Source organism: Phoenix dactylifera, chromosome 1, assembly GCF_051530095.1.
Source record: "Phoenix dactylifera cultivar Ajwa chromosome 1, Ajwa_hap1_PhDact_Kaust_v1.1, whole genome shotgun sequence".
Lineage (NCBI taxonomy): Eukaryota > Viridiplantae > Streptophyta > Magnoliopsida > Arecales > Arecaceae > Phoenix > Phoenix dactylifera.
The window spans coordinates 455,407-577,302 of record NC_143190.1 but is presented as its reverse complement, the minus strand read 5'-3'; the positions used below and the strand labels follow the sequence as shown (position 1 = coordinate 577,302).

The 121,896-nt window shown below is 38.8% G+C and overlaps 9 protein-coding genes and 1 pseudogene across 33 annotated transcripts; 4 read left to right on the top strand and 6 right to left on the bottom strand.

Annotated features, from left to right (window-relative positions):
• Positions 1-582: 582 nt before the first annotated feature.
• Positions 583-10,268, top strand: LOC103723038 (glutamate dehydrogenase 1, mitochondrial). 19 transcript variants are annotated; one of them, XM_088715756.1, is made up of 12 exons: positions 583-662; positions 2,766-2,836; positions 2,983-3,117; positions 3,807-3,920; positions 5,731-5,934; positions 6,134-6,355; positions 6,472-6,546; positions 6,807-6,923; positions 8,024-8,274; positions 8,589-8,664; positions 8,741-8,827; positions 9,957-10,268. In XM_088715756.1, exons 5-12 carry the CDS (start codon positions 5,887-5,889, stop codon positions 10,140-10,142), a joined length of 1,062 nt encoding a protein of 353 aa, XP_088571882.1. In that variant the 5' UTR covers positions 583-662; positions 2,766-2,836; positions 2,983-3,117; positions 3,807-3,920; positions 5,731-5,886; the 3' UTR covers positions 10,143-10,268. The 19 variants fall into 19 exon arrangements, with proteins under 19 accessions (XP_088571882.1, XP_088571874.1, XP_017702136.1 ...); XM_088715748.1 differs by having other exon boundaries at positions 2,961-3,112; XM_088715750.1 differs by having other exon boundaries at positions 612-890.
• Positions 10,269-16,196: 5,928 nt separating this feature from the next.
• On the top strand, positions 16,197-24,005 carry LOC103723040 (uncharacterized). The gene is made up of 3 exons (XM_026799950.4): positions 16,197-17,158; positions 17,289-17,340; positions 23,569-24,005. The coding sequence occupies exons 1-3, from the start codon at positions 16,851-16,853 to the stop codon at positions 23,569-23,571; spliced, it is 363 nt and encodes a 120-aa protein (XP_026655751.1). The 5' UTR covers positions 16,197-16,850; the 3' UTR covers positions 23,572-24,005.
• Positions 24,006-32,644: 8,639 nt separating this feature from the next.
• LOC103723042 (putative galactose-1-phosphate uridyltransferase) lies at positions 32,645-45,313 on the top strand. The gene is made up of 3 exons (XM_008813834.6): positions 32,645-33,309; positions 33,672-33,962; positions 44,715-45,313. Exons 1-3 carry the CDS (start codon positions 32,803-32,805, stop codon positions 44,973-44,975), a joined length of 1,059 nt encoding a protein of 352 aa, XP_008812056.2. The 5' UTR covers positions 32,645-32,802; the 3' UTR covers positions 44,976-45,313.
• Positions 45,314-49,790: 4,477 nt separating this feature from the next.
• LOC103723048 (pumilio homolog 12-like) lies at positions 49,791-58,379 on the bottom strand. Of its 3 annotated transcripts, XM_088715681.2 has the most exons (7): positions 58,159-58,379; positions 57,054-57,236; positions 55,363-56,960; positions 55,112-55,274; positions 50,676-50,839; positions 50,333-50,591; positions 49,791-50,249 (listed from the first exon to the last, which is right to left on the bottom strand). In XM_088715681.2, exons 2-7 carry the CDS (start codon positions 57,144-57,146, stop codon positions 50,148-50,150), a joined length of 2,379 nt encoding a protein of 792 aa, XP_088571807.1. In that variant the 5' UTR covers positions 57,147-57,236; positions 58,159-58,379; the 3' UTR covers positions 49,791-50,147. The 3 variants fall into 3 exon arrangements, with proteins under 3 accessions (XP_088571807.1, XP_088571812.1, XP_008812064.2); XM_088715686.2 differs by lacking the exon at positions 57,054-57,236; XM_008813842.6 differs by having other exon boundaries at positions 55,363-57,236; positions 58,159-58,378.
• An 8,673-nt stretch (positions 58,380-67,052) lies between these two features.
• Positions 67,053-68,992, bottom strand: LOC103723043 (GATA transcription factor 9-like). The gene is made up of 2 exons (XM_008813836.6): positions 68,733-68,992; positions 67,053-67,986 (listed from the first exon to the last, which is right to left on the bottom strand). The coding sequence occupies exons 1-2, from the start codon at positions 68,814-68,816 to the stop codon at positions 67,375-67,377; spliced, it is 696 nt and encodes a 231-aa protein (XP_008812058.1). The 5' UTR covers positions 68,817-68,992; the 3' UTR covers positions 67,053-67,374.
• Positions 68,993-75,402: 6,410 nt separating this feature from the next.
• On the bottom strand, positions 75,403-76,824 carry LOC103723044 (NADPH-dependent aldehyde reductase-like protein, chloroplastic). The gene has a single exon (XM_008813837.6). The coding sequence runs from the start codon at positions 76,445-76,447 to the stop codon at positions 75,650-75,652; it is 798 nt and encodes a 265-aa protein (XP_008812059.4). The 5' UTR covers positions 76,448-76,824; the 3' UTR covers positions 75,403-75,649.
• A 7,580-nt stretch (positions 76,825-84,404) lies between these two features.
• On the bottom strand, positions 84,405-90,956 carry LOC103723045 (glucan endo-1,3-beta-glucosidase 8). Its single transcript, XM_008813839.6, has 2 exons — positions 89,503-90,956; positions 84,405-85,653 (listed from the first exon to the last, which is right to left on the bottom strand). The coding sequence occupies exons 1-2, from the start codon at positions 89,829-89,831 to the stop codon at positions 84,549-84,551; spliced, it is 1,434 nt and encodes a 477-aa protein (XP_008812061.4). The 5' UTR covers positions 89,832-90,956; the 3' UTR covers positions 84,405-84,548.
• LOC103723046 (F-box/FBD/LRR-repeat protein At1g13570-like) lies at positions 90,614-104,387 on the bottom strand. 4 transcript variants are annotated; one of them, XM_088715645.2, is made up of 4 exons: positions 103,313-104,381; positions 103,075-103,224; positions 102,525-102,845; positions 90,614-91,810 (listed from the first exon to the last, which is right to left on the bottom strand). In XM_088715645.2, the coding sequence occupies exons 1-4, from the start codon at positions 104,288-104,290 to the stop codon at positions 91,730-91,732; spliced, it is 1,530 nt and encodes a 509-aa protein (XP_088571771.2). In that variant the 5' UTR covers positions 104,291-104,381; the 3' UTR covers positions 90,614-91,729. The 4 variants fall into 4 exon arrangements, with proteins under 4 accessions (XP_088571771.2, XP_008812062.4, XP_088571768.2 ...); XM_008813840.6 differs by lacking the exon at positions 90,614-91,810 and adding an exon at positions 92,938-93,244 and having other exon boundaries at positions 103,313-104,382; XM_088715642.2 differs by lacking the exon at positions 90,614-91,810 and adding an exon at positions 92,938-93,265.
• Positions 104,388-111,312: 6,925 nt separating this feature from the next.
• LOC103723047 (cation/calcium exchanger 1-like) lies at positions 111,313-113,736 on the bottom strand. 2 transcript variants are annotated; one of them, XM_088715636.2, is made up of 2 exons: positions 112,256-113,642; positions 112,007-112,170 (listed from the first exon to the last, which is right to left on the bottom strand). In XM_088715636.2, the coding sequence occupies exons 1-2, from the start codon at positions 113,327-113,329 to the stop codon at positions 112,159-112,161; spliced, it is 1,086 nt and encodes a 361-aa protein (XP_088571762.1). In that variant the 5' UTR covers positions 113,330-113,642; the 3' UTR covers positions 112,007-112,158. The 2 variants fall into 2 exon arrangements, with proteins under 2 accessions (XP_038970530.2, XP_088571762.1); XM_039114602.3 differs by having other exon boundaries at positions 111,313-113,736.
• Positions 113,737-118,708: 4,972 nt separating this feature from the next.
• On the top strand, positions 118,709-119,431 carry LOC120104099 (secreted RxLR effector protein 161 pseudogene; annotated as a pseudogene).
• The last annotated feature ends 2,465 nt before the right edge of the window (positions 119,432-121,896 follow it).

Sequence of the window (121,896 nt, the reverse complement as noted above, 5' to 3'; positions counted from 1 at the left end):
TCTAGGGTATAGGGTACGCATACAGATATTAGATGGATGCTTAAATTTATATATCTATTTAGATAAATTCAAATACAAATATGAATATGGATGAGTGTTATCCAATCCACTTATACCCCTAGCTCTACTTTAAGAGGCAGAGATTCTATGTTTAAAATTTGGATGGTCGAGGGGCAAAGAGAAACATAGGAATAAAGAAAGATACGCCATGTGCGTATATTCGATGTTGTTTAGTTGTCAAAATTTGTAGCATTGGAATAATAATTTAATTTTTTTTGAAAACGGCAAAACTACTTTGAGCTGTTATAGTATATTTTATACGATAATATTAATATTTTTCAATATAATATTAATCTTAATATATATTATATATTATATATAATATATCCTTCTATCATAATGATATTTGAAGAATATAATATAAATAGGATTCTTATATAGGGATATTTCGTATGATAATATTAACGTTTTAAATATAAATATAGACATTATAATATTCTTGTCTTAAAAAATAATATTATACAATTGTATTGGAATAATATATTAGTTTATTATATTAATAGGTGTACATGATGCTATAGATAGTATGCTCTTGTCCGCTCGCTACTTCTACCCGCCGGGGTCGTTTGCCGGGGAACTCCGTTACTTCACGGATTAGCAAGGTGCCCTTTTTCGACTGTCTAAAAAGTTGGCTACTATTCCTGTGGCAAAAGGAAACCCTAACCCTAGTTTCGGTTACCCACTTTCCCATCCACCTATCTCGGAGGGTGCTTTCCTCCTCGCCCGTCATGGCGGCCCGACGGAAAAGAAAGTGGAGACCACCTCACCTTGGTGGGGAGCAAATGGTGCGCGGCCCAGTTGGAATCGATCCATCCATCGTGGATTCGGAGGTCGTCTTTCTTATCCGCGTCTGCCCACTCATTATTCGCCTTTTCTCTCGGATTCGGAATGGCTTCCTCCTCTCTTTCGTCCTCATTCTATCTTTCTATATGTATACCCCTTTCTTCGTTAAACACTATCTCCGGGTGGATCGATTTCGCTGAAGGTGTCAGAGGTTTCTTTTCTTTGATTTTGATTTCTCTTTGATTTTGATTTCCAACTTCTTCTTCTTTCTTCTTTTATTTAGGGAAAGATTTCTTTCTGTCGGGGTATCCAGGTATAGGTGGGATGGGTGAAATCAAATCAGAAATCTAAACGTAAGGTTTCCTTTAGATGAGAGATGAAATTAGGCATGACAAAAATGGATTTTTCTTGTTGTTATTGTTGTTGTTGTTACTTGAAACATAAGATGTACGCCTTTTACATGTATGGGAGCAGGATGTTGTGATTCACATGGCTTTGGCTTTGGCCTTGCTAGACGTGTGGATCGGCGCATTGTGCGCGGGGTGCATAACACGTGCATGGGCATTCGTACATAGGAGAGTCGTGTCAGCCCTGCTTATGAGATACCATCCATACCTGCCATGTTGCAGGGTTTATGTGTAAAATCATAAGTTTGGAGTCCAGCAAATAGTTTTTTTTCTTAAAAAAAAAAGTAAAAAAATTGGTCAAAGTAAATGAAGAATTGCATTGCTTCTTGGATTTTATGGCGATGGCATCCAGGGTATCATGCTGTGCTTTTCTATTTACCAAGGGCTCATCCCAAGTGTTGGCTGGTAGAAAGGAGCCATTTCCTGCAAATGTGATGTTAGAGTCCATGTCATAAATTTAGCATTTATCTGAGGTAGGCTTGAAGTGGCCCAAGTATAGAAAGGAAGAGAGGGGGAGGTTCATATGGATGAGGTCTTCATTGTAGTCATGTTTTATGTGGTGGAGGTCTTAACTTCAATTTGACAGACTGAGACAAATAAAGACTGGCTAAAGAAGGATAATTCTTTAGTTGAAGTATGATTCAACCCTTTCCCAGGGAGATAGGGAGCAATTGCAGAATATATTGCCTTTTTGAGGTGATTTATATATTGCAATAAATATAGGGGCATGTGCAAATGCATTTTAAGAAATTGAAAAGAAAGAAAAATAATCAGAATGACCCTGTGAGATAAAGGTTGGAAGCAGACAAGGACCTTGAAATAAATTATCAGAGAGGTACTTAATTTCAAGTTTTCTCTTGATACATCATTAGAATATCTTTCTTTAAATAAAATTTATTTAAGTAATATATTCCAAATAGGAACATTATAAGCCTAAAAGCTCAACTTTGCAAAACAAAACTATGAAGGTGGTGGATTGGAGATCCGTTCGGGATAGTCTTCCATGAAAATGGTTCAAGGATTTCTCATTTACTTTTGAAGGATTTCTCAAATAAGCGTGACAAAATAAATCATATTTTATGCTTCAGGAGTCATGACATGTTTTTCACATGTTCTTATTAGATTTAGACCCATCTGTAGGTGCATGTGGACTGATGTGGCACTATCCTATCAGATTAGATGATTTATCTAATTTAGTTGATGATAATAAATAGGTTTTCCTGTCCCTGGAAAAAATTAGATACATGCAGCCAGCCCTATTTTTTGCAATTTAATTAATAGCAATAAACATGCAAAAAATTAAGTAAGTTTTAATCTTATCTCCTCTTTATAGCCTGAGAGTGTTTCCTTTTGTTCTATATAAATTATTAGTAGGCCTTCCATGATGAGTCTCTATTATCTGTTGTACGTACCTTTCCGAGATCAACAGGTGGTGGCATTTAACAATAGTCTTGTGCATGCAAATTGTGCCTGAAACTGAATCTGTCTTTTTTTTCATTTCCTTTCTTCACTTAGGCGGTGCAGGGTGAGTCATTAACATAAGCGGGAATTCCAGCTTCCAGGTGGCCTTGCCTGCTGTGGTTCCGGTGAGGACGCAATTAAAGTTTACCTTTGGACCACCCTGTTAAAAGACAGGCTTATCTCCTTGGGCTTTATTTACCTCCGTTGGGCTCTGGTGTTCTAATAATCTCTGGTTTCCGTGTTTCGGAGTCTCCTCCTTTTCGTGTTTCAGAGGAACGAGTTCTTGAGACACAATGAATGCTTTGGCTGCAACTAGTAGGAATTTCAAGCAGGCTGCTAAGCTGCTGGGTTTGGATTCTAAGCTCGAAAAGAGTTTGCTCATCCCGTTCCGAGAAATCAAGGCAAGGTGCTTAAAACCTTTGTTCTTTTTGTTTTTTATTGTAATTTCTTTGACTATGGTTTCTTGATTCTTTTGAAGATCCTGCTTCTGAATTTTATATATATATATATATATATATATATATATATATATATATATATGTATATGTCCGTTTTTGTTGTTTTGATTTAGGACCTGACCAGATTTACCAAGCTAAGACCGAATGGTTGCTGACTTTTTCCCCCTCAAAGAAAAAAAAAGGAATACTGAGGAGATTTCTGAAATAATGGGTTTTATAGCATTTTGAGAATTGTTCATGTTCAAAATGTTCGTAATTTGGAATGCTTTTTCTTCCACATCATTTAACATACTGGTGTACACTGGATCAGTTTCAACATCCCATGAAGATGGTTGTTAAGATTTTCCTTTTTATATTTACTTTTTATTTTTGTAAAATGACTTTTGTAATCCTATTTGATAAACTTCTATTTTGTTTTTCCTTGCAATCTTTGAACCAGACTATTTGATGGACCAAATTTAGTGTCCGAAAAGTTTATTAATTGGCTTCTTGATTGATTTTTCAGTAATTAATCAGGCCAGTCGGTCTGTACCCTTCCACTACAGGGGTTGCTTTGTTGATATGCAATTCTGTTACTGTTGTGTTCAATATGCAAGACAGTAATACAACTGTAATAGCATCTGAATTTTAATTGCAGGTTGAATGCACGATCCCAAAAGATGATGGCACTATGGCATCTTTTGTGGGATTTAGGGTGCAACATGATAATGCCAGAGGCCCAATGAAGGGTGGAATCAGATACCACCATGAGGTGGGTTAAATTTGATTCTTTTCCCTTTTTTTATCGGTTGAAGTATCTTTATTATCGGACAAACTGTTCTTTGTCTGCCTTTCTTCTGCACGGTCTCAGTGGATATTATCATGCAGCACAATGAAATATTTTTTAGTAGTTACGCTAGATGCAATTTTGGTTATTTGTGAAGTCATTGACATTATATCAATAACAATTCTGATTGTTCAGGAAAAATTGAGATCAGGTGCTTTTACTTCTCATGTATTTACTTATCTCAGAAATAATAATAAAGAAGCCGAAAGGATGGACTTTCTTCCAAATAACTCGTATACGACAAACTTATTTCCTCATTGTAATCTCAGCTGACAAGCATTTAGTAGTCAAGATTTGTTCTGTTTAGTTCCAAGGCATATTTCATCGTGCTTTGTTTTGCGAATTAATTACTGGCTTCTTTCATTTGTTGCACGAAGAGATAAAACAATTCATTGACTGTCTTTTTAACTCTTATGATGGGTAGCCCAAATAATGATAACACTTTACAAATTCAAGATAATATGCATTTTACTTAAATGAAGAAGTTCATCAATTGAGTATTAGTGGATATTGCATTAATTATGCTTCCAATATATTCTTTTCCTATTACATGCTTGTAAACTTTGTAGCATTATTTTATTGTCACTTGCAATATTTACTATTGACAAGACAGTAACATAACCTTTTCTCTCCGTTTACATATAACTGAGAAACCTTACCCTATCAGCTTTCAAGACATAATTTGTCCATTCCCTTATAATTAAGGCCATTTCATCCATCATATCAACTGTACTCAATCATTTTACAGCTTCTTCAAATTCCTTTTGCTCTTTCCTTTCTCTTGTCAACCCCCCCCCCCCCCCCCCCCCGTGCCGCGTTCTCTCTCTCATTATGGTAGGACTGCCATCAATCTCGTCAAACACCACCTGAGGTTCTAAAGCAGGATCTTGTCCCATAGGAACAAGGTGCAACCATCGGGCTGTAGCTGCCTTTGAACTGTGCTCTCATAGATCAAATCTGCCTCCCTACTAGGGCTCAAAACGGATTAGATATGGATCGAATATAAGCATAGTGGCATTTCTATCATTTTATATAGTGAATTTGAATGCAGATACTGATAGAAGTTGGATGCTAAGATTTATATTCACATTTGTTATAAACAGATGCAGATATGAATTAAATATCAAGAATATGGATATAAATGCAGATATAAATAGGAAAAATTAACCCTTGTGAGTAGCGTATCATTCCACTTTTGTTTTAAATTAAGCACACGTGTTTTAACTTTCTTTTCTTTTGTTCCCGTAAGGCAAACAAATGATTGGCATCTAGTCATTTACTTAATCACATGTTTATTTTAGTGGTTCCAGATAACTCTGTTATGTTGCTCACTTTTGCGCTAAATAACTGATTGTTAGGGAAGCAATCCACCCTAGTTAATATATCACTGTATAGAGTGAAAAACATGTTGATGCTGTCACTTATTCTTTTTGGACATATGAGAGTAAACAGGGTTTATAAACAGATTTGGTACAAATCAAATATTTATGTTACCATATTTATGTTGGCCTTTCTTAGATGGGTGCAAATACAAATACGGATACTAGTCAGATGCTGAAATTTGCATCAAAATCCAGATAAATTCAGTTATGGAAGCCAATCCAGACATAAATCCTCCAATCTGTTTCTACCCTTACTTCCTACCAAGGCCTTCTGAGCCTTGCATAGCTAGCAACAAACCCATAATTTATTAGTTTTTCACATTATTTTTCTTACATTATCTCTTTTCTTGCAGGTTTCAACAACATTACTCATTTCTTGACATAAGTTTTCTCACTTCATGGAAAATGTATTCTGACATCCTCATATCCACATATTATGTTCATGTCACCAAACATGAAAATCTACATAAATTTTCATGTAAATTTTTGCTGGCATGTGACAAGCAGAGATGACTGCAACATTATGCCCTGACCTATGTACTATTTTCTTATTGAAGGTATATATGGAGCTGATTACTGGAAATAAATGCTATGCTAATTTCTTTTATAGAACAAATGGTCATCTTTACAAGTCTTCATGATTGTTCTGTCTAAAAAAGTACAAAAGGCAGAGGGCTTACACAGATGGTTACATAGATTTAATACATCTAAAAGCCACTCAAATAGTTCTCATGCTCATATCTGTGGATGATGCAGGTTGACCCAGATGAAGTCAATGCCTTAGCTCAATTAATGACTTGGAAGACAGCGGTAGCCAATATTCCATATGGCGGAGCAAAAGGTGGAATAGGATGTAGTCCAGGAGAACTGAGTATTTCTGAGCTTGAGAGACTTACCAGGGAGTTCACTCAAAAGTTACATGATTGTATTGGCATCCACACTGATGTTCCAGCTCCTGATATGGGGACTAACTCACAGGTTTTTTTTTTTTTGGCTTTTCTGTTTGGTTTTTGTTCTGTATACAATAGGAGTTTGCCTTTTCAGATACTGCATTTATCAGCAGTCTAATCAGTGCTTTCTGAGATTTGTAACAGACTATGGCATGGATACTTGATGAGTACTCAAAGTTTCATGGTTATTCACCTGCAGTTGTGACCGGAAAACCTGTTGTAAGTACAATATGTAATGGAATTTTACCTGCACTATGTGAGACTGGCCCACTATAACATTTTTGTACCGCAATTATGTTGTACTCTATTGCCATTTTTGGCAACAATAAGAGTGGACGAATTGATTTCTCTGTCTCCTTTATATATTGTCATCCTGGGTGCCAATTTATATCTGGATAGTAGCCTTAGTGTATTACACTGGGTTTTCAAATGGTTTGACTAGTTCATTTCTTTTTCTTTTTTTATTTTTTACCTTGAAGGATCTTGGTGGATCTCTTGGTAGAGATGCAGCAACTGGAAAAGGAGTCCTATTTGCAGCACAGGCCCTGCTTGCAGAGTATGGGAAAAGCATTTCAGACCAGCGCTTTGTAATACAGGTGAACAAACTCTGAGCTACCTAGTTCGTTCTATTTGTCATAAAAAGGTCTTTCCACTTACCTGTTAAAGACCAAAAAAATGAAAAAAAGCCACCGCAGTCATCTACATAGTAAAGATAGGAAAATTAGTAAACTACTGGAAAGAGAAATCATGTTGACCATTTTCTAGAAAGTAAACAATTATGATCAAAACCTGGAAAGATCATGAACTCCAAAGAATTTGATTGTATTGGTGAATACAAAATATGAAGAGAAATGATTACCAGAAGCGCAGAAGAGTTCATGTAGAATTTTGAATATGAAAGGAGATACTTTATAAACAGATGATAACTGGTTTGCTGTCCATATACTAATTCAAAAGCCTCTCCCAAAGCAACAATCTTAGAAATATTTTTCACTGAATTAACTAACCTCAATTGTTTTTCGTCCCATGAGACAAACTCCATATTCTTCTTTATGTGGTCCACGATATGCCAAGTGAGAAGTTTTTGATAACTCAGCAATCTACTTATGCTAATAAAAACCTCATCCATTAATTGCCACAGGGGTATTGGTGAAGAAGACCACCAACATAATTAATTCTGATCATCCCCAATTATGCATCTGAATGGTGTCAGTAAGGTACCATTTACTTTTGACATGGATTGGTGGAAGTGAAGTACATTCTTCATTTCTTTTGCATATGAATAAAATGATTATAGACTGTGGGACAAAGTTGGCCATCTATTTAATGCAACATGGGCAAAGTGAAGGCCACCATAATTCTAAATCACCCATGATTAATGAACGGTTAAATATCTGTTTTCTGTATATCATATCAAATCCCCTCATAATTCTAATTCATTTCTCTGAGTTTTTATCATCTCTATTTAGGACCAAAGACCTGTTTAATGTTTTTTATTTGACATTCCTGTAATCTTAGCATGAAATAGTTTCTGCTGCTGATACATGTTAACTGAGCTACTTGAAACCACCAACAAGGGAACTGGCAGTCTTGCAAAAAGTGTGATAGTAGATAAATGACATATACCGTTCTTCCTACATATTTTTGTTCAAGGTGGAACGATTGATGAACTAACTTGTTCCTTTCGAAATTGCAGGGTTTTGGTAACGTGGGTTCTTGGGCAGCTCAACTGATCAGTGAAGCTGGTGGAAAAGTTATTGCCGTCAGTGATGTTACAGGAGCAGTTAAGAACAGCAACGGTCTCGACATTCTCAAACTACTTAAACACTCCAAGGAGAGTCATGGGGTCAAGGGTTTCGGTGGTGGAGATGCTCTTGATCCAAATTTGTTGCTAATGGAGGACTGTGATGTTCTGATACCAGCAGCACTGGGTGGTGTAATCAACAGGTACATTTCCTTGTATGATGCTTTTGTCCTTTTAAGTAACAATAACAAATTATTTGTCAGAATAGATTATGCTGATTAGTACTTAAAATGTTCAGATATGCCAATTGCCAGAATAATCAACAAAATTGTTCTTTTGCTTCCTATAAATATATGAATTCTCTTTCCTCAAAAAGAAAATATGAATTCTCCACTCAGAAATTGCCTTATATACTGCTACAATAGATGCTGATTCTTCCTCTAATTGAGCATGTAAAGTTTTGACTGAGAAAGGAGCTTTTTATCATTTGGCTCAATTTTTTATGCCGTTGTTCCAGGGGAAATGCAAATGACATAAGGGCCAAATTCATTATTGAGGCAGCAAATCACCCAACTGATCCTGAGGCTGATGAGGTGAATCATTAATTATTAAGTTCAAATTTTTATGTTGGTCAAGGATATGAATAACTCTTTTTTTTCTTTCATCCAGATCTTATCAAAGAAAGGTGTTCTTATTCTGCCAGACATATTTGCAAACTCGGGTGGGGTTACTGTGAGTTATTTCGAATGGGTTCAGGTTAGTGCTACTTCTGTATTTTCTGTCTATGCCATTCTCCACATTCTGCTGTGCTCCACTGACAACAATCAGGCAGTGTAATATCCTGCATCACAATAATTCAGTTTCAACATTGATGGGAATCATGGAAGACATGCTGGTTATACCATGAATCCATCCATCCATCATTAACTTTTGATGGCATCGAGGCTCAAATTGACAATGTCAACTAAATTGCACCTTGATAGAGGTTATGAGCAAGGTTCACAATCTCGGTACTAGACTTTATACTAGTACCGTGCTAGTACAGTGATGGCATGCCCAACATGACAATTGGTGTACCGAGAATTGGTATGCCCTCACAATCTCGGTACTAGACTTTATACTAGTACCGTGCTAGTATAGTGATGGCATGCCCAACATGACAATTGGTGTACCGAGAATTGGTATGCCCTCCATACTGAGTCTCGGTTTGGTACCAATAGGGTACGATATTTTTCAATATAGGACAGTATGCACCGCTACGGCGAACCTTGATTCTGAGTCTGCAAAATCTCACAATTTGTTAATGTTGTTCCTCCAAGTTTGAGGGATAGTATTTGGGGAAAAAATTGTGTTTTTTTGGTCTATAGTTGGAGTATGTACACAAGGTGATTGTTAGCGTAACATGTATATGTATCAGTGGCATACTTTATGCTGCTTGATGGGTATATGGGCTGTATGAAAGTAACTTAATCAGCCTCTAAACCCTTCACTGTGTGCCCACAATAGTTATTCAAGGAAAAGAGTGCTTTATAAAAAGTGACCATAATGGGAGAGTAATATCATCCTGTCCAAGGATGATAGCAGCAGGATTATTATGGCTACTAAAAAGAGCTCTAGGCTGCAACCAAAAACAGGCCAGTGACATGTTTCAAATGTCTTGAGACAATGCAGGTGGTTATCATGGGACCGCCCATAGCTTCTCTTTTCCACCACTCATCTTTTTTTAGGACCAGAGGACCAGTGTCAAGTGGTCTTTTCCGCCGTGCAAGTAAACCTAGAAAAGGAAACTAGAAAGCTGTTAATCAATATATATTGCATGGCAAAATGCTTAGTTTATAATTTATAGTTGTATTCTTATTATTTATTGATGCAATCCTTTGCACAGAATATCCAAGGGTTCATGTGGGATGAAGAGAAGGTGAACTGTGAGCTGAAGACATACATGACCAGAGGTTTTAAGCATGTGAAGGAGATGTGCAGGACCCACAACTGCGACCTTCGCATGGGAGCCTTCACCCTTGGAGTCAACCGGGTTGCCCGAGCGACTGTCCTGCGAGGATGGGGAGCATGAGGGCAAGGTTTTGCTCTTTCTTGGTCCACAAACTATAATAATTTCCTGATTATCTGAGTTTAATCTATAACAACAAAGATGTCTCACACATCCTTTCTAGAAATATCATGGGAAATTTCGAACCAATTATATGTCTATATATGGTTACCTGCTCCCGACTCCTACTACACTTTCATGCTACTTGAAACTGGCTGTTTAGAAGGTTTTGGCTCGAGTGGGGAACACGGCCTGCTGCTTGGTGAACATGGAAGAATATTGGCCATGAACACTGAACAGCACAAGTATATCTAATGTCTGATGGTTGCTTGGGCTGTCACTTCTTGCATGAAGATTTCTTATTTAGTTAGTTTGGACGGATCATGGTAGCTCGAAGTGTTATCGGAGTTGTTTCCAAGGTCTATTGTCAAATGATTTCTTAGTAAGCTTGTCGCTTATAATGGTACTGTAGGCAAACGAATTTGGCCTAACACAGCTGACGACCTGATCATCTCTAAATCTGCAAGACAAGGGCATTTTGCTGCTCCCCTGAATCAATTTATCACTGTTCTATTTTGGTCCTGAGACTTTTGGTAAGGACAAATTCGTTCGGTAAGACTTTTGGTAAGACCGTTCTATTTCTTAGTGTGAATGGAGACACCTTTTGCTTGGATGGTGTCCAGACTTGTTAGAGGAATGGATGATTATGATTCTCCTTGCCAGTGTTGCAGAGAAACAGAAGGGGTGGACCAGCCTCTTTTAGCCATATTGTTCCCCTTTACTGGCTTTCCCTGAATTGCCCGAGCCATGCAGAGACGGGGACGTTGGATTTGAAGCCCATATTTTTTACTCACTTAAACGCCTGTTATAGTTTTCAGTTTTTTTTGGGGGGGCTATAGCGGTTACGAATATATTTAAAGAAATCAAATGATAATAAATCTCAGAGAGCACCAGATAGTCTCAATTTTCAAAGTAACTCTACTCCTATGTAGTTATTTAGTTTGATCATTTGGTTCCCTTGACCAAAAGATGCTTAGTTTACCAGTTTTTGTTAAATCTGTTGACAGTTTCATTTTTTTTTTCCACGAAAAGGTACTTTGCACTTATATATATATATATATATATATATATATATATATATATATATATATATATGATATACTTTGGTGGAGTTGGATAGCTGTTCATTCTATTTATTTTCTTTATAATCGTAGTCTTTGTTTCTTACAACTACTCTTCTTATAAATTAACAAGTGTGCTGATATTCGTGTTATGGATGCAACCTAAGGTGTAGAAAGTATATGGTTGTCTCTTAGGGATAATAATTTTTCCAAAATCTACTTGTATATTGAGGAAATAAATATCTTTAAGAAAGTGTATTTAGGGCTCGTTTGGTTCGCAGGAAAAGGAGGGGGGAAAGTGTGGTCAACGGGAAAGTAATGAAATGCCTCTTGTTTGGTTGGAGTTTTCAAAGGAGAGAGATGGGAAAGTTGTATTCCCATGGGAATATGATTCCCACATTTCATGGGAAAGTCTTTCCCATGAGAAACATGGGAAAGTTACTTTCCCATGAGGTGGGAATCACTTCTTTTTTATTTTTTCCCAAAAAGACCCTTCAGCATTAAAGAAGCATTAAAGAGGCATTAAAGACCTAATTTTTATTAAGGGCATAATAGGAATTATACACAACTTTCCTAGGAAAATGGATGGTTAACCAAACATAAGCACTTTGGAAATTTGTCACTTTCCCATGGTTAACCAAACATGCCAAAAGTACTTTCCTAGGTATCCTCTTCCTAGGAATCTGATTCCCAGGAATCATATTCCTAGGAGGGAAAATACTTCCCGCGAACCAAACGAGCCCTTAGTGGTACACCTAGCCCAGCTATTTGTTTATATGTGGCAGGTTTTTCTTGAATTTGGTAGATGAAGTCCTCCAACAACACCAGGGTACTATTAACCCTGACTAATGGGGATATTTTTGGTATCACTTAGACTGTCATTTCTTTTTCGAGTCATAGAACGGTCAGTCATATGCACGTCATCGCAACCTACAGGAGAAGGCATATTCGGGATATATAACCTATTTGCAACCTTCCAATTGCAATAATAGACTTATCAAATCAATTATAAGATTTTTTGCTTAAAACAAGATTATAATCAATTTCAACAAGTTTGGGTGTAGACATCATATTTCTTTGAATATTTGGTGTGTTCAAAGTATCTCCAAGACTAGCCTCTGATTATTAAGATTCAAGACCACATCTCCTAAGTTTGGTACTAGAACCCTCCATTCCATCTCGAGGTACATTTCATCGAGCTCCTTTAGAATCCTTGCAAATAGTTATAGACATGTAGCATGGATCCAGAATCCGTAATCCAAGAGTAAGGAGGTCTGATTAAGTTATTCACTAAAATAAACAGCTCTTGAACACCAAAAATAATAGCTAACTGAATCAGGATTTTCAATTCAACAGTATGGCTCTATTAAAATCCAGTACTATCCCTTCAATATACCAAATCAATGATAGAACCTATTGAGTTCTCCATCCTATGTTTTACCCACTCTCGTGTGTGCATTGCGGGCGGGACCAATTTAATGGAGCAGATAGCAACTATCCTTCCATCCTGTGGTGAATACTGATATTGTAAATATTAGTATCAACACCATCATTTTCAAGTTAGGATGCTCAACCTTTTGTGTTGGTGCTAATAGAATACAAGTCCTGATACTATAGGGCTACCGTTACACTCAGAAGTGGCCCAATGTATTTAGGGACCTAAGACCATTTTATCTTTGAGGCCTTCTCTGCAGTGGGCCAGTCTAAGACGAACTCATAGTGAGGCCTTTTTTTCTTTCCGTTTTGTTCCTGCGGTGGGCCTTCTTTGGGCCGAGGCCTTAGGCGACCGCCTCAGTCGCCTAAGGGTTGGGCCGGCCCTGAATTTGCACTCATCAGTCAAGTGTGACCAACTGTCTTAGTTAGGAGTCAAAAGCATATGATAAATTCTATGTGAGCATGTACTTACATTCAATATGCTCATTTCCAATTTATGCACCACTATGAATGTACTAACAAAAGTACATATGGTCTCTAAATGGGCATATGGCTATCTAGCACCTTATGGAGTCGACAGTGAGGGCCATGGTGACTTAATATATAAGCCCCCATACACACATAACATTTAGGTATTGTTTGAGGCAACAACAGGCTTCGCCCTTTTAGTAATTGGTGTGTGTGTGTATCAATACATATACCAATATATATAATATCAAGCATGCAATGCATTTGTAGTAGGAAACAAACATATCTAGTATTTAAATAAATCAAACAGCATGTTCCAGTCCCTATGAATACGATGGCATCAGAAATTTATATCAAATCCATTTTGGTGTGCAGCCTAAATCCTTGCATTATGTGGCTTCACCCTTGAGCTACCGCTCTTCCGATGAGCCTCCACGAGATGTTATTTGTAATGATAAATGCATAAAAATGGTGGCCACTAGGCTGCAAAACAAGTCTTTAAGTTACATAATAACCATATTAATATACTAGTTGTATACAAAATATTATTCTAGGTCCTTGGTATAATTATTTTAATCAACCATAACCGCCATTACATAACCATAAAATCATATTATAAATTGAAACATAGGATCCACCATCTCACAGGGTTTAAACACAGCTTGCTCAATGTTTACAGAGAATCTCATGCACGTCATACAAAACAAGTGCCCACAATTGATACTAAAAAATTATTCAAAAAAATATCATGAATAGGGTATTGTGGAATCAAGACCCTTCCACTAAATCTAGGTTTTCATCCAAGCAAATAATCATATTAATTACTTAGAGAATTCTTATGCATGAATATTAATCAATAAGGCTGCATAATCTAGGAAATCGGTGGCCATAATGGATAAATCTAGGCGACAAGGCGTGATGGCCACAAATCATAACGGATAAATGTATGTTGGAAATGATTTAAAGGAAAGAACAGGGGTCTGGAGGAGACACAAATGGGGTTCTACCCTTTCTACTGACAAAGCAATTCGATTAGGGAAGCGGCTCCAAGACTTCTCTTGGGGTCATCAACCACCCAACTGTTTTGATATGCAATTATATCTTTCTCGCTTATGTGGAGGCTGGTTGTGGGAGAATCATGCAGCTATTATCCAACCATCAAGATGGTGCATATATAAATCATAATGAAACACATTCTGTGCATCCATTAAACAATGCTTTAATTAATTTAATTGCATGCACTAGCTGAATGAGAAGTGTGCAATGAATTAGACACCATAGCATGTGCAAAATCCATGGGTGACGAGAATGTCCATGGCTACTGCATTAAATTATTTCATATTGCCTTGAGAATAATATCTCTTGGGTAATATATCTCATTACTATAGGTTCATTGACAAGGTCGAGGTCGTGCATCAGTGAAATTTCAAATTGGGTGCATCATGCATGCAAGGTATAGAATGCCCTTGCACTTATTCGGTGCACAGTTTTGCTGAGCTTCTAGTGAGAAGATGAGTGGGGGTGTTTGCAATGCTAAATAAGTGTAATACAACTGATAGAAGGCATGCCCTATAATCATGTAATATGAAATGTTGACAAGGTGTGCACTGAAAGATTCATGTGGATAAAAGGTGTGCACTTCGCTAGCAGAAAAAGTGCATTAGCATACACGAATCCTAAAACAAATGGTAGCTTGGAGAAGTGAGGGTGGGGGATGAAGATTAGGCGCCGCTAGATAGCCACAATGGCGATCTCCATCTCAGTCGTCCTGAGGTTGCAACATGGATGGGGCTAGGGTGGCGAGGCATTCTTTTTAGAATTCCTAGGTTGGTGTGAGATATTAGCATATCTCTCTTGCAAATTGAGATGCGTCTTCTTTTAAGGTCGATCAATTATATCCTTAACTCGGCACATTATGGGCTAGAACCTTGCCTCCAGATGATTACCGTATATGCCCTTACGTACTTTAGTGCCTTAGCATTGAAATGGTTGATGAATTATCGAAGCAACTCATCTTTCTTCTCCTCGATTATCATCAAATTCACTGAGGACTTTTTGCACCTCACCCTACTAATGAAATGACTAACAAACTGTCGACTGCATTATTTGCTCTTTTGTAGACATGAAAAATCTCAATAGAACGCAATGCACGCATCATTCGCCAACGATCATGTAGAAGAGGATGAAAACTAATTTCATCAGGAGGTAAATTTGAAAGCTATCTAATAACTATCATGTAATCTTCCTCTAAACAAATGAGTTGCTCTCAGTGCGTGCCTGAGTTGCATAATTTGGTTCTTTCTATGCGACACGTAGTTCCGCTATTATAATATTTGTATCAAAATTCTGATATCATTGCAGCACCGCTAACACTTCTAACAGTAAAATCCGCTTCACCGAAAGCACCACTATTATATATACTATCATCAAAGTTAATTTTGAGAGAATAGAGAGATAGCAGCGCCTAACAAAATAAAATATATATAAGGAACCAAAACTATTGTGGAAGACAGGGACTATGTAGTGATTTATGACATGGAAGGGATTCACAAGGAGATTTCAGCACAAAAGGCCACCACACTGATTTGACGCTTGAACGCATCTAACTTGCAGCCCTACCTAACTCAGGTCTCCTCCTCGCGGACTCCTGAGAGACCTGTCAGTTTGAAACGGGAGAGGACACAACAGGTCGTCACCGGACTTGGACAAGTTCCCAACTTTCTTATCCAAGTACTTAATAAAAAAATTACATGACGTTGTCGCAAAAAATAAAATGGGATGGTGCTTTGGTCCTCTGACTCTCTCTTTTTTTTTTTTTTTTTTTTTTGCATTACGCGAATCACATTTATTGTAGCATACGCGAATCAGAATATACAATGTTCCAAAAAATCCTCTTGACTTCTTTGTTGGAAAGATAACCATATCATGAGTTGTGGGTATATGTTCTGGTTCTTCGCGCGATGTCTATAAAATCTAGGGGGGATTTGGGCATTTCCTTCCACTTTGTGAGATTGGCGGCAAGGTAAGAAAGTTCCTGTCTTTATTGTTACCAAAAAAAAAAAGGATATTCCAGTCTTTATTATTGCCGGATTCCTTTTTCTCCCCTTATCCTTTTATTTAAAAACCTTCCTTTTTTCCTTCCACCTTGTCTCCTTGTTGTTCGATATTGGGTGGCTCAAAGCTGTCCCGTTGATGCAAGACTACAGTCTTTTTAGTTTTTTCTGCGGAATTTTGGAATTCTGGGTTCGCTTTTCTGAATCAAAAATTGGGTTCTTCTTTCAGTTCATCCATGGGATTTTGCGTGGCGAAAATCTAATCTTTTTTGTCTTTTTCGGGAAATTCGGAGCTCTAGTTTTTTTGTCTAGAGGAAAGATCGCCCCTTTTTGCTCATCTCAACCGGTATCCTGTTTTTCCGAATTTTGGCTTGTGGATTTCGTTTTCTGATGGAAAGCTTGCTCCTTTCGGTGAATGCACTGGGTTTCACCTACTTCTGATAAGCTTTTTTTCCCATCCCTCCCCTCAGCTCTTTCGGGGTGTTTCCATTGAGGGGTTGATGAGAGTCTTCATCAGAGGTGGAAAGGGTTGAATCCAGGAAATTTTCTTCTTTCTATTTCGAGGGGGGAGGAGATTCTTTCTTATATGTCGCTTTTTTCTGGGTAATGACGTGGAATTTTAGTGACCGTGATCTGTTAATCCTCGGGAAATTTTGATGAGGGTTTCCTCCTGCAACTGCCACTGCCCGTTGATGTGCTGCTCCAAGCCCTCGCTGCCTCGCCATTGCCCGCCGCATGCTTCCTCGGTCCCCGCTCCGGTTTCTGTGGTTTCGGAGGAGAAGCCATCCGATGAGAAGGATGCGGATGAGCAGGCTGCAGTGGATGAGGGTAAGGTTGAGGTCTTTCTGAAGAGCAGTCTAAAGAAGCCAGAGAGCTCTGATTTGAAAGAAGATGAAAAGGGGAATGTGAAGTGGATGGATCTCTTGGGGAAAGAACTTGTCGAGATTAAGGAATTCGAACCCAGGTATATTTCTCTCCCTCTTACCATTCTTTTAGCAGATCTTTGATTGCAATGCTGATTGTTTGTTTGCTGTCGTTTTTTAGATTTCTTTTAGTCTGGGTTTGTTCTTCATTTTTTTTTTCTTTTAATGTAGAGTAAATAATTACTCTTTACCATCTTTGCTGGTGCACATTGATTTTATGTTGGTAAGCCACGTTTCCCCCTTCCCCTTTTTTTCTTTAATTTTTATATTATATCAGCACATTAATATAAGCAGAGAGGAGGGTGCTTGATAAAAAAAAAATTCTGATAACCTTTGGAGTTCAGTAATAACCTTTGGAGTTCAGTATGTTGGCATGTTCTAGATATGGTTCTGTATGTTATGCGTTGCCAGCTTTCCATTAACAAAATGCTCAGACAAATTGAAGTTACTCCTTTGTCACTTTTCTTCAGGTACACTACTCAAATCGTTGTGAAGGAGACAGTCTAGGTTGTTCTATTACTTAGTATGTTCTTTTAGTATGTAATAGACCTTTTATGTCTATATGAATAACATACTCCAGACACTAAAAATTAGTTGATTTCTAAAAGAACAACTAAGTAATAGATTAACAAGTTACAGCAGAATGAATCCCAATAAGATATGGACTGACCTGACACCAATTTGGCTGACCAAAAACTCCAAAAATCCCTAGAAAAGTAACCCAAAAAATTAATAAGAAAATTGTATCTAAAAAGGCCTAAGTCTTGAAATAAATACAATCATCTTGAGTGCTTGAATTCTGATTGCATCACAAAATAATGGATAAGCATTTTGAGATGGTAAGTGTGTTTACAATTGGACTATTGGAGATCTAATAGACCATGTTCAGGAGAGTTGTTTGAATCTATGTTAAATGGTTTCTAAAGAGGAGGGTAAGACATAAGTGAACACTTCTGCATTGTTGATAAAAAAACAAGTAGAATTAACCAAATTAGAATAAGTGAATAATTATAGACATATTAGTTTAACAGAAACATTATAATTTGACAATCTAAGTTAAAATTATGTAACATTTTTGGATATTTGTGTGGCAGACTCACTTAGAAACGGGTAAAAACATGTCTCTCCCTTCCATTTTGAATACGCTTTTTCGGAGTAAATGCACCTACATATTTTTACTCTTTAATTCAAGAGTATGAAAGATCAGAGAAATACATAAATGTTTCAAAGGAGAATATATTAATGGATGTACTTCAAGAACCATAATTGACAAAATCATCTACACATTTAGTCCTTATATGTTTTATTTATGGCAGAAAGCATGGATGGCAGAACCCTCTCGAACCGTGTGGTTCGGAGCATACCGAGCCGTACTATCGGTGGATTGGGACGGTTCTGACAAGCAAAATGAGAACCGGCGATGGAGGGGGTGAGGGAGAAGGAAAAAGAGCAAAAGAGAGAGAGGGGGGAGGGAGGGGGAGAGAGAGGGAGAAGGAGGGGGAGAGAGAGAGTGGGGGCTTGGAAGCCCTCCTCTCCCCCTCGAGTCGTCCTCGCATCAGCGGAGCCCTATTTCGTTCAAAACAGGGATCGACCCCCTTTTTTTTTGTTTTTTTTTTGTTTCTTTAAGTGAAGTCGATACATGGTTTGCTGACTTTACTTAAAGAAGCAAAAAAATAAAAAAAAAAGGGGCTCGACCGATGTGCGGATGACCGGAGGAGGAGAGGAGGGCTTTTGAGCTCCCTCCCTCCCCTCCTGGCATCTCCCTCCCTCCCTCCCTCCCTCCCTCCCCTCTCTTTTTCCATGTCTTTCCTTCTCCCTCTCTCCTCTGGTTTTCCTTTCTCATTATGCACCAGGATGGGACGACCTGGTACCTTATCGTATTGTACTGTTGGCCTACTAGCACGAGTGCTGGTTCTGGTACTGTTGACCTTGGTAGAAAGGGTTTTCCACTTATTTTCAAGATCATAACTTATCTAATTATCTAACCCAGGGTTATGGAAGCAAACAAGACATAAACCTTATATTTTTGAAAAAATATAAGCTATGAATAGATCAAATGAAACTATTTCACTAGATATAGCTCAATTAATATATAGTTATCACATAAAATCAAGTACAAATATATAATCTTGGATACAACAGTGCATTTCAGAAAAAAAACTAAATTCTAAAACTATGAATAAGGCATTAGTTAATGTAAACTTAAAAGAATATGAATTTACAATCGATAGGAACTACAAACATATGAAATTTTGTTCACCAGTATATGAATGATTACTAAACAGAACCCACATCATATGTCTAAAAAATGTCCCCACAAACATTAAAATAATTTAGAGATTTAATACTAGAAATGGAGAAATTGGGTTTACAAGAGATGCAACCAGGACCAATTTGTTCTTGCACAGACTCACGTTCTCTGCATGACAACAAGCATTTTCAAGGCTTTGACTATTCACAGGCTAACTAATGTGATCCAAATAATCAAGGAGAATTATAGGCAATAAAGAAGTTTGAGAAAGTGAGAGAAGAATGGTAACAAAGTCAGGGCTGGGTTGTCCTGAGGTTGTGAGAAAAAGATGTTTCAAATACATAGATTCCACATGCTTTACTTGTATCTTTTTGTTTCTTCGAAAAAAGGCTTAAGGAAAGTCTATCGTTTAATATGACATAGTCTTTTAAAGAGCTAGAGTCTGGATGTTAACCAGCTTTGGTGGTTTATTAGATGAAAGCCACATCCTAACATGGCTATAAGATTGTGCATTGCTAGGAAGTAGTGGGAGAGTGGGAGCATGTGACTTTTTAGTCTTAAGTTGTTAGGAATTGGGGAGTTTAGTCAGCTAGCGGTATATATGGTCAGGATTCTTCTTTTTCCTTTTTACTTTTTTTTCTTGGTTCTAGGGATTTGTTGTTTGGGGGGGGGGGGGGGGGAGCAACCTAATATTCAAAGAATATTATCAAAATTAGGATCTGTTTGGTTATTCCTATATGATTGGGCTGAAAATCCTGTAAAATTCATGGATTGGGTTGTCTATTTAAGCATGACCCCATATCAACCAAACTCCACCCAGCCCAAATCCTATGATAATAAAGAAAAGACCTATGGAGGTCTTTTTTTTTTTCCTTCCTGCAGCCCAAAAGCTAGGATCTATACTAGGTTGGATAGGTTCCTAAAAAATGCAAGCTGGAAGGGTGAACATGCCCGATTTCCTACAGAATTTTTAGCCCTATCCTGTTGGAATATCCAAACAGACCCTTGGTGGACTATTGGCTTGCAGTGGCTATATTATAGGTCTATCTCTATTTGAGTAGGCATGGCCTAAGCAAACACCTATAACAGCAGCACTTTTCTTTATGGAATAAGTTTTGACCAAGCTGAGCAGTTATAAGTAATGAGGTAAACATCCTATAATTATTTAGCAATCCTATTTATTTATTTAGCAATCACGTACATAGGATTGATTGCTAAATAACAATAAGATGCTAACTAATTTTGAAAATTCATTTACATACCACTGCTAGCTGTTTTTTATAAAGCATGTCCAATTGCTCAATAACTTGGCATTCCACAGTTATTTAACAAACATATACAAAAGATGCCAACTTATTTCTTATAAAACAAACTTATAAATTTGAAACCCAGTTTTAAATAACTTACACAGCTCACTTTGATGAGGTATTTAATCACAAATTGATGAATAGACTTATGCTACTTTCTAGATAAATAACTTTTGAGACATGTATAATATTAGCATATTCTGTAACCAATTGTAATTTTATAAAACAATTTTGTTTGTAGAGGGGGGAAAGCCAGGGACCAGGTTACCCCATTAAACTAATTGTTCCATAATTGAGTATGTGCTTAAAGCACCAAACATTGTGCCTTTTCTTTGTTCAGGCATCTATGTAGATATACCATATGGACCACATTCCCGCTGAGTTTAGAATGAAATGGTGACTATGATAACACTAGCAGCACATGAATGGATTCTCTAGTTAAAACACTAGCACAGATGAATGGATTTTTAATTATATCTTCTTGTCAAATTTCAACTACCATGTATCATGTAGTATGCCCTGGCCAGGTAGTATGAAACAATATCATAGTTCTCATACTAATGATATGATTATGTCTAAAGAATAAAAAATTCATGACAGTGTTCTATTCTTCCGCATGAGAAAAATCCAGGCACCAGTCACACATACCATATAGACTACATTTTTCTATGAAATATTATTTATCTGCGGCAGGCCAAAAGTTAACTGCCAGAAGACTAGCCGCTATGAATGTATCATTTGTTTATGTCCTCATAAACAAGTATCATGTATCAAGTATCATGCCTCATTTATCTGGAATATTATATGCATATTATACCAGTACTTGGCATAAATCAACATATAGGATGATATGCAGCTCTACCAAAGAATGCTTGAAAAATGCATAATACTTGCAGAAAATAATGCCATGCATGGTAATCAGTGGATATCTTTTCTAGTTTTAGCAATGTAGAAAAGTAGTGGCAACTTAACACCTGTATGCATAAGATGCCTGCTTGAGACACGTGAATGCATATGTACATGCATGTGCTCTTGTATAACATTGCATCATCTATGTATGTGTGCAGACATTGCTACTTGTTTTTTTGGGTCAATTTCATATTCTTTTGCTGGAGGTTGCAGATAGAATCCATGTGACATGCTGAATGGGGAACGCTTTAACTACACAGTAAATTTAGAAGCCTGCTTAAACACATGCAAAAATAATAGCAATATTTTGCATAAACCGTCCATAAGTTTATAAAAATTCTCAGAGGGAACCATAGGAACAGAGTGCCATAAGAGTCTGAAAGCAGGTACTTGTCACTCTAATAACCACTGCCCAGAATGGTGTCTTCATGTGCGAAGACATATGGAACAAGTCTCATTTTAAAATGTGTCTTCTTAGACATAAATAGTGGTCATCTGATATTGCGTTTTTTGTTTCCATTAACACAATCTATTAAAGAATTTCATGTAGATCCCATATGGCATAAATCAGTTTGAGTGTTCGTGTGAATAAATCTTCTACTTTCTTGTTAGGAATCTCTTTTGGGCTGAAGAACAACGTAGCAAGCTCAAATACATTTTAGGACATTGAACTTCACAAACATTTATCAGGCAAGAACAAACTTAGCAAAGGAAGTGAAGCTTCAAATGATCTGTAAAAGTTGCTGTTGCTTTCCAGAATAAACGTACCTTTATTGTTACATCAATTCAGAACCAAATACTCTGGTCTATTTGGGATGTTATTTTATTGAACTAAATTTAATTAGGAGATATAGGTAGGGGGATAGTTTAGGAATCTTAGCTTTTCCATAGAGTTTATTGAAGGATTAGGAATATAAATAAGTTTACGGTAAAGTAGAGGTCATGTGTTTTTCCTTAGAATTACTGAATACTCCAAGAATTCCTACATAGGATAGATCTTCCATAAGGTTAAAGTTGTTAGGCCCTGAAAAGTTCAACTGTTTTTGCCAAAGCCTTGTTCATGGAGAGGATGATTCAGGGCTAGCCACAAAAAATAATTGAATAGAAAAAAACTTCAAGCATATGTTATTTGGTTTAGCATATTGTTGCACATCACTATTTATTTTGTCATCAAAATTTCAAGTTGAAACCTCTGTTAATGATAGATTGTATAATATGGTTGAAGCTTCATGTCTTCTGTACCAACTTCATTCAGCAGGTTGATCAGAAATTTTAAGTTCATACGAGATTGCGGCAAAATGAGTGACCTGGTTTGTATGACCTGATAAAATTTTGGAATTTAGGACTAGTATGCCATCTGATGGCTGCTGTTTCACAACCTTCATTTAGATTGCACTACTACATTGATGATGTTGGCCTTGCCTTAAAATGTCCCAAATGCCTCCGCTCAACATGTTCTCATGTTCATTGATGTAGAACTTGTTACCTTCTAGTAAGGCTTTAAAAATTGGATGATGATATATTGTGTGTTTCCCCAAAATTAGATGGAGTGTAGGTGTATTGCCATTATATTTCATGGTGAAAAGAAAAGACGAAGATAATTTTATATCCAGACAGTACTCTACTGTAGTTTCTCAAGGAGGTATTATTTAGTGCACCTCCATAGTGACTGAAATCCTATTACTTGGCTCAGCAATCCACTGAATTTGCCTGGTTTTGTTTATATCATTCTTCTGGGATGAAAAATAAATATTGATTGGTTGCTGGTGTCAAACCTCCTTTTTAGTTTTTCAGCTGTGAGTATTGTCATTTTTTAGGAAAGTGCACTACAGTTTATTTCACAAATGAACCTTGAACTCATCTAAACATTCTTGTTGATCTAATAATTGATGTTTATGAGCTTTAAAAAAAATTAAATTCTTATCTTAAAGATAGAACCTTATTTCTTTGGATGATTTTTTACGAGTTATCATTTGATATTCAGTGAATCAGGGGAAGAGGACAGTGCTGATGGCATACCAGCTTGTGTGTGTGTTATTCAATGAGCCCATGATTTGTGAATTATTTGTGGAAAAGGCCAAGCAGCCATTTCTAGTTCAGCTATTGGGAAAAGAGGCCTAAAAAGCTTTTCCTGATGTTTTAGTAAACTCTGTACAGCTCCACCAGGAACTTGTTAAGCTATCAAGCATCATGTGCATTTTGTGCTGTGAAATATGATGTCTATCTTCAAGTAAATACAACAGTTCATTCAAGCAGGTGATATTGACGCTTGGATATCCAGCTCTAGTTGGGATCGTATGAATTTCATTTGTGAGATATAGACTGTTTAGTTGGGACCTCTATCTGATGTTCGCATTAGTGATTCTTGTCCTGTTGGTTGATAGTGCCATAAGGTTTATTTAATTTTATAGCATTTTCTTATCCCTTTCTCATTGCTTTATCCAATTTAATACATGGAATCTTTGTCCAAACCATCTAATCTGATTAGCAGTTGCAGAATTCATAAGAGAAAGTCCACTCGTCGATCACTTATTCTACTGGTTCTGGGTAAATCATGATTCATAAGTTAATATTGCTTAGAATCAGCTGGTAACTAGAGATGCATTATTTATTAAGTTGGAAATGATTGGTAAGTAGGAACAGCTAATAAGCCAGTTTGTGGATTCGTTGAAGGATTTTTTTCTCATGTTCCCAGAGATATCTTTTTAAGCATATATGCTTAATTTAAGTAATTACATACAGTTTATCATTTTCCTATTGGGACAATCATGCTTGTGGTGAAAATGGTCATGTTGATCTGCTCTGATTTGTATTGTTGCTATCAAATATATGTAATTGTCATGGCTAAATCAGAATCGACCAATGAATAATCATCATGTGACTACTACATCTATACATCTATTCATTGCCATTAGACTTGTCATCTCTCTTCGTCTGCCAACAAGTTCTTTGGCATGCTCAGAGAGCCCTTGCTGCAATGGCAAACAAGGTGTGATTACATTAAAAAGAAAATAGAAGTAGATATTTAGGGTGCCTATGTTTCTTAATTAATGTATGTTTGGTTTATATTTATGTTTTCTCTACTAGCATTAACATATGCAATGTGAGTAATGAAATTGAAAATGAAAGAATAATTAATAGATGGTCATGGTTCTATTAACTAAACTTACTTAGATTAGATAAAGTGTTTTCTCTTTGTAGAAATTAGATGAAATGTTTAACAGATGGTTGTTATTAGAAGGAACAATCATATGCAATGATTTATCAATCTATTGGATATACACAAAGAAACATATCTTTCTTTATTAATTGTATAAAAAGACAAAAGGACTACATAGGGTGACAAAAAATTTGACCACAAATTTGAAAACAATATGTAGGTCATGATTTCCTTGAGAATGGATAGTTAGTATTCAATTGAGGGTTTTGCCTTCATATTATGGATAGTCTCATTCATCAAATATAACTTCTAACCCTCTTCAACTATTTAAGTCTGCTTCCCCCTTTCCTCCTCCTTTGACAGACACATAAGAAAAAAAGAAAAGAAAGCAAATAAAGAACAATATAGATATAGTGCCTAGTGATCACTTTTCTATCCTACTGTAGCTGATTTGAAATAATTAGCCACCACTTATTTTAAGTGAAGTTGGTTTTTACAATATCTAGTATTTTGCTATATATTGTGTTTAGTAGGGTTTGAACTAGATCATGATTGACCCTTAATACCAATCTACATTAATCAATTCCTAAAAGCTAGCATGATGTAATGAATCATTATATTTGTAGATACACTCTCTCACTAACAGTATTTAGGCACCTCCACTTGTCTAGATCACATGAAGATTTTATATCCTTTTCTCTAATTTAGAATTAATTGTTGTAGTTTGATTGAAAAGTAATGAATTAGCCTGTTCTAGAAAAGCCAAATAATCCAATTGCAGTCTCATTGAAACAATCAACCATTTTCGCGTAAAACTATCATGTATAACTTGAATAGATGATACAACCATTCATGTCATTCAACTAATTGCCCAGTAGTACAGTTTGTGCTATAAATCCATGCCTTCTCAATGGCTAGCTAATTTTCACATGACATTATAGTCTAAACTAGCCAAAATTACATTCAAAAAAATGGAGATATGCTTTCCTTTTATTCTTGAATATTTCTAGCTATGCCTAACAACACTTGAAATGGGAATTCAATGATGGCCATGACTTCAAATCTAGGATAAGAAAACATGCAACAAATAGGCAAATTTTCACACTATGATGGTTAATAATGTATAATGGTGATGTGAGACTCATGAAAAAGTATGTACTACCATTTTTTTCCCTTGTAGGGAAAGCTCTCGAAGTGCCTTTTCAATGGACCGGTTTACCTTAGGTGCTATAATTAGCTGAAGATTATTTCAAGGCTTATACTATTGCCCTTGTCAAATGGACAACTACAATTTTTTAACCATTTAATCAATTTAGTTGAAATAAATAAAAATTAATAAATGATTTGCTAACATGGTTTATCATGTTTATTAATATATCTTTTCTTAATGCAAATGTATTCTTCACATGCTTAGCTCATGTTCATATCCCTCTAGAGATTTTTTTTTTTTTCAAGAGAAATAAAAGATTCTAGACCATATGTCCTATTTGCTTTTCGTTCTTAAGGTTCCATTATCCCCCATACTGCCTAGGTAGACCTTGAATGACATGGTGGAAATAGAGAAATTATCGGTTGGACTAAGTCCATCAGCTTAGACGGATTACTCTGGCTACAAACCAACATACATACAAAGAAAAAAGGAAAGAGAAAAAACGAAGCAATTCAGGCATGCATGTTAGTTTATGGTTGGACTAGTCCATCGTTAAGCTGGTGGATCTGGTCCAATCAATAAACATTCGTGCCCAAGGCAATGCGTTTTGTTTTTGAGTTGCCGATTACCGATGGAGAGGAGGCTATGCACATAGAATAGCCAGACGCCCAGTCATTCCGAAGAACACTTGCCCCCCCCCCCCACCTCCCCCGTCTTACCGCGGCTGCTGGCACGAAGTTAGCCGGGGCTTCTTCCTCGAGAGTTGATGGTTGACCGCCGCCCCCCTTGTCCTGTCCTGGGGGCTCTCCAGCCGGGGAGGGCCAGCAGCAGAGCAGTTCTTCGGGTCCGGGGTGTAAAACGGGGTTCGGGAGTGCCCCCTGAAACTTGTTGCTTCTCCTCAGTTTCTCCTCAGTTTTAGAGAGAAAGAGCTAGGAGTTACCCAGGCGGCTGAGCCATCTAAGCATGAGCAATATAAGCGGATGTTGCTTCCACATGAAGAAGGTTCTTTCTGATCAATCAAAGTGCTAGCCGCCTCTCTAAGTCCTGGTTGCTGCATCTCTTTTGGAGAGACAGTTGAGTTTCCGGGTGACTTACATTTATTTATATGACATGAGACAAATTTAAACCTAACAGGCTCTCTTATAAAACTTTTAGTAGAGCACCTGCCATCTATGTTGTTCATGCTGAATGACGTCACCAGCCTCTGTCATCATCATTTTCTCCCACACCTTTTTTTTTCTGGAGTTGGAGCAAATGATACTACACTTGCACAATCACACTTATGTTATTGGATCCCTCTTTACCTCTAGCTCTAGAGTCCGTGGTCTTCTTTTTGATTCCTTCGGTGGTTCTCTTTCTTCTGGCTGAAAATATGAGTGCTCTCTGCTGAATTAGACGGCATCCATTTTACGCACCCCAATCATTTTTAATAATTTTAGGGGTTTTGTTTGTTGTAGTAAAGTGCTTCTTGAAATGTGTAGAGTAATTTTTTAAATTTCTCCCTACCATCCACCAAGGATGTGCAGGGGTTGAATCGGATTAGTTTGGAGCTAAATCCAAAACTGAAACCGAACTTATCATCTACAAAAATAGTTTGAAATCAATCCTAAAATTTCTGTTCGGTTCCACTGAAGGACCAAGGCGAATATGACTGCTAGTTTTACCTTGATGAATAATAAGATGAAGGGATGTCCCATACATTTAAAGTAGAAGATCGTTCAACTTATCGAGATCATCTTCTAATTGGCGATGCCTTCAACACAAACATCAGAAATCTCTATTGCAAAGCTATCTTCCATGTTTGGATACGAAGATCCACCATCTAGCAAGGAGGATGAGTATCCTATAGGTACTCAAAATTCCTCTCTTCGGCTCTTCAAAGTTGAAGCTGGAATTGAGATCCTTGTATACGATGCGACCATCGATGCAGAAAAGCGCTAAATGACTAGCTAAACCACTTAGAGACCTACTTTATTATTTAAGGATATATTAGAGTCCAAAAGGTAAATTTTGCCCCCTCAAACTTTCTAACCATGTTTTTTTTAGTAAAATTCATACATAAGGAACAGCAATATCTATAATCTGACTTAGAACAAAATTAAGGGTTTAATTAAGAAGCAATTATATCTAATCAGTCGCAAGAAGGATCGGTGGATCAAGTGGCAGTATTTGCAGTCGAAGTATAATCAATCTATCCAAAATTACACCACCAAGTTCCACAAGCAAGCTATCTCACTCGAAATCTTCATCAATGGTCATGCAATCTTCATGAAGTACGTTGGAGGTCTTCAAGAGAATATCAAAAATGAGCTAAAACTCTTCAAAGTTGAAGATATCAATGAAGCTAGTGTGAAGGCAATGGGGATTGAGAAGAAGAATCAATCTAGAAAAGGCAAGAAGGGTGGCAAGTTCAAGAAAAATGGCAAAAAACTAGGTTAGAAAGGGGAGCAAAGCAGGAAGCACGTTAACATGACTCAAGAACATTATTGCAACCATTGTAATATTTGTGGACGCACCAAGAAGTGTTGGAAGTTTCATCTCGAGTTGCAGCCAAAAAGAAAGAATTGAAAGGATGAGAATTATAAGAAGAAAGGGAGGCAGTCCTCAATGTTATAGAGGTTGAGGAGCTACCTAAGCTTGAGCAAGTAGACTTAAAACTGAGCTTGATGGCAAGAAAATCAGAGACTATAGTTGAGGTAGATCTAGAGGTGCGAGAGGAGATCTTTTACTTAAATATCTGGATGACATTGATATCATCGAAGCTATTGTAGATTCTAGAAGCCAAAAGAATTTCATCTCTGAAAATTTAGTTTTGAAACTAGGGTTGCAAACCAAGGCTCATCCATGTTCTTACCCTCTTCGTTGGATTCAAAAAGATATCAAGTTGAAGATCACCAAGCAGTGTACTTTCAAATTCACCATAACTGAGAGATAAATTAATGAGATGACATACGAAGTAGTACTTTTAGATGTCTGTATATCATCCTTGGGAGCCCGTACCTTTGGGATTAAGATGCAGTCTTCTACAGGCGAAAGAGGAAGTATTGTCTTAAAAAGAATGGAAAGGAATTTATGATCAATGCCTCCAAAATATAAGAAAATATAGATCTTGCAATCGCAGCCTAGGCAAACGACTTGTTATTGTCTGCAACAAGTGTGCAATGATAATACAAGAAGCCAATACCACTCATGTGAGACTACACTCTCAGTCTTTGGTTCCATCGATTGATCAACTAAGATCAAGATCGAGGGAAAGTTAATGTCATCATCTTTAATGAGAAAAGGTGGAAAGAAGAGTCCTGACCACAAAGTCCAGGTGCAGCAGTGGGACAAGTTGTTTGTTGAGATTCGGGAGCAGAGAAGAGAAAGGCCATAAGCATCTTTGAGCAAAACTAAGTGGTTTAGCCATAAGATAAGGAAGCAAGCATTTTTTCATCTTTAGTTCTAATTTAGCAGGAGATATATTTACAAAAATTCGGAGAGTTCTAATCTAGAAGGATCACTAGACTCCATGTGGACTATTTTCCACTACGAGTAGAGTCGGATAGGATCTAGGTGTGAGATCCACTATAAAGCCAAGTCGCGAATCTAGGGTGGCCTATCCGACGATGAGCAGGTGGAGCTTAGAGCCATGCTGACCAGACATCACTCCCTTGAAACAGTAGAAGGTCTTCTGGAGACAGAAGCCCCGCATTTAGTGGATTCGGAAAGGTGACTGGAACACAAGGTTCCTCCATCAGTCAACTATCATCCAGAGGCAGAGGAACAAGGTTGGCAGAATCAAGGATAGCGGTGGTCAAGTGACTGAGGACTCCGATACCATTAGACAAATTTTGGAGCAGTTCTTCAGGTTGAGGTGGACTGATTCGGGGGTGTTTCAGGTTGGGGAGCAATCCCAGAGCTAGAGGCTCGAGTCTCCGAGGCTAAGAATTCGGAATTGTTCAGTCCGGTGTCGGCGGAGGAGGTTCATGATCCACTCTAGTCCTTAGCTGAGGACAAAGCCCCAGGCCTGGATGGCTTTTTCCTAGTGTTCTTCAGGAGGTATTGGCACATTATTGGGCAGGAGGTTTTGGCAGGATATAGCAATTTTTCCTGTCAACGACAATGCTGGAGGATTGGAAGAGAACTTTTATCACATTGATTCCAAAGAGGTAGGATCCTACGGAGCCCGATCACTTTCGGCCGATTAGTCTATTATTACCCTCTACAAGGTAGTGGCGAAGATTTTGATTCGGAGGATGAGGGAGATCTTGCCTATGTTAGTATGTCCGGAGCGGGGGCTTTCGTTGGGGGCCGATCTATTTTCGATAATGTGCTCATCACACAGGAGTTTATGTCTGACCTCCAACGAGCACTAGGATAGACGAGCCTGATGGGAGTCGTGTTAGATATGGAGAGAGTTTACGATAGGATGAGGTGGAATTTCGTGGCTCAGTCACTGGAGTGCTTCGGATTTCACACGCTGTGGATTAGGTGGATCTAAGGGTGCATTCACGCCTCGTCTTTTGCTCTTTTGATGAATGGATCCCCTTCACAGTTCTTCTTCTCATCAGTGGGGTTGAGACAGGGATGCCCCCTATCTCCGCTCTTGTTCATTATCTATGCAGACCACCTATCCCAAGCACTCCGGATGGCATCGGCCAGATAGGAGGCGAAGGCCTACAGTCCAGCACTGGGTATGACTCCAATTTCTGATCAGCTGCTATTTGCGGACGACTGCTTAATGTTGACTTGGGCAATGAGGGGAGCAGCCAAGCACTCCAGAGGGTGCTAGAGGAGTACTATGTGGTGTCAGGCCAGCGGGTCAACCGGGCCAAATCTGCCATATGTTTCAGCCCGAAGACCCAGGTTGAAGTGAAGACAGCTATTATGAAGATCTTGAAGATAGGGGAGAAGGAGGGCACTTTGAGATACCTTAGGGTCCCAATCACAGGTCAGCGTCTTCGCGAAGAAGAGTGCACAACTCTGGAGCAGAGCATCAGGAGGAGGATAGAGGGTTGGTAGGCGAGCACCTTGTTTATGATTGGCAGGATCATCCTAGTACGGTCAGTCTTGAGCTCAGTCCTTATATACCTGTTATCCAATACCTTGGTGCCTATTGCAGTACTACGGGATCTGGAGCGATCATTCAGGGACTTCATCTGGAGGAGGCACGAAAGCAGCAGGGGTGTCCACCTCTTGGCTTGGGATTCGATTTGCCAGCCGACTAGCTGTGGTGGTTTGGGGATCCATTCCCTGATTGAACGACGGGAGGTCATCGCTATGAGGATGACAGTTAGGTTTATTCTGGAACCCGTGAGCCTCTGGGGTGCCTTGATGAGAGTTAAGTATGAGGACTTGGTGGACCCCTCGGTCTTTCATGCAGGCCGACGTAGCTCTTTTTTATGGAGAGAGCGAGCGAGAGAGATGCTCTCGAGTTCCTTTGTTGGTTCCGGAGATCAGATGAGAAATTGGCGACGGACGAGCTGTGGATGCCTTGGAGGACTATTGGCTTACCGAACTACCGTTGAGCAGATGGCCTACTTTCATCGACCCCGACGAGCTAGAGGGATGCAGGGTCCATGATTTGTTTGTTTCTGGAAAGCAAGGATGGGATGTGGATCTTGTACGGGGGGCATTTGGTGAGTAATTGGCAAAGAGGGTGTTGGCAATATCAATCCCGATAGGTGAGGCGGAGGACAAGAGGGTGTGGGGCAGTACTGGTAGATTAGAGGTGCAGACTCAAGATCTTGTCAGGCTGGTTAGGAGGCTTGCAGCACGGCAGATCGAGGGAAGATGAATTTGGAGGTTGCATACTCACCATCGAGTGGCTCTGTTTGTCTGGAAGGTTGCCTGAGAATGTTTGCCCACTAGAAGGGTGTTATCTCGGTGGGGGGTGAACATCTTTGTGGGCTGCTGGGCCTATCAGGAGGCGGAGAAGACGATCTACCATACTCTCTTTGGGTGCCAGCGACCGTCTGGATCTAGAAGTGTGAGCCTGCCTCCGCTGGTCAGTATCGGGATGGTCATCGATGGAGGACTTCCTGACCTTCTTAGCAGAGTCATCTCAGCAACATGGACTTTTGGAGCAGGGGACTTGGGCAGCTTACTTGGCGTACCATTATTGGCTAGATAGGAACTCCCAAGTATTTGAGGATAGAGGAGCACCCCCGAGAGTGGTGGCGGATAGAGCCCTACTTCTTGCAATGGAGGTCCTTGGTACTACTGCATCATCGTCTTTTGGGTGGGCTAGAAAAATCTGGAGCTCCCACTACGCTCTAGTAGGGCCCAGGCTTATGCTTATATCTTAGGAGCCCCCATCTCTTGATTTCCTCAAGATGTATTTCAACGGGAGTGTCAAGAAGGAGGGTCGTTGCGGCATTGGTTTCGTCATCAAGGATCAGCGGGCCAGACTAGCAGCTACCAGAGGTCGGTGCATCTTCGATCAGTCCGTCGCGGATGCCGAGGTTCATGCTGCCTGGGAGGGTATCTTCTATACCAGACGGGTGCTAGGGATAGACTGCATCATGATTGAGGGGGACTCTGCTATGATAATTGAGGGGATTTTGAGGCTCGGGAGTGCCATCAAGGAGACGTGGTTGCTTCATGATATTCGCCGTTTGTTAGGCAAATATGTTGTATTTTGGGCCATCCATGTCTTCAGAGAGGCTAATAGCGCTATAGATTGAATGGCATTCTATGCGACTCATCTGATTTTATGTAGGAGGCCCATGATTCTATTTTATCCAACTTGTATTTTTTTTTTTAATTGTGTGATTCTTTAGGCTGTGTTCGCACCAGCTGTGAGTGGGCTGCGGATGTACAAAAAAAAAAAAAAAAAAAAAAAAAAAAAAACCATCTAATTGTCGAGCCATACTCGTCCTATTATCGAACGGACGGCTCTTAAACTGCGGGGACAGCAGGTAACGATGTCGTCGTCGTCGTCTTCTCCTTCTCGAAGCTCGGAGATCAGACGAGATGCCGTTTTCGACCGTTGGGTCGTCTTCTCTCCGGCCAGGGCTCGCCGCCCCTCCGACTTCAAATCCCAGGCCCCGGCTTCCAACCCTAACCCTAAGCCCAATCCTAATCCAACGCCTTCTTGCCCCTTCTGCATCGGCCGCGAGAGCGAGTGCGCGCCCGAAATCTTCCGCCTGCCTCCCGGCGGCGGTGCCGCGTGGAAGATCCGGGTCATCGAGAACCTCTACCCCGCCCTCCGCCGGGACGCGGAGCCCCCGGTCCCCGGCGATACCGCCGACGCGGCCGGACCGGTGAGGCTCTCGCTGCCCGGGTTCGGGTTCCATGACGTGGTGATTGAGACCCCCTACCACTCCGTCCACCTTCCTGACCTCTCGCCGCAGGAGGTCGGCGAGGTCTTGCTCACCCACAAGGAGCGGATTCTCCAGCTCAAGCGCCATGGATCCATCAAGTACGTGCAGGTGAATCGTCGTCGAAACCTAAACCCTAGTCCCAAGATTACGTATTATTATTTTTTTTTCCAAAATTTATATTGCATTCTTCTAATATGTTAAAAGATTGTAGGAAGCTTCTTGCAGAAAAGTCCTTAAAAATGATTTTTTTATTTCAGTTTTCTGGTTGCTAAAAAGAAGGATTTTTAAAAAAAAATATTTGGTATGTATATAATTATCCGTTTTCGTAATGATTGGGCTAGTTGGTTAGGAGATTCACTTCTCTATATCATCTCTCTGGTTCATAGATCTAATGTTTCATATAGCGTTTTTAATCTTGGAAATGGTTAATTGTCTGATGTGATAGTTTTCTTTGTTCTTGCATTCAAAAGGTGTTTAAAAATCACGGGGCATCTGCTGGAGCATCAATGAGTCATTCACACAGTCAAATCATGGGCCTGCCCTTGATACCTCCAACAGTTGCTGCCCGGCTTAATAGCACGAAGGAGTGGTTTGAGAGGACTGGGAAGTGTAGCCTCTGCGAGGTCTGGTCTGAGGAGATTTTGATCAATGAAACGGTGCATTTTTCTGCAATTGTTCCATTCGCAGCCTCATATCCCTTTGAAATGTGGATTGTACCTCGGGATCACTCCTCTCATTTTCATGATATAGATGGTGAGAAGGTAAAAGCATTTTCTTCTTCTCTATATTCTTTCTCTTCATGCATATGATGGGTGAATTGACTTTTTGTTGGTTGACAATTTTATATTGTTTCTTTAGACTTACTTAAGAATGCATTTTATATAATTCATTGGATCCATTCAACAAATTTACCTTTTATAAATCAAGAAACTGAACATATATGAAGATCCATTCTACAAATTTACCATTTATAAAATCTGATTTTAGATCAAGTAAGAAGAGATTACATGGAATCCGCCTTATTTGTGGAGGAAAAAGAAAATAAAGGAAGCATAGTACTGAAGGTTGTAAAAATTGTGGATGGGGTTGTCCCAGTTTTTCTATGGAGTGGGATGCCCCACATACTGATGCTGGGGATGGTGGATGTCCCATCATGTCCTGGTCCATTCGCTAACTCGTCCTGTCCCGATAGTTGTGATGATGCCTTGTTCTAATACTCAACATAGTGGAATACCATGTTATCTCACTGATATTTAAACTTTATGCTAGCACTACTACTAAATATTCACATATGATCATTGCAACAAATGATAGCCTTTTAAAAGCACTGTGGCCAGAACAAGCATCTTAGTAAGCTCATCACTTTCATATATTAATATATTTAGGGATAAATCTAGGGGCTTCTAAGTTCTAACGTAAGCCTAGAGCAATTACTTGACTCCTTTAAATTTCCTAAAAAGAAAACCCAGAAGGTAATCATGGAGATACATAATAAATAAATTAAGAAGTAGCCAAATCCTCATTTGTTATCCGACAAACCTCACTATGTTTGCTACACTTGTATGTATATTGTCCTTCACCTTAAGGTGGGCTCTCATTTTATCACCACCCCTCTGTTCTGGAGTTTGCAGAATGGATCATGATGCTACTGATATATAGTGAGAAATTGAGCAACAGGTAATTACAATCCTGAAGCTTTATGTAGAAAAACACACTAATGACTAACTATGCAGGCTTTCAACAAGTTTCAGGATATTAATCAGTGAGACTGTGACATATGTATCTTGATTAAACAAATTGTAGTGGCACTGGTGTGCCTTTAAGTTATTTGTTTAGCTTAGTCAAGCTAAACAAATGATAGTGGCACTGGTGCGCCTTTAAGTTATTTAGCTTAGTGGCACTGATGTGCCTTTAAGTTATTTAGCTTAGTCAAGATGGGGTTATTGGCTATATATCATGAAAATTTAGAAACAAAGGAGAATTTGCTTGTTTACAAATATAAAATAACTTGAGATTGCTAATTAATTTGAGTTTAACCATTTTAATAAATAAAAAATGTAATAAATGAAATCGGTGGTTTTGGACATTAAAGTTTGAAACTTATTGATAACAATGCAATAACTTGTTTTCCTAATGTGGAGGTTTGTTGACTTAAAACTCTTCTAGTTTAACAATGCAATATTTAGAATTTGATTTTTGATTATCTTTTTTTGTCAAATCTGGTGGGTAAATGATTTTGCCAACACGAATCTTGAACCTAGTCAATAGTTGACCGGCATATTTACAAACTCGGTGTCCAACACTCAAACTATTGATGGCTATATGTTGATTCATATCAACCATCATTTGATCCACTTACAGAAATTCTGATGGAAGACCATCTTTTAACCATATTATTCCTTGTAGGGGGAACTAAATTACTATTACTTTTAAGATTTTCAATTTTTACAATGCCTTCAAGCACTTTTATTCTTTTTTTTCATCAATATGAATGATACTATTAGCATGATCCATACTATGGTCTGCCGTACCGATCCGTATGGACCGGTCGGGCCTGGGACCGGTACCGGATTACCGGATCAGCGTGGAACCCGGTATCGGTAGCTTATCGTTGGAGAACCGGTATGGGACTGGTATGGACCGGTATTGGACTGGTATAGGACCAGTACGTACTGGTTCGGGCCGCCACTGGTACGCCGACCGGTACCGGTACGGCGGACCTTGATCCATACTAACAAAATTTACAATTTGTGATATTGAAAATTAATGTAAAACATTTGTTGCATGATTAGCTGTTCTTTTTTGCAATATTTATAACATTCTAAATGGCATCTAGCATATTCATCTAATAGTATGATGTTGAGTTCACTTATCAACTTTTCATCAAATTTCCTAATTGTTGCTTGTATTCAATCTTTATAATTATTAACATTGTTATTTATTTGACTACAATATTGAACAACTGATTTGCCCATCATATAAGATCAACATCATCCCCGATTTGGACCCTACACTTTATGGTTTAAACTAATTTGCCTTTACCCGTTAAAACTAATATATTTAATGCTCGTAAAGTGTGCCCCTCATGTAATGTGAAATCCACGACATTGCCTACTACTTGCCTTACACTTGGATTGCCCTATACTAGTCAGTAACACTTGCACATTGAGAAATCCAATTTTAGTTGATGGGGCACACACATCAAATTACTAAATTATAGAAACATTTCATACGTGTAAATTTGATCTTGTGATCTTCTAATTCTTTGGTTGTTGAAGACAATTCTAGTGATAGCTTGAAAACGTATTTCTATCCTCCCAAGTTTTTTCTCTATAACCCTTTAGTGAAAACTAAAATTTTCTTGGGGTTGTGGTCTTTTAATTACCATTGTTATGTTATTCGTCGCTTGTCTAGTTTGTTAATGCTGAACTCCTTACTTCCTTGTTACCTTAGCATTTGCACTTTACTCAAGCTCCTATTCTTTATGACTTAGGTTTAACATATAAGCAAGATGATATAGAAAACATTGGACATGCATTTGTTTGTATAAGTGTTAGAGCTGCTTTTGCTTAACCTTGTCAATTTATCATGCTTGAAAATGCTTGCACCATTCTTCTTGCTTAAATGATTACAATACTCTCTTGAGATGAAAGACTACCTTCTTTTCTTGGTTGATAAAAGAATTTTGTGTACTTACATTGATATCTCTAATTCTTAATAGTCCTTACTTAATAGATTGATAAAAGAATTTTAATAATCCTTATTAAAAGAATTAGTAAGGATAACCCTTACTTAATAGTAAGGATAATTCTAAAGTAATTGAAGTTTCATTTCGTATAGAATAACCATAGTTAGGATTATGCTTAGTAAATCTTAATAATTTGAAAGCTTTCCTTTCCCATAGTCATATTCCTTTGTTGCTGACCTTGTCTTATTGATTTTTAGTTCATTATTTACCTTATTCCTTTAATACACAATTAGTTGATGAATTTTTTTCCTTTGAATAGTTCAACAAATACTAAGTCCACTCTTTTATTTTTTTTGGAGAAAGAGTTAGGCGAAGAAATCCATCGCACTTTCATTAATAAATTGCAAGATATATAAGAGGAGCCCTAGGAGGGGGTAGCACATCTAAAACAAAGAAGGAACACTTGATTAGGTGACAATTACATTTAATAGGTTTAATCATGGTATGCAGCACCTTATCAAACTGTTTGGTTTGGTCGGTGTTGTACTGTACTTGCATGAACCGAAACGGTTATTTGTCTTGGTATGGGATTGTGTTCAAACCGGTGTGAATTGATCCTTACTGAGTCAAAGCAAATCGAGAAGTTCGGCCTAGTAAGGGCCTCATGCTGGTTTTGGGCCTCAATTAATAGGGAGAAAGGGCCTCATGCTTGTTTCTCCCTCTATTTCAAGTTAAGAGAGGAGGAGAGTAGAAAGGGAGAGAGTGCAAGGATGGGTTGTTCCTCTGATCTTGGTAAGGAGAGGAGAAAGAGAGAAGGTGGAAGGATGAATTATTCCTCCAATCCTGGTATTTCCTTTTCTATTGTATTTTCTCTGTTACATCCCATAAACAGGTAGAAATTGAAAAAGTAAGTGGAAATCATGCCAACATTTTGTATTTTTACATGATTTGATATATTCTAAATCTTAGTCAGATCTACTCAAATATATATATATATATATATATATATATATATATATTGATTTATTATATATATAGTCACATCATCATTCAGGCATGCAATAAAAAAAATAAAATGTATTATATTTGAGCATCAAAAATCAACTCACAAGATCCTATTTTTCACTCAAAACTAAATAAAATGTCGGACTATGTATTGGTAGGAGATAGGTAGACCAAATCATACTGATATACCAAAAGAAAAATAGCTAACTAATTTTTTTTCTAAAGCCACCAATATCCAGTCTTTAATACGAAACTTGACGGAATCAAAAATTTATCTTGTAGTTTAATGTTTATTAGAAAAGAGCTCTATAATTCTTCTCCAACCACATACACCAAGTAATAGTTACCACGGTTTCCTGGCCTTCTTAACTAATCTATCAATAGAAGTTCTTCGAGAGGTTCCCAATTCAAAGGGAGGTACGTAAGGTAGGAAGGTTTAAGGCTGCTAAGAGATATTGCCATATGATCTTAGAGAAGGGGTAAGTAAACAACAAATTATCTATGATTTGCAAAGCAGAATTATAATAGGGATAGGATGCTGGTGCATTCTAGTCTCTTTTTTGAATATTTTCGTTTGTCAGGATCTTATTATTGATGGCCAAGTAGGTAAAGACATTAATCTTTTTCAAGATTAAAGTTTTGCATTTATGTTTGCAAAAGGAGAGATAATTCCAATGTGGCTAAGAAAACTAGAATAGAATTTCGCAAAAAGAACACGATTGTTGTTCCATCTCCACCATGGTTGATTGCTGTCTTGCTCGAGATGGATACTTTGGATGATACAATCCTTTTGGAAAAGTGTAGCTTGCAAGTTTTTAGTATCACAAAGTCTAGGGGAACCATTTTTACCATGAAGCATTTGATAGACCATAAGATTTTGATGAGCAGAACATGCCTATAAAGTATGGAACATTTGCAGTAGAGGTCATCTCCTAACCACTAATCTTCTCATAACATAACTTGATGGCCATTGTCAAAACCAAAATTATTACATAAGAAGAAAAAGGATGTTGTCTTGATAACATCTTCCTGGAATTAAGAAACTTTTTTTTTTATCATGTTCCAGAATCATCCCTTCATGGTGGTTCCTCTCCTAGATTGCTGTACCACCCCGTGCCGCCCAATATGAGGCGTACCGTACTGTATTGGGTGGGAACCAGTATGAAACTTAAGTTTGGGTCAATACGGGTTCCATACTGAGGTGTCCCAAGGTGTGTACGAGAGATGTACTAACTCATTGAGAAGTATCGAGATAAAAAGTGAAATAAACAGCTGGAGGGTTGTTTCGATACGAAGTGCATATCGTATCGTACTGACCATACTGTGGTGAACTAGAAAGGTATTGATACAGTATCCGGTACCGAGGTTGCAGACTTTGGTTCTTTATTGTAGTAGGTAGGGGAAAGTAGAGTTCATCTAGCAAAGGAAAGAAGTGTCTCCACCACAATTTACAAAGTGAAACAAAATTGAAGGTGCTTGTGGAGGAGGAACTTCAACCAGAATCGAGAAAGTCCTTGAATGGTTCAAGGACATCATGCCAAAGATGTTGTGCAATAAACTTATGGAGCCTTGATTGCGGAGCCGTTGTTGGGCCTTGATTCCCTTCCAAAATAAAGTGATGGCAACCTTCATCGTTGCATTGATTATCAGACATTTAGCAAGGTGACCATTGAGAACAAGTGCCTCATCTTGTCGTGGCCAATTTCTCTGATCAAATAGGCAATGCACAACTTTTTCACCATACTTGACTTGCGTTCAGGAAACTATCAAGTGCAGGACAAGGAAGGGGACAAGCTCAAACCTACTTGTGTAACAAGGTACAGCTTATATGAGTTTCTTGTCATGCCTTTTGGATTGACGAATTCCATTGAGTTCAAACAATTCAAGCCTGCAACACCAATAGATTTAAACGTTTTGGCATCTGGCACAGCTTAGTTTCTTGAAGACAAGCTATTTTACATTTTGAGCCTCTTATACAATCCTTAAACTTCTAAGACCTCTTACATTTGAAATTAAAATTGACATTGCAGTTGATTGCTAGGAGGAAGTCCAAAACAGTTGCAGTGGGCACATACCACAAAACAAAATACACCAAATAACCAATTGACATGATATGCATATAAATATTAGAGATATGACCTCCATATATTTCCAGCTTACACAATTCCCTCCAGAAGACTGGAAAAAGGGGACACTACCCATCTAGCAAAAGATTCAACGCAATCAAGTCAAAAGAAGGGATAGATAAATGATGAACCTCCTAAACTGGAAGACTTTAAAACACTTCCCCAAATAGAAAACTAAAAGTATCATTTTAACTTTGAATCTTATATGCTAGCATAGGAGAAGAACCAGATCTTTCTTGCTAGCCTTCGCTAGGCCATCAGCATGCTCGATTCCATCTCTTGGATCAATCTGGAAGCACACAAATTCTGGGATTCTACTAGCACCAAAGCACACTTCTTCCTTAGCTCGATAAGGTTAGTTGGGGTAATGGAATTCAACATTAGAACCGCCTAGGCACCTAAAGAAAAGGCCAAAGCACCCCTTACCCTTACTTGCATTGATATGTACACCTATTTTAATTAAAGATGGTAACCAGCTTTCCTTTTGCTTCAAGTGTTGGCGGTCATCTTGGAGGCGATAGCTAGGACCACAAAAGGAAGGACTAATCTGGCTGAGATCCAAGAAGATCAAACAAAGGCATTTTACAACATTTTTTGAGGTGGCATCAGGTACCATCTTGGCAACAAAAGACTTGCAACATTCTTAGGAACAACAACTAGAATAGAAGGAACAATATTTGTTGGCTTAGTATTACATTTGGGAGATTAAAATTAAACTTGGCTGAGATAAGAGCCCCTCTTGTATTAAAAATCAAAACCAGCTCCAAACCTACTTAAATGCTATTAGAGTAGTAGAGGTTAAACTTGAGGGAATCTCAAGCCCAGTAACTATTAATGTGCAGAGATTCAAAATTTGGAATAGGTTTCACGTTCAACCAATGTTTTTAAAATTGGACTGGATCGGCCAGTTCGACCTGTTTAACCGAGAACTGGTCTTTTAAAAGTTGGAATAGGTTTTCGGTTCTCACGGGTTTGGTTTGTTTTTTCGAAATCTGTACTCAAAATTCTTTAAGTTTGGGTCAGGTCTTTTGACCCAAATCAATTTTAAATGTTGAGCCCAACAGAAAAAGTCCACCTCAAGAACGAGAAGCCCAACAACATTTTAAATAAGAAAAAAGGTAGGCTAAAAAATTGTATTTTTTATGGATTGGTTAGGAGTTGTTATATTGAGCCATATTCATATTATTTTGATTTATTTGCATGACTTTGTTGTACATTAATTGAAAAATAGGCTAAAAATTGTATTTTTTTATCTTCACTCATTTTTTTTCTATTTTTTGGGAATTTTTCTCTTTTTTATTTTCCCTATTTTTTATTTTTAAAGAAATAAACATATAATTATGATATCATAATGATGTCTAGCTGATGTCACTTGTTGGACTGGCCAGTTTGATCGATCAACTCAGGAACTGGACAGCTTGCTGGTTCGCTGTCTGGACCGATTTTAAAGGCATTGGGTTCAACCCCAAATCCTAAGACATACAACAGTTGGATGGGATCTTGACCAATTGTAAAGAGATCCTATAACTATCTTGCCCAAGGAGAGAATGTTCACCAACACAAATCATGATTAACAACCCTTTGGTCCTACCTAAACCAATGAAGAAGATGGAGATCCAAGAATTTTTACATCACCAAAGTTAGTACGAGTAACTCTAAGATTCAAAATTTTAAATAGGTTTCAGGTTCAACCCCAAACCATAAGATATACAATCAGAAGGTAGAACGGGATCTTGACTAGAGGTTTAGTCAATAGATAGGTCATTATCAAACAACTCTCCAGCCCAAAGAGAGAATGTTGACGAACACTAGTTCATGATTGACAACCCTTTGCTCCTACCTGAACCAATGAAGAAGATGGAGATCCCAGTATTTTTACATCAACACTTAGTGACTACCCTTACTAGCTGTTAAATTTTAGTACTAGACAACAAAGAGCTTGCACTTATGGGCTCAAAACCTTTACCCATGTGTAAGGCGCCACTACCTATAGTAGAACTACTAGCCGAACCTTGATGCAAGAAGCAACCCATGTGCTCGTGCCCAAGAGTCCAATCATCATTAGGATGGCGATTAGTGGGATCAGAAGGTATCTCGGGGACCTAGTGATTTATCATTTATAACGATATGTACCAAAACGTAAATCATCAAACTTTGGTAGCTTATAAGGATCTCTGTAGTATAATATAGTTTCAAAGTTTTATAGTCAAATCACATAGAGCTTTCAAGACTAGGATTAATTAGCAGCCAAACATTGAAACCACGGGAGATATTGTGATTTTACCAATGAAAGGAAAATCCTTAAAACAAATCCCAAACATGCTACATCAGAAAGTGGTGCACCCTTTTCTAAGGTTGAGGACATAACCAAAGTAAAATCATCCTTCTTAAAAGGACCAACAAAAACAACAAATTCATAGCGCTCATGGTTAGGTCAAACCATCAGAAAGGTTCTCTCGACAATTTCCCTTATTATCTAGTCATTCTGCTCTTTAATAAGTTAGTCGTGGGGGTGACAACCAGAGCTTTGTTAAGACTTTCTCCCAACACCTGCACAATCACATGTGCTGATGGAAGTGGTAGAAGTATAATATGTTTTCCGAGATGGAAAGGATGTAGAGGGACTTGTCTAGCCTAACAACCTTATTAGCTAATGTCATCTTTTGTTGGAGAAGAATGCTTTGTTTCATGAACTGGAATGGCCAATGCCTCCACACACACAGTTAACTCCCTTCCTACAGGAAGATTTGTAGTGGCCTTTCTCCTTGCATTAATGCCACTCTTATTGGGAACAACTTAGGAGTAAATGCCTTATAGTTTAATGGGCCACCATTAATAGGGGATAAATAGAAGACTAGGGGTATATAGGAGACGACTTTAGACAAATCAAAAGGAAAGGGTATATAATTACTCTGGAATAATACCAAGAAAGGTTGGGCGAATGGTATTTAAATGGAGAAGAATTGATAACCACATCCCCTAAAACTAATGCTTTGTAACCTTTTTAAGTCTAGTATGTGATGAATAGGATGAAAAATGTTCCCCAGGAGTTATAGATAGAAGAATGTGAGACTTGTTCTAGCAAAACCTAATAGCTTCTTTTATAGTTAGAAACAAATCAACAATTATCATTAACCACCACCTCATTTATTGAGTTACACCACCATGAATGAAGAAGAGGAGAGCACAGTGATAGTCGGTGAGACCTTCACAGAGAATGGCGAAGGTGGGTCTAACGGTGTGAGGATCCGTGCGGGCGTGTGTTTAGTCCCACATCGGTTATTCGTTGGGTAGATTTTGGGTACTTATACAGGATCAAAGAACCCAAACAATACCTTTCGGCTAGCCATTTTGGGTGAGGTCCTGGGTTGTTACAAATGGTATCAGAGCGGACCCGGCCCATAACTTATGTAGACTAGGGGACACTATAGCACGGATCCATTGGGTTAACCACGGACCCATCGTGGTGTTTGTGATTAAATTTGAATGGATTTGAACCCTTAGCCTGACGAGGACGTCAGGGCTTGAACGGGGGGAGTATGTGAGGATCCGTGCGGGCGTGTGTTTAGTCCCACATCGGTTATTCGTTGGGTAGATCTTGGGTACTTATACAGGATCAAGGAATCCAAACAATACCTTTCGGCTAACCATTTTGGTTGAGGTCCTGGGTTGTTACAAACGGTCACAAAGATGTAAGGCTCGTTGTACCCCTCTTGCTCCCCACCCTCTCTCTCACTCTCCCTCTCCATTCTCCCTGTTACTTTGCAAACTTCCCAAAGCTAAATCCTACATTTATGTCTTTTGAAGAGACTTTGATCTTGTACTTTATGGCCCTTAGTTGATGCAACTATCACTTTTTAAATACTTAGTTATAATTTTTTTTTTTTTTTTGCAGTTTTATATCATCTCTAACTTGAACTCCATGGTGCATGTAATACTTTTATCTTTCCTTAATAGTAATATAAGATTTTTTTTGTAGCCTTAACCCAACATCCTTACATTGTCGTACCTCGTGTGAATTATATCATGTTGACTAGACCGGAATAGTTGCCACGAATCTTTAATGAGCATCTTCTAGAGATCGAGACTATATGCTATCAACAAAACATCAACGCGACTCTTGTAAATCACAATGTAAATTGTTCTCGTATATTTTAGACAACTGAAATGTACAGTAGATAATAGACTTTGAAGGCATACTGACAAACTTTGAAATGGAAACAATGAAGAAGATGATTTAATAAGTTAGAATATATTTATCGATATAGGTGTATGCACTCTTTTTTTCATTCCTGTTTGCAAACTACCATATAAACTACCAAGTTCATAACAAGAAATTCCACTTAGGCTTCTCATATGGTTTCTTGCTACTTGGTTTAACTCTGCTTGATTTTGAAATAACATCAGAAATAGCTCTAAACAGGAATGCTTTTGGTTGTAGTAAATGTCTCTGCTTGACTTACGTTCTTCCTTTGGTCAAACATATCTCTGCCATGGTTTGTATCTTTAGTAACTTGCCCATATATGCATGCATGAGTCTTATGGTTGCCAAGTTTAACATTGTTTTCATACCTTTGTAGAATAGCCATTAAACAAAATTCTCGAACTCAAACCACCATCATCTTTATGCAGTTTAATTTCATGTGTAATTTCATGAGCAAGCATTTTTCCTAACTGATGGATACTGCGAACAGGCTGCGGATCTTGGCAGTTTGCTAAAACTAATGCTTCGCAAGTTGTCCAAGCAGCTGAATGACCCACCCTACAACTTCATGATTCACACTGCACCACTTGAGCTTCCACCATCTTGCTCACCGTATATGCACTGGTTTCTTCAGATCGTGCCTCAGTTGAATAGGCTAGCTGGGTTTGAAATGGCAAGTGGATGTTTTATCAATCCTATCTTCCCAGAGGATGCCGCAAAGGTCCTGAAAGAAGTTGATTGCTCAATATAGTTAACTGGTAGTGTCTTCTGTTACGGTATGGCCCATATGATGGGAGTTAGTATATGGCCCTTTGAGTAGAGAGGAAGGTTATTCTAATCTAATTGTGAGATAAATGGAATAGCACAGGATGAGTGCCAGATATTGTGCTGGCATCTTTAAAGTATCATGCGATAGCGACATCTCCCTTGACCAATCTTCAGAGTCTGAGGAACTCCTAAGTTACATATTTCATATGTATTATTCTATACAAGTAGCTTTCTAGGCTTGCTTGTGGACATGCTTACTGAATAATCTTGCTTTTAGATATCATGAATAAAATTGCTTCCTGCGTCTTCTTGGTTATAAAAGAACTGCTCTATGATTCACTAGGTCGCATTACTGTCAGCATAAAAAGGTTCTACTTGCTGACCAAATCTCATCCCTTGAAATTCAAAACCACCCATCAATCTGGATTAACAAATTTTGCCAGACTCGGTGCATGGACTTGTCATTTAACAAATTCAACTTTATTGAGGCAAACTTCTAGATTAGATGAGCTTCAAATTTTTCTGTACCAAATGCATAATATTGTAGTGGTGAGGTGTTTTTGTCCTCACAGTTGTGACTTGACTATGGCCTCTTGGAAGGTCAAAAGCTTTTATTTTTTGATAATTTTAATTTATTTGGTACAAATTTGGAACATCTTTTTGGCTCTTCCAGTGGCTAAAAAAGTCTATTAGAGAAAAAGTTCCAATTTGGAGCTTTTGGATAAAAGCTCCATTTGAAATATGTTTGAGAAGGTTTTTTTTTTTTTTTTTGGTGGGGGGTGTGTAAAGCTCATCCAAGTGACCTAGGTTTGAGTCACAGTAATGAATTCTTTAAAAAATTAAATTAAAATATTTTTTATTATCATAATTTTTTAAGTTGGTGTTTTTTATTGTTGTTGTAATGATGTAATTAAGAATTTTGAGTTTCATTTTTATGATGATGATGGGGGTCCATTTCCTGTTGATTGTTTAGAGGTTGATGAATTACAGGGAAAAAAAGTATGGAATAAAATCAAATATTGAATAGCTGTGAGATGGATGTTTTGCATGATGGTAGTGTAACTCTTCTTATAAATCATTGACTTATTTTTTGTATGATATTGTACTTAATATGGGTATTGAGAAATATTAGATAATATTTATGTCTCTATTATGATTATGGATGTACGAACAATTTTGTCGTCATTTTGTACCTAGATAGATAAAGAAACACTCAAATTGCTATGGCAATCAAAAACTATACAGTTTGATATTATGATAGTCTTTGTTTCTTGGTAATCGCCCATAAAAATTAATTATATTATTTAGATTAAAAATAATTTATAAATTTATAACATTTTGTAATAATAGTTTTTGATAATGGAGTATAATAAAAATATAATTTAGTAAAATATAATTCTAATTGTTATATTATATCATATTATATTGTATTGTACTATATTATATTACATTATTAATTTATTATTATATTATTATGATCATCATTATTATATAATAAAAATATTATAATATCATTGTATTATAATAATATATTATTATGATAAAATATTGTTCTAAAATATTATTATATTTTTGTAATAATATAATATTTATCATTTATTATATTATTCAGATTGAAATATTAAAATAAATAATGTATAAATTGAGAATATTTTATAATAATAATTTTGATAGCACAACTGATTAGATAATTGAAAATATTATGCGATATCATTTATTATTATTTTCTGATACTAAAAGCACTTTTCAGTCTAATTATCAAAGGTATGTTAAAGTTTCACATAACTTTATAAATTTATTACCAAATATCAAACAACTTTTTATTAAAAACTCTGCTGCAAAAGCTCTAGACTCAAATCTCTAGTATCTACAACTATATCAAATAAGGTATACATCTGCAAGCTTACTCTTGGCAGTGTTGTGACTCTCTCTCTATATATATAAATATTGCTTGTGTTCTTGGGGAATTTGCGAGCTACTTGAACATTTAACAGCTTCATTCCATTACTTTAGCTCATGTGCTTTAGCTTGCTACTGAGACTGACCCTTCTATCTGACCATTGAGCACATCAAGATGTCGAAAGTGTCTAGCAAGTTAACCTAACCTTTGCTCCCATGACAATGAGGTTAATGTTGGCTATCAAGTGCACATATGGTCCTTGCACCTAGTCAGATAAGTTTTAATTGATCTCTGAAAGCTTTTGTCCACTATCAGCATATTTTGTTATGATTCTTAGAAAATGCGTTGAGTGTGCTGAATCGGATTTCTGAAAAAATGGCCAGCACAAAGCAGCAAATCATTTCCTCTGAAACTCTCCTAAGTAGCAATATTTGATGTAGTAAAACAGAATAAGTAAAAGAAAAAGGCAGCCTTAACTATACATTCAGCCTCTTCGCCTTTAGATACACATGCAGATCCAATGAGAGTTTGTGGCTCAGAAACAACAATGGTATGACTCCATTGCTATCTGTTGGCCTTGGCAATATGCTGCAAAATTTCCTAGCATACGGACCCGAGGCAAAAGATTGTCGTTGACTATGCTGAAAAATGATTTGATGGGATTGATGGCATTCTCATTGATGGAGGAGTAATCATGGTTCTTAATGGTCGGCAACAGTTAGCATATACAAATATGATACTCCAATATAGTTGCATTATAAGAACTAGCCTGTGATGTAGCTGTGATGGTCGCTACAACTGTAATTAATTTTGACATCAAGAAACAATGCAAACTGAAATCTTCTATAACAGGAGTATTCTTACCCTAAAATCTTCATATCCTGCCTGCATGGCATCTTCTAGAGCAGAAAGACTTGCTTGTAACCTGCTTGGCAGGTCATTTAAATGACATACATGGAGGTTTCTGTTTTTAACTTTATAAATGCCTTGAGACAAGTACCTGATTAAGCTTGGAATAACAGCATGCTATGTTGTAACTTGCAACTGAAGCTTCATCTAGTTCTGGTTTCGATCCCCATGCTGATTCAAAATTTTCCAAAACTTTTTCATACTGCAGAAGAATTTCTCTCTGTTTTTTTTTTTCTTTGTGAGAAAAATCATTGTCGAAGAGAATATGTCAACAATAATCTCAGTCAATTTTACCAACTTAAGAAAATGCAGGTCAATATTTGATGCCAGAATATAAGTCTTCATGTCTTTCCACCTATAAATTACTGAGCTCAAGTACATAGAGTACTGTGATTTCAGTACTTCAGCTCGATGACGAGAGTATAAAGCTATGTCCTTCTGCAGTTATGATTGATTGGTAACCTATCAAGGGTGTCAATCTACATATTGTTGGAATTTCAAATTCAATGAAATTCCCCTATTGGTAACTAACAGAGAAGTATAGAATACGACATTCAACAAGAAGAAGATAAATACATCTTCATCATCTGGAGTTCCCTCTTAGACTAAACTTGGCTACGCTTCCTTATTGCACTTTTCTCACCTCTCTCTGGCTCGCCCTTCTCATGGACTTTATTTTATTTCCTGTACTTTCCTCTCCCTCCAATAAGTCTTTGAAAGCAGTCCTCAAGCCATTTGTAGATCACCTACTCAGGATCTACAATACGGCAATGTAAAAGATTTTAGAACGGCCTCACTTACAAGAACAAATGTCATATGATAAAGGAAAGGCCAGTATTATGTGGAAGAACCTTGAGGAACTAAGCCATACATACAGAACAATGAAACTTTTGGCAAGCTGCAAATCCGGTTGCAAGCAGGCACATAGGCTAGTCATAAGCCGAATGTAATTGCTACTGCGGGGGATTCTATCGATCAACGTGGAAATGGTAATAGGCCCGAGGTGGAAGTTGTGGTTTAGCAACAGAAACCATTACCTGGAATAAGTACGGTTTTAAATCCTGAACTTGCCTTGGTGAATCCATTACCCCCAAATTCTGTTCATACTTGGCAAGTGTTAAGAACCTACTTTCATGCTCAATTTTATAGAACCGAACCAATGATGTTGATGGCTGATTTGGTCGTACTGATGCAACAATACTCTATGTTGATAAAGAACCAACCATGGTGGCAGAAGATGGTGAAAAACCGATGGATCTTATTAAGAAGAGATGTGCAGCAACCACGGAATTCCAAAAACCAACAGAGAAAATAGGTAGACATATGTTTGGAAAGCAAATTCAATATATACTAGTTGATAATAGTGCGGTAGTTAATATTATGCCAGCCATGAGGAAGTTAGAGAAGAAAGAAGATGGCCTAGGCTCTGCAGATTTGATGGTGACTAAATTTATAGGTGGATCTTGAAAGCCAAAATGAGTTTTGCTGGTACATCTACAGGTTGGTTCCCGTACATCCACCACTGCAATTTTTATTTTTGAGGCTATACCACGTAAAATGCTTTACTCGGCCGAGATTGGCATGCAGATTTCTGGGTACCTTCTTCACTTCGCTAACAACTTGTTTTGTAGAACTTGGATGCAAAGGAGGATGAAGATGAGGTAGAAATAGTAATGGCCAATAATAAAGCTTTTGCGGTGAACGCTGATGTAATGGAGGCCAGACTTTACAAAGAAGATGTAGGCATGGTAAAGTTTATGGGACAAAATAAATAATGGAAAGCCTACTAGGTTTACTATTTCAAATATGGTGGAGGCTAATAATGGCGATCTCTAATTTATACTTAAAATACCTCGGTCGATTGGGATTGAAGGGCCAAGTGATTTGTCCATGTTGCCATGATCATAACAGAGGAACAAATAAAGGTTGTAGCTGAAATCCTAACTAGGAAAAGCCCAAACAAAACAAAAGAGAAGGAAAAACAGAAAAGAAAGTTAATGACACCATGGCCAAGATATAGATACCATAATTAACAACACTGTTCACCCAACACACTTCGTATCATTCTATGCTCCTCTTCTTCCTACACAGGTATACAATTTATTGACCATTGAGATAAAAAAACTACCTAGCAAAAGATTGTCTGACATGGTACTTGCCAAAACTTTTCCCAAGGATGACATGCATACAAGTTTTTGGTTCATTCTTTTTGATCTGACAGACACTTCTCGAAGCACTTACAGCTGCAACCCTGTATAAGAAGTGGTTCTGATCCTAGGATGCACTGTGAAAGAAAAATGGTGATGCCTGAATGATTCAGATGCAGAAGTATGGCACATATTACTTTTATAGACCAGCACTAGACAAAACTCTCCTCCCATAAGGGTTATTCCTGAGTGTTGTAACATGGGGCTTGATAGCCCCCACAAGAGCAGCATGAAGAACCCCCTGCTTCGCCAAACGAGTTATATGTGAAATGGAAAATACAAAAAAAACTGGTGGCTTAGTGGTCTAAAAGGAAAAGCTATTACCTTGCATCCGCTAAGAGCTGATTGAATCACATAATTTCCATATGGATCTTGTAAGGTTTGGAGCAGTAGAGGATTGTTCATCAGTTCATGAATAATTTTAGCATGCTGCTCCTCTCCAGCTACTTTCAGGCATTTTTCTACCACATTGCTGCTGTATTTCTGCATGGATAGGCAACTGTACTTACCTGCTAGTTGGTCCAGTATTAGATCAGTGACCCATGGAACCTTCTCATCAAGGATATATTGCACCACGTAATTCCTGTGCAATATGACTTATTTATTACCCATTTGGCTGTTTCTAGGAAACCTAGATAAACAACAAACTAGTGAAGTCAAAGCATACCCATATGGATCCTGAGAAAGGATAAATGAACTTGATGAAATTGCATACATCAGCCTGTGCTTCTGTTCACCATTGCAATGGCTAAGACACTTTTGAAGTACACAACAGCCTTGACGATCTTTTGCAAGCTCAACACAATGAGCAGTTGCAGCATCAAAAATGAACTGTAAGATGATAAAGTCTTTCTCAAAGAAAAGTTAAAAAGATGATATGTTCCATCACAAGTTTTACATATATTCTGAGAGTTGGAGCATTATATGAAGTACTTCTTTGACAATAACTAAACAGAAAATTAGTATTTTAGCTCAATTTTATCATTTTGGGCAAATAATTTCTACCAAGATCGGGTAAAATTTGGTACAAGGCCCTCAGCAAGCAGGCACTCATACAGGTGGAAGCCTCATTTGTTAAAGAGAAGGGCCAATATTCAAACAACTGGACAAAAAACATCATGGTAAACCATAGCCACCAAAAATTAACAATGATCACTGTTTCTACTAGTTCTAAATTTCAGAATTTGATAGAGGACCATGCAAACAACTTGTCTAGTAAAATGTACAACCAAGGACTGAATTACTGCATGCAGATGGCATGCTGGACCTGCACTGGCATGGTACCTACAGTGCCGTGCCAAGCCGTCTGGCTCTGATCAAGAAAAGCCCTCACCTCTATCATCATTTAAACCAAGAAACTTCTCTCTCTCTCTCTCTCTCTCTCTCTCTCTCTCTCTCTCTCCCCCTCCCCCCACCCCCACCCCCACCCCCACCCCCACCCCCCCGCGCACGATCTCCCATTCTAATGGACCATACTTTACAATCCAGCACCTAATATTTGCTAACCCTCCCTTGCCCGTCACCAACCTCGGAGTCCATTGGCATGTAATGGTGACCTCCAAACTTCTTGTTTTTCTACCTCAATGCACCACCTCCCAACACCAAACATGTTTTATCACCCACCACCAAGCATATCTTCTGTACCTTTGAATGTTTCATGCACTCTCTTAAACATGGCGAGCCAAACCGAGCCAAGCGTAAGCCAGCATGAAAATTAGCTGAGAGCTCGGCCTACCCAATTTGTGTCGAGTTACTCAACCTAGCCCATTGCCAAGCTGAGCTTCAGATAGCCTTGGCATGCTCTTATTTGGTTCATTTGTATCAATACACAAAAACATGTCAAGTACTAGCATACTGCCAGTAATGTGCCCATAGCTGGAGAACTATTTAAACCATGCTAGTTTCATTAACATCCACCGAACAATAAGTATGGCCCCATGCACATGTGTGGGAGTCACATGCTATGAATAAATTCACATGATTTATCATTATTCCTTATTCACATAGGTCAAGAGGATTGCTTTCACTTTTAGAAAATTTTCGTATTACTTTAAAAATTAATGGAATTTGTTGATATTTTATATTTTTATTTCATAACTCTTATACAAGCACAACATGTTAAGATAAAATCAGAAAGTTGAATTTGGTTAAATATTGATCTTGTGGAAAATTTCACAATCCCTCTCGTCTCCCTTTCATCCTCCACATGCATCCCTTTATTTTATAACATGAGGAGGTTGTGTTGCAGCCAAGGCTTTAAGAATCAGGTTTTGGTTTCTGTTTCTCTTCTAAGTAGAGTGTTAGTTACAACGATTTTGATAGTTTCGCTCCGAGTTTGGAGTTTCAGTCAAAAAGGTCAGAAAAATCCAAAAAATGAAAAGAAAAGTTATTTCCAATCATTTCATTGTGTCTTGAGTTATTTAGGATCATAGTTTGGGTAGTTTTAAGTTGAAATTAAACTATGTTCAAGCTTAATGCATTATATATATTATATTTTTCACTAATGTCCATAATGATCATACATTTTATCTAATTTTATAATTTCTCATATTTGATCTAATTTTTATATTTAACTAAACTTTTCCCCAAGCATATTTCATTTCATTTCATTTTAATAACCCATCTAAGCAAGAAAACCATTGGAGCATATTTCATTATAATCCATTTTAACAATCTATTTAAGCAAGAAAAGACCCATCCATTAAAAACCTATTTTATTTCACTATTTCATTTTAATATATCATTTTATTTTAAAATAGGAGAAAAAATAAGTCATTTAAGTAGAAAAGAATCATCGGAAAATAGCACACTTTCTAATTAGTAAAGACACAACTCAAGATTGCATCTTGTCCATTATAACAACAAAGCTTATAACCAAAATTATATAAACTACATTATTATAGCCTTAAATAAAAATGATATTGAATAATATTAACAGATTTTTTTAAAAAAATATGAAACATATATTAAACACAAAAAAAAGGATAAAAAGATTTCAGTTTCAGCCAAAACTGATCGAAACCGAAAACCTTGGATGATTTTTGACAAGTCTTGCCCAAACTTGATATAGCACATGTATTTCTAATAAACATATTGTAAAAAGCAAAATCCAAATATGTAAATTATTGGATACAGCCCCTTACACGTAATGGGATATAGCATGTCAATATTGCTAGAAGTACATTCAAACAACAGAAATGCAACCACATTGTCAATTGCTACTACATATGAAGTTCCAACACTTTATGCTTTATATACTATCTATTGTAGCAAAATGCATCAAATGCTGCCATAACAAAAAATTATGGATATTCAGCTTGAATGAGTTCACCTTTCTCATCGGATTCTATGAGAAGTTCTCATGCCTATAATAGAACATAGCTGTGCAAAGAATTGGCAAGCTCAAACAAAGTTAATCACATCAACTTTGGTAGATAATCAATTTCACACTCTCAGAAAATAAAAATATATATAAAAATTAGATAAGAACTGATATGTATGCTATGAAGAACATATTAAATCTTGACAAACTCGGAGTTGATTTTAAGATATTAAAATTGCTGAAATACAGAGAGCACCAAACCTCAAAACTTCCCCACTTTCCAATCACTCATCTTTTCTATCAGTTGAGAACATAAAAGTTGCAATACCCTGTACTTGTTCATCAGCTAAAATCATCCTTTATGCTTGAGAATCGCGACAATGTACAAGGAAAGAAAATTGGCTTATTCTTGTGGGCTCAAGCATTCCCAAGCATTCAAAACTTTTGGATTATGCATGTAAAGTCTCTCTCTACACACCATTAAGAGATTTCCATTGCCAACTAGTAAAACTTCACCGCTTTAGTATAGATTGTTTAAGAAACAATAGAAGAAAGTCATTACTGAATTTGGGAGTTGGGACAAATTCCATGCTGCAAAAATGAGTAATTTTCTCCTATTGGCAAAGAGGCACAGGACGAAACAAGCATATTGCAGTCCTTGAACTCAAGCAAGATATAGATATAGAAAAAAAATCAAAATACAAATAATTTCTCTGGTGCAAACGTAAAACATGCGTTCTTAACCTGATCACTCAACTTCATGTCATATTGCTGACATGAATCTGGATATTCAAGGGTCAATATCGGGATTTACTCAAAATCCTTTTCTAGGAAGAGTGACAAATGCTTTCCACCTCTCCTAATACCTTAAATCACAATGATCTTTACAAAGTTGAGGCATCATTATTTAATGTTTCTGTTACATATTTGGATGTATATAATATGTAATGCAGTTGCATACGCATTCATTCATTTCTAAGACAAAAATTTAAGGTCAACCTTTCGCTAGACATCAAAACAAAACACTTAATACATGTTCAAGCCCAGCATGGAAGCAATACAAAATGAGACAATGTGCAGCACATTTTGAGGCTCAAACTTATGCCTAATCATATGCTCTTTATGGGTTTTATACACATTATATTTGATCACAGTCATGGGCAATGAAGCAAGTAATGGAATATTCTATCATCACGATGGGACAAACAAGACATCTTGTAGTTTAGCTACACAAGTTTTCAATCTTATAAGTTGTATTTGGATATGATATATCAGACGTAACAAGATTTCATGTATCACCACCTTTATACAGCAATTGAGAAATATCACTCTCATGTCATGCTTCTTTCATTTCTAATAAAAGATCTCCAGTTAGATTTCTAGAAAAGAAAATAATACAATGAAATGAAAGATAAGTACTATCGAAGTACCAAGCTGCAGACAAAATAAAATTTGATAGTCATAACAGTTCCTTAAATGATTAGAAAATGAAAAGGCTTTCATTGACAGATAAAAAGAAAAGAATTAAGATAGAGGAAACTGATAAGAATTTCCAAAAGTAAATTCTAGTAGGAAAAACGCCTGTGTATGGATTTTACAGAGATAGGATTCCATACTCATGTGACATATGCTTTTAGAAAGATAAACTGAAACTGTCACTGAAAACTTAATACAAAAGAACGTTGAATATCACAATTGGGTTCTAATGAATTATATATGCAGGAATATTATGCATGATATAAAGCCTGCACCCGAAAATTGAAAAGACTGAGAACTCTTACCTCATTGTATTCTGGTGAAAGATGATGCAAGAAGCATTCTGCAACATGACTACCATTGATATCTTTCATCAATCTCACTATACCAGGCTTCAAAGAGGCAACAATCATTGAAAGTTGTTCTTTAGTCTGGAGCGTTTCAATTACCTTTTGTACAGCCCGGGTTCTGAAATCATGGAAAAAGCAATAAGCAAGCAAAAAGGAAGAAGTGTTAGGAAAATTTTCATCATCGACCAAGCAATAAGATAACTCACCCATGCATATTGCATGAAATTCTAATGAGTTCATCGCCATCTCTGGTAATTGCATAAAGTATGTTCATTCTTTGATTCTCAGTGCACACTTCAAGAAGCTTTTGGACAAGATAATTTCCAGATGGATCAGTCATGAGTTCAACAATGTGGCCAATAGTCTCGACAAAAATCTTCTCAACATGTTGAGCAGTATTTTCCATTAATCTCTTCTGCAAGAAACGGCAATCATTCTGATCCTTTGCCATGAAATAGATTTCTTTAAAAGCATCATCCTTTGGATCATAATTCTTATGCCTTGACTTTGAGGCCTTCACAATTTCAGAATTGTCAGGAGACAGAACAATAGGGTAATCAAGAAGTCCATTAGCAAATTTCCAACTATTAGATTCAGCAAAGAGTGATGATCGATCAGTTGTACCGAAATAAGATCTAAGAGATCTAGGCAGGTCCACTAAATGTGACTTTGTCAAATTATTTTCAGGAAGACAACCTTGTTCAACATTCTCCAAAAGATGGTGACCTAAGGAAACTTTGGCATGACAAGTTAGACCATCTACTGACATTTGCTTCACACAATGTGCAAATCCACAATTTTCACCTGTCCCACACAAAGGATAGCATTCACAAAAGCCACTGCCAGTCACTGAACCATTCAACTGACTACATCTCCTATCAGAAGCATGAAAATTCCTCTGATTAATCTGCTGAGGGTTAGGCATCTCAAAGTATGAAATTTCTTTGCTTCCACTCAAAGGACTCATAACTGAATTTGTATTATTCTGAATTTGACAGAATTCAAGTTCTCGAGCTGGGAGATGTTGTGAGTAAAAATACTGGTCATGCATTTTATGACACTTTTGATCCTCCATGGCTGACCAGCTCGATTGCTGACATGGAACATGTCTCAGATTTTGCGAAGCCAAGTAGTATTGCCTATTTGCTGAAGCTGTTAAATCTGCTCCAGGAAAACGGAACCTGGAGAACAACTGATGAGCATGAATTCCGGGGTTTTTACTCATACGTCCAGATTCCAGTGGATAGCTTTTCTTCCACTCCATAAGATTACCTGGTATATGTTCCAACTGCTGCTTCCATCCACAGCTGTTGAGTTTGAGAAGCTCTACGTCATCTTGACTATCTCTCTTTCCTGCATATTTATTAAAACCATCTCTGCTCATGAAAGACAGGTATCCTTCTAACTCATTACCAGACAAATTAGGTCCATACAGACTAGTAGATGATGGAGGAATGGATGGTTGTACAGAACTGACTCCCAATAAAGAGTTATAAGGTTGGTTTGAGTACTGTTCATTCAGGAAGATAGTGTGATTAGGAGAAGTTTGGTCATACTTAGTTGAGGTAATCATGCTTGGCTTTGATATCACACAATCGTTAAATCTCAATTTCTCAAATGCAAGAATTAGTGATTTGTCATTCGACAAGTTCAGCTCATCTTGTTCAAAAGAAAGTGCAGGTGCTTCTTTATAACCATTATTTTTATTATCAAGCTTTCCATTGCTCTGAAGTTTCTGATCTGGTTGGCCCTTTGAGAAGCTCAAGTTACCAAAGATTGCCATGCTGCCTCCATTCTCATACGCCTGAGAAGAATTGCATAAGTTAGTAAACTTGTGTGAATGATAAGACTTTTTGTCCCTATCCTCTATGAGGACTGAGTCCGGAAAGGCACCGACGAGGTTAGTATGGGAATAAATCGAAGTTGCACTACGAGATTCCCCCAGAAGAACCTTAAACTCATTGTTGTGTTGTTTGCCTTCCCTTTCCATATTACATTACAAATAGGAAGAAGTTTGCTGCTGTCCAGGAATGCCAAATAGTGGCAGCTCTACTCAGCCATGCATATTGAGAGACGAGTCCTAGAGGGACACAAAGGTATTTGATTAGTAATCATGAATTCATGATTCATCATTCACATCAAAATTAGCAAACTGCAGCACTTCGTTTTGAACTGACAAATCAAGATATCCAAAAAAATATCTGTGTCAAAAATATACATTAAAGCAAGCAGAACTTTGAGCACACTCACACATTTTACAAATCAACATTACCCAATGGAGTTATCCGATGATCTAAGGAAATCCTGATATCAGAATTCCAACATTCATCATAGAATGCTGCTCAATTGCCCAAGACATAACCTTGGCGAGCAACAAGCAGTTAAAGTATAAATCAAGAATAATATTTTTCCCTCTTTTTTTAAGTAAAAAAAATAGGCTTTCGAATCTATTGTTTTGAAAGAGAAACTTAAATAGCAATAAAGCCCCCCACACCCATTTCATTGCAAAATTTTCAAGAAGAAACGAGAACATCGAACAATGAATTTCCAATTTTCATGAAGAAACAAGAACATACAACAATGAATTTTGACCTAATTAAAAGGAAATCTTCTCTGGTCCTATAAAAGATCAAATAAGTCTCTCCAATAGGTTCGCGGAAAATAATACAAAATAGAACATCTAAACCAAGATAATCTCCATTTTGATTCCAATCATGAGTCATCCAATTCTATTATTGATTAAAAACGAAACATATTTTTAAAAAAAAGAAAGATGAATTCTGTTTCAATGCAGAGGCATCGGAGAGCCAAACGAAACCAAATCACAAGAACCCAGTAAAACCCTGATCGTTCCAAGAAGACAGAAACAGAAAACAAAAAAAAAAATCTTTTACAATAAAATCCCAAAAAGACGACAAAAATCTAATAGAAGGAACGATGGAACAGGGCCAAGAGCTTCAGATGATAAGAGCACAGAGAAATCAATGAGAGAGAAGACTTACCGGCGACTGAGAGTGAGGAAAAGATTCATGGAGAAGAGAGGGCCACTGACGTCTGGGAGAAGAAAACAAGAGAAAACGGAGACTTGGGAAACGGAGAAGCAGGCAGGGGAGTAGACGGCGGTGACGTGATTGCTACGAAGTGACAAGGAGAAAGAGTCGCGAGGAAGGAGAGAAAGAGGCGTGCTTTTTATTCCACCGGACATGTCCTCGACCGTCAAAATTGATTTCATGGAAACCTTGCGCGCGTTATGTACGAGATAGAAGCAGGGCATGCATGCACGGATGCATAGATTTGTTATTTATTCTGTAGTTTTTTATATTTTAAATAAGTTAATATTATATCTTTTATAAAATAAATATTATGCTATAAATATAGATATGATGGAAATAAAAATAGTTCATAAATATTATATCAATCAGAAAAATTTTAAATATAAATGATCGCTAAATCAATAAATTAATATAGTATATTTAATAAAATAAATATAATTATAAAACTGACCATAAAATAATAAAAAGAGAAGCAGAGCATCTCTCCAATTTTTCTCGAGAAATATTTTGACCCTAAAAATTTTCAAAATTTTTCATTAATATTATTAAAATAATATTTTGTGGTAGCATAGCCAAATCTTAAACTACTTTGGTATAAATTATCATGTCACTATCATGCGATAATTAATAAGTGTTGTTACTCCTAGTACATGTTACTTCTGAAATTCTTAGATCTTTAATTGGACTTCGAGTGAAAGCGAGCACATGATCACTACAACTATCTAGTGCTACATTGTCTCCTCCACCTTCTTCACCACCACTACCACCAACAAAAACTCTAACCCTCGAGCCCGTGTAATCTTTGTAGGATAGACAGGATGGAGATTTGGCATAGTTGGAAAAGAAGAAAGTACATCTCAAACTAGAGAAAGTTGAGATAAGATAATGTTCCTCGGTATAAAAAATGCATTCAGCTTTTATATTAGATAGAAAAGCAATTATATCTCAAACTTTTGTACCACTTAAAAAGATAAAATTACAAAAAATGATAAACTAAACTGGAAACATTTGAAGAGTGAAGTAATTTTCTACCACTTCGCTTTAAGATAGTTGTACCACCAGCCTCTTAATTGCCCAAAGAAACTAGCTACGGTCGCCCTGGCAATAGTTTTTTTCAAAGTTCCATTGGGCTTCATAGGTATTTAAGTATATAATCATCCGATGGCATGTAGTGAATATATGATACTCCTTGAATATATCTAAATTCCATTTTAACTAAAGTTCTTCCATTAAATTCTACTGCAGCTATAGTATCAGAGGTCTCTTCAAACTGTAGATCAGCATGCATAGGTCTAGAATAATATCTTTTTATCCTAGAGGCTTGGAATATCGATTTATAAGAAAAAAATTTATTTACCCCATCTTCTGATTCTACTTGAGTATCTCCATATCTCCATGCTAGGCTATATGCCAATGTATGATTAAAGTAGGCCTGAAGGCATAGGTCTTTGGTAAGCATAAACCTGACTTGGTCTCTCATAATAATATAATTAACATATGCCATCCATCTACAAATTAATTGGAATAAAATTCCAATTGATAATTCTCTCACAAATTGAGACAGACTCAAATATAATTGGAGAAGAGATTAGGCTAGATAATTACTATAGATACAGAGATTGGGCTAAGTTAGGCCAAGTAAGACCTAACTTGGAAGAAGCCAGGAGCCACTTAGATTAGACATAAGTGGGTGTTAGCCAACTAAGCTAGGTGGCCGAAGCCCCTGCCTTTTAGAGCACCACCTAGATGGCACACTCCAAATTATAGTGTGCATCGAAAGAAGGGGGGCAGCCTCCTTAATGTGCATATGTGCTTCTTTGCATGAAAAATATCATAAACAAAGATCTAAAATTTCGGTACAAGTTCTTTGATGATCCCCAAAATTCTATCAAAATCTGATAACTTGTGACATCATAAATAAAGTAAATATTATAAAATAGTAAATTAAGAACTTATGTAATTATAATATAAATTATTACATCAAGATGGCACTAAAAAGTGTTCTGGTGGCTGGGAGAGGGGCTATTGTGTCAAAAGGCATGGGATAGAATCATAGTATGTACAAATTTTAGTTTTCTTTAAAGCTTTTATCCTTGCCTAGATGGGTCAAACCAAGCTGAAATGGGGCAAATAGTTTTCTCCCAAATTCTGGGTCATTAATAACTTGATGCATTAATGCTCTTGGGTTCGAGTCGGGCGAACACAACCAGGTCACAACGCTGATTTCAAACCTTCTTAATTCAAAAGAAAAAAAATATTTAGACTCCACCATCGGTTATCCACTCTTCCATCTAGGAATAGCTAATGGGAGAAGATAATTGGATATTTTCCTGGTTTGATGGTACCTCAACAATTCAATAGAAGTTTGTGAAAATAGTACACATTTTAAAATTATAGTATGTATAAATTATAAAAATATTTTGAAATAAAATTATTTATTTATTTATTTATTTATTTATTTACACTAATTTAAAACTTTATTAAGGCATTTTCTTTATTTATTTGTGAATTGACTTGTTCTTTTTATTGTACATATTCATTATTCACATAAAAAGCTATCCAAAGAGAGAGGATTTTTTGGTATGACCTCACCAATAACAAAATGTTTTATCATATTTTTTTTCTTATATACTTGTAGTTGGTTTCTTTGATTTTTCTTATTTGTTTTCTATCACAATTATTTTAAAATTCAATCATTTTCTTGGATGTTTTTAACTGGTTTTTTAATTTCTCTTCTTTGATAAACTAAGACATTTTGTTTATTTGTGTATTTTTATGGTTGTAATTTTCTGAAATTTCCTTATTTGGCTAGATTTCAATTTTTTTACATTTACATACAGCTAGGTAATCTTAAAAAAAGGTAAAAGGTAGAACATTATTTTTGGGACAAAAAAGTTAAAAATATAACATGGGAAGAATATTCCTAGAATCCAAAACATTTATTTTGTATGTTATAGATTTTGTAATTCTATTTTAATTTTGTTTTCTTACATTTTAGTTATATTGTATTGTCTTTAATTATTCATATCTCTATTTATTAGTTTAACCATTTTTATATTTATCTTTTTGCATTAGTTTTTGAATTATTAGCTTATTTTAATTTTGCATCTGACCTATTTATTTGTCTATTTAATGTATTACTTTCTTACATTTTCTTTTATTCTTCTTCTTTTTATTGTATTTCTTTCATTTGTAAAAAATTTATATGGTTGAATTATTTATATTCTTATCTAACTTGATTATTAACCTAAATTCATATATTTGTTTTGATTTTATCAAATGTGCACTTTACATGCCTCTTTATACGATGAAACCATTCTAAGGATTACTAGCTATACTTTTACCAGAGAAGATGACCGGAAGCACATTGAAGTAGATTGCATTATTTATAGTTTTTAATTAGATTTGGGTATCCGAAATATTGAAAATGAAGATAAGTCTTGTTAATCAAAGGGATAATGTACCTTTTTTTTAATTACTTGTATTGAGGACTTGAAAAGTACTATCAATGTACATTAACAAATAAAATAAGAAAAAGGGTTCAAAGAATTGAGGGATAAGATAGATAAAATATATGAATCAGATAAATAGTATCAAATTTTTTATTTTTAAAATTTTAAAAATAGATAACTCTTTAAATAAAGTCCAATTGGTTTGGCATGTCCAGGAGAGATCATATAAATAAGAAATAAAGATGAAGAAATAAATAGATTGTTCATAGATACTGAGGAACTAAAAGTATTCTAGTCATAAAATTTGACGGATATAATCAAAAATGGTATACTCCTCTTTTATTTAATAATATAGAATAGATAAAAATTTCTAATTAAAAACACTACCCTAAGGACACTGGAGAATTTAATGGAGTATTAATTGCCAAGGTACCTCTAATTATGAAAAGTTATTGTAAAAATAGAAACGGCATTCTCTCACACATTAAACTAGAGCACAATGACAACAAACCAGTGACAAACAGGAGAGACACTCAGGAGGTGCGGAGACCTATTTTGTTCTTGGCATCTGAAAGTTGTTATTATCATATTATGTTGACCACTGTGTCACTGCAGGTGAAGCTTGAGGAAGGTCTCCGGATGCTTGAGGTTTTTAAGGATCATACCAGCAAGACTTCCATTTTGGATGGCTTCACTTTTTATGAGATACGCCAGAAGGTGATGCAAGAAAGAAAGGCAAAGCAACAACAGCTTCAAAAAAAGGCACGATCAGATTCTGAAATATGAATTTAGGATGGTTCATATTTTTCAAATTGTCATGACTTTGTTATATAATTCAATAACCTTAAGTCAGTATGACCACTGTCGTACGGGCACAGACATGAGAGTTGGATTTGGATGCATGCCCAAATATCTTATTCTGAAAGCAAGAAAAAAGCAAGTTACTCAAGCATGTAGGGAAAAAGATCATGTTAATTTGATTATATCTATTTCACTTTGTTTTAGCATATGCTTACACAGGATATAACTGTGGTGATATTTGTTAAGGTGTTTCATCTTATATGAAATTGCTGAAGTACTTCGTTCATTAATTGACTTGTAATGTTTCTCCTGATTTCATGAATTCCATTGATTCTGATTCTACAATCACTGTGTTGTAACATATACATTAGTGAATTGATGATGCTTCCCACATCTTAAAAGTAGTCAAGAAGTAAACTATTGTATAAGCATCTAATTTGCCTGATGCACATTCAACTCATTAATGTGTTGATGTGGATTCTTCGAGCTCCACACGGGCAATACTGAGAATGATTCCTGTTGGATTTATATATTAGAGTGCATTATTTTGGTTGATAATTGGTACGCCTAAACCATTTATAATCCTGGGTATGCCCAAACCATTTTATAATTTTTTATCCGCATGCTTACCTCAAAATATTATATTCGGGAGAAAGTTTAAATGCCTCATTATCATTGCTGTATGCTGCAGTACTTCAAACTTGCTATATAAATGGCTTGAAGTTTCTTTTTTTCTGTAACCATGACAGCATCATACTCTCTTTGATAACTTGTTGGCTAACTAACTACCCTACTTTTTTTCTTTTGAAGGCTGTGGATGGACTGCCAGGAGATGTTGAGAATAGCAAAGATGGGACAAACTGGAAGCCCAGATTACAGAAGCCTCTGGTTACAGTTTTGGAGAAGGGACCTGTCCAGGGTGAACTGAAGCCATCTGAGGAAAGTGAGGCGCCTGCAGTGTCTGGTGTTAATCCGAAGGATGCTACACCGGTGACTGAGGAGCAGGTTAGCAAAAGTAGCATCGCCGTTGGGTGTTAGGTTTGCGACCCATTTGTCATCCCCTGGAGCCATTAGTTCCATTTCTGGAAATAGGTTTGAAAAATAGTTTTGCTGCATCCAAGAGGCTGGAAATGGACAGCTGAGGCAATATATTCTTTCTCCAATTTGCTTGTGATAAAGATGGTATATATTTCTCAGATCAGATACTTCCTTTCCACCGTCGTAGGGGGGTATTTTTTTTTTCCTAACTTGTTTCTTCCATCCTCTTGATAGCGCTCCCAATAAGTTGGGGGATATGTTGTTTTTTCCCTTTCCTGTTTTATTTTCATCAATCGATGTTTCTTTGCTTAGAAAAACATATTGATATTTATTTAATATATATTTTCATGTGTGTATCTACTGAACAAAATAGAGCTTTCTTCTTATTATTATTATTTTGATTTTTTTTTTTGAAAAATTGGCATTGCCTTGATGATTCAGGGAAAGCTTTCGGACGTTAAACTATGTTGTCCAAGGATTACCTTCAAACAGACACCAATCTGTAGGACCAGAAGGCTGTGGAGCAATTTATGGGATTTTGATTCTGGTGGACTTTTTATGATCCCTCAGATTTCTCGCCCGGCCCGTATCATCTTCTCCGCAACTCCTAGTTGGAGGGGAGAGTTGTACCATGGTTAAGTTGTCAGGCCATCCAAAAACCCCCTAATTGAATTATGGCCTATTACATGGATGGAAATCACACGGTCAATTGCAATGTTTGCGTGTGAGATGAGTTCAGGTTTGCTGTTGACGTAAGCTCCGTACTTTACAGTCGAGGGTTTCCGGATAACTAGTCCATAGGATTAGCCTTTGGGACAATATGTTTGGATACTGTGCTGCTCATCAAAATAAAATCAATATGATTCATTTTTATAAGTGTTGATATTAATATGAGATCAAATGATATTATAATATTAATTTTTTTTAGTACATCAGTGCTCATACTAGCCTCGCATGAGTACTGCCATAAGAGTCTAGAAAAAGGACACACCTCAGAGGTGGGGAAATAGATACATGGCGAGTCTAGAAAATTTCTTCGGAGTGGTAAGCAGCAAAGGAGGCGATTCAGTCCGCAGCTCTGTTCGCTTCTTAGTAGACATGTATGAAGGCAGCACACTCTCTCAGTAGCTTCCGGATATCGACTAGAAGCGGATGATCTGTCTCTCATGCCTCCTGTAGGATCTGCTCAATAAGCTCCATTGAGTCTGTCTCTAGAATGATACTGCCAACCTCAAGCACCCATCTAGCTTAGGAGATTCTCTCTCACGCCGCTCTGAGTTCCGCTCTAGGAGCACCTGCCTTAAAGGTACGTCATCTTTCTGTAGCTATCAATCTGGAGTAGTGGTCTCTGATCATAAATGCAACACCGACACAGTCATCGCCTTTGGCAGACTACTATCGAAATTCACCTTCAGATGGTCAGGGAGTGGGGGCTTCCAAGTAGTAAGGTTAATTTTTTTTTTAATTAAGAATAACTGAATTATTTTTACTGAATTTTGATTATTTTTATTGAATTTTTTAAGCATACACCCTCTAAATGTGTAATTGCACGAATGTTCTTTCAAAATTGCTATTTTCATATATATATATATATATATATATTCTTATAAACTTTTCTTTTTTTGCGTCTGCCTATAAAGGTATTTCAGTCATTTCAAATTTAAATCAGTTTTTTAATGGTGTTAGATGATATATATATATATATATATATATATATATATATATATAAAAGAAAAAGAAGGGTATATATGTAAAATAAGTATTTATAAGGGTATACATATAAATAGTATTTTTAATAGGGCATCCATATAATTTTATATATGTTGGAGGGGATACATACAAAAAAATCTAAAGAAGAAAGGAGAACTCAATAAAGATTTCTTCTAATTTTGATGTTAATCTGGGCGCATGAAGTATGTCAAGGACCCATTTTACCATCACTAACCAGGATGGTTTTACCATTGGGAGTTCGCATCTGTCACCATCATTCTTCCATCCTCACATGGTGGTTTTACAGCTAAATTAAATGGTTTAACCACCCAAAATAAAACAATGGAAGTATAGTATTGTTTAGTCATTAATGGATTGACGGGGTCCATAATATCTTATTATATGCAGACATATAATATTTGTAACTTTGAAGAATTGATGATTTATATGCAGATTAACATAATTTCGCTATGGCCAAAATCCTTTAATATTATAGGGCCAGGTAAGGATGCAATTTTAGGGCTTAACCCCAATCCATGCGCCCAACCTACTCATCGAGTAGGATTGCGTATTGAAGACTTGTAAACTTAGATTGGGTATGGACCCAAGAATCCCAATCTGACCTGACCTTAAGAAGGATTTGGCCAGGGTTAACCTTCAACCCAACTAGAATTCGACCCCAATCTCACCCTTCTTAACCTAAGTTGATAGATAGTTTTGTTTATACTATCCGACTTAATCTAACCTGAGTTGACCTAATCTCCCCCAAGCTGATAGATAGATAGCTACTAAACAAATAAACAAACAAACCAACTAACCAACCAACAAACAAATAAACAATAAATAAATAAATAGTTATATTTATTTTTTATATAGATTACTTATATATTTATATAATTGTGTTCTTTGATCTCAATGAATTATGTATGAACATATCACTTTATGAAGGATTAAGGGCTTAATATTAATCTATTAAAAATGTTTGAAATCTCTTACCTATCTTAAATTCTTATTCAACCCAATTTAACCCAATTAATAAAGTCCAACCTGGATTTGACCGGACTAACTCAACCCAATCTAAATTTAGTTAATATTGGGGTTAGGTTGCGTGAGAAAAGTCGCAACCTGAGACCAGATTGGCTTGGATTAGGGTTGAGGGATTTAGAGATTGGATTGGATCAAAAAAAAACTTGTCCTCAAGTTGACCCAACCAACCCGAGCTGTAGCCTTAGAGATGTGAAGCTCGAACAGATGTAATAAAAGAGGAAGGAATCGGCCCCATTCAGCCTTTATATTGGGAGCACATGCTCGCAGGTCAAGGACTGATGATGATAGACAGATCACCAGCTGGATGGTTATTCGAGGGCCGCACAAACTTGCAAATTAAGATATCTGCAAATTCCTCTGGAATATGTGCATTATCTTTCATTGCCATTGAACAAAATGTAATGATTCTTCCGAAAATCAAGATGTATTTCCTATGCACAATAAGAAAATATTGGTCCTGAATTTTGCTTTGGAAATAAAAGCTGAGAATGATGCATCACTTCTCTAGTCTCCATTTCCCAAAATCATCCAAAGCGGCATCCCGGAGTATCGAAGTCTTGCAAAAAAGAGCTCTAGTTCATTTCATAGCATAGAGCACGCAAAGGTGACATCTTTCCACTCTTTACACAAGATTGAATGGACATCACCAAGAGCACTCTTATTACTATCACGCAGGTTTAATAGTAGTGCTATATGGTTGAGAGTCGTTCATATCCAAACTCCCATAGCCTCACCTTTTCTTCCAGGAACAACAATGGATGAAGAAATTCCGAGTTCAAAATGCGATGCCAAATATTTGATGAAATAATAGACAATCCAGAGGAAAGTCAGTGATTTTGTCCTTGTTCAGTCAAGAAAGCTAAAAAGCACTTACATTCCAATTTCTCCAACACCAATTCCCATGACAGCAATATACAACCCAAAATTCAAAATTAAGAAAAGAATGCGCAAAGAAAAGAAGGACTAGCGGTGAAAGCTACATAGAAACTACCAATATAATCTTAATAAAACCGAAAGTTTTCAAAGGAGCAGAACACTACAATACAAGTTGGCAGTAACCTTCTACCTTTGCTCTTTTTGTTTTTTTCCTTTGCACCACAAGCTTAAACGTACAAACTCAATTGGATTGGGAGGAGAGTATGGCCATCATTCTCATCTCCATGACCTTCTTGTGTGAGTTGGAGTGCTTGTAGCTCACGAAAGTGGGGCTCTTTGCCGGCCTGTACTCAGGAAGCAACCTCCCGGACTTGAACCTCACCCCACACGCATTGCAGAGGGTCTTGGGCCCCAAGGGCCCTGCCCTCCACTGGGGCGTCTTGTGGGAGAGGCAGTGGGTGCACCTCCGGATCTGCTGCTGCTCTTTTCCCATCTTTTCCCCTGCCTCACCTCCTCCACCCACCAATAACTCCACCGCTGGTGCCTTGTCCTCTTGCTCCTTTTTAGGGAGGATGAGCTCGCTGTCTGCAAGCCAGCAGGTCTGGTGGAAGAGAAGTGGGTCTTGAGAGGTGAGCTCTTTTGGGGTGGTGACTCTCCGTCTCTTGCTTCTGGCCTTGGCCGGGATGGCAAGGTCCCGGAAGGAGGAGGTTTTGGTGGGGGGCTTTGGGGGTGGAGTGTCATGGCTTATGGTGGTGGGAGGTGGGAGGGGTTGGGAGGTGTAGCTTGTGGTGCCTGAGAGGCAGTCCTCCACATAGATGGAGAGCCATTCTAGGCTCACATCCTCTTCTCCTTCCTGCATGCAAACATAAAAACATAAAGGAAGGAAAGGAAAGGAAAGGAAAGGAAAGGAATTCTCTTAATATGATAACACACAACTCTTCAATCAATAGATGTTGCAAAGCAAACTTCTTATGAAACCCATAACCCACAAAGGGAGAGAGTGAGAGAGAGAGAGAGAGAGAGAGAGAAGTAAATTTCCATGAGGCAAGTTCACCTAGTCATTCCATTAAGAGCATGAAACGAAGGGAGAAGCCATACGATCAAACATCAAAGCTTACAAGCTTTGAAGGCACACAGATACCATAGCCTCAAACTAATGTAAGAAAAATTTCAAGAAAAACCCCTGAAAACTAGAAAGCGTGGTGTGACTTGAAGTCTAAAAAGAGCTCGGAGCACACTCAAAGGAATCATATTTTTTAATTGCACATGTACACCGGACAAAATAGTAAGATCTCCTAAAAATAATAATAAAAAAAGAATTGCACTACGTATATAGGCCAAAAAGTCTGCAATCAGAGTAAGTAAAACTTTAACAAAAAAAAAAAAAAAAACACAGAAAGCATCAATCAATTCCAAGATAGAAGTGGATGTTTAGCCAGCACCAACACATAAACAAGAAACCATGAGGCACAGGGAGAAGAAAAAAAGAAACACCCATGACAAGAATTTTTTTTCTCTTTTTGTTGTTAAAACAATAAGAGAAGACCTCATTTTTGAATCATTAAAAAGAAAAAAAAAAGACAGAAAAGAGAAACAAACCGTGGTTTCTCCGGGCACGAACTCGCCCAACAGGGGACCCGCCGGTGGTCCGCCGGAAACCGATGCATTGGAGGAGATATCCATGGCGAGGAAAAAAATGAAGAGAGAAAGAGAGAGAGACAGATGTGGGGGGGTCTTTTGGGTTTATATATCCATTGCCTGTGCTGCGCTGTGGGTTGTAGAGGTATAGGAAACAGCTGCCTCCCTCTTTCAGTGCCTTTTTAAATCTCCGCCTTGTTCCTTTGTCGGTAGAGAGAAGCAGGAACCCCAGAAGAAACAAAAAACGCTCTCTCTTTCACACCCAAACCAATCTCTCTCTCTTTCTCTCTCTCTAATTTACTACTCTTTTTTTGTCAACACGTAATGTAAGAAGACATCTCTCCTTCCTTTTGAACGTGATATTTGTTCCACCCTGAATGGTGCGGCGTGGGTCTACGAAATGCACCGCTGAGCTGGTGGACCAACCCAATTGCAAGAACTTTTTTTATCCGCATTACTCCATAGTTGGACTGGTCCACCCCCTAAGCGGTGGACCTGGTCCAACCAATAACCTTTCAGGCATTATATTACAAGAGGCAAACCATTTCACCGAGCGCATCCTTTCTTTCTACTCTTTCTTTTCTTTTTTTTTTTTTCTTTTTTTTTTGCTGAATACGGCTTTCTTTCTTTCTACTCTTTGGACTCGAGAAAGAGAGCGGGATTTGCTTGCACATGTGCGGGGAGCGTGTGGGGGAACTTTGAGGGGCCCCACAGCCACAGACGAGGACTTGAGACGAGCTGCTTTCTTCATCGCAAAGAGCTCGTTAGCTTCCAAAGTTCCAACCGGAGACAGCTGTACGCGCTGCCATCTTCAAAATTCTAAGCACTAAATGGCAAGGAAAGTTGAGGTAGAAACAGGATTGCTGACCTTCTACCTCTCGGGTTTTAACACAGCATCCACCTTTTGGCGTGTTTTTCGTTTTACAGGTGGGCGCGTAGGATGATGGACATGTGTGAGCATAAAGTTTATCTTCTCCCAAGTACTTTCTCTTTTTACGACGCTTGGATGTCAAGGAAACGGTGAGCCACATATGCATCGAAAAAAAAAGTGAGCTACGTGAAACTGGCTCCAAATAAAAGTTATTTTGTCTCAGAAAAAAAATAATATCAAGTTATTTGTTGAAATGCTGACACGGACGTCTCCACGGATGCATAAGAGGATAGAAATGAGAGGTTACTGGATTGTCTCCAGTAGGATCTCCGATGCTCAAGTCGGCGATGATTTTAGAGGATACTTAACAAAGGAGGAAGAAAGAGCAAAAGAGACAAAATTTCTTCTAACTTGGATGATTATTCCATAATTTTGTTTTGTTCTTACGTTTTTGGTGGAGAGTTTTGGATTTATTTATAACTAGTGTTGAGATATATGAAAACATTCCATATATCTCATTATTTTGAGCTTTGTTGGGAGCTATTTTTTAACCAAAATATCCATAATAAAATATAATAATTACATATTTTGTCCCTTTATAAATCTAAAAATCTGCTGGAGCCCTAATAAAGAACCCTAGCCGTGGATCAGACTCCTTTCCGTACAAGCAAAGGTATTCTTCGTGCCTTTTTGGAGCAGTTCGAAGATCGATCTCGGCAATCCAACACTACAAGGCTGTTCGCCCAACACCGATCTTCAATCCAGCAAAACTTTACGTTAAACCGTTGCGGCGCCGTGTTGAGGACCCCCACAAACTACGCTGCCAGCGGAGCAACGACCGTGCACCAACCGAGGGCCTAAGCGGCCAATTGATGTGTCTTGTGACTGGCTGACCCTTGGCCGACTGCGAGGTTTATTCACGCCTTCGGCACAGCGTGGGATCAGCCCGCGCGCCAGACCTCGCCTCATCAACCCAATGGGCACTCGGCTGAAAAGAGCAGGCCACATGGATAGCCATGCGCGCAGGACGGCGCGCACAACACGGCCATGGCGAGAGCACCCCCAGTGTGCCCGCGCCCGCATGGCCGACTTTGGCCGGGCGCGTGCATGGCCTCACGCAGTAGCGCGCATGCGCCCAGGCCCGCGCGCAGCAGTGCGTGCGTGCTCGCCCACGCGCCCGCGTGCGCCGGCTGGCGAACTGCGCGCCCAAGTCCCAGTCCCTCTCGGCTTGGGACTCTTCCAGCCGGGACGCGCAACCCGGTCAATCGGGACACGCATCCCTTGTGCCCAGCCCGCGCCACCCGAGCAATCGCAGCCTTCCATTGTCCACCCTTCAACGGCCAAGGACCAAGTCAACATCAGCTGCGGAAGGACCTCTTCTTGGGTGATTTTCAGCCAGTGATCTCATGCCAATCGATGGTGAAAAAGCCTCAGATCCATGTCTCTCTTAGGCCAAATATGCTTCGGACCTTATTTCCAGAGTAGGCTTGATAGTTAGTAAGACAGCCAGGACTCCATTATAATATAACGTCTGACTTAATCTCACTAATGGTGTGCCTTTGCCCGATGTCACTCTCTACAGACTGCTGGTTGCCAGTCTTATCTATATTATAGTTACACGAACAGATATTGTATATGCAGTTCACATGATTAGTCAGTTCATGCACCGGCCTCGTTCTCCCTATTATGCCATTGTCCTTCGAATTCTGCGCTATATCAAGAGACTCTCTTTCATGGTCTACACTACTAATCTCAATCTTCTCTTGACTTGCGGGCCTACTTTAAAACATACTGGGCTGGTGACCTTACCGATCATCGTTCTACTACAAGCTATTGCTTCTTACCAGGATCTTCTCTCATTTTCTGGCGGAGTAAGAAGTAGACAGCTATTGCCCATTCCACCACTGAGACCGAGTATTGAGCACTTGCCGATACAACTTCTGAGTTCTTATGATTATGCTGACTGTTGACTGACATGGATGCTCCTCAGCTCTCTAGTTATCCTTTACACTGTGACAATCAGAGCACCATTCAGATTTTCTATAACGATGTATTCCATAAGCGCACTAAGCACATTGAGATTGATTGCCACTTTACCTGGCAACATCTCAATGATGGCATTCTCCACTTACGATCCATTATTTCTGCAGATTAGCTTACCGAAAGTCTCACCCATCGGGTCGTCCCGGTGAACTTACCAGCAAACTTAAGTTAGTTTCTACGTCACCACCTTGAGTTTGAGGAAAATATTAAGATATATGAAAATATTTCTATGTGTCTCTTTTCTTTGTACTTTTGTACTTCTGTTGTACTGCTTTATTATACTACTTTGTACTTACTCCCTTTAGCCTCACTCCCTATAAAAGGGCCATTCTTTGTATAGATTAGGGACATAGAAACACACATAACTCTCTCAATTCTTTCGACTTTCTTCTTTTTTACAACAAGGATTCTACATCTCTAATAAATCATATTCCAACAAACTCAAAATCGTACTGCAACAAACTGTTGTTGATGTAGCATAACAATCATGGAGACATGCTGTAACAGTTTGGCATGTGATAGAATTGCTGAGACTACATGTAGATTTGAGATGCAAAACTAATGTGTTTTCTTTGTGGGAAGTTCCTACTGAGCTTGAATCGATGGCCAAGGTGGCCGAGCAGAGTCGAAAAATATCAGCCGCAGAGGTCGGCCGCGTGCTCATCCAGTCAGAAGATCCGATCATAATATCTTGGAGAGTTTTTGGATGCGCCTGAGCCACTATATAAGTCATGAGTTGAAGGATTCTCATCATGCCACATCATTTTGATGATTAAATATCATGAGAAGTTGCGGAACAAGTGTCCACAATTTTTTGAAGCTTTCCAACCGACAGTGTCTGAAAGATTTTGCCGATGTATGATGGTGACTGGCGACGCGTTGTTAATCCATGAGATAGCGTAGAGTCCCCCTTCAGCCGTAGAACTGATTATATATCATTTCAGACCGGGTCACCAGGTCAAGTCTATTTGAACTCATCTCCCAAACTATAAGTTTCTTCCAAGTGAAGAATGCCAATTCTAAAACCTTTTAGCATGAGATTTTTTGTTCTTCAACCTTTTTTTGCTATGAGTTTGTCAAAGATCGAACGTCCTGCAATATATCTTGAACAAACTTTTAATGTTGACGAACAATCACAATTCATTCTCCATGTCTGGCTCTGTCCACGAAAGAAGTGCTAGTTCATGAAAAATTCTGTCAAAAATTTTTACTAAAAGAAAAGAAAAAAAAAGAGGTCCGAGAACTAGATACATCACTATCGAGTCGCAGATGAGAACATGCATCGAACAATCAGAGAAACTTCTCTCTCCATTTCATCTTCTAAGATTTCTTGAACAATGATGGGAAGGACTTTTGCCTCCGTCCTTATAAGACTTCACACCCCTTCGACTTTTCGCCATCTACAGTTACACACTTACACCTCTTCTTTAAGAAGTTTCAACTATCTCCATGAAATTTTTTTTTGGCTCAATGTTACCCTTGTATCTATCTTCATCAACTGGCTGGTAATAAAAGTCAGCACGTAACCATCACATGCCCATATTGATAGTTTTTTCTTTCGAAAATTATCTACGTCGGTGGGAGGCCTAAGGTTTGTAAGGCGTTTCATGCCAATTGTTAGGATCATATGATTGTTGCCTATTCAAGTGGGTTGCTATTGACAGAGATGGAAAGAGGATAGAGCATTTGAAAAAGGTTTGGGATGCCAGAGTCGCACTTAAAAGGTATAGCGTCACAATAGCTTCTGGTTGTTAGGCGATTGAAGGAAGCAGAGATGTCAATTAGCGAGGGTCTATATATGGGTTGTTATTCATAGAGTTTTTCTTTAGAGTAATTTTAATCATTGATTTGTTACTATCTAGTCGTACGTAGTTCAGTTTGAAAGATTTTTGTGTTCGTAAGTTGAGCTATAAGCACATTTAATTACCCCCAGAATTGTTATTATGGATACCTCATAATTTGTGTAGAAATATGATTTGTATAGAAAATATTTATGAAAATGATTACTCATATTTTAGAAAACTTATGAAAATAATTTCCGGCTTTACATATGTCTTTGATAAAGAGTTTAATTATTTGAAATGAAAATTATTTATGACCCCATTCTAAACATTGACAGCATCTTAATGAAGTACCTTTTCTCTTAATCCTTTTGCTATCTCGCACCTCACCAGCCTTCTTCTAGCCCTTTTTTGGTCTTCCAGGATGTCTTCTCCGATGCAGTATAGCAATTAGTTGCAGGTCAAGGGAGTCTAAAATTGCATGCAGGGCACAGGCCGAATAGTAGGCTCATAAGCCTTCAAATAAATTGGCTTTAAGTAGTAGGATGCACATAATCTTCAGTCTCCTTTGCAGCTGGATGTAATTGCTTCCATAGCATGGCAGCAACGGAGGCCGCAGGGATCCCACCTTCTACACGAACCAGCCCTTTCATGCAGGTCAACTACATATCTATCGTTTTTATGGTCCACCTCAAACTTCTAAACCCTTCTCCGTGCTTAATAGCACTCATCCATGGCATGTACCTTAGCTAACGCAAGCTTTTTCTGGATCTTAGGGCATGCAGGTCCATCAAACTTTGACATCCCATTTCTCTTGGCTTGGAATCTCTGCATGCATTAATAGCCTCTTCATGGCCTTCAAAATGTGTTGATGGGCTTATCTCCGGCATCCAAAATGCCCTATTGAAAGATTTACATACATTGAAAGTTATGTCTTGTCCATCTCTCGTTGGGCACGTTCCTAGCCTTTTCTTTCATGGCTAGATCAGCCATGCTTTTTTGAAGTACGTCCGCATGCCCACAATAGATCCTCGCATCTCTAGCCCCTATACTTTTCTTTGAAATTTATATGCATGTGCTTCACACGGTGCCCATGGATTCATACTATCAAATGTGGAGGCCGAGACCAAAGAAGTTTTGGACATGGTTCTTTAACAAATTTGTTGGCTGATATTAGTTGCTTAGAGGAGCATGGGTGGCTAGCAACGGCCTGTCTCACTACCACTCGTCCGGATCCTCAACAGAGATCAAGCTTGCAAGATCCAAAGAGAGTAGGTCCTGTACAAGATATACTCCGCATCACCCTTGGCCCCTTCGTTGGCTAACCAATTTGCCCATGGATTCATACTATCAAATGGCTCTACTAGACCCTAGAAAACAAACAAACCTGCTCTACTGACTCCTTTCAACAACCAAGTTTGTGCATGCATTAGTAAGTTTCATTCTTTAAATCATCTTTTGATAAACAATTTATTTGATTTGTTGAAAATTTTGACTGGTCCTTCAATTGTCATTCAGATTGAGATCACAAAAGAGCTGCATTTTACTTTACCACTCCATCAGAGCCCAGCTTCCACAAGTTATTTACGACAAATATCAATTCACACAGCATCAGAGGTCAACTGTCTGAAGAATAGATTGACAATAGATTTGTACATATGCGAAATTTAGCAGTGGCCGCCAACCAGTTTGTAAGTGAGTTTTTCAAAGATTTATTTTCTACAAATTGTTCCGGTTTGCAATTTCTTATTCTACTGATGTTATAAAGTTGTTATTTTGTTTTCTATTGCTTCATTGAAGAAAATTGACTATGAAGTAGGAATCATCTCACAAGATAAACATTCCTATCTAAAGTAGAATTATGAACCTAACCTAGGACAATCATATATTTTAGCACGTGCATTATCCATGCTTCCCTACATAAATATCAGAGATAGCCAATGAAACAGCCCGACAATCCATATATATATATATATGCAGTGCCATGCACCTCGACACACAAACCGTTCGACATAATGTCTCAAAGGACGAAGGAATAAATACCGACTAAAAATGAGTAAACACGCCTAACAGGATCACAGAGAGCAACTAAAAAATCACAGTACGAGGAACAAACGTAATAATAATAATAATAATTATAAATCGAGCGAAGACTGTCAATGTTACGAAGTCCCCATGCTAACCTAGACGTAGCCACCGTTCGCGCGGATGACCTGGCCGTTAACCCACTCGGCGGCGTCCGTAGCGAGGAAGCCCACGACCGGTGCGATGTCCTTGGGCTCCCCCAGCCGCCCCAGCGGGCACTCCTCCACCACCTTCCTCACCGCCTCCTCGCTCTTCCCGGCGAAGAAGAGCTCCGTCGCCACCGGACCTGGCGCCACGCAATTGGCCGTGATCCCCGTTCCCTTCAGCTCCTTCGCCAAGATCCTCGTCATCGCCTCCACCGCTGCCTTCGACGCCGTGTACGCCGCGCACCCCGGCCTCAGCGACCCCACCAGCGACGACGACACCGTGATGATCCGCCCGCCGCCACCCCGCTGGAGTCGGTTGGCTGCCTCGCGGCAGCAGAGGAAGACGCCGCGGGCGTTGACGGAGAAGGTGGCGTCCCAGTCCTCGACGGCGGTGTCGGCGAGGGAGGGGTACTTGGAGTCGACCACGCCGGCGCACGCGATGAGGATATGGGGCGCGGTGCCAAAGAAGGACTCCGCCCGGTCGAAGAGGGATTTGACGTTGGCGGGGTCGGAGACGTCGGCGCGGACGGCGACGGTGCGAGGAGCGGACGAGGAGCAGGAAGAATTAAGCTCCGCGGCGAGGAGGTCGGCGTGGGAGGAGGAGGAGGAGGAGGCGTAGTTGAGGACTAGGCGGGCGCCGAGGGAGGCGAGGTGGATGGCAATGGCGCGGCCGATGCCGCGGGAGGCACCTGTGACGATGGCCACGCGGCCGTCGAGGGGGAGGACGGGCGGGTCTTGGGCGGCGGCCATTGGGAAATTCTGTGCTTCCAAACGACGCAGGTGCGCAGAACGAAAGCGCCTTGCGATATTATTTTGTGAAAAATGGGAGCCATCTTCACCGTCCAACGAGGGTATTTATAAGAGAGGATATAAGCTACCAACCTTCCTTATTTTTATTTTTTTTTTAAAAAAAAATATTTTAATAATATATGTACCGAGTTAGCGGGATCTAGAACAGGCGGGGGTTCAGGGTAAGGACAGCCCCAGGACGATGCGAGGAAGAGTAGGATAAGGGGACGATGGAGGTGGGAAGAAGGGGTGTTGGAGCTAAGGCAAGGAGCTGGTATGATGAAGTTGGGAGTAGGAGGAAGGCTTTGCTGGAGCTATGAAAAAGGGTGAGAAGGAGGTGTGGCGTAGGACTGAAATCGAAACGGATATGGATTGGATATTAGTATATCTATATTTATATTTGTTTTGTTTGACCGATACGGATATAGATATTAATCGGATGCAAAATTTTATATTCATATCTATTTTAAGCAAATACAGATACAAATTATATACCATAATATGGATATAAATACGGATGTAAGTCGGATAATTAAACTTTATGACAATGAAATTAAACATATTACTAAGTGGATGATAAATTAAGTTAATAGTATGTTAATATGATTATTTATTTTTTTAAAATGTTCATGAGTGCTATATAAAATTAAATAGAATTATAAATAGAATCAGATATTCGGATATGTATCGTATGGTTTTCTATTCATGTCCATATCCAATTTTTTTTGACGGATATAGATACAAATACTGATGTTAGTCGGATGCTCAAATTTCTATCTATATCTGGATAGTTTCGGACATAAAAATGGATCTGGATGGATATTATCCGATCTATTTTCACCTCTACGATGGTGCGATAGAGCTAGGAGTAGAAGGAGCTTGTTGGAGTTGGGAAGAAGGGGAAGAAGGAAGCAGTGGCATGATGGAGCTAAGAAGAAGTGATCTTGCCGAAGTGAGCTTTAGATCATCAACGGTCGTGGGGCTGACACCATTGTAGGCAAGGCCAAGGTGGTGGAGGCTCCCTCCTCCACTCCTCCCCTCCTTCTTAAGCATCTGCAGCAACCACTAGCAGGACCCTCCTCCGCACCTATCTCCTCCTCCTCATAGCCAGCTAAGGCTACAAATAGGTCAGGTTGACCTATGACCCGATCCGACCCGTTTAGACCTGATTCGAATTATTTTGGTGAACCCGTGAGACCGGGTTAGGTTCTAAAATTAGTCCTATTCCATTTTTTGGGTTATGTCCGGATTTATTGAATTCAGAACCGACTCGACTTGACTCGATCCATTTGAATTTTGGATAATTTTAAGTTTCCAACTCTACGACCCGACCCGAATCGAACCCGATAAACTATTTGGTTTCGAAAAAGCTCGAACTAGTGTTTTTCTCTAAGTTATGCCTTATGACTGGTGTGCATATCCTATAAGTGAGTGGTATTTTGCATCTTGAGTTTACTATTTGGGCTCGAAAAGGCTCGAACTAGTGTTGTTCTCTAAGTTATGCCTTATGACTGGTGTGCATATTCTATAAGTGAGTGGTATTTTGCATCTTGAGTTTATAGATTTACTTCAAAACATAGAATGATTCATGCAGTTTCATTGCTTGGTTTTGAAGGCTTATTAAAGAATAATGAGCATTTATAGGAACATAGTAACAACTAGGCTGGAAAAGGCCTGAGTATGAAGACATGGGTTATTTTCTAGATAATCTGATTTGATGAGCATTGCATGTTTTTTTTGTAGCTAGTCAACCTTATCTGGTTTGTAATTTTTTGTCCTTTAATATCCAAAAGGAAAGTCATTGAATCTGCTTTCTGCTTCATAGACACAATCATACTCTTTCAGATTTATTTGAACTCGACTTGGACTCAAATCAGACCTGAATTTTTTGGGTTGGGACCGAGTTATATATGGACTCGACCCGACCTGAATGACCGTTGTATCAGAAATTTTAGCAATGGACTCGACCCGACCCGATCTTTTATTGAATTGGGTATGGGTCCAATATTAGGACCCAAACAAGAAACGGGGTTCGGTCGGAGTCACTCATGACCCAGTTCGACCCAACCCATTTGCACCCTTATAACCAGTAGGTCCATCCGGCTCCTCTCCTCCGGCCTCAACCTCGTCGACATTGAGTTCTTGCCCCCCGCCCCCTTCTCCTTCACCCTTGATGATGATTCAGACCCAAACCCCATCTCCTCCTCCTCAATGACTAAACCTGATAAAAAAACCAAGCAACTTGCCCAACCCACCCAAGCCCAAACTGTTTTGGAAGGATCTTTGCTTGATTTTGAAGCCCGAAGGGCCAAGTTGAGCCTAAAATTTAAGCTCACCTATTAAATGAGTTGGGCTCAGGTTTACATCGACTCGGCTCATGCTCGGCATGAGCCTGATATTTATATAATATATAATATGACACAATATATATTCATATAGAATCTATATTATATAATATTAAATATTCTTTCATGTTCTTTCTCATCTCATCCTCCCGATCTCTCTTTCCCCACCTCCCCCTCCTCTCCTCCACCTCCTCCTCCCACTACCCTGAATACCCCCTGTATTTTCTCCCTCTCCCTTGTGCCTCCTCCTTCTCGTCCTCCTCCCACCGTGTTGGTCGCCTCCCATCCTACCTCTCCCTCTCTTCCTCGTCCCACCTCCCCCTCCCCTACTCATCGGGTTTTAGGCCTGAAAACCCGAAGCCTGATAAGTAGCGGGCTCGGGCTTGGAAAGTAAGCTTGATCTCTAGGCTAGGCTGGACTTGGGTCTGAAAAAATTAAGAGGTGCCTAAGGCTGAGCCTGACCTGAACTCAACTCAGCATGCTCATTGAGTAAGTGCATGAGTGATGATTTAGTCCCCCGATGCCTCTTACAACCTAGTCCCTCAATGTCTTATTCGACCTAGTCCCTCGATGCCATCATGTGGTGCCATTGTGGTTGATCTTGACGTATGTTACCTATCCTTCCACCCCCTTAGCCTCTTTCGCAGCCCTCCCACTCCTCTCCTCCTCCTCCAAGCCCCTTCCTTCAAATGCTTCTACTAGGGTTAGATCGTGCCCTCACCTTTGCCGCCACCCACGAGGTGTTGAACATCAAGGCTGAGGAGACAGAAGGGCGTTCAAAAAGAGCCCCTTAATTCTATATAATTATCAGACCTGATACTCATTTTAGTATGAAAATGATCCTAAAGCTTGAGATATTAACCAAATCAGCCACACACATAACTAGCTAGAATCGGTTGCAAGTGGACAAATTCGAGCCGTCTATGCTAAATCGAGCAGCCAAGGATAGAATAGCAGTGAAAAGGACAAAAATGCCTTTTAAAGCACCGTAGCTAAGTTGTGAAAGAAAATGGTGGTGGGTATCATTTTTTTTTATTTTGATAGAGAAAAAAAAAAAGAAAAGATAGCTAGGGTTATGATGGTCATTTTGCAGTTGAGAACAATCTTTGGAGAGTTCCTATCCCTCTCAAGTTCAAGTGTTGAGCTTGAGAGATCAATTTGCTCACAAGATCACATGGCCATCTTGTGAATGGATGGCGAGGGCATTCAAACAAGTTTTTAGAAGCCATCTCGATAGAACTAAAAATGGATCAAATACGGAGCAAATATTGATATATTCATATTTATATTCATATCTTTTCAACAGATATAGATATAATTATAAATATTAAATGGATATCAAGATTAATAGTCATATTTATTCTAAATGAATACAAATACAAATTGGATATGAAGTATATCCATATTTGTTCTAAGATATAAATAGAAAATTAAGTATATCCATATTTTTCTATCTGGATATGGTAGGAATGATCTCTCAAGGATCTCATCTTTTTCTTTGCTTTTCTCTTAATCATTTGATACCTATGAGGCCTATCTAGTTGGGGGAGATGGTGGCATCACCTTGGTTTGCATTCTTACTATTTTGTAAGCTCATCAAAATCAAAAGGTATTATTGGAGGGATTTCAAGCAGATGACTCATGCATAGATAGTGGCCTACCCGACCTATATCAGATTTGTTGCCATCCCTACCCTAAGATACTGGGATCTGAGGGTTCGTATGATGATAGAGACTTCTAAAGGGTCGGATCAAGGGTCTTAGACCCTATCCACGCATTTAGAAACCTAAATTTGAGAGAGAAAGCAAAGATCCACAAGCCAAGTACTAAACTCGCAGAAATTAAGTAAAGACAAGCAAAATAAGAGAGATGCAAACTAATTTGTAATCAAGAATTAGCCAGAATTTTTATTCCATCAAAAGAAACTCCATGCCAGCATTCATGGATAAAAAATCTAAGCAAAAACAAACAAAGAAAATGGATGCTTTGGATTCTCCGCAAGGTCAACACAGCCCTCTACCTAGAAGGAGATCGCTTAGGGGTGGTGGACTGTGGACAAAGAAGTCTGTTCATGAGTCTCAGGTAGGTACTATTTGGACTTAGGCAATGTGGACTTCTCCAATTTCACTCATATGAAATCTCAATGATTTGGACCCAGACAAGAGCTAAACTTACATAGTTACTATCTGGGGTCAAAAACTTGGACTTCAAAATCCTGTGGGTCTAGTTTGGAGTCAGGAGTTATGAATCTAACCCGTAGTCCCCCAGGCTAATCATGAAGTGAGGAAGAAGGTATTAACCTACGCGTAGACTTGATGTGCTACCGTACGTTGATGCATTTGAATCCTTATTACATCTTCATATGTCTAATATAGAATGTTTTTGATAGGCCGCGATGCTCGGAGAGGAACCCAAGGCCAAATCCCAAGTATCTAGGATGAAGCTTAGACGTGGAGAACCGTTACATGCATTGTGCAGGAGCTGAAGCAGCTGTAAACGGCTCCATGCAACGTGACTAAGTCAACCAGCCGTTAGAGATTGTTTAACATTCCGTTTTCCTTGCTTAATAGTCAAAATAGGGACCTTTAGTTTCGGCAATATGTACGTAGGATTTGTTAGTTATTTGCCTATTTAAGAATCCATGAACATCAATAAAATCATCAAGCATTTTATCCAAACTATTTGTGGTTCATTCTCACCTGAAGAGAATACTTAAGACAATTGCGGTTGCTAGCTTAGCTCCTGATTAGGACCTAACAATTTTAATGGAAATTTATCAGTTGTTCATTGACATGCAATTATATAAAGAATACTATTTTTCTTCAATAGCCATTTCCTTATTGGAAGTCCTTCATATCCATTGAACATTATGGGCTTTTACATCCCATCATATATCAACCTTTTATCAGCACGCATATACAAAATTCATATTGTGTAATTGATGCATTGAATCCATCTCATATCTTTAGTCTATATGCACCATGAGGGAAGTCGTAAGTAGTTGATTGACATGCATGCATACAAGATCTCTCCTTGACATAAATCAGAAAAGATGCATCATTATATTCCTCTAGCAATCATTAGCATTTTAAATTATAGTGGGAAGAGAATCACTGCGTTTTAAATAAGATCTCATAATATTAAATGCATTTTAAATTATGGTGGAAAGAGAATCACTGCATTCGTTCTATAGCCATTGCATTTTTGGAATGACCTTAACATCCATTTAATATTATGAGATCTTATTCCTATCACCATCCCTCGCAATAGCCTGCAAATGCCCATAATCAGACGTTTTATCTCACGTATTGTTCCACCAAATCATTTGCGAGATGGCTGGAGGGATAACCCCATTCCTTGTGCTGGTATTGGTGCTATCTCTAAGCAATGCTCCAAGACTCTCTTCGGCTCAGGAGGCGCCCAAGACTCCCCAAGGTTCCAAAAGGCCCCGAACCGATCATCTCGCCATCTCCGCCTGATAACCCAAGTGTTGAAGAGCTGGATTTCAATCTACAAGGCCGCGACCCAAGTGGGGGCCCCAAACTCCCCAGGGTTCCAAAATGCCCCGAACCGATCATCTCGCCATCTCCGCCTGCTATTCCGAGTGTTGAAGAGCTGGATTTCTTTCTACAGGGCCGCGACCCAAGTGGGGGCCCCAAACTCCCCAAGGTTCCAAAAGGCCCTGAACCGGTCATCTCGCCCTCTCCGCCTGATATCCCAAGTGTTGACGATCTGGATTTCTTTCTACAGGGCCGCGACCCAAGTGGGGGCCCCAAGACTCCCGAAGGTTCCAAAAGGCCCCGAACCGATCATCTCGCCATCTCCGCCGGATATCCCAAGTGTTGACGAACTGAATTTCTTTCTACAAGGCGGCGACCCATGTGGGGGCTCCAAACTCCCCAAGGTTCCCAAGGGCCCGGGACCCCACACTCCCAATTCCCAAAGGTTCACCTTCTCCGCCTGATATCCCAAGCGGCGGCGAATTTGATTTATTTCCATGAGAACCCTGGCTCAAAATTTATGGAGTCGTTGCGTCCAATGTTATTTTGTTTTTATCATAAATGGCCTCATGCCCAGGAGTGAATTAACTGTCTTGAATACTGATTGACATAGTATATTTAGTATTTTGTTGGTTTATTCCTATGGATGGGATTTTGTGATGTTGATATGACCGTATAACTTATGATGTGTATGATGGAAGCAATATATGATGGCAGGTGTAGTCTTTTTATGAATGAGAGATTCTTCGAGTCAATTTTTAAGGATAAGAAAGCGGAATAATTTAGAATTGTCTATTTTTGAGGTAGAAGGCCAAGGGTTTACAATGGCTAGTTTACCATAGTTCTAGAGATTTCCACGAGAAAGTAGTTTCCGGTTCATGGTGCTACCATAACAAGATGGTAAGTTGGCATGAGGATGTGGGATTGTCATGGACAACATGCAGGAGATTAGAACATAATATATAAATGAAAGCTAACATGCTATACAGATGAGACTTTAACATGTATCATGTGTAATAACATCCATAAGATTCAATGAGAGATGAGATATAGACTGCAACTGCCTGATTTAGGTTTGCAGGCCGGTTAATGGAGGTTAGGCATGAAAAACAATTAGGCCAGGTTGGAGGCAGGGGGTCCAAGCTTGCTTCCAGACCAAACCAGCCTTAAGAGTTGTGTCCACTGGCGCAGGCTCTACTTGATATATGCTGCATATCACTTTGCTTTTATGCGAGGAAAGCAAAGAAAAATCTCAGATTTGGTCGACAGTATCTTATATTGCAAGGAAAATGGAGCAGGCAAGTAGCTGACTTCATGGCAAATTCTCTTTATATGGGATGAGGATATTTAATTGTTTCATTCCTCTTGGAAACCCTATGGTTTTGCAAGTCGAATTGTAGACAGCCATGCACATGAGGCACAATCTCATTCTCGCCTGTAGGAGGAATGCACTTTGTTTTTTTTTTTTTTTCACCAACTTCACGACTTGAGAAATTGGAACTTTTTTCTTCCCCGGAAACAGATCAAGCTAAAAGCAATCCCCCAGAAACAAACCTTTCTGAAACTCAACATAATTCAGAAACTTTTTTTTTTACAACTTCAGATCCTTGTCATGGAAAATCATGTCCCCCCAGGATCTTCCAAAGTAGAAGTGTCTAACAAATTATCACTCCTAGGTTTGACAGTAGACGAGAATAAGTAAATATATCATGCTAAAGACACATCACTGGAATAGCCCTGAAACGAATCCCATTGACCTAGATGAATGGAATGATAAGAAGATTGATGAAACCATCATGAGTTCAAAACTAGAACGACCAGTTTCTGAGGAAGGCTTTGTTGACTTCGAAGCGCACATGCGTATGCCTCAAAAAGAGCCTACAAGCGCATCTGGTATGATCCATGGTTTCATGGAACCAACCACCTATTAGCAAAAAGAAAGTCTAAAAGGGATTATCTTCAACTCTAAGCACCAAACGATAAAACAACCATGCCGAGTTAATATTTAATACACAGTGATAGGCCAGAAACAGGAAACGAGACCACAGGCATCTCCAGAGTTTGAAAACAAAATGATAAATAAGGGACTCAATCCCTTCGAGCTTTATTCCATGAACCTAAGGAGGAGCACTACCTTTGTATCTCACATACTACTGGCTGGCAAAAATAAACCAATTTAACAGCAATATGTTCAAAATTTCCACAACCAAACTTCAGTTAAAGCATGAAAAATGCAAGGAGCAATGACACAAATACCAAGAGCAATGGTGGAAGAGAGAGAGCTGAAGCAGATGTTTTGATCTGTATAGTGAAATTGCATTCTGCTGTAGAGGGGTTCTGTGTCGTCTGCATAGCGAGACCTTGGAAAAAACAGCTCATGTCCTTTTGGTTCTGAACTTGGAAGTACATGTTGAAGGCATAGGAAGCATTGCCATTGGCATCCAACTGATTGCATGTAGATCCATACCCAAGTGGAGTGCAATCAGAGAAAGTGCAAGCATAGTTAATGTTGTCTCCTAGCTTGCTTAGGTCTTTGGCATTTGGATTGAAGACACACCATGTCTGAGGTAAATACTCCACGTTCTTTGCTGCCACGAGCATCTTATTCTGTCCCTGACCAGAAAGATCCATAGGGAACTTGGGCTGCCCATCATACTTCAAGATCCCCCAGTGCCTTTCGAAGTTTCCTGGAGCTATACTTTTGGCATCTTCATCGATTAAGCTAAACAAATATACTTCTAAGTACTGGTTGGGACGGAGCGGTGTTCCACTATTTGCTGCAAGACGCTTTAGAAGACCGTTGTAGAACCTCTGGGCATAGGATGCTTTTGCATTTTTGTCACCATCGGTTGGCCATCCAACCTCTCCAACAATGACTGGCAGATCACCTAATCCAACTGCCTTTAGAGCCGAGACCAAAGTATCAAAGTTGGCATCAAACACATTGGCGTATTGAATCCCATTATCAACAACAGGTTGGCTCGTTCCATCAAAGAAAGCAAAGTCCAACGGGAAGTTGTCATTGTCATACAGACTTAGGAAAGGGTATATGTTAACAGTGAAGGGAGCACCAGCCTGGTTCAAGAACTGGACAATCTGAGTCATGAGATCGTTGATATCCGATCGGAACCTTCCTGCTGATGGGACTGGGTTGTTTGTAGGGGAATTATAAACATCAGCATTGAGAGGAACAGTGGCCTTTATGCCGCCAGCCCCTGCCTCATTGAGGGCATTTTGGATGTTCTGCAATGCAGGAAAAGTCACATTCAAGAATGAACCATTGTAAGATGACAGGAAGGGTTCATTTCCAACTGCTACATATCTGCAACAATCATAAAGGAGAAGAAATCATTAATCTGTGCTCAAATTTCATAAAGAATCTGTATTTATGGCAACACTAAATACATCAAATTACTGAAAAATGTAACTGTGGCCAATGAAGCAAAGGAGTAGATAACTGGATTTTTTCTTTCAAGTTTTCACTTCTACAAACTGATATAACAGCTAAATCTGAAGAGATCAGGTATGATGTCCAAATTCAAGAGTCAGACATGCGAATAGATACATGACAAAGAGAAACATTAATTTCTTGGTGGTATAATGTTTACAGGTTAATAAATCAGAGAAGATATATTAGTACCCATCACTACTGAGTACTATTTGGATTTGTTATGCTCTTCAGCTTTAATAAGATCTTCTTTCTAGTGAGAGAAAAACATGCACATTAAGTCCTCAGAACTGCCAGAAATAGATGAAACTGCCACTAGAACCCTGCTGCTTGAATCAGGGAATTGTATTATTGAAGAAAGAGGTAGGTGGTAATGTAAAAGGTCTTGAAGCCAAAACAAAGTCAAACCAAAGTTTCCTACAAAAGCATCTGAATGATCATACCAACTCATGTAGAAGGAAGAGATGTCTCTCTTTGAAACAATGTCACACATAAATGTAATAATGCTTCCATGACACCCTCTCCATTTTGGCCCAAGAGATTTCTTGAGCCACTATGCATAAATAAAGAAAAGGAAATATGTCCCAACCTCTTCTTAAAATCCTCATATGAAAATGACCCATCACATGAATGTAACTTTTCTGCCCAAGCAGTTCAGAAATATCTAATGAATGCCAAGTTTGTGCTCCTAAATCAACTGATCAAAGTGGAGGGACCTGAAATACCGAATTGAAAATGATCCAATCAAGGAGAAGGAAGAATTCCCTTCAACCTGCTCAACTCGAATCTTTCATATAAAATAATAAGCAATAAAAATTTTAGAAAGTGGGGCTCTAAACCTTTTACTTTCATTATTTTTTCATAATCCATAAATTATGGTACATATCATGGATGGAGAGCAGAGTTTATGCTCTTTGTTTTTACTCCTTTTGTTGAGATTCTAGCGGGTGGAAAGTAGAGTCCATGCTCTTTGCTTTCCCTCCCTCTATTCACGTTCCCCAAAACCATGGCATAAACCCTCTATTTATATTAGTGAGATCCTCCTTATTTAAGTCAGATTCTTCAAGTTAAAAAAGAAGAATTATAAATTATCTACTATTCTATAGAGGTCCATTCTTTTTATTTGAATTGGATCCCTCTCCTAGTTATAAGAGGATGAAACTTGCCTCTTTTATGCTCATGAAGTCTTTAGCCTAAATAGGGTCAGATTCCTCTGCTACTTAAAAGAGAAGACAAATTATAAAAATAATAAAAATATTTAAAAAACTTTCAAATTTGGGAGAAGCTAGACCTTGACTTCTATATCAACTTTATCTTCAATCACATCGCCAAATTCTTCTCAAATTAGAAGTTACGGCTTCTCGAAATTTCTGTACTTATTGAGTTCTAGATGTAGCAAATTTTGCTTTTAAAGCTTGAGTGGCCAAATCGGTCCATGGCAAGTCAAATGATCCTGTTGGATCAAAAATGGAAAAGTTTCATGCTATTGGGCCAAAAGGAGGTTATTGATCAGCTTAGGGCAGAAAGGACTTTATAAGGATCCAAACCAAGCTTAGATGCTGATTCCCATAGGGCTAGAACGGCATGCTGCCTCAAAACATCATGAGAGCCAAAGGAAAAATGTTTTCCTCGGTACTATTGGATGTCAGAATGGAGTGCTTTCTCATCAAACAATTTTCTAGGCTTTTCTTTATAATTGCCTACTAGATGATGTAAGGAATCAGGTTCTATGGCACATTCATGCAAATTAGGAAAGCAAGCATACCGGAAAATTAAGAGCTTTTGCATTGATCATATGCTGTAATATTCTTCGTAAAAAGATATGCGGCTGCTGTCTCATCCCCAAATAGCTAAAACTGCATACATGAAGTGTGATGGCAAAATAGAAAATTGCATTGAAAAAACACCTCCTCAATCCCCGAATGAACATCTCAGCCCTGGATTTTAACTTTTGGGGGATATACCTAGGGCTGTGTTGCTTTATTCATCTTCTTCAAAACCATGACCATGTAATTAAAAGCATAATGCCAGGCCCCAGTCTCCCCAAACAAGAGCTGTCAAGTTCGCACGATCAGCATTTCTTGTAAGCAACATATGCAGGGTGAGAAGAGAACAATCCTAAATATCTTAGCACCTGACATGTAAGTTCTCGTAAATAATATAGACATAGATATCATAAAAGACTTTTAAGAGAACGAAAAGTCACCATTCCTCCATCTTTATAAGGTTTCTTATAATGCAATCCTTCTATTAGCTCCCAATTAAAGCATTCAGAACACAAGACCTACTTCCTAACCAAGGAGAGAATAGCAATACTCACCTTATATTTATATAGAAATAGTTGAGTAGAGGAATGGATATGTACTTTGCTCATCTTGCACCCTGTCTCTTCCATTTAGAAGGGGAAAAGATCCTGCATCCACCAAAGTTTGATGCATGGCTCTCTTGCCCATACCTTTACATGTACTTTAGTAAAGAACAACTAAGCTCTATTTTCTTATAAAACCAATTATGAAGCAGCCCTTACTGATGGATTTACAGATAGACAAGGTAAAATTCGTATCTCCATCTAAACCTTCTTATACTCCACAAGCATTCCAATATCTATCAATCTTGAAAAGACATTAACAAGCAGGAAAGTTAGATTAGATCTAATAGAAATTGAAGTATTGCCATTGACAAAATTTCTTCCCAGAACCATGCTTATTGTCCATCCTTCCAATAAACAAGACCCAAAAGTACAGAGAAGGGGAAGAAGCTCCAAAGAAGAATCAGATTGAGTATATGAAACTACATCTAGGCCAATTAAAGTCAAATATGGAAACTTATGACCACAACATTCTTCCCATGAGCTGACTGAATGATTGACCATTCATAGCACACCTCGATGTTGATAATTTTAGTCTCACAAAAGCAATTTATATTGCACCTCACCGTATTACAACCGTGTTTAAGCTGCACACTTTGATTAAAAAAAGGTGGAACATGAAAAACTCTCAGATGCCTCTAAACAGAATGCAAAGTTAAGCAATTTAATACTATCACAAATCTGATTTCAGATGCAGTAATTTCAATAGCACTACTTCGTAAAGATGCATTCCTTTACTCTAAGAACAGAGACAAGGGAATTTCAAAAATTCTCAGCCTGATAATTTAAAGGAACAGCTCATGCCCATGATTCCTTTAGTTCAGCATAAGAAGGGTTCTTGTACCAAGTGTGATCAACGAGCACAAGAGCAACCACAAAGATTTGTCCAGAAAGAAACAACCAGCTACTCTTCAAATCAATAAGATCAGCGTAGAATCCATTAACTAAAACTACATAGCCTACAGTATCAACAAGTAAACTGTATAACCTGCAAAGTCCAAACTGCCCAATAGGCAGCTAAATCTTCTACAATCATAAACTCCAAAGAATAATTTTGCTTGTGCCATTGGTCTTTCACCAGAAAAAAAAAAAAGAAAAAAAGAACTTAACCCAGCACCAAGTATTCTTCTTGAACTGAAAAATTAAACAGAGAAAATTAATAAAAAACAACCCCATGGTTTAGGTCCATTCCACGTCCCAAAAGTCTAATGATGCATGCACAGATAAAGAAAGAACAATCCTAAAACTCTGGTATCATAGATGCTGCCAAGAGAACTCCAGTAAAACAATCAGAATTTTAAACTAATGATCATGCAGGAGAAATTAAGGTGAAAGAAACAAATGAAAGGACTCACTTAATGTTCACTCCTCCATCGAAATTGTACCGAGTGACATTCCTGTTGACCCACTTCTTCGCCGTGGCGTAATCATTCATCGCACCGAGTTGATTGTTGGGGATGGCGACCATGACCTCTATCCCGCTCCCGGCCAGCGCGCTCATCGTGGCGGCGTCAGCATCGAACAGCTTAACCTTCTTGATCCCGTTGTCCTTGAGGAGCTGAACCACGATCTCCGGCGGCAGCGGGTGCGTGGCCATCGTCCCCCAGTTCACCCCAAGGCCTTCCACCATGGAACAAAAGAAGCCAATGAAGAGAAGCCATACTACCACCCGGCAACCTGCCATGGTTTTCCGGCTAATTCTACCGGAAAACCACCTTCCTTCCTGACTATAGCACACCACCTCCGGACAACAGGATTGAAGAACAAGAAAACTCAAAGAAATTATAGGAGAGAGAGAACAAGTAGCAGCAGGGTAAGATTTGAGTACATGATATGATATAAAAATATATAGAAACAGGAGGCGAATTGATTGATTAATTAATTAATTAATATTATTTTGAATACAACAGGGTTGCTGGAATTGGAGGAAAATTGAATCGACTGGATGGAACGAAAAAGGATTCCTTTTTGTCTCCTCGACGGAATAAGACTAAGAGACAATGACAGGAAATGTGGAGGCCAACGCGGATAAGGAACAGAGCAAGCACCGCCCAAAAATAAATTCGGTTCTCTTTTATATATTTTTGGGAAAGAAAGAAGCCACCTTTTGCTGGAAAAAATCGCAGGATCTCCGATGGTCGGTATTTTAGAAGAAGAGCTGGTGAACACCACAAAAGTCCCTGCAAAAATCTGGTCGTTTTGAAGCGAGTGATTTTTTCTCAATTTTTTCTCAAAAACTCAATTTTTTTTCTCTTTTAAATAAAGATTTGGAAACAACGGAGCTAGAGACTAAAGTCGGAAAGAGACAGAAATCTATACAGAATGATTTCTTGAGGAAGACGAATGCGGATAGAAACACCTTGCAACCCAATCCCAGTTCAAAAAATCGTTTTTTTTTCCTTCTTTCTTTTTGCTCGGTGAAATTGATAGCAACAGCCCCTACCTATCACTGTAACAGCAAGTGAGAAAAAAAAAACAAAAGAAAGGAAAACTATCGAGAAGGAGAGATAGAGAGAGAGCGAGACCAAATGCAAAGCAAAGAATATTTTTTTTTTGCCGAGTTTGTTTTTTCTCTGAAAGAACAAGGCGAATCAAAGCAAAGAACAAGCTCTTGGACAGGAAGGGGGCCTCCGAGAACGAGAGAATTCCTCGAGACCTAAAGGAGAAGAAAAAGTAGAGCTTTTCGAATGCCGTCACCCTTTTCCCCTTCCCCGTAATGGATTCGGGATGATAACAACAACACACCGAGACAGAGATAGAAAGTTATATAACTCTTCTGAAAAAGGCAGGGTACTTACTTTGCAAGAGATTCTCTGGAAAGCCAAGCGGGAGGAAAAACTTAAGAATTGTGGAGGGCAGTTTGGTCATTCGGGGGGAGCGTCCGCCTCTCGATAGTGGGGCGCTGACGTGGCACACGGTGCCGAGATCTAGCAGCGCACGTTGGGAGGCCGGTGCCGGACTCGGACCCCCACGGTCCCCACCACTCAGGGTCATTTTCGGAATTTAAGTAAAACTTTGGAGGGGTATGTTCGTTATTAGGAGGGATATTTATGTCGTTTTTGTGGAGCCTTTGAAACGGAAGTCGTCCGCATCTGAGCGGGTTGGCGACCGACAGACTTGTCCGTTTCGTTTGTGGTTTCGAAAAATTCCGCCGTGGATTTCAATCCTTCTCCTCGAAAAATTCCGCCGTAGTTTTAGCGAAAAAAGAAAAATTCCGCCGTTGGACGTTACAAAAAGAAAGGGACAGGTCTGGCTACTTCTTTGACCAAAATACCCCTTTCTATTTTTTTTTGAAAAAAATTATTAGGAGATGGAGATTGAAGTAAGGTGCGGGAGTGGGATCCATCCATTAGATTTGAAGAATTTGCATCAAGCCTGTATGATTAGATTTAGGGGTCCATCCATCAGATTCGGTGGGCCCATGCCGCACGCTCTATTAGGTGTTTGACGAGTCAAACAAATTTAAATTACTAACTATTACTTTCTTAATCAAATGTACTTGCATTTCATTAATGCCTTCTTACTCATTCAATGTTTCAACTAGAATCATCCTTCTGTATCAACATCCAGCAAAAGTGGAGTCTATTTCAAAATTTGTGTTTCAACTTCATATAACCTTGGTCCTATTCTATTAGACGTGGTCAGAAGGCACGTTGAAGTTTCCTGCATAGACAGAATTGTTAATTTTTATTGTGTTTACAGGGTAAAGAATAATGCTAATTCTTAATTATTTTTCATACAACTTGTTTTCATAGGACTTACCTTTTGTCCAGAATATAAGTTCCATACCACATGATATGGGAAGGTTGGTGTGATTCTCGGTAAAACTGTGGCGGGAAACATTAATCTCTTATGAGTTATGGCAAAGGAATACGGTTTTTATTTTATTTTATTTTTTTCCGTAGGACTGCACCCTCCATTTTTTTTTTCAAATATAAACTTACTCCCTCAAAAGTCATGGAGATATAACACTCCGACCATCTCTCACGTGGCAAACACGTGCACGTGCAACGCGAGATGCCAGAAGATAGGATAGCATCAACATCAAGCTCACCTTCCCAAGGTCGTCCCCCCCCCCCCCCCCCCCCACCAAAACCAGAAAAAGGAAATTTTATTCCCTTCGGTGGATGGGGATGTCGACTCGACGCCCACCCCCTCAACCACTCCCTCTCTCATTCATACATGGAAAATCATATGAGAAACTCGTTCTGGATAACGAATAACACCACGAGGCACCATACCATAATCTTTTTCTCCTCATTCACCAGCTTCTCATGCCAATCCAATCTGGGATAAATCAGTGCAACACATTAGGTTTTGCCGTGGTTCTGAAAGGATTGGTCAAATCCTGTTCATTAAAATGCCCAGTGACTTGTTCTGGAAGTGTTGAAGACAACACCAGGTAGGTGCCCCGCATGAATTAGATGAAATTCATGGATAGATGGGATCAGTCAAACAAGTTGGCCAACAGTATCCATACTGAAATCTTTATACATTTATGACTTCATATTGGTGGGCCAACATGACGATCTGCTGCCCCGAGCAATCTGAAGGGTTTTTGAGGTTGTTGGTCAGACGGTTTCCTTGTAATAGTGGAGTGAATCTTTAGTGGGACTCCCACAAATAACCATTCAACCATACTGGTGAATGGTGATTTTTCTTTTTCTTTTTTTTTTCCAGGACTCATGATATATAGGACTCCAAGGATCACAAGGGCTTGTGCAAGTAGCGTATGACCATTGTGAGGCAGAGCATATTCAGAGCTGATGCATAGAATGAAGAACGATATAACAAAGTGAGAGATGGCAATTAGAAAATTATCATTAATTTTCTAATTAATGATAAATGAATGTTGCATCATTCTTGAAGTTATAAATAAGGCATGAAATCTATTTTTTGATTAGCTTGTCCCTTTACTCTAAAATTATATCTAGAACTCTTGGCAAAAAATAAAAAATAAAAAAAAAATCAAGGTCCATCCTTTCTGAGCTCATCAACAAGGAAGAAATGATGTCTGATCTACTTCAGCATATTAGCGACATCAGATTGATGACTCAAAGAGACACTGCTCCACAGTTTAAAAATTGATCTGAAACCCTGAAACAAAACCAAAACTATCTAGTTTGGTAAAACCTGATGATCAAGTTACTTCACTCCAAGTCTGATTTTCAGCTGAAATTTGAAACTAAAACCAAAACTAAGTTTTGGTCAGAATAGATCCAAAACAAATTTATATGGGCAATTCTGCTAACTTTTTGTCATTTATTCAGTGCCTGAAATTAAAGAACACATTTTTTCCAACATTAACCTTGAAATGTGAAGGTTCTGCAGATATCTTGAAGCAGTAAGGCATTTTTTTCAGAATAAGCTATAGAAGTAAGTTTTCTGAGGTAGGCTTGCCTATTCCAGAACTTAATACTGACAGAATTTAGATCATTATGTGTTAAATTATTATCAAGGAGTAAAATGATATATCACATTATAGAATCATGTGAAACATAAATATTACTAACTTTTAATAGGAAGTAAAATTTCACACATACATGCATGTATCTCAGGCATGAAAATAATTCTTTCAGCTCAAAACCACCAAAATGATACAATACACTCTAGCACAATTTTTACTTTGTTTTGCTAACTTACATTTTCTTATTCTAATATTTTCTACTCTTTTAATATTTAAATTTTAATTCTTTTGGGCCAAAACTGCCAATATTGCTGAGCTTGAAACTCATTTGACCCATCAAGAACTGAAACCAAAACTGAGCTTTCAGACCTTGTTCTACACACGAATGCAAATCCACCTGAGATGGTTTTGATGACACCGCAAAGCAGACAAAAGCAAATTATGCAATTGCATAATCTGGAATTATCATTCTCTTTGCATCATAAGATCCCAAGAGTTGTGAGCATCCTTGATTTATGAGAATCCTGATCCTAATACTCAATTCCTGGAAAGTTTTAGTCTTTTGACTTTTCAAGGCACAAAATGCAGCAGTACTGTATCCTTTTAAACTGTTGAGGGAAATCCTATCCAATGCTTGGTAGCAGGAACCATTTATATCAGGTGCCGCACCCAACCATTGAAATCTTTCTAAAATATCATTCCCTCACTTGTTCCTTAAGCACTTTGCATTCTATTAGTTTTATTTTTTTGAGAGACCTGTTTCCTTGTGCTTAAACCTGAATCTCCTCCCACTTCAGATGACTATATGATCCTATGTGCTAAGATTCGCCGTCTCAGTACCAAACCCCGCACCGGTGCTACACTAGCATTATATCGGTACACTACAATATGCAACTTGTGTGGCGTACCGGGTGTCAGTCTCGGTACGCCTCCCATACTATGTACCTCAGTATGCCTCCCATATTATATACCGATACTAAACTAGTATGGTATAGTACGCCTAGTACTGTCCAGTTCAGGCCAGTACGACCAACTATACTATGAGCTACATCAAGCAAGATGTGATCACACCCAATTGGTTCGGTAATCAGGTCTCTGCTTGCCCACTATATGCAGATAATAATTTCCTTGCACCTAAAAGTAGTATGCCGAGTAGTTATAATTATGAAAACACGGTTGGTGATACTGCTTGATGACTGATCAGTTTCAGGACAATGTATGCCCATAATGTCCGCTCAACATTTTTATAAACACCTGTAGATCCTTGGAATCAAAAGAAGGATAGCAGGACTAAAAAACACATGGTTTGAAGCTCAGTTTAAAACTCCAAAACTAAAAACAAAACATTCCATTTTCATCCAAAAACAGTATCAAACTTGATCAAATTTTATAGTTTTCAACAGAACGGAACTTCTCAAGCCAAATTTATCATAAATATAATCTATGCTAGTTTTTGCCATTTCTCTATTTCCTTGAAATATCAGTAAAAAAACTACCCCCCATTACTCTCAGATTTTGCATTTTTTGAGAAGATTAAAAGCATTACAACAATAGTCATTACAGGGACTAACAGAAAAACTAATGATTTGACATATGACTAACAAAATGTTAGATTTCATGAAACAGTGAAATGATATAATGAATCTTTAAACATGATTTTTAACATTTTGAAACAATGGAAATATCATATCCAAAGGTCCCAAACAATATATCTAATTCGTATAAATGATCCCAATTCAGCCTCATAATTTTTGATAATTTTAATTATTTTTCTAATGCCAGTTATCATCCTTATGTTTTTTTGACCATTTCAGCTGAGACAATCAAGACTATGTCACAGACCACTGAAATTGCTGAAAGTCTTGATACAGAAACCCTTCTAGTCAATTTTAAACCATGCCTGGGAACCATGAAACAAGGTTATCATTAAACCAAGGATCAGGACTAAACCATTCTGATAGCCAGGTCACAGGTGGTTGGATGATGGTTGACTCAATGAGCTCATTTCTTTATGTGCTAACTGTTCATATTCAATGATTCAAAGTTTCCAATTTATGGACTGCCCCCCAAGTACCCCTTGCTGACCACTTAAACCCAAATAAAGAGGAAGACAAGGAGGAGCTTCCATCCTTCTCCCTTCAATCTGGCTAAGGTTGGTCACCTCACTTCGACCACCAACATTGATTTTTCCTAACGAGCCGCCAAAAGTGGGCCCTTTCCTCAACAACTGAGAAATCCAACCATTGGCAGATATTGACAACAAAGATGAAAAATCTCCCCAAAATGTAGCTCGCTAAAGATCAAACAACCACCAATCCTTGGGTTCAGCCTCTTCCAGGCAGCTTCAGCAATGGTTTAAAGTAAGGGAATGAGAGACAAGGAGATAGTTTCAGCAGTTGGTCAGTGTGGATCTTCTCAGTCAGCCTTTTAACTTTCAATTGTTTCCCCATCTCAAGTCCTGGCTCAGTCATGGACTGGGTGAAGTCAAAGAGCCCCAACACAAGTGGTTCAAACAACTAAACTGCCTAAATCAGTGGTTTGAACTCGTGTAACCTATTCACATACAACAATGAGAATCCATGTTCGTTACTTGTCCAAATTGAATATGTATTAAACACTTGGATAGTTATTGCATTCCTTGGTTGCAGCTCCCAAAAGTCGAAGGAGAGCTAGGTTCTTCCAACAATAAGTTTGAACAAAAGCAAGCTTTTTTGTTGTGGATGTTGATCAAGGATGTATATGTTAAAAAGATCATGAAATGTTTTTTCTTGATTGTTTAAGCCAACTGGGAATTTTGCATAAAACATATCTAAGAGACCTTCACAAGTAATATCTTCTGAAGTTTTCTTTTGTGCTATATTGAAATATATAATTTACTTCAAAATATTTTTTCCTTACATGTCCACATATCTTCTTTTTTTTACCTCTAGCTGTGTATGCCAGTCGGATATATTTCTAAACCTTATTCTTGTGATTGTATGCCCATGCAAAATTTGTTCGAACAGGTTTATTGGAATTCCAGGTGATAACCTCACTAAACCCATAGTAGTAGTTACATAACAGGTCAATCCATGCAAGTCAACCATATTTCAAGAAAATGTTTCAAATGATGATTACAATCATTAATTGACTTTTTACATCACTACAAACTTGCCATGCACCCTAGTTCATCTTCTGAGATCTAGGTACTTTAAGTGATGATTTGCATCAACTAATCACATGTAACTCATCTCTATTTCTTTTGTGCTATATTGAAATATATAATTTACTTAAAAGTATTTTTTCCTTGCATGTCCTCATATCTTTCTCTTTTTTTTTACCTCTTGCTGAGTATGCCAGTTGGATACATTTCTAAAACTGGTTCTTGTGATTGTATGCCCATGCAACATTTGTTGGAACAGGTTTATTGGAATTCCAGGTTATGACCTCACCAAACCCACAGTAGTAGTTACGTAACAGGTCAAGCCATGCAAGTCAACCAGATTTCACGAAAATGTTTCAAATGATGAGTACAATCATTAAAAACTCGTACTGTTATCAGATTTCAAAAACTTGGCTTTTTAACATCACTACATACTTGGCATGCACCCTAGTTCATCTTCTGAGATTTAGGTACTTTAAGTGATCATTTACATCAACAAATCACATGCAGCTCATCTCTATTTCTGCACCCAAATATCGTGATATAGATATAAAAGTGAGCACCTTGGCGCAATGGTAAGGTTCCTTCATTGTGACCTAAGTGTCATGCACTCGAAACAAGAAAATAGCCTCTCCATTTATAGGGGAAAGGTTGCATACATCTGATGGTCCCCACACCCTGCAGTAGCGGGAGCCTGTGCAGTGGGATGCCCTTTTTTAATTCACAGGCCATGGCCCTTAATATATATGCAATACACTGTGGAGGGAGTACTAATGTTCCTCTCTCTCTCTCTTTCCCCAAAGAGTGTTTTCTATTAGTTGTTACAGAAGCTCCAAAATGTTCCCAGGTGCTTAGCTTTAGATCCATAGACTTTATATTCGTAAAAAATTATTTTCTGTTATATATTTCTGAGCTTCAATTGCATATTTCAATTTTAGGGGTCAATTTTTTTTTCTTAAGTTGATTAAATATATTATATTTTCTTATGATGTCCAAACTCAATTTCGTGGTACCTTTTTCTCACAAGAGGAATCTTACTATTTTTTAGAAAATCTTCTATTGTCTTTTGTTAGGAAAACATGTTAGTATGGTTTGAAATTTAATTACTTAAGGGCTATAAGCATGGCATAAATAGTATAAAATGAGCCTTGCAAAGTCGCACTTCTCCTTCTTACTGGTATATCCTTTTTCGTTAAAACAAAAGAAAAAATGGTGTGGTTTAAGTCTCAATTTACACTATGGGTTCATCCCTTTGGTCATGGATTCAAACCAATTTTCTGATTTTCAGTTGATAACAAGAAAATATATGTTTTTTTGATATGAAACAAGAATCAGATCATGATAGCTGTAGGTTTGATCCTTCAAGGTCAGATTTACACTGGTAAGTATCAGAGCTAGGCATTCACTATTGATGCTTTTATGAGAATCAACATGCAGGGTCTGTAAAAGGCAATAGCATGTTCCACATGCTATCCTATATTTTCTCTTCTACATTTCACAAATTGACAAGCATCACATTATAAAACAATACATAGCACATCCTATTGAGGCTAGACCAGTAATGCATATCCTCAACATGGCAACAATCTTGTTGCATCCAATGAGCCTGCTAGGCCTACAACATATAGCCCTCATACTCTGAGATCACTAAGAGATAAATTAACAATGCACAAAAAGCTAAAAAAAAACCATCACTCTCACATGCCCCAGCTTCCTATTTACACAAGAGGGTGGATGGTGCTTCAGCTAGACCTTTTCATGGAGGAGTCTGATAGAAGTTTTAAGGGAAATTATTTATGAGATTATAGAAAGATATCTTTATCTCTCTCTTCCCATCCTTATCATCGAGCTCAAATAATCTCAAGTTCATGAGACCCAATTCAACCCTCACAGACTATCCCATTCATCCATCTTCATGTTCCCACATGACAGACTCCTTCGTTTCTTGGTTTCCCAAGTTTATTGCTATCCAACTTCTTTTAGACGCAAAATGTGAGATGGGAGGTTTTTTGAGCCATGGACTCAACACTTTATGACACAAGCACCAGGACCATGGCAATTGGGGGCCAAGTCCCATAAGCAATGGAGTTCTCACCTAAGCTTACCATAGGACAACTAACTAAAAGCTCTAAACAACCTTTAGAAATAATTAGTTGCTTGAGTGATGCAAGTTCTGAAGGTTGTGGCAAGATCTTTTTATTCCTAGAGTTAAACTAAGGTGATAAAATCCAACCTGATTCAATAGAAGCTGACTTCCTTGAGAAGAAAGCATTCTCAAAGCATAAAAGAAGCAAGAGAAAATATGGTTGATTGAAGATCCCTGAGCAAGTACAAAATTCACTTTCTTCATATACAAACATGAGATGAGCCCCACCAACCTTAGCTGCCGCCAACATGTTATTAGAAGTTCAGCTTTCTCGTTTTGAGAGCCAAAGAAAACTGGCTGAATATGTAAAGATTACAGTCTTCATTCCTTCCGCACGCCAAGCTTGAGCCACAGCATCGTTGACATCAAGACTCAAACAGTGAATTCATCTTAAAAGAAAAACTAATCAAACATCCATACAAACATGGAAGCTAATTGCACCCCCAAGACAACAACCGAGCCAGCTGGTAGGAATGATTACTGGAGAAAGGAATCACCAAGAGATAGATTCTACTGTTCAGTGTGGATGAATGAGCGGCTAGGAAGCATGCCTTGTAGAAGGTCAAATCTTACTTAGTCCAATCAGATGGGGAGAGACTGCAGTCTAAACTGCATTTTTGGAGTTTGCAGATCATCCCATTTCAAGGCTATTCAGGGGAATTAGGGTTCAATTAGGTTCAGAAAGAGACAACAACAGAAGGCTGTTGTGAACTGATAGAGGAAACAGAGGAGTGATGCTATAGGCCAAACAGAGAGCTAACAATGCTGCTGTCAGAATCAGCCTGATCTAGCCTGCTGACAGGGCAGACTAGTCTATGAATCAGACCTAGAGACAGCCCACTGGCTGCAATTGTGGCCTCCTGCTCCTAGCAACATGGTGCTAGGCTGAGTCATAAGAAAAAAGGGGAGGATCTAGGGTTTTGAGATCTGCAAAGGAAAAGAAAATAAGAAAGAAGAAGAGTAAGAAGAGAGGAAAGAGAATGGAAAGAAGAGAAGGTGAAGAAAACAAAAGATAGGTAGACTCCCTGACTCACTTCAAATGGCCTCAAACCAGCTCATAAAAGGAAAACAGAGATGAGAGAAGTGGTTACCTATTCATTAACTCATGCTGAAACCTTAAAAGAGCAAGGGGGCAGTAGTATACAAAATTTTGAATGAAATGTTTTTTTAAAAAAAAATCTACGCACAACAATGGTGATACTTAATGATTAAGCAATTTACCTAGAGATAAGAATAAAATGAAGGAAATAAAAGAAATGACATCGACTAATACTGGCATAGTTAACTAATCAAGCTAAGACCAGTTGACTCAATTACAACATTCAATAATTATGGAAACTCTTGGTCCGCCAGCTCAAACTCCGGTGCTGATGATACTGTCAAGTCTTGAGCTCACATGATCCACAAGAATCATTTAATTTTAAACCAGTAGTTAGGTCAGTTCAGATTTAAGACTCAGAACCTGCATTTGTTCTTGGTCTGTTTGGGTCTAGCACCAGGATGCGTCCACACCCCTTTTATTTTTTATTTTTAATTATTTAGGATTTTTTTGTTGGTTCAAATAATTTTTTTAACAATCTTTTCAGCCTTTCAAATATGCTTTTTGAGCCTCCTAAACTGGTTATTTAGTAGCACATGCAAGCAAATAGTGCAATTTTTCCTGAAATGATTTATGTATCGCTTTTAATAATTAATTTCGAAGACATTGGCATGATTTTCCCTTAGGTTATTAACTTTTGGCCAAATAAATGGCTAAATAATGAAGGACGGACTACCTTACTGAAATGCAGGAAGATTCCAGTGTAGAGGAGGCCGGATCTTGGCACCTCCACTCCCTTCTTCCTCTCAATTCTCTCTTTGCTACTTTGTTTCCTTCCTCTCTTTCTTTATTTCCTCTCTCATCCCCAAATCAAAGCAAACAAAAGAAAGCTATCAGGGCTCTCTTTTCTATGAGTAGGACTCAACTATCCTAGTTGATACTGGCGACTCGGCTCAAACATGATTATCCTAACCAATACCAATCGGGATGGTCAAGATGTGCCCGTCCATGAGAGAACCGGTGTCCCAAGTGCATCCCCAGTACTGTTCTCTCATCCAAGTAATATGATACCAGCAGGTTGCATCGGGACCCAAATCCTTGCTTCAAGTAGCTATGGATAGCATTTCTAAGAAAGACAAACCACTTCTAAATCTCGATCATTCAACATAACTTCCACATATGACATCTACATTAGGTATTTTAGGTGTTGAAATGATAGGTTTAATAAGTGCTAAAATAGTTTGATAAGCAAAGCCTAGTCATGTGGAAATAATTGTAGCAGTTTAAGTTTTATTGCTACCTTGAATCACTTGTCGAAGCTCAACTTAGTATATTTAGTAATGTTTGACCAGGAAGTATCTCCTAATCCAAGAAAAAACCAAGGATGTGTCAGCAGGCAAAGTTGGAAAACAACATTAGCTTCCAAGCCAATCCCAGCTCACACTATATAATATTTTAGTTTTGATTAAAATAATTAATATTGATTTTATGTAAGTCACCTTTTAACTACAAGAACAATACGAGGAACCTCACTAGAGCAAAAGAAGGCCTTGTGACTCTAGTAGGTACTTGTACAAAGGTTTTTTTGAAAAAAAATGTAAAGATGTAAAAAACCGGCTTATATTTTTCCACAATGCTTTTTGTCATAATAGTTTTATTCTAAGTGCACTAAAGGAAAAAATTCCCTCTCTCTAATTAGATCATCTTGGCAGTCCCCATCACCTTTTACATCAAAACCTACTCATGTTACTCAATGTTGATTTGGTTTTTTCATACTCAATCTCCTAAATTCAACAAGCAGATTTGATTGGCAGACTAGTAGTCATCTCCATGGTGACTCTCCTGTTAGGTTCCCTTACCAAGTAGATCTTCCTTCCGTTCAAAAGTTCCTTATATGCAAAGCACAAAAATATGTAATTATGAAATCTATCCACATAGAAAACATATCCATCAACTAAAAAAAGTTGGAAGTAACATGTCACCAACAAAGAGGGTTCCAACTGGTTGAGCTGGTAAAATTTCTTATGTTGAAACAATTGACCTAGAACAGAGCTTCCAACTGGTAATTATGTCAACCCCACCCTCAATCTGATATTCGACAGAGCTTCCGCCCATCTTCGTTCTCAAACAAAAACATGTCAAAAACAAATTACCCCACGATATTGATAACAAGTCAAACAAGTATTTATCTTTGCTTTTTTTGGAAATTGTCTCCATATAACAAGAAATCTTAGATGTAAGATTTGCCAACTTGTAAATCCTCATTCTGTGCTTCTAGTATTGTGCAAGATCCTATGCCTAAGCAATGCTTGGACAAGATGCTGTCATGCTTGAAAGATTGTGAAATTCTAATCCATCATCATATTGTAAAAACTGTTTGCACAACTAACAATCAACCATAAAGAAAAAAACATATTTCTATCATTTACATCAAGATAAACATTAAGAAATTGTGCGAAAAGAAAGTCGGCATTCATTGGTTGAATTTTCAAGGGAACAATATTAGCCTTTCATAATTTCCGATATAATATTGATTTTGAGACAAACAATATAAAAATTGAGGTAATTGATGCTTCAGTCTCACATTATTGTATATGAACAAAAGGATAATCAAAAGATGATTAGTTGAGCATTTGAGTAAACCTCTCCAGAAAGCTGTTGATGGACCAATGTCCGGATCTTTTTGGTCCAGTTGTCAGCAATATTTCCTTCATACAACCCTTCAACATCCATCAGTTTGCCATCAGAAATATATTGTCTTGGGCGTGGATCAATCATCATCAACTTGAGATTAACAGCAATGTTAAGAATGTACTTTGCAATGTCAAGTTGGAAATTGCTGCCTGTGAAACCACTCAATTCAACATTCTCAAGGTGGTGATGGGGACCCTCATGAAGCACCTTCACCTTCTTATATCGACGCACATCCCGGTTATGAGACATGTAGTTTGAATGAAAAGCCATCTGCAAGTAACAAAAGCATTTTATAGATATGGTGAAATTAAACAAACCTCCTACAGGATATTGCCATTAGAATTTAAGGATAAACAATGATGACGACGGCATTAAACTCCGCATTCTTGGGTTTCTTTTCGGGAATACCATAGACAAACTTATTAGTTGCAGAACAAAATAATTGATTGCATCGAAACCTGGCACTCATTAAATGTTACTGAATGAGGGATTTCCTTACATGCAGTTCAAGTTTTTGCAAGAGAGGCGATGCCTTGAGAAGCCAAGCTATCCAAAGAAGGTCTCCAGGTGATGGAATGTTGATGATCAACTGGCTGAGACTAGCAAATATGGGTGGGTTTACTGGAAAACTGGGTTCGATGCCCGCAATCTAAAATAATAATCATAATATATAAATAATTGAGTCAGATTGATCGCCGAAACAGCAGAAGTAGTCACACCTTCCAATAGAAACCCACCTCCCTCGGTGAGGAAACGCACATAGTCAGAGTCTTGATTTGTGGGGCATCGATCGGGAGTCTATTCAAGGCATAGTCCACCAGGCGCACAGAATCCTTGAACAAGAACAACCGTTCAAGCCTGGGGACCTTCTCGAAGGAGAACCAGACCTGCCGGCCCCTGTACTCGAACGTAGAGAGATTCGCACCGCTGAGCTCGACGCTTTTCAAGCTTTGCCATTCCTCCAGAAAGAAATATTTCAGTGAATCACTGCTCACCACCAGATCGACGAAATCTCCGCACTTCGCCAGTACAAGACGCTCGAGAACCGGGCAAGAAGCCAGCAGGTCCTTCACATGCCTCTCGGTAATGTTCACTCGCCGGAGCTCCAAAACCTGGAGACAGGCAAAACCCTCGAACTCCTCGAGTGGGGGGTTCCAGATGGAGAATTCCAGGAAAAGGCGCTTCAAACAGTTGGCTCCGGAAGGCGAAGATAGCAGGAGACGGAAGGGAAAGTTGTAGGGCCGGGCAAAGTCCAAGCGGATGATGGGTCGACCCTTGTTGAAATTGAGATCGAGGATCTCGACTTCGCGGCCGATAGCATGCTCGAGCCAGGAGTCGAGAAGCTGGGACTGCCCGCGGCCTAGCGGAAAGTGGAGGCGGAAAGTACCGAGCTTCTGGGCTTGGTGGTGGGCGAGGAGGGCGCCGGCGGCGGAGAGGAAGCGGCACGAGAGATGGAGGATGAGGCGGTCGCGTTCGCCCCTGAACAGGTTGTAGAGCTCGGAGTCGGGGATGCAGAGATCGGCAGGGAAGAGGTTGGGGGCGTCGAGGAAGAGGTCGGAGGTCTGGCACCAGACGTGGCGCCACCGCCTGGACAGGACGCTGGTGCGGACGGCCTCCCGGACGGTGAGGAGGGAGAGGATGGAGCTGAGGATGGCGTCTGGGAGGCTGCTAAGGCGGTCCGCCCCGCCTGGATCGGGCATCGTCCGCCCCGCCATGGGGATCCGATGAAGACCAAGAAACAGGTCAATTCATTTTCTCCAAAAGGGGGATGGGGTCCGAGACGGAGAGAGGAAAGAAGGATCAACTAAAAGCAGGGGAACAGCAAACGGTCTCGTCTACCAGTAATGCATGGCAAAGTGCTCCAGGGGCGAGGGTTTCAGAGGAAAGATGGGCTGGGCTGGGCTGGGCTGGGCGCATTAGATGCATCCCACTCTCTAACTGTTTAGTGGCAGCCAGCTGGATTCTTCTTTTTCTTTGTTTTTAACACAAAAATTAAAAGCATGAGAATGATGGGGAAGTATGATGTTGTTCCCACACCCCACAGATTATCATCATCATCATTAATCAACTTGGGAAACAAGTTGAATCTGAATTTTGTAGCTTTTTTTTTTTACCCGACCTAACCTATGTAATATCCAAATCTAATTTGGATTAACAAAAATTAAATCTATCCTACACGTTCTTGCTCCAACTCAACATGAAAATCCAAATTATATAAAACTCTTTCTCGTTCATCCTAAATATATTTTCAATGAACCTTATGTAAACTAATTTCTCTTCGTTCAATTCAACAACCATATCTCCTCTCACTTGCTTTTACTTAATTATATTTAGACATTCATTATATACTTTACTTTTACAATATTCTCAAGTATATTCTTTTTTTAAAATTATATTTTGTAAACTGGTATCATTTAAAATATTTTTAATAACTCTATGGTGAATTATCATTTATTATATTTTTGAATATAAAATAGAAGCTATATGTTTGGTTCAAACTATAGATCAAATTTGGCTGGATCCTGAGCTGAACCCGAATATTTCTAGTTAGGTTTGAGTTATACTTGGTCGCAACTTCATGAAAATGACTTGTTGAGTCTAAAATCTTTTTCATAGCCCCATCAAACCCGACTTAATCAGCATATAAATTGGCTCGATGTCAAAAAAATCAAGACCCGAACATAAAATTGTATCAGGGTAGGGTTAAACATGCCCTCGTCCTACCCTACTAGTTGCAGCTCTTTTAAAATATGCCATACCTTTAATGCAGGTCACTCTGAATGTGTGTGTGCAACATAGTCCACATGCACTACCATTTTAAAATGGGTCCTGCACTCTGATACATGTCACCTGTATATATGCATGTATGCAGCATGAACCATGTGAGCTGCCATTTCAAAATGAACCGTGCTGCAATAAGTGTAGCGCTACAAAGATGCTTAGCAAGCAATAAATCAATGGAACAGTAGAGGGAGGAGAATTGAAAAAGGTACATGCAGAGAAGTTTTTATAGTCTTTGGAGCAACATGCTCCTACATTCATTTTCCAAAAGCTTCTTCTTAAGAATTTCACTATATATAATGCTCATACGAAGCTAGCCAACTTCTGGATGTGGCCAAAACCTTTATATAGAATTTAATTTACGGGTGTTAGGCAAGCCTACCTGTAAGATCCTTTTTTGGATCTCACAAAAGGCAATCTAATGAAAGAAAAACTTTTATAAATTTGAGAAACCTCTCCAAAGATTAGTTGCACCAATAAATCTCTCGGTAAATTCTTCCTTTATTGAAGAGAAATTGAGATCTATAGTAAATGTAGTCATCTTTTTAGTTTTTAGTGTTCTTGCAAGTATTTTTGTGCTTTGAAGTTTTCTTGTTGTTCATGCTTGTTTTTGAATTTCTTTTTTCTTTTATTTGTTTAAGTTAAGAAAGCTAGATATTTAAAATGGAGAACTTGGGATAACCGCTGTTGCCACCAAAATCTAACCCAACCAGATTGGATGAGCTGGCGAATGGTGGGTGGTCAGTTCTACTCAGATTGCTATGCTCGAACGAAGGGGTATGCTTTGAGCTAAGAGTTTGACTTTAAAATAGGAATGAAAACACCGAAGGTTGCCGGATTTTATTTGTTTGAGGATCCTCTAAGGCCTAAGTCAGGGAAGAATTCTGAAGAACAGTGCAGATTTGAAAAAGAGTTGTGAGAGCAAGAGTAGCACCGCAAAAGCGTAAGTGTAAATGCAAACGTACCTGAAGGTCCTTTGATTGCAGATTACACAAAATGAGGGTTGATATCAGTTACTAAGAAAGGCGGACGTGTCCCATAACTATTTGGTGAGCAATAACTATCCACACATTACGCATATCGCACGACTTAACTATGTGGGATGTGCGTTCGTGGGCCAAGCAATAACAACTATCTGTTGGGCGAGGTTTAATTGCCTTTATGGTGCCTTTAAGGGAGGCCATGTAGCAAGCTTCCATTGGTTGGTTTGATTAGGTTAGCAATGGTAGATCAAGGCATATCACTTACCCTCTATTTTTGAGGTTGAGTTGACTTCTTTGGCTCAGGTGAAGGAAGTAGTCACACTAATCCGTTGAGCTAATTAAGGAGACTCATTGAGCCAAGCCACCGAGATCACCTTCTTGAGCTACTTCTGTAGTCTTCTAAAGGGTTCTAGAGGTAGCATTTATTACTTCGTGGCATCCGACGACCTTTTTGAGATGTCATTATTTATGGGAAGCTCTAAGACAATGATTAGACTTCTCAAAATGATGAACCACATGGTTTTTTGAGATCGAATGCCATGGCAACATGTGGTCAAAGATTGCGCCAAGTTGTCAAATGACTGGATCAATCTAGGCCATCCGAGCTTCTATATAAAGTGAGCTTCCTCCCTCCTCTTTCTATTTTGGCCTTCTTGCAATTCAAAGACTTCTGCTAGAGTATAATTCGGAGATTTTCTTGCCAGAGCTGCTCTCAACCCATTGCGGAAGCTGGTGCTCATAGCTCCTTGTTTTTTTTTCCTCTTTTAAACTTTCATTAGGTACCTTATTTGATCTTATTTCCTTCTTTTCCTCTCAGCTTTTTGCCATTTTTCTAGTTCTTGTCTCCATCCTTGTAGCTAGGGGTGCAAGTGGGTCAGGTCAGGCCACGAGTGACCCTGACCCAATCCGGTTCTTTGTTCGGATTCTAATTTTGGACCCAAAACTGATCTAATAGAAGATCGGGTCGGGTCGGATCCACAGCTACAATTTTTGACCTAATGAGCCATTCAGGTTGGTACATGGACCCGACCCAAAAAATTCTGGTCCGGATCGGATCGGGTCCGAGTTCGGATATTGTTTTTGACTTTTTGTCGAGCAAGTTGAGGGTCAGGGAGTGGGACGACCGTCGAGGGAGCAGCCATCATCGTTGACGGCGGGCGGAGCATCGGCTAGGCTGGTAGGGTGGCTATGGAGGGAGCGGCAAGCATCGTCGACAATGGTAGCGGTATCGGCTAGGCGGGCAGGGCGGTCATCGAGGAAGCAGTGAGCATCGTCGACGGCGGCAGTGGCGTTGGCTGGCCGGGCGGGGCAGCCATCGAGGGAGCGGCGAGCATCCTCGACGATGGCAGTGGCATCAATTAGGCAGGCGGGGCGGTTGTCGAGGAAGCAGCAAGCATCGTCAATGGTAGTAGCGGCATCGGCTAGGCAATCGGCGCAACAGAAAGCATAGAGGGCGAAGGGAAAGATGGGTTCGAGGCGGGGGCAGGCAAAGATGCCATAGGCGCAGGGGCAGGGGTGGGAGAGGAGGCAGAGGAGGTGGAGGAGGGGGTCGAGGCGACCAGTGGCAGCGAGGGTGCGGACCATCCACTCGTAGGTGGAGTGTTTGTGGCGGAAGGAGTCAACGCTGGTAACCCAAAGGAAAATGTCGAGGTCGTAGGGGGTGAGGCCGGGGCGGTGACGGAGGAGGTGGAGTAGGTTGGTCTCCCTCCTAGAGGCCCTCTTAGATCAGCAGGGTGAGGAGTGGCTAGACATCGATCCCTTTTGAGATAGGGAGCTCGAGGATCGATGCATCCTATCTTATTCAGGGCTCTGAGGATGAGAATGGTGGTTGCACAGGGTCCTCCACGAGCTCTAAGGATGGAGGCGATAATTTTGTTGTGTCCGCCCTAGACTCCAAGGAGGAGAGTGGTGGCTTGGCTGCGTTGGGACTCTATGGTCGCTCGGCTTGCGATTGTTGCTATTATTGCTGGTGGTGGTGCTTGGCAGTTGTCTGCTGCAGGTTCTAGATGATTATAGTCAGTGCATGAACCTGTTGTATAAGCAACTGAAACTGCTTGGCAAAAATTTGTTTCCTGTGGCTCCGTTGGAGGTAGAGCCCTTTGAGGGCTTTGTAGAGAGCTATCAGATTCTACTTGCATGTCTGGCTGGGCAGTCAAGGGTCCTACTTGTGCTCTTCGAGACTTCAGGGCTATGGGTTGTCTGTCGTTTGGTGGAACCTTTGGTAATGGGATCACGAATCCTCCTCTTAACACCAATCTATTGCCACTAGAAATCAACCCGACCATGGCACCGAGCTGGCTGAGTTGCTGGAATGCTTGAACAATTGGCTTCAAACCGTGGAGGTCCGTTGAAGATTGTGTTGTGTCTTTGAGGTGGAGAGGTGGGGGTTGTTGTGCTCAAGTGGTGATGGATCCAATGCTTGTTTCTACTAAGGTGGTGCTGGAAAGAGAAGACTATGCTCAAACCTTTACTTCAATGTGTGATCTGGCTTAAAATAGCAAAGACGAAGAAGTCCTCTTACTGAATGTTGTTCGGGCGGGGACTCTCCAATGTCTAAGTTAGACAGACTCTTAGGGAACAATGAAAGTGTTGTGAGAGTGGTAGAACGACAGTACAAGGGCATAAGAGGGCTCGAGAGCACTTACTTGGAGAATCCTTCAGGAATGGTTTATATAGGCAAAGGTCGCAGCCATCATCGAGAAATTAAAGCATGCAGATCGGACATTTTTGGTAGCCCATCGCACAACCTAAAAGTTACGTGCAGGTATATGTCTTGCCCATGATCAAGCTCCGAGCATCTTGCCCATACAGCTATAGAAACCTCTCATGATTGTGGCCTAGGTGTTGCTAGCTAGGGAAAGAATTTGAAATTTGAAGGACTCTCTGCACACCTCAAGGTCGGCCACTTGGTGAGCTTTGAGTAGTCGATTGGAGGATTCATGGTGAGCTTTAATTAGTCAGTCTGCCACATCGATTGTGGTCAGTTTTGAGGTGTATCGGAGCAAACCATGGAAAAGGGAATAATGGATTTGCAGTTTTAGCTAACTTACCTAAATGAATTACCATGATTTCGGACACTTATCCATCATTTAATAGGGATATAAGAGAGTTAGAATTTTTACTTCTTTATGCGTTGATCAGGGAATAACAGAGTACGAATGATGGCAGCAAAAACACCAAAGCATGGATGTTGAACTCGGTGCTAGTCATTTGAATACCGTAGCCATTTGAAGAACTCTGGAATTGTGTGGACTCCTTCCAAACTCGCCAGAAATACATCAAGTGAGAGATGAATGGTAATCACTTGCAAGCATTTCAGGAACCTGACGCGTTGGCAATCTGAGTCTCCAGTATTTCCTCACTAACTGTCCATCAAGCAAAGTCTCAGAATGTTACGATGGGGGAAGATTTGTCCCACACTCTGATTCAAGGATTCTTCCCACAATCCAAACTTCTTACCAAGATGAAGGTGGCATAAGCATAATTTGGTGTGCCAATTTGAGCTTGATTAGCTTTCCACCAACACAATGATAACATCTCACAATTTTCAACTTGGTCGGCAGCATTTGGTTTTGGTGATTACATTGAAATGTCCAGCCTTTGGTTTTGTTGCCGACAGCCTGACTCGAACACTCCAAGATTGGCAATGCAGCTAATGGAAGGGACAACGACTGCGCCGCTTATCCGAAGTGATGATGTGAAGCAGCTACAAAACTTCTGCTGGGGGATTGGTACCGTTGGACTGCGAAAGCAACCGAGCTACCTGCGCATGAAGGCAAATCTAGTGATGAGAGTTGGGACTGGAAGGGAGGCTGTCCGAGGGATCCTTGGACCACGGCACTGCCTGGTCCAAGCCTGTGCAAGCGGTTAACAAGGAGCCAAAAGGTGATGTTGCTGCTATGGTGGGCATTTAATCAACATCCTTTTCGAGAGGTGACAAAGATCCAAAGGCGCTAGCTTTGATATATCCGAGGATGGTGTGATTGGATTCAGGTGCCATCGTTCTAGGAAAAACCTTCACCGGGTGGATGGATTGGTGGGCAACGATGGAAGGCAGGTGGGACAAGGGATGTCGACTACTGTCTCTCTACTACCACAGCTGCTCCTGGTGGATCTGGGAACAAAAATTCTAGGGTGCTTTTCTGTTTCTAACAACACACCAAACAAAAACAAAAAAAAATGTTTGCAGATTGTTAAATGGAACGAAAAGGTGAATAAATTATTAAAATTGCATCAGCTAAGAAGCGAACCCAAGTCTTGACCATGGCAGGATACTATTCTACCACAAGACCACTGGTACCACGATAAAGGTCAGCAGTAGCATTGCAACAAGGAGTGAAGACATAAAATTTCACTTTCCCTTGCTTTCTTTTTTTTTTTTCCTTCTCTGTCTCTCTTCTTCTTCAAAGCTTCTCTGACATGCACGACAATACCAAATACTAGTAGAAAAATTTATGTCTCTTGGATATTGTCAGCTTGTGTGGTCGGCCATTTTATTGTAAATTGATGCTATGACAGGGACGTGCTGCTATTATGCTGTTTTAAAGGTTAGCTAACGAACGAATGCAAGGATAATGAACCATTTTGATTGTGATAGACAGGGCCATTGACAGAGCTGATAGCTCAGGAAGCGTGCTGCCTTGCATCATTAAACCCAAAATGGACCTGTTCCAAAAATCCTCAAGAAATACAAATTTGGATCTTGCTTGTTCTTAAAATAATTAATTGATTTATGAAACAGAATGGCTCTGCTCAGACAAATTAAGGATGCTATAACAAAGTCGGTCCAAGATCCTGCCTGGTAAGAGACACAGAGAGAGAGAGAGAGAGAAGACCAGAAAAGCTAATCTCTGAATAAGAAAAGAATATGCAGCGATCTTTTGGGCTTCCAGGATGTAGTCTGTAAAGCAATTAGAACCAGAGGTCATGACTCGTGAGTGAAAAGGAATGACTTTCTCAGACAACACATCCAATGTGTAATGACAATCATCAAACTAAACCAATACTGTGATTTCCGAAGACCGGCATGAATCCTTCTCCATGTTTTCATATCCATACTACAAGACCCAAGAGACTAAGAATGACAAGACATGTGCCAATTACAGCCCAGAAAAGCCTCATACAAGCAGCCTTTTCCTTGTGGGTCTATGTACTAAATCAAGTCCCCGTAAATCACAAAGTTACATTTAGAGAGAATAATATTATTTTACAGAGAAAAAACCTATGACCCAACCGAGCAAATTACAAGTGGCAGCGTAGGACAACATAGCACGGGCCCCAGACAGGAGTACTAAAAAACACATGAACATCGAGGAACGTCAATATCTATAGATGGAGGAGAAGGCTTCGAAGCTGCAACAGTCCAAGGCTCTCGGAAAGCCTCAAGCACAGAAAGCACAAGTAGATGGCCAGCAGCCCAGCGCCAAACACCCTATCCAGCTTCATCCCTCTCCTTGGCAGCATCGCAAGGGCCCAGAGCAGGGCACCTACAAGAAACCCCATCGTCTCAAAGAGAGATGGGTCCTGAGGGATGACAAAAGGAGACGGATGTGAGGCCCACGATGCCAGCACAAGGGACAGACCCAAGCCAAACACTATGTTGAAGAGAGGCCCCGCATAGCACCCGGAGAAGGCAATCTGGACTCCATCGCTCCCACCGTTCGCAGCTATCGCAACATTGGCCATCAGGTCCCCCAGCGAGTTGCCCCAGGCCAGGACAGTGAGCCCCAGAACCAGAGGCCTTATCCCGAGTATGTAACCAATGGAAACCAGCAGAGCAACCAGTTCTCTAGCTATCATGTAAGCCCAGATCACACTCATCAAAAAACCACCTGCAAGCCAAGAGAACAGACACCTTTTAGGAGGGCTGTGTTTCTCAGTGGTCTCCGCTGCAATGATCCCCAGAACGATCCCCACCAGGCCGCCAGAAAGATAGACCGTTAGCCACTCATCCGAGCCCATCTCCTCTCTCTGAGAATTCCAGAGAGTAGCTAAGAGAAGCGGCGCGAAGATGGCCGCAGAGACTGCGAACGGCTTCGACCACCTCTCCTCCGAAACGTCGGGTATCGTCAACCTCCTTGGAAGATGGAGAGGCATCTGTACGAGATAAATCAACCCATGAATGCAGCATGGAACCGATGGCTTGAGCTTGGAACGGCAAGACTTGTCATCATCGACTTGGTCGTGCTCGCTGGTTTCTTTCGCGTTGTTGTCGATGGGAACTTGTACGACTTGGATGCTATCTAGAAGCGGCATCGCCAGCTCTGCGGAATTTTCGCCGCAGCAGAGCCCAATCCACACTGTAACAATGTAGACAATATAGAGAGAAACGAAGCATATCGAGCACCATACCCGAATCCTCCCAGCGATCAGAAAAGCGAGAAGGGAACAAAGCGCGGCCGCCAAGAAGCAGAGATCCCTTACGAAGCTCGACCGGTCGATGACGACGGCCCGCGAGGCAACGCCGATGCTGATGATTCCCACCACCACGCTGGAGACGAAGAATGCGCTGCCGAGCACGCTGCTGAGGCCAACATCGCTGATGCCGGACCCGGCGAAGGAGACGAAGATGGCGAAGACGTCGGCGGCGCCATTGCCCAGCGGTAGGAGAGTGACCCCTGCTATGGTGGGCGGCAGCCGCAGGAGTCTGGAGAGGCTCTCCAGGGAGGAGCAGAAGTAGCGGGAAGCGGTGCTTCCCAGGAGATAGAACAGCAGCAGAAGCCAGAGGAAGAGGAGGAGATAGCCCAGAAGAGGGTGCTCCGCGAGAATGCAGTAGAAGACGCGGAGATAGTCTATGCAGCCCCGAGGCGAGCATGGGGGGTGGGTATGGAGATACGAGCACCTGGCCTGGTGGTCTTCGAGGTCCTCCAGGCCTTGGCAGGCATCCTGCGGGGTATAGGGATGGGCCGGTGGGGGGAAGGATAACAGGAGTAAGGAAAGGTTCGACAGGAGGGGGCCATTGGGTTCATGGTGGGTGCGGGCGAAAGCCATTCAAAAGAAGAAATCGAAGGGAATTACTGAGGAACGGGTGGGAGGAGGCGTGGAGAGATGCTGTGGGTGGAGGAGGGTTCGAAGGGGAAGCCAAGACTTTGGGCAGAAGGAAAGACTCGCATCTACTAGCAATTGGTAAAGGCTTTTAGATGCGGGAGAGGGACTCAGGGAGTGGGAAATGGAAAGACTCGCATCTATGGGGAGCTGAGGGTAAAGGTTGGAGGTCCCGCCGCCTGGGCCTCAGGATTGGGGAAAAGGGTGGCAGAGAGACAGGAAGCTGAAAGGAGCTTGTTGCTTCGCCTTTACCAAGACTACAGTGGGAAAGGCTCTTTTAAAGTCAACTTCGGAAGCGACATCTGGCTGCACATCAAGGATCGTGTTTAATAATTAAGAAAATAGGTGATAGTGGAATAAATTAGGAGAGAGGGGGGGGTACAGAATTTATTCCACCGGATAATGGTTGATGAAATAAGTTGGAGGGAAAGGGAATAACCCGTTATAATGCGCGGAATAAATTGAATACTATTTTGCCTCCTACCGACCTCAAGCCTATCTGATGGGACTTCAAGCCAGACTCGTAATAGTTTAAATTAAATTTAAACTTAAATATAAAATATTTATTTTTCAAGCAGCTTCAGATATGTCGGTAGCTCGGCTCAAATTCGAGCCCGGACAAAACCCAAAGCACAGCCCAAAGTTAGATCAGTATCAATTTATTTTTATACGTTGTTATTTAAAAAAAATAATGAGAAAAGCAAATGTTGATAATTATTTCTTAATGTGGCCCCCACCATAATATCATTATGAGATAGTTAGAGTTAACCAAAATCAACGTTGTCTATTAGTATCCTGTGATGGATGGAATGCTAATGTTTATTACAATAGAAAATCAAGAGTTTCTAGTCTTACCTATAAAAAAAGGCCTATTTACTCCATCAGTACGTCCCATAAAGTTAGAAAAAGATTAAAAATCTCTTTCTCACTAAAATATTTCTTGCCAAGTTATCTTGATCGGAACTTCAACATCGAAGCTTAAAAGACAAAAGATATTCACTATGGCAGAAGATATACATTTCTATTTTCGCTGCTTTATATATATAGTATTCGGATTATTCATATATGTTTAATATTTTTATTTGGTATCAGAGCAAGCTTTTCTATTTGATGTTTGTCGCTTTTGAGATTTGCTCTGTGCGTATTTTAATGTAATGGGATCATATCTTGTTGACACGCATAAAGTGATACTCGAGAAAATTATTTAAATCCAAAAGCTAAGTTACTGGTGAAAGACAATGTTTTCTTTTTTTTTTTGAAACTTTTCTCTCAAAACACGTTCTGGATTGTCCTTCACCATTTTCGTCCTTTTCCTTATTTAAAGCTATAACTCTCTTACGACAAGGATGCTACTGGGTTTTGCATGGTTTTGGCTTGATTTCTCTTGGCTGGAAGCATGAAAGACAAATGGTTTTCTGGGTTTTGCTCGGACATATTTTGGGTTTTCTTATTCCTAAAATCCGAGTGTATGCATATATCTGGATGGGTTATTTTTGCATTTCTGTTGAATTTCGAAGTGGACTTTCAATCGGTGAAGATGGGATAATTTGCAACTGTATTTTTTGTTCTTGCCACACGAATTCTTCTTTATGTTTAAACTTTCGTTATGGATCCTGGGCTTTCTTGTTTCTAAGGCCGATTGGGAATTCAGTTGCTGGAATTCAAGGGGTTCTTTGCTCAAAATTTACTGTGTTTGCGGCAAACAATGCTTTTGCTTAACTTTGTGAATCTATTGTTCTTGTTGGCTGTTGACTTTGTTGTCATTCTCGAGTCAGTGCTATAAAGTTTGGATTAATTTTTTTTTGGTTGGTCGGGCTTTTCGATTGATGGAAGTCGGAAAGAAAGTGCTTTACTACCTAGAGGGTCTTTTCGATTACTATAAAAGTTTTTAAGCAATTATTTTGTAAATACCATGAAGTAGTATTTTACTATTATTATTAGGGGTCCAGCCACAACGCCCTAATAGTTTTAGAAAATCACATCTAGATTGAGTTTCATAAGGATCTGGTATTAAATTGTGATTGGGTCATGGTTATTAATATTTTATCCCCATAGGAAATTTATTAGTTTTCCATGATTTAATTAGAATAGGAAAATGGATTTAGAGTATTTACGGTAGTTTTATCCTCTTGCCCACAGGTGGGGATATCTTTATTTGTTGATGTTTTAAATTATTTGTCCCATTAATAAAGTAAAGTAAATCCATGTTGTTGCAACCTTTGCCCACATGTAGGTGAGAATTTGCTTTAAAGAAATGCCTCATATACTAAAGATATTTTCCTTAGTCATTGCAGTTGTACCAAAAAAATTTATCGAAAATGGTGAATACACTCCAATGCTTGATAATCACAACTTTTTTGACTGGAAGGATGCTGTTGAGTTTACCTTTGGGTATAGAGATCTTGATTTTGTGAGGACCCTCCACCCGTCCCCACAAATATGGATCCATCACTAAAAAGTACCAATTGTGGGAGAAAAGCAATCGCTTGGGACTACTACTCGTTAAATCTCGAGTTAGTAGAAGCACAAGGGGTGCTATCAGTGACTCTACCACTCTCAAGGCTTTTATGAAGGCCGTTGAAGAGCAATTTGCTCGATTGGATAAAGCCTTGGCAAGTACTTCGATCAAGAAGCTCGAAGCCAAAACTTATGACAATTCGAAGGGCATGCACGGGCACATTATGAAGATGAGGGACTTAGCTGCTCAGCTTAAGTCTCTAAAGATAGATATGTCTGAGTCATTCTTGGTTCACTTCATCCTGAACTCTCTCCCGTCCGAGTATGGACCTTTCAAGATTGTCTATAACACACATAAGGAAGAATGGTCAATCAATGAATTACTGGCGATGTGTGTTCAGGAAGAGGAAAGGATGAAGCACGATCAACCTGAAAAGGCTCACATGGTTGTTCGTGATAAAGGAAAGAGCAAGAAAGGAAGGAATAGCCAAAAGAGAGAACACAAGGCGCCCCCAAAATTTGTTGACAACAAGGTTAACTGTTTTTTCCGCAAAAGAAAGGGCCATGTCAAGAAAAACTGCCTGAAGTACCAAAAGTGGCTCGAAAGGAAAGGTATATTTATTTCTCTTGTGTGTCATGAATCATTTTTCATTGATGCGCGCTCCTAAAAACTCGTAGTGGGTTGACTCCAGTTCTTCAATCCATATTGTAAATACTTTGCAGAGATTTCTCAGCCGAAGGAAGCCAACAACAAGTGAACAATGGGTTTTCTTTGGAAACAAAGGTCGTTCACGAGTTGTGGCGGTTGGGACTTTTCAGATAGTTTTGAAATTGGGATTTGTTTTAGATTTAAACAATGTCTTTTACATACCAGATTTTAGTAAAAAGATGGTTTCTATTTCCCAATTGGTTGTAAAAGGATATGGATTTTTATTTGAAAATGAAATGACTATTTTTCTTGATAAAATTTCTATTGGTTCTGGTTCAACGATTGATAATTTATTTAAAATAAATTTAGATTCCGACTTTGAGCAAAACTATATGTCCCTACATATAGTTGGTGTTAAAAGAAACTTTTTGAACGAAAGTTCTTCTCTACTATGGCATAAGAGATTGGGACACATCTCTATAGAAAGAATGAAGAGGTTAGTGAGAGAAGGAGACTCTTGATTTCACTGATCTCAAAAGTTGTGTGGACTGCATAAAAAGTAAGCGGACCACCAAGTCATCTAAAGATTCAAGAAAGAGCACATAAAATTTAGAAATCATACACACAGATATCTGTTGACCTTTTTCTACTCCTTGCTTGAATGGTCAGAGGTATTTTATCTCATTCATAGATGATCATTCAAGGTACATATATCTCTATCTTCTGAATGAGAAGGCTGAGGCACTTGATGCTTGTAAGTCTTATAAGGCAAAAGTAGAGAATCAAGGTGAAAAGAAAATCAAGATCGTAAGATCTGATAGAGAAGGAGAATATTATGGAAGCTACACAGAAAAGAAACAAATGAAGGGACCATTTGCAAAATTCCTTAAAGGTGAGGGTATAGTTGCTCAATACACTATGCATGGCACACCACAACAAAATGGTGTTGCTAAAAGAAGAAATTGTACACTCATGGATATGGTGAGAAGCATGATTAGTAACTCTAGTCTGCCCCTGTCCTTGTGAAGTGAAGCTCTTAAAACTGAAGTGTACATTTTAAATAGGGTTCCATCCAAGGCTGTTTCCAAAACGCCTTTTGAATTATTAAAAGGATGGAAGCCTAGTCTAAATCATGTACATGTATGGGGTTGTCCAGCTGAAGTAAGGATTTATAATCCTCACATAAAGAAGTTGGATTCAAGAACAACCAGCAATTTTTTTCATTGGCTATCCAGTTAACTCCAAAGGATGCAAATTTTACGGTCCATCTCATAGCCCTAAAATTGTTGAGTCAATAAATGCTAGGTTTCTTGAGGATAATGAGCCTAGTGGGAGTGTTGATCCTTGTTGGATTGAATTTGAGAAAACACTTGAACAAGATGTACTTTCTCCAGTTGGAGGACATTCGATTGTGGTAAGGGATATTGAGGTAGAACCGAGTCATGTACAACCTGTTCATCAGGAAGAGGTTCAAATTGAGGTTATTGAGCTAGTGCAGTCTGAGCCGACCGAGTTACCTCGAAAAGGAGGAAACATGGCTTTAAGGAGATCCTCAAGAATAAGGAGACCTGCCATTCCCGATGTCTATATTGTATACCTCATCGAGTCTGATTTTGATTTCGGACCTAAGGATGATCTTACTACGTTTTCACATGCCGTGAATACAGAGTATCGACTATCATGAAACATTCTCTCCGGTTTCTAAGAAGAATTCATTAAGGATTATCATGGCTTTGGTAGTTCATTTTGATCTCGAGCTACATTAGATAGATGTGAAAATAGCTTTTCTTAATGGGGATCTTGAGGAAAAAGTATACATGTGTCAACCTGAAGGTTTTAACAGTAACAATCCAAAAGTATACAAGTTAAAAAAGTCTATCTATGGATTAAAATAGGCTTCCCGACAATGGTATTTAAAATTTCACAAGGTTATCTCTTCATTTGGTTTCATCGAGAACCTTGTCGATCAATATATATACCTTAAGGCAAGTGAGAGCAAATTCATTTTCTTAATCCTATATGTAGATAATATTCTTCTTGCTAGCAGTAATTTGGGTTTGCTACATGAGACCAAACAGTTTCTCTTCTAAAATTGTGAGATGAAAGATATGGGTGAAGCCTCTTATGTTATTGGCATAGAGATTCACAGAGACAGAAAATAAAGAATTTTAGGACTGTTTGAAAAGGCCTACATTGAAAAAGTTTTGGAGAGATTTGGTATGCAGAATTGTAAACCCTTTGTAGCTCCCATAATCAAAGGGGATAAATTTTCTAAAGATCAGTCACCACAAAATGCATTGGAACAAGAGCAGATGAAAGATATCCTATATGCATCTACGATAGGAAGCTTGATGTATGCTCAGGTCTATACTAGACCCGACATATGCTTGGCCATTGGTATACTTGGGCGCTTCCAAAGAAATCCTGATGTCCTACATTGGGTAGCTGCAAAGAAGGTTATGCGGTATTTGCAAGGCACCAAAAACTACAGACTAACTTTTAGGCATACCGACATGTTGGATGTAGTTGGTTATTCAGATTCGGATTTTGCCGGTTGCGTAGACTCTAGAAAGTCAACTTCAGGATATATCCTCCTTCTTGCTGGAGGAACTATATCTTGGAGGAGTACTAAGCAGACCATTATTGCTACATCTACTATGGAGGCAGAATTCATTGCTTGTTATGAGACAACTACACAGGCCTTATGTTTGAAGAATTTCATAAGTGGTCTCAAGGTTGTCAATTCTATAGAGAGACCAATCAGGATAGACTGTGAAAACAGTGCTACAGTGTTCTTTTCAAAGAACAATAAAAATGGCAACCGGAGTAAACACATCGACATAAAGTATCTCAGTATGAGAGAGAACATCAAGAGTAGTATGGTGTCTATTCACCACACCACTGCAGACTTGATGATTGCAGATTCAATGACAAAAGGTTAACCAGTTAAACAATTTAAGGGTCATGCGGATTCTATGGGTATATGCATTTAGTTCTCTCATTGTACTTTCTTGTTTCACAAATATTATCAATGAATTCAGTTTGAGTATTGTGTAATAAAGTTTGTGAATTCATTTATCCATCGAGATGATAAAGTTGGACCCGAGTGACTTGTTCGTGATTCATAAAGTTTTCTCATAAAGCACTACTGAAGAGGTAGAGTACATCGTAGCACATGGAAGGGACGATTTCGATAAATAGAGCCTTACCGCCATGGTTCGTGTATGATGTTTCTTAAGCTAGTGGGAGTATCCATAATAAATGATGTATAAAATTTGGCCATACTAAAGTTGCCAATTCTATACAATTTGAATGTGTCATGTGGGCCAAGTGGGAGAAAATGTAAACTTTAATTGATAATTATCCCTTAAGGTGGCCCCCACACTATATGCATGTACAGCTTTCTTGATAAATTGAAGAGTTGGATAAGCATTATTATGAGGTAATTGTGGAGTTAACCAAAATCAACATATCTGTACAGTGTCTGTTAGTATTCTGTGATGGATTGAATACTAATATTTATTACAATAGAGAATCAAGGGTCCCTGGTCTTGCCTATAAAAGGGGCCTGTATACATCCATCAGTACGTCCCATAAGGTTAGGAAAAGACTAGAAGTCCATTTTCTCACTGAAGTGTTTCTTGTCGAGTTATCTTGATCGGAACTTCAATGCTGGAGCTTAAAAGACAATAGACATTCACTATGGCAGGAGGTATACGTTCCAATTTCTGCTGCTTTATATATATGATATTCGGACTATTCATATATGTTTAAGGTTTTCAGCATATGGTACATAAAATGGGCTTAGCTAAGAATAATTTATCATGTATGATTTATTTGTATTATATAAGAGAGTCTAATTTTTGACTAGCTCATTTTTTTTGTGAAACAATATTATGAAATATTAAGCTTCAATTGGGTTCAGGCCGAACCTATTTTTAGCCCAAATGAATAATTCGAGCCGGCCCAATCGGATTCGAGCTAGATTCGGGCCTGAGTTATCCAAAAGTCTTCAGGCCTAAGCCCGGCCTGAAACTCGGCAAAAAATTTGGGCTGGATTCGAGTAGAGAAATGGCCTGGCCCGATGTCCACTTCCAGCCCTGCTCTATCTTGTGAAAATATAAAGAATCAAGCCCTCCAAAATCACAAATATACCCTGACTAGAGAAGTGTGTTTTTTTCCTTGCTGAAACAGGATTATCATTTACTGCTTAAAAAAATACTAAGCATGAAAGGAACTGCACGCGTCAACATCGAATTATACTGATTCCCACCAATCACATAACCAACTCATACAATTTAATCTTTCAACAGTGCATACAATAGTATGATCATTACCACCCATATACAAATACCCCTGTGCCACCATAATATAACTTAGAAAAATAGTCATCAGAAATTGCTAATAGTATAAAGTTCACACAAGGGGCTGTTCGAAGTTTGTTTACACCATATCCTTGCTCAAATGACACGTGTGGCTAATTAGCCACGTAGTTGGTTCAGAACAAATATAAAGAGATTTTAGGAAAATATCTTAAGAGCTAAGATCGAATGGGCACTAGATAGAAGTTGACCGAGGGCACCTCACTAAAGACTGAATGCACAGAAGTAATTGGAAGTGCACTGATATAAAGTAGATCAAATGAAGATATAGCAAAGATTTCGGCTAATTAAGTGTGACTACGGTCCTAACAAGTGGTACACGATAGCACGATTAAGACATGGAGTAATGAGAGGATAGCTGGTGTCAGTTATTAGAGCTGCCAGGAGTGGAAGCTAAATATAAGTAGCAGTAATTAGAGTGGAAACTTATTATGATGCATTTTTAGACATGCTTTGTAGGTTGATACAGAGAATGCGAAGTATGCAGATACCGAAAACAGTTTGAAGCTCCATATGAGACATGTAACGAAAACATTGTTGTATGTTAATGCAGGGAGTTGACGTTTACCTACTCTATTTCTAACATTACAATGCAAAGAAACTTTAGCTTTCGTCCTGAGGTTTCATTGATCATGAAAAGTAGGGAGCAAATTTGTCCCTAGACAACCACATGCTTCTTTTTTGATGTTGTACTCAGATTACTTTATATTTTAAAAAAATAGAGGAAAAAGAGCGGGATTAATTAGATTATTTGGAGGGCATCTTCAGGCATAAACTGCAGCAAAAAAATCTTCAAGCAAGTAACATTTTTTTCAATTATTAACATTTCTGAGTATAACATCCATTTATACTTATCGTCAAAAAAAAAACAAAAATTGAAATTATTGCACTTCCATTATGACATCATCAACAACTATGCTCATAGAGAGTTATTCATAGCACCACCCACAAAAAAGAGCCCATGCAAGGTAATTTGGCTGTAACTAAAATTATTGCTTAAAATTGCTAATAGCAATTTGTCATGA

Excerpts from the sequence above, each read along its gene's own strand:
- LOC103723044 (XM_008813837.6), bottom strand. The coding sequence starts at position 76,447 with ATGGCCGCCGCCCAAGACCCGCCCGTCCTCCCCCTCGACGGCCGCGTG.
- LOC103723047 (XM_039114602.3), bottom strand. The coding sequence starts at position 113,329 with ATGGCTTTCGCCCGCACCCACCATGAACCCAATGGCCCCCTCCTGTCG.
- LOC103723045 (XM_008813839.6), bottom strand. The coding sequence starts at position 89,831 with ATGGCAGGTTGCCGGGTGGTAGTATGGCTTCTCTTCATTGGCTTCTTT. Across the intron at positions 85,654-89,502 it reads GATGGAGGAGTGAACATTAA|ATATGTAGCAGTTGGAAATG; the intron begins GTGAGTCCTTTC and ends TGATTGTTGCAG.
- LOC103723042 (XM_008813834.6), top strand. The coding sequence starts at position 32,803 with ATGTCGTCGTCGTCGTCTTCTCCTTCTCGAAGCTCGGAGATCAGACGA. Across the intron at positions 33,310-33,671 it reads GATCCATCAAGTACGTGCAG|GTGTTTAAAAATCACGGGGC; the intron begins GTGAATCGTCGT and ends TGCATTCAAAAG. Across the intron at positions 33,963-44,714 it reads ATGATATAGATGGTGAGAAG|GCTGCGGATCTTGGCAGTTT; the intron begins GTAAAAGCATTT and ends TACTGCGAACAG.
- LOC103723043 (XM_008813836.6), bottom strand. The coding sequence starts at position 68,816 with ATGGATATCTCCTCCAATGCATCGGTTTCCGGCGGACCACCGGCGGGT. Across the intron at positions 67,987-68,732 it reads TCGTGCCCGGAGAAACCACG|GAAGGAGAAGAGGATGTGAG; the intron begins GTTTGTTTCTCT and ends GTTTGCATGCAG.
- LOC103723048 (XM_008813842.6), bottom strand. The coding sequence starts at position 57,146 with ATGGAAAGGGAAGGCAAACAACACAACAATGAGTTTAAGGTTCTTCTG. Across the intron at positions 55,275-55,362 it reads ATTTCATGCAATATGCATGG|AACCCGGGCTGTACAAAAGG; the intron begins GTGAGTTATCTT and ends CCATGATTTCAG. Across the intron at positions 50,592-50,675 it reads CTTTCTCAGGATCCATATGG|GAATTACGTGGTGCAATATA; the intron begins GTATGCTTTGAC and ends CATATTGCACAG.
- LOC103723038 (XM_017846647.4), top strand. The coding sequence starts at position 3,005 with ATGAATGCTTTGGCTGCAACTAGTAGGAATTTCAAGCAGGCTGCTAAG. Across the intron at positions 6,356-6,471 it reads ATATGGGGACTAACTCACAG|ACTATGGCATGGATACTTGA; the intron begins GTTTTTTTTTTT and ends GATTTGTAACAG. Across the intron at positions 6,924-8,023 it reads ACCAGCGCTTTGTAATACAG|GGTTTTGGTAACGTGGGTTC; the intron begins GTGAACAAACTC and ends TCGAAATTGCAG.
- LOC103723046 (XM_088715642.2), bottom strand. The coding sequence starts at position 104,290 with ATGGCGGGGCGGACGATGCCCGATCCAGGCGGGGCGGACCGCCTTAGC. Across the intron at positions 102,846-103,074 it reads TGCAAAAACTTGAACTGCAT|ATGGCTTTTCATTCAAACTA; the intron begins GTAAGGAAATCC and ends TGTTACTTGCAG. Across the intron at positions 93,266-102,524 it reads ATCAACAGCTTTCTGGAGAG|ATAGTTTTGGTTTTGTTTCA; the intron begins GTTTACTCAAAT and ends TTACCAAACTAG.
- LOC103723040 (XM_026799950.4), top strand. The coding sequence starts at position 16,851 with ATGAGGGTTTCCTCCTGCAACTGCCACTGCCCGTTGATGTGCTGCTCC. Across the intron at positions 17,159-17,288 it reads ATTAAGGAATTCGAACCCAG|AGTAAATAATTACTCTTTAC; the intron begins GTATATTTCTCT and ends CTTTTAATGTAG.